Below are 102755 nucleotides of genomic sequence, written 5' to 3'. Positions count from 1 at the left end.
GCGGCCGACCTGCAGCTGCCGCGCAAGGTGCGTCTGCCAGCTCCGGGCGCCTCGCCCGCGGCCGCAGCCGCCGCCATCGCCGCAGCGGAGGGCAAGCCCACAGCAAATGGTGGCGGCGCCCCGTCGCAGGGAAGCCCACAAAGCCTTGTGCAGCGCCTATTTGGCCTCGACATGCAGGTCAGTCATGCTGTCCTCACCATCGTCACCTCAAAACATGCCTTGCTGATCAATAGGTCCCTTAATTCATGGCCCTGTGAATGTTCCCATGGTCCACAAGCTTCTTTCTGCATCCCGCTTGCAACTTCAAGCGCAGGCCTTGCAGCATGATCCAGGGCATGCATCTACTTGTTGATGCATTCTGTGTGACACCAGTATCACTGGGTTGCACCAGTCATCGAAAGGGAGCCACTGCTGCAGGTGCCAGCGCCAAATGATGACGAGGAGGAGGAGGGCAGCGCGAGCAAGCGCGCCAAGGGTTCGGGCGGCGCAGTAGTGGGCCGCTGGCAGGAGCAGCCTTCACGGTCAGCCAGCCACAAGGAGCTGCGCGCAGCCGCGGCCGCTGCCGGCGCCAAGTCAGGCGAGGCGAAGTCGGGGGACATGTCCCCCGCCGGCGGCGGGGGGTCCGCCGCGCCAAAGCAGGCGCGGAAGCAGAAGGACCCCAACATCGTGGAGGTCCTGCGCTTCATGAAGTACTTCCATCTCGTGCCCGCCCAGGTGCGCTCCTTCTGAGATATTTGTTTTTGCTGTTCAGGCTCATATGAATGCTCACAAAATGTAGTACTGCTGTATGTTGTGCTGTCCGCTTGGCTGGATGGGCTCTGTTGCCATAGCATTATGCTGTAGTCATGCAATGAAGGGAGGAAATTTGCCTTGGAAGTCCGTTGCTTAGATGATTGTTACAAGGCTGCAGTTGCTATTGCATGATCTGTCTTGTCCTGGGGGTCTGTCTTGGGTGGGTTTCTTCTGGGGCAGTGTCTGGGGCAAGGTACTGAAGCCCCTGTGCATATGCACTCCAGGGGTTGCGGCTGGCGTTTGACCTTATGATCGGCAGCCGCTTTGAGGAGATGGTGCGGGAGGCCGACGTGGCTGAGACGCTGGCAGCGGGGGGCAGCCCCCCTCCCGCGGGCTCCAAGAAGTCCGGGGGCGCGGTGCACACGGCCGAGATGACGCTGCTGCGCCGGCCCGCCGTCTTCACGCTTGCCATCGTCTGGGACTCACCCCAGGTGCGCCTTGCAGACTCGCCTGCATAGAGCAGGGATTCATCGTAATAACATTAAGGAGCTGTAAACACCTTCGTGCTCGCCGCGTACGTGTTCATTTGGAAGAGGGCCCCTTTACGATGTATTGTGATGGACAGCATTGTACAGAAGGATGCCCACAGCAGGGCTGGCATGCTCAGAAGCAAGCACGAGTCGTTGCATCAGACTTTGGTACCCGTTAGTATTGTGTTCGAAATGATAATCAGCAGAAAACGCTCCGTGACTGCTTGGGATATCTTGATGCTGGATATCGGGATTCCATCTGACGTATGCAAATAGTTCTTCCTCTATCAAGGGGTCTCTCTTGCGCTCAATTTGATTGAAAACCTGAATCTCCGTGCAGGCGTCGCGGGACGCGATATTCAGCGTGGTGGACTCGCTGGCAGTGAGCCTGGATGTTGGCGTCGTATTCAAGGGCGTTCCTGTCGGCCCCTCATACGCCCTGCGCACCGTCGTCTGCTACTTTGGCCACCACTACCAGGTGCGGTGCCCCCAACACACTCAAATTATACTTTTCAACCTATTCTGGAAGCAAAGAGCTGTATGCCCGTCCTTGCCTCTACCTGCCATACTATGGGATTTTCGGCGGCTGTCCTTTCTGGCGCTGCTCCTGGCCAAAGATCCTCAGTGAACTTCTCATTGGGATCAGTGCTGCTAGCAGCAAGCTGGAAGCAGGGCCAAGCAGATGGCAGTCAAAAAATGCATGGTACGCGGCATTCATGTTTAGAGCAATCCAGATTGCCCTCTCCCGCCTGGAGCTGCTTGTGTTTTTTGCACCCTACGCCCCTACATGCCAGAGCAAATTGCTGACAGCTCCACTGTTGTGCAGGCGTATGCGCTGAGCGAGGAGCTGAACAAGTGGCTGCTGTTCGACGACACCAACATCAAGTTCATCGGCGGCTGGCGTGAGGTGGCAGCCTCCATGAAGGAGGGCCGCCACCAGCCCTCCCTGCTGTTCTACGAGCGCGTATGATCCTGAGCAGCCGCCAGCTCGCCGCTGCGCTGCGCAGGAAGCTTCCCGGAAGCTTCGCGGAGCCGATCCTGCAGCGCTGCAGAAGGCTCTCTCAGTGAGGGAGTGTTGGATCATGGGAAGATGTGGCATAAGCAGAAGCCATGCCATACTGGGCAAATTGTTACTCATGCCATCTATTGGCAAGAAAACATGCAGCATCGGAGGTTTGGCTCCGGTGGCTGGTTGCAGGGCAATAGGGGAGGGTGAGCTGTGCCAAATGTCCCATGAGGCACAAGGCATAGTCAGGTGAAAGGGACTGTTCTGTCTGGTAGAGGCAGATACTGTGTCCAGCGATGCTTGAGCAGGGAAGAAGTCTGAGAGGATGCTTTTGGTATACGAGATAATGCTGGGGGCAGCCCCATAAAGCATGCAGGTGATGGGGCAAGTTGGGTTGAGAGTGTAGTTGGTTTACGGTAGGTGCAAAGGCTGTGAAGAGTGGTAGCAGAGGGTGGGTTTATCCACATGCATAACACATGGTAGGAATGTGCGTGCTTGCTGTCTCACGAGGGGACTGCCTCCTTGCCGAGGCTAAAGCATGTGCAACTGTGGCTGCAATAAGTTGCAGCGGCTGGGGTTGTTTTCTTGATTCTGCACACCTTGGAGCTCTATCTTATGCATAGATTGGGACCTTTGGTGGAGCCCAGATGCCCTGTCTTGCAGCAGCAACACAGTGCTCTGGCATGCATGCATTCTGCATGTGTGCGCCTCCATCTGCAGGATGATTTTGGGGCCTTGGGATGTGTTAGTGTAGATTGAGCTGTTTACAACATCGTGGGCGGCTCAAGAGAATGCCAATTATTTCCTGGAAGAGTATTTTTCACGCGGATATCGATACAAAGTGGGCACTTCTTTCTGTCAGTTGTTCACCAATTCGCATTGGCTCCCAACCGCTTCAAGGTTTGCAATTGTGGCTAGATGGGTCATCTTGTCCTGCGCCTTGGTGGACGCCGACTCTCAATTGGCTGTTTCAGGCATTCGTGCTACTGGTGTTTCCCAGAACTAGGGATCGTGGTGTGCTCATCTCACCTTGATCGGTCATGCCTTCCAGTTGTAATCACATGCGTATTGCCTGTATTATGTGATTATCGGGCTGAGGGCCTGTATCAGGTATACCTGCCAGTAATAGGTACGTACCTAATACTGATAGAAGGACTTTGCAGTGCCCATGTACGGCTTACGTACCTGCGACAAACGAGGCCTGCATTGGAGTGTGCAGTCAAATTGCGGCGGTTGGGCTCCAGCTGTCCGAGTCAGTGCATATGCATGTGTAGGGAACACCGTTGATTTGCATACCTGACTGACACACATATGCATGTGACTGCTGACTTCATGATGAAGACGCCCGATGAAAATGACAGAATCGTGCAAAGATTGAGTCTTTGTGGGCACCGAAAACGAAACAGGTTGGAATGGAAGAAAGGTAGCATCTTTGGGACGAGGAGACCAGTCGAACGGCCAATGGATAGGCACCTCGTCGTTCTGCTAACTGTCACCATCATCTGCGCGGTACTTGCGCAGGAAGCCACTGCAGAGCGTCGCCAAGTCTTTATAGCAGCAGACAAGGTGACATCTCCATCATCTGGACGAGTCAAAATGGTGCTGCAGAGACTAAAGTTTGGCGCGCTTGCTCGCTGACCTTGACGGTTGATCGCATCGGTCTTCCAGGTCTGGTGGAGCTACGTGCCGTCTGGTGCAAATTTGTGCAGTGATGCACCTCCAAACAAGACTGATCATAGTCCATTGTACACCACCGAGGGAATCGGTCCCTCATACTTGAAGGCCCAGTACACCGAGTACACGGACGCAACTTTCGCGGTGCGCTTTGTAGTAGACTGCCAAGCTGTGTGCCATACACATGCAGTTTGAAATTCTGAAGCAATGCATTGACTTACAAAATCATTTTTGTGCTCAAATCTGTCGTGGATAGTACGGAAAGTCTTGCCAGCTCGGAAGTTCACTCCCTAATAGCCCATCACACTCGACGCAGGTGAAGAAACAAAGAAGTGACGAGGAGGCACACCTCGGACTTCTGGGTGAGTCCCATCGCAATTTCCTTGTTTGAAAGATTGTTTGCACATTACGTACCAGGACTACGTGCAAGAGTTCGTTGGCGCCAGAATAGCTTGCCATCAGCATTGCTGCTGGCAGCATTCCCGCTGATGTTGTTGGAGTCAATCTGAAGTGCTGCAGGATCTATACTGAGTTGGGGTTTCTGTGCAGGGCCCAGATTATTCGCAGTGCCTGGGGATGTGCTGGAAATAGTATTTAGAAACAACCTGAACACCTCCACAAACATTGTGCCCTCTGGAGTAATCACAAATACAACTGCGGCTGCAGAGCCTGGACAGACAGCCTTCTACGAATGGAAAATCGGGCAGGAGGTGCGCACATGGCCCCACCGGCAGGCATGCATGAGATCTAGCGCAGGGATCTTTCTTGGTAACTGCAATTGGACACATGACAAGCCTCTCTGGACAGTCATTGCCACTTCCTGCACGGAACGAAATGGTACGATCATCTTGTGGCACCTGCACCACAAGCATGCCAGGAGTAGGGAGCAGAGGGCACCAAGTCGCAAGGCGTATGGAGATAAATTGAGTTAAAGCCAGGGACAGATTGGGAAAGCTTTTGGCAGTCAATGCAGCAGGAGGAACGGAGCAGGGGCTGAGTCGTGTGTGGCTGCTCCGCTGATGTCAGGCGGCGCCAGGCGGGCAGGAGGTGACGTCATCGAAGCTCTGGCTGTACCGCAGCACAGTGGATATGGTGGGGGACGCAAATTCTGGCCTTTTGGGCCCGATCATTGTGACGCGGGCAGACGCCGCCCTGCCCAATGGGCAGCCCCGGGATGTCGCCCAGACCTTCATCGCCATCTTCCAGGTGACTTTTAAACCTTAATGCCCCATTCCAGAGCGTCCAACCTTCAATGTGTGTCAATTCGCTTGGTCACCAGCAGAATCACGAGACAGCTCCAGAAAAGTTCTTCTCACTCGTCCAATGATTTGATTCAGCTCCTGATTCAGGGATTCTTTTGCGTCAAAATTTTCAGCTTTCTGTAGAGAAATCATTGAAAGGGGCTAAAGTTTTCAAGGGCATTATCTCCTGTACCATGTGGGTACTGTATAATATGGTCCTTCACACAGCTGAGGCGAATGGAGCTGCAGGCGGACACAGGCCAGGCTGACATGCACACTGACATGTGCAGGTGCTGAATGAGAATGACAGCCCCTTGTTGAACGAGACGCTAACAGCGCTAACGCTGGATGAGACGGTTGGCATGAGCACGGACGACTTTGAGGAGTCCAACAAGAAGCACTCCATCAATGGGCTGCTCTTTTGCAACACGCGCGGCTTCAACATCACCCTGGGCTCCAAGTGTGGCCCCTTGATTGTTCCCACAACAAGCTGACTCTGAGCCCAATTGTTGCATCTGTAATCCACTGGATCCTAAAGTGCCGATTTGACGGATGTTGTCTTTGCTGTTTGGTTCTTCTTGCAGGGTGCATTTCTCATGGCATGCAAGTTGCATCTGTAGGTTGCACAGCCAGTCTAGCATTTCAATCATCAGACATGAGTGAGCTGCTGTTTTTTGGTGTGGAATTCCCAAGTGCTTTATCAGTGACAAGGTACCCACCGATGGGCACGCATTATTTCTCTGAGCCAAGCTGATGAACATCATACCCGAGGAAAGGGCTGGAGATGGCTTAAGGACGACTGTTTGATCCAATGGGTGTTGAGGGGTGGATGGTGTGTTGTGCAGGGTGAGGTGGCACGTGGCGGCAGTGGGCAACGAGGTGGACCTGCACAACACCCACTGGCACGGGAACACACTCCTATGGGAAAATCACAATGCAGACCAGTGCGACCTTGTGCCCTGCCCCAGCCACCTCATTCGATCACTGCTTTCATGCCTGACCCACGTATCCACCACGCAGGTCCTTCCATAATGTGCTGCTTTGCGTCGCGTCCCTTGCTAACAGGAAAAGCAGAGGTGCAGGCTTGGCAGGGTCACCTCCTTGTGTCCCTTGCTATGGAGCTGACATGATGCATGCTGCGTACCAAGGTGTATACTGTGCTCCGCAGGCTGAGTCTGCTGTCTGGGAGTGTGAGGACGGGAGACATGGTGGCTGACAACCCCGGCCAGTGGTTTCTGCACTGCCACGTGAGCCCCTGCCCTTCTTAACCATTGCATTCAGACTTAAAACACTCCCCAACCAGCACAGCAAGTGATGATGACAAGTCGAATGAGGACTCATCATCCCAGGGGAAGGGGGTAGTAAACTCTTAGTCCACACCTCCTCATCAAGAGATCCCCTTATACCTCCTGATGAGGGGAGTAATGTCTGGGGGAGTTAAGTGGAAAAAAAGACTTATAAGGTGGCTGCGTAGGTGAACGATCACATCACCGCGGGCATGAAGACCGTCTACGAAGTGACCGAGGGCCCCGGCAGTGCGGCCGCGCTGGCTAGGATCAACAGCTCGCCGCTGAAGGGCGTCACGCGTGACTACTACGTAGCTGCCGAGAAGGTGCTGTGGGACTACGCGCCGCTGGGAGGAGACGCATGCAGCGGCAGCCTGCAGCCGTTTACGGAGGCCGGCGCAATACGGGCCGAGAACAACATTACGGCGGGGCAGGCCGGCAGCCGGCGCTACCGGGCGATGTATGTGGAATACACCGACGCCAGTTTCACTGTGAAGAAGGTGGGTTGTCTTCGTTTCTTGTGTGCGTGCTTCTGTGCTGACATGGCCTCAAGACAAGCAAGAGGAAAATTTAGTGTTGGTGGCAACTGTGCCTTGTGGCATGTGCATGCAATATACCCATGGTTGACTGCAAGCATGGGCATGCAGCACGCACGCTGCATGCACATGCCTGGTGATATGCCGATGCTTGTGGTCAAGCGTCCTGTGAATTTTATAGCGCTCATTTGGTCTTTTATGTGAATACTGTCTTGATACCGTCATTGGCGCCTCGGTACCCAGAAGTGCTGCATGCTCTCCAGATTGTGAACGCGCTCTGCAGCGGCACTGCACCCTCAGAATTGTGCACCTACCCAATGTATGAATCTCTCATTCCGCAGCAGCAACTTTTTAACAAGTTTGTGCATTTCTTCATGAGCAGAACCGCACGGCGGATGAGGCGTACCTGGGCAATCTGGGCCCGGTGCTGCGCGCGTCGGTGGGGGACACGATGCTGGTGCACTTTCTCAACCGGCTGCCGGGTCCAGTCAGCGTGCACCCGCACGGCGTCTTCTACAACAAGAGCTCCGAAGGCGCCCTCTACAGTGACGGGACCACCGGTGCTTATCTCTCTTATCCTCAAATGGCTTCAATAAGTCACTGAGGCAGAGAGTAACAGCAAGTATCATTGCAAGCACTGTTACTGCTGAGCAGTGCAGCAATGCCATTGTGACGCATCTTTATGTGCGCACCATATGTCAAAATTGTTTCAGGCTTGAAAGGATGGTCTCACTTGCTGCATGCATGGCAGACATATAACAAATGAGACTTGCCTTCGGCAGGCCTGAACCAATCGACGAGTTGAATGCATGCAAACATGGGTGGCAAGTATGCTTATGGGGAGTGCCATTCATGAGCACTGCTGACCTGGCATGCTGCATGCTGCCGGCAGGTGCCGACAAGGCGGATGACTCAGTGGAGCCCAACGGCACACACCTGTACACGTGGGAGGTGCGCGAGCGCTCGGGCCCCGGCCCGGCCGACCCCAGTAGCGTCGTCTGGATGTACCACAGCCACCACTGGGAAGTCGCCGACACCGTAAGCGGCCTCTACGGCGCCATGATCATATCCCGCAAGGTGAGATCAGCAGCTGTACTTTGGATCGTGTCAACGGGATAGATTTGGGGTCAGTTGACATGCTGGACACATAATCATCTCGCGCAAGGTTAGATCATGCATGCTTTATCGCCGCAGCGCGCAGGCTTCTGCTCAGATCAGCACCTGATATTTGCAATTGTGTCAACGCAATAGCTGTGAGGCACGTTGACATGCTGAACACCTGATCATCTCCTGCAAGGTGACATCAGCAGCTGTGTGTGGCAGTCTGTGTCAACATAGTAGCTTTGAGACAAGTGGACATGCCAACACATGATGAATTTCAGCGCGGTGAGATCACATGTGCTTATAACTCTGTAGCCGGCGGGCCTCTGCTGAAGTCAGCTGGATGTTGTGGTATCATAGCAGCCTGATGAGTACTAGAAAGATCTGGTGCCAGTCATGCTTGCACCTGGTTCCTCAACATCCGGTTGATAGTTTGAGTGAGCCACACAGCCCAGGTGCTGCAGTGCAAAGCAACCAGCAGAAACACCCCAAGCATATCCAGGATCCACAGACATTGGGAGTCGTTCGTGTCAATTTGGGTTTGTAAGGAGGCGCTGAGATGCGTGCAATCACAGAGCAGCCTTTGCTGTATGCAGGTCATGTCACCTTCACCCAGAAAATTGCTCCCCTTCTGCTTAAAGATCATCAAACCTTTGGAGCACGCTCATGTCATGTTTTGTCATCCTGCAGGAACTGGCGCGGCCGGACGGCTCGCCAAGGGACGTGGACCGAGAATTTGCGCTTATGTTTGCAGTCGCACACGAGCGGAAGACTTTCTTCTCAGCCGAGAACGTTGCAAAGTTCCTGCCCGGGACAACGCTGGCCAACTCGACAGACCAAGACGACCTCGAGACCATGCTGATGGACTCGGATGACTCAGAGAATGAGTCAGACCTTTTCTATGCCATAAACGGTGCGCGCTCTTTATCTGACTTCAAGATAAGGTCTGCGCCAGATGCCCGACAGCATGTGTACATACGTTGCATGAAAATAGAAAAAGGTTGATAGTGTAGAAAAATGAGCAAGTTCTTCTGGTTTGGTGCAGGCATGATGTTCTGCAACCTGCCCAAGATGATGGCCAAACAGGGGGAGCGAGTGCGTTTCCACATATTCACCCTTGGCACCGAAGACGACCTGCACTCGCCCTCTCTGCTTGCATCCAGCTTCCTGGCAGACGTAAGGCCCCTCCAAAGAAGCAGCTTCTCTTGCTCTGTCTGATCTTTCTGCTGTCATTCACCATTGCCCAAGATACCATTGACAGACAGTGATCTCCCACTTACACACACTCAATCTTGCGGCAAGATTTAATCTTGCTTCAGCTATGCAGCAGCCACGATCCAAGGCAACACACCAGACAAGTTGCCCAGCGACCCACCGTTTAACATGCCAGCATGCATGTGCCGGTAATGTATTGCATGGGAAAACAGGGGGGTGGTGGTGCACCTGTGCAGGGGGAGAGGAAGGAGTCGCTGCAGCTGATTCCTGGGGCCATGCACAGCCAGGACGTGATTCTGGACAGCGCAGGAGACTACCTGATGCAGTGCCGTACCACCAACCACTTTGACAAGGGCATGTCCGCCCTCCTGGCAGTCGCACCCTCAGGTGCACGCCACTGCTCTGCATCATCGCTTCTTGTAATATTAAATCAGTGTTCTGTCTTTTCATATGCTGCCTAGCGGCTGGCACTATGACGATGAGCAAAGAGTGACTTCGGAGCTTCTTTCCTGTGGCCTCTAATCCATGCATAATTAAATTTCGCAATCCAAGGCCACAGGTCTAGAATTTTCAATGCCGTGTCAGCTTGTTGTAACGCTGTCAGCTGCCGGGTTCTAAATGCTGCAAGGTGCCACCTGGCGCAGGTCGCAATGGGCTGTTTGCAAATGCCTGAGCACCTGAGGACTTTTCATTTCGCTTGCCCAGACTCTCTCTTGCTATCACGTCACTGTGAAGATACCTGGGGAAGATTCAGTTGTCTGATTGTTGTGGGTGTGATTGCTGCAGCGGCGTATGATGCCATGGCGGGGATCAAGGGCGCCAACCACATGCACTTCATCCGCGCAGAGCCGGTGGCCTGGGACTTTGCACCCGGCGGCCTCGTGGACCAGTGCACAGGGGAGCCGCTCGATGCAGACACCTCTGTGCGTCCTATTCCCCCTGTGCCTCACTCCTAGCGCCTTAGAATGTTCATGGCAAACCACCCATTACCGGGTCCCTGGTGATAGCATGTGCTGCCAACTGATATATTGACGCTCCCAAAGAGTCTCACGCCTGAAGAGTGGCTGGGCAATGGAAATCAATGCAGCCCAAGCGCCACTTAGAACTGAAATTTGCATTGAAATTTGTCGCCTCATCACTCTGGGCACTCAATGCGAAGCCCGCATTGCTTACAATGTCAGCATACAATTCTCCACAAGAACATGACCAATCATCGGCCTTGAACGGATGTTGTCTGGCACCTCTGACGTTGTGAGTCTGCTTGCGCAGATCTACGCGGATCCGGCCGGCCCGGGCCTGGCTGGCAACATCACAAAGGCGCTGTACCGCTCGTACAGGGACGCCAGCTTTGCTCAGGCGCTGCCGCAGCCGGCGCAGCACGGCATCCTGGGGCCAATCCTGCACGCGCACGTCGGCGACAACATTACCATCGTCTTCCAGGTCTGTCCCTCTTGCTTTGCACTTGACAGACTCTGGACGCTGATGCCGCTGACAAAACGGAGATCTGTGCATTGCTCACTCAGAATTGGTGCCCACCCCAGCGGGAAAGAGTTAGAGCAAAGTCATTGCCGGTGCAACATCAAATTGGCGGGAAAGACCAAGGGAAAAAGTGAAGGACTTTAGTCGAACAAGGAAGCGTTAGCACGTGCGTGCTGTATAAATAAAAAAACACAAGGCATGTCTGGCAATTTTGGCGACGGCCGAATCATATGTTTGCTGAGTGTTTGTGCATGGTGATGCGCGCAGAACGCGCTGCCGTTCGCGGTCAATTTGCAGCCGGGTGGCGGCCTGCTGCAGCTGCTGCCGGCGGGGGGCGCCGTCGGTGCGGCGGGGGGTCCGGTGCCCCCCGGCGCCACCGTGACCTACGTATGGGGAGTCCCCTCCGCCGCTGGCCCCGGCCCAGCCGACTTCTCCACCGTCGCCTACACGTACCACAGCGGCGTCGATCCGACCGCGCACGAAAACGCGGGGCTGCTCGGCGCTGTGGTCATTGCGAGAAGGGTGCGTGCATGCTCTTGTAATACATAAATTATACATAAATGAAACATTTATCATCCACTGTGAATATCACTTAAGTCGTGCTTAGATCTACATGCAAAGCGGGCGCGGTGTCGATATCATTGAGACGGTCACTTAATCTGCAAAGTGCCGGATCTAGTAACTGAAAACACTGTGCTGTGCTTAAAGACGATTGAAAGCTGCAGGACGCATCGCATGCATTGCTCGTTGAGAAAGGCATCTTGGGATAATCGGACAATACATGGTAGCTGACTGGTGTGGTGTATTTACTGCGCAGGATGGCGATGAGGGTGAGTATGTGGAGTTCCCTCTGCTGTTTAACATCCAGAACGAGGGCCTGAGCGCGATGCTGCAGGTCAACCTAGACGCTGCCGCCGCCGCCGGTCGCAGCCTCAACACCTCCGACCCCGACTTTGAGGTGTGTGCCACTCTTACTACCGCATAACTTCCTGCTTATGTCCAAGTAAGTGCAGGACCAGTCTCTGCCATGTTCTGTTTCTACTGGTCCAAACGTAAACCCTGTCGCAAAATCCGTGATATGCAATTTTACTGGGCAGCCCATGCGCGAGATTGCCCATGCAGCAGGGCCAAAAGCAGGGCCACAATATGTAGCCTTGAGCCTTGCCTGCATTCTGTGTAATGTCTATTGGTGCTACAGCAAATGATCCAATTGGCTCGCCTGTGTGTGCATCGCAGGAGGCGAACAAGAAGCACTCGGTGAACGGGTTCCTCTTCTGCAACATGCCGGACATCATCGTGCCCGAAGGCGCCAAGCTGCGCTTGATCCTGATCGGCGCTGGCGACGACACCGACATGCACACCCCCGGATTCACCAACCTCATTCAGAACACACCCTCCGGCGCCAGCTATGTGGTGGAACTCTACCCTGGGCAAGCCCGCGTGGTGGGCATGTACGCCGGTGCGCAGCGTTCCCTCTCCCTCTCTCTCCTAGCCAGACATCTTGCATGCCAGGGGTCAAAGGGACACTGCTTCCTCCTATATCCTTCTACCTGCCTGGACACAAGCCCGTGTGCGTTGTACAGTAGCACAGATGCATGTAGTCACTCAAATTGCCCAGGGTGGAGAGAAACGCCCCTGACAGCCTTGGCATAAATAGTGAGATGCTTTCTGCAAACAAGAGGCTTTCCGTGAGGCTTTCTTGTGATGCAACTGGATGTGGAGCTCCTTTGAGAGCCTCTTTATGTCAGATGCATGCCCAGCGGCACATGTTCAGGAGTGGGGCCTTCAATCACACCAGAAAGATGGTAGCTATATCAGCGAGGGCTTAATTTCATAATGTTGTACATGCTTTCTCCAAACGTGCCAAGGCTGATGGTGGTATTCGTGTTGCGGCCAGATGTGCCAGGCCGGTGGGAGTTCCGCTGCAACGTTCAGGACCACTTCAGTGCCGGCATGAAGGGGGCTCTCACCATCACATCAACCCTCGGTGACACAAGCACAGGGGGGTTCCCTTCCTATCGTCGCCATCTCCTGTGACAAGCAGCCTAAATATGCTTCATGCTGAATAAAGTAATAAAGCAATAAGTCCAAGAACAAGGTGATCTTCACTGGGAACAGGTGCCTTCTGCAGCCTCAGGGCTGGTTGAAAGCACCCCACTGCCAAAAGGCGAGTGCAGCACGACTATCTGAGGCAAACCTCAAGACAAAGAAGAGCAAATTTGCTCTTCTAAGCTCTTAAAGCTCAGGAAAGCATGGACTGCAAAGGCAGCAAAGCATGAGTCCTATTCCAACATGAGCAGGTCGGACAGAGGAGGCAGTAATCAGGGCATCTTGTCCAAGGGAGTCAAAAGGCATGAGCCAGCCATTGTTTGCTCAGTCTTTGATATGAGAGGCTGTGTGACAGGACCAACGTTCTTCAACAGCAGATGTACTGGTTTTTTAAATTTATCGCAGACACGTCTGCTCCACATTTGTTTATGACAGCTTCCCAGGCAAACCTGAATTCTGGCATGAGTCCTGATCGTCTACGTTCAGTTTCCTGGGTATCCTGCAACTTCTGACAAGTCGTCTTTGAGGAAGTTCTGGTCCTTTCTGTGAGATGCCATTGTCTCCTGATATCTCCTCAAATGGTGGTTTCTGGTCTGTTTCTACTCCTGTGCAGAGGTCATGTCTCATGTCAAGAAGTGTCTCCGAGGGTTGCTTTGATCAACAAGTGGTATTTCCAAGAATTGTTCAGGTGACAATAGGTCTTGCTTGCCATGGAGATCTGCTCCGTAGATAGCTATTCTTGTTCTGTTAGGTCCATTCCTGTACAGCGGCGAGCGTAGCATGCACACAATTGTCGAGACTTCTCTATTGCTGCGGAGCTGCATACTTCCCATGCAGCTTTTGTTTTGGCCCAGTACTTAACCCATCATTCATAAGGAATACCAAGTACCATTGCACTCTCACATTTGAGAGTTCGGTTGCTTCGGCGTCTTGGTGTGTAATTCTGAGCCCGGTCATATGGTGTACCGACGTAGATGCTATACGGTAGCTGTTCTGTGCATGCATTCATGCTATTTGAGATGTGAGTTGAGCAACTAGCTAGATTGTTGCATGAGGTCATGTCGAGGGTGCGTAGGTCTATATGCAGCCATATGCATGTTCTTTGGTGATGGGTAACGTGGTGGTTGTTGTCTAATTTCGCACTTGCCAATCTGGTTTCTTCTTCGTCATATGATCATGCATGCTGCTTGATTACTGTGGCTTCTCGCCTTGCATCACGGACCAGTACATGGAACACAGTACCCACGCCTGAAATATAATCACGTCTAGTGTCACATGATCCTGAGCACACACTCAAAGACTGAACAGCAATCCTTTCCAACTGACGCTCACCATTATAAATTTAATGCCTCAATGGCACGATCCCACCTTAAACCAAAAAGACGTTTTAGCATATAACAAATCCCTTTTCTGCTTCCACTTCAGACTGGATATCTCCAATGCTGTGCCACCTGTCCTGTGCTCAAGCCGAGGCAATTCAGGCGAAGCGTGCGGTCATGGGCGCCTGGCGCAGGGACATGCCGGCCCTCACAGGGGTCACACGGCTGCTGGACATGGCCATCGCACCGGCTGCAGCCCTGGTCTTCATCTGTCACCCACAGACACGCACACCCTCAGCACTCTATTAACTGGAGTACTCAGCATCAGGTATCACCAGCTTGCCTGCTGTTAAGAGCAGGTCCGAGAATGGGCCGGGATGGAGGTGGCTTAGACAAGCATTGCTGCCAGCACTTGACTGGAGGCTTGCTTCCACGCAATCTCTTGTTGAGTTTGCTCCATGAAAGCCTCACACAACACAGCTGATGGCAATGCGTGCTTACAGGCAACACCCCGGCCAAAGAAATGGGTTCTGATTATTTTTTGTAAAGGACACAATCATGGCAGACACACTTCCACATCTCACCCTGACATCACCCTGAAGGGCTGCACAGGTCTAACTGCATAGCGCCACATCAAGGAGCCTGCACATCACCCACAAGAACAGCAGCGAATACCTGGGCAGCGGCTGCGCGGACGAAGACGGGGCGGCCGGAGCGGCCGCGGCCGGTGCAGGGGGCGGCGAGGCATGCGTTGGCGCCGCCTGACGGGTAGCCCTTCTCGCCAAAGGTGCCGCCGGTGGTCGATCCGCCATAGCCCGGCTCTCCCGGGTTTTTCTTGTCCTTCTGCGCACAAGCGAAGAACCGCATGTTAGCCTGGCTGTAAAATGCTGTCTTGTCATGCACTTGCACACCTTTAAAGGAGACAGCAGCCTATATGAAGGGCTTTAGCAAATCTGCAGTCGTCTACAAGATGGTGGCAGAGGTGTCTGCCAAATAACACAATGCAGACACAGAGCGCTTCCCAAGAACCCTCCAACAAGGCCAAGAGCGCTGTCATGAGAGCGTCACACGCTGCGAATCAAAGCATGCAAAGCTGGCAGACAAGGGCAGCTCACCGAGTGGTAGAGGTCATCCTCGATCGGGCGCTCCTGCAGTGCACACCAGGAGGGTCAGCCAAGTTGCTGAATCGCAGATTGACTGTAGACATGTTCGCTTCAGCACAAATTCTTGCTAGCAAGGTTCATGCTCTGCACGTGCACGTGCCAAAATTGCAGAGCATGCAGGGTAGGAGGATAGGAGACAGTACCGAGTTGTGCTTCAGGTGGAAGAAGTTGAGAGCGTTAGCGAAGGTGAGGAAGGCCACGTAGGGCCACAGCAGGTAGCCGGCCACGGGCTTCACCCTGTAGAACTGCTTTGCCAGCACCACAGCAGTTCCCAAGGTGGCTGCACAATCACAGGACATGTCACGAAGAGTTGTTATCATCAATATTACACGTTCCTACCAAAGGCTCGGTGCGTCTACAGACAAGCTGCAGGCAAGATGAGTGCACTCGTTGGAGGACAGAAGAATGCGTGCAGAGGTTCAAAGGGTGCTCACCAACGTTGTCAAGCTGGGCCAGGCCAAAGTCCTTCTTGTTGAAGAAGAGCTGCGCATGCACAAGTTTGAATTTAGCAAAGTCACGTTTGATCTTGCGCAGTTGGCAGACTTACAAACACGCACAAGTTGTAGCAGATGACAAGATTTCCTGGAACAGCCTGCATGTAGAGCTCCAATAAGGCATGGGGCTGTCAGGAGAAAGCGTGAGTGTACCGGCATCCAGGAAAGGTTGAGGACGAGGTTGATGGCATACAGGGCGAGGGGGCCTGTCTGCTCAGCAAAGCCGCCCTGTGTCCACACCACGAAGGATGCCAGGCCAAGGAATACGTAGAGGAAAGACCTGTATCCAGCATGTGCAACGTTGTAAGACCAAAAAAAGGTTCCATCCGTGCGTTCTTCACGAAAAGGGGGTTGGCTGTATTCTGGGAGACTGAGGTGTCCTACCATGTAGGCCCAAAGATGGGGGTGGGCAGATTCCACGAAGGCTTAGGCAGAGTCTTGTACCTACGTTGAGCAAACACAACACATGAGCGACAGAAAATCTGACTGCTTCATTGAGTTAATGTTGCGTCTGCAGGCAAGGATCGGTCCAGGGACAGGTGTAGGAGGCATGGTGGTTGGCAACACTAGCACTCAGACACTGATGACAAGTGGAATGTGCCTACCACACGAGAACGTTGTCTGCAGTGCTTGCAGAGACAATGCTTCCAGCAATCAGCGGAATAGCCAAAGAGATCGCCTGCAGGAAAGCGGGGGTGATTCTGAGAAGCTGAGTTCCGCGAAACCTCGGGGTTGCGCCCGCAATATTCCTCTGCTATCGATTCTAACACTCAACCAAAGCAGTATTCACAGGTTCGTAGCAGACAAAATAATGTATGCTGTCCCTCGCCATGGTCAACAAGAGTGCAATGCCCGGCTGAGTCAGCGGAGCCACTGCGGATGCGTCTAGCTCTCAATCTAGACGCAGACTACTCCTATCACTATTTCATGTATTTTGGCACCCACAGGAACTCTTTCAGGTCCGAGAAACGAGGTTCCCCCTCAGAGCGTTTGGTGGTGATAATACAGGTGGAGGGAATCGGGCGCACCAGCGGCACGGAGAAGTAGCTGCCCATCTTGAGAACGTTCTGCTTAGATTTCAATTCCTTCTCAATGCGAAAGACTATTGAAAGCGTTTGGCTTGTTGCGAGTCTAGAAGAGTACGGTTGAGCACATTCCGGGAGGATCCCTGCCGAGCCCTATCCGTTATCCCCTGGCTCCATTTAGGTCAGTGGATATTTTATATTGCAACAGCACAAGAGCGCTGCAGACTATCAAACAATCAAGCAATGCATATCGCATGCTGGTCCAAGGGAATAAAAGATAAAGCAAGCTTCCATCTACAGTGCATGAGAGCTCCAAAAATTCCCCAGATTGCAGGGTTAACCTAGGTACTTGGTTAACATAGCTCAGATGTAGAGAAGGCCTAACCCACTGGTAAAAAACCAGAGATCCGGAACATCTCTACTAGACTGAGTAAGTCTCTGCCGCAGCAGCATGGTCAGGGCAGTTACAACTTCTGCAATGGTTGATTTGTCATAATTTAGAGACTTCGCTGCATGCTACTGGCGTGTTACCCCCGCGCCAAAAGTTGCCAGCTGGTGTACATTTGTTATGGCAAGGTCAACTCTACCAAAACTGCCAAAGAAGGGGAAGACAAGACACCAGAACTATGCAGCGCTCATTCGCTCTGATGCCAAAAGCTAGCCAGCAGCCAATCTCAAACTCTTATCAGTAAAGCAACCCAACAGGAGCATGCTAAAGGGCCCAGAGGGAAAAGAGCACACTCTATCAAATCCTTGGTTGAGAATCACAAGTCTTGAAGCACAGCTTGTCACAGCATCCCTCAGTCTCGCGGCACCACCCTCTTCACGTTGCATCCCCGCTTTGTATCGCTCTCCTTCTAATTTCACTCATCCGTTCAGAGTCTGCGCCAGTCATGTCCGGCCTGCAGGATTGGTCTTGTCTGAACCACTTCTTCTGCTGGAAGCGTTCTCGGGACTGGCATCTGTCAGTGGCGGCGCCCTGCAATAATTGCAACATGTTTTATGCCCAATGTCTCTCAATGCACCAAAGAACCTCTGAGCTCCCAAATAGCCACCCGCTAGCACACGGCTAAATTGGTGTGCTTTGCATCAAGACGCCAGCCATGTGCATGCATGCAGGTACATGAACTTCTGCAAAGGCTGTTTGCACAACAGAGACCTGCCGTACCCTACCCACCTTCCAACAACTGCTATTGTAGAGAAGGCTCGAGACATGTACAAGCTTGGGCTCCGAGGAGATTCAAGTGGCTAGGCCAAAGAGCACCTGTAGGTATTCAGGACAGCCCCCTCCACGTCATCGTCGCTCTCATCTGCTTCCTTGGAGCCCCCATTAAGCATGGCCAGCAGCCGCTTGGGTCGGTCCAGCGCTCGGTCAGTCTGCCTCTTGGTGTGGTTCCACACCGTCTTGCCCGCCTGGCTGATCTGCCGGTTCGTCTGCAGCACCTGCATCATGTGTTCAGCACAGACATGCTCAGCAACTTTTGTCACAGTGTGGCTCAGAAGCCTCCATCCTGGCTCTCAAATATCCCGGCAAAGACAGCAAAACATGTCTGCAGTGCATTTGGGAGCAGTGCACTTCGCCACATACACATCAGGAATCTGGTGCATCCCAAAAGAACGAGCTGCTCCCGGACTCAGAGCAGCCGTAGAAGAGAGTAAGTGACTTGCGTAAAGACGAGGCATGCACTGCTGCCACAGCCCCATCAAAGCTACTCGAACTTCCCAAAGCAGGAAGGGGCCATTCTCCATTAGCGTTGCCCAGAGGCCACCACTGGAGAGTAAGCTGAGGCATGCACCGGTGTCATGTCAGGGTACAGTTCAAAAGGCTGAAAGTCTCGGCACAAAGAAAATACAGTCCTCACTAGGCACAACAGGTGGCACACTAATGGTTAGTAAGCTGAGTCACCCACCGTGTCATCCACCACCCCCTGCACGTCGTCCACCACATCGGTCACGTCAAACATGGCGCGCAAGTTTCGCGCGAATCCCTGGGGCGCTCCGGCAGCCGGATCCATGTAGTCACGCGGAGGGAACGCGTGCGCATGCGCCAGCGCCGCAAAGAACATCTCCACGCAGATCAGAAACTCCTGCAGCCCCGACGCCACGTCGTCCACATCATATGTCGTCCAATCCTGCGTATCAAAGTTCAGTCAGCCATCGCTGCTATCTTCCATGAGGGTGAAGAAGAGATCAGAGCAGCAGTCTCCCTTCCAGAAACTGTGATTCTCAGATACATAAAACATGAGAATGACGCTTGCAGAGCTCTCTGGTGCAGCTGCTATTTTCTAGCACAGCCACCTGCAGGGACCTGTTAAATGCGCAGACATGTACGCAAGGAGTGTGCGCGCACACCGGTGCACATAATATCCATGCGTGGACCTCACTCCACAAAACCCCAGCCTTCCCGCGGGAACGTGTGAACACAGCATTAAACCTTCTGCGCGCACCCCAGTTTGGAGGATGCCGGTCCAGACAAGGATGGCGATGGCGACGCCCTGCCAGTAGGTGAGGAAGACGACGGCCTTGACTGTGAGGAACTTAGACACCGGGCGGATGGGCGCCAGCTCGTACTTCGTGCCCCGGTAGAATAGCACCAGGCAGTACAGCGCCCAGAACTGCACGCATGCAACTGGGTTCAGGTCTATATGAGGTCTATGAGAGTTACATGTATCTACCAATGCAGAAATGCCATACGTAACATCCTGGCAAGTCCAAAAGTTTTTCCATGCAAGCCTGAGAGGTCAATTCACATTGCGCACAAGCCCCAAATATAGTCTGGACAAGATTGCATAGCTTGCAAAGCAGGAGAACCAAACCTTCAGGTCTGCATGGATCAAGGGCAAAAATGCGGGAACATCCACTTGATCAGCGAGCAAGTTAACATGTGCAGCGGAGTGATGCCATTGCCACAAACATAGTGAACAGCATCACCTGCGATACATTAGAGATGATGGTGGTGTAAAGATACACGCAGTCAAAGCGCAGTTTGCCATCGCCATACACTCCAAGCAGCTGCGCCACGACTCCCACCGCTGTCATCAGCGGCCGCAGGATGACGTAACCCAACACCCCCTGCACCCACATGCGCGTGGTTGCCATCGTGTCTTAACCTCTACAAACTGCAGCAATTTGTGCACAAATCGTTCCAAGCTGCCACTTTCCTCAGTGCATCAAGAGCAGCATCCAAGAGGGGCAAGCTTGAACGCCCTGTGCACAGAAATGGCAATGCCTCTAACGGCCACGCTGGCCTTACATACCACGAGATCTTTCACCTTGTGCAACTGCCCACAAGCTTGGCAGACAGAGGCAGCAGCACAAGGCCGGACTGAGTTCTGGAGCGAGGTAGCCAATCTGTTGATCAGCCACACAACACCGCCGTGGAAAGAGCTGTCTGTACCTTCTTGCACTGCCACAAAAAGTCGTCCCCCATCTGCCAGGGCTTGTACAGGTACTGGATGCCCCACATGTGCGGAATCTCCTCCTTGGTGGAGAGGTACACGCTGATGTCACCATACTCCTCCTCCAGATAGGCCAGCAGGTACATGAAGAAGCTGTAGATCACAAAAGCCTCGTAGCACTCCCGGAAGGTGTCCAGGTAGATTTGCGTGGACTGCATGCAACCCACACAGCTATGTCAGTGTTTGGGAGCATTTGGATTCAGGTCAAGAAAGTCCGCGTATGACTGTCAGCTACTGCAGATGAGTCCAGTGCGTGCCCAAGGAATTTGCTGAGCTCAAGAGACTGATACCATATGGAAGAAGTTGACCCTGTGTTTTGTTGAAGAAACTCGGCCTGTTAGCCGTCTTGCAGATACTGTGCCAGTCCAATGTGCAAGAATTGTGGATTTCAGTATCAGTAAATCCATGCCAGCAGCTTTCTTAGTAGATGCGGCAGGACACATCTGAAGGACTGTTGAGGGACTGGACGGTGGGAGCTAGCAAGGGATGCTCACCTCAAAGCGCAGAGCGAACCAGGAGTCAAGACCGTACACAGGGACCATCCACAGGATGCGGATGACATAGATCTGCATCCTGGGCCGCGAGAAGTATTCCAGCTGCATGGCCACCTCGTAGATGCTCACTGGCAGCGCTAGCAGCACGAAGATACCCGCTATGAACCATGCCTGCGCAGATCAGGCACGCTCCGGTAAGTATACCTCTGTCACTCATGCGTGAAGGGAAAGAGTACATTAACCACTGGATCGCAGAGTGATTAACGGTCTCATTGCAAGGGGAGTTTCATGTGCTGTTCACGAGCTAGGTGCACTATTAGTAACACTGGTTGAGAAGCAGAATCAGGGCAGGCAGCCTCGGGTGATCACACCTGGTAGTGTATGGAGTAGTCTGCTTGCTTGAACTCGATGATAAGCCATGGCAGGAACCCCAGGCAAGCAGCGGCAAGCAGGCACCAGAGCAATCGAAACCAGCGACGCAGTGGCCAACTTCCAAACATCAGAGGTCAGATATCCCACTCAAAGCCCAACAGCATGGAGGGATCTATGAAAAATATTGAAACAGAGCAGACTCCGGGCCTCTGCTTAGATCTGCAAGCTCCTCAAAAGCTCCAATGTTTGTTATGGTGACATCACCTTTGGAGGGTGATCTGTCAGCCTCAGAGCGTCAACATCGATCCCTCTATAGATACCAATATGCAATATATGTAGTTGGATTTCTTAAGTGTGAGTTGTGCCCTTGCAACCGTGGAAAAAAACTCAATAGCGCGCCATCCTCACTATTTACCCCACGCACAACGGAAGCCTCAACGTCTAAATCAGCTCAATAATGTTCCTATTACAGTACCGCGCATACCAAGTACATCAACGCACTACGAATACTGCATCCCGCAGGAGAAGACAATCACGTTCTGTTCGGTGATGACGGGGCAAACTCTGATCGATGGCGTTCCTGGACGTGCGTATCGAGAAAGCCGAATGAGATCAAGGGGAGTACCCCTAATGAGATCAAACATGATTTGGGAAGTAATTTGATGCGATCTCCTGGGCGACGACTGTCTTTCTGTTCTCTAGCAAGCGTTACAAAAATGCTGGATGTATCCATGCAATCTACTAGGTAGTACCCTGTAGTAATTGAAAAGCAGTTGCAACCTGGATGCATCATGCATGAGGCAATCGCCAAATATTCAATGTTTGGCGGCCATGTCAATCACTGTTCATGCAAATAACTTGGTGGCCAGACTTGACCTGGCAGGTGTGCAGAACTATTCACAGCACCGAAAGCTGGTTGGATGTTCATGCTCAAGAAATGACACCTGGCATCATGTGGTGGACACCAATGTTCTCTGCAGCGTACACAGAATGTTGGGCTAGCCTGTGCTAGCCAGCGGTGTTCAGACAGGAAATCCGTCCAATGTACCCTAGCCATCATCATTGACAAGTAGCATAAGATCCCATGCTTTGACGACACATTTGCGGCAGACTAACTAGATGGCACACCAACCGAACTACCTTCCTCTACAAGAATAAGTCACAGGGGAAACGGCCAGCTGACCAATGCAATTAATGGGAGATTAAGAGGGCCTCAGGGTTCCGCACAAGGACCAGAGCGTTATATGCAGGTGGCTCTTGCTGTTAGATCCGCCATGTCTCTTTGCATGCTTTCATTCACCCTGCAGTTGCTGCTGGGTCCGCTGCAGAATTGGCAGTCACGGGCGGGGGCTCCTGCCTGAAGTAGGTCTGCCACTGCCCACAGGAGAAGGTTTGGACCTGCGCACGCCACCGCATCCCAGTCTTATGCACTTGCTTATCCACATCCAATTCCTGGTGATCATCTCTGCTCCTCAAGCACACCCAAAAAGTTCCATCTTGTGCAGCATGGCAGCTGCATGAGCAACTTTAAAGCTGGCTCCAAGTTCAACCTTAAAATGCCGAGTCCCTCAAAGGGCAGCTTGCATGTGTGTGCTGCCACACTGTGGCACACCTTGGCAAGACTCCATGGGTGCATGCAGCACAGCTACCGCATACATATTACCTGTTAATATGACCCCACTTGTAGTGTCGGCTTGACCACTTTTGGGAGGGTCCAATTCTCAGGTCAGGGGAGACCCAGGGGATGTACCTTAAGGTCCTGGTTGGCCTCGTAGCAGGGTGTGACCTCCGACGCGCATGTGGCCCGGCCGCCGCCGGTCTTGAGAAAGCACTCCTGCAGCGTGGGGTTGAAGCTGAAGGAGGTGCACTGCGGCTGCGCCATCTCGCATGCAATCTCACACCCCTGCACTCCCACCGGCAGCACCGAGCCCGCCCCACCCTGCACTCAGCGAGGCACACGTCTTATTATAACATGCTTTTCCCGCCAGAGGGCAAGGTACGTCCTGCAGACAAGCTGCAGTTGAAGGCTCTGCCCCAATCCTACCCATTTTTGACTCGCCAGATCCAAGCAAGCCCCAATCAACCGTGGGCACGGTGCTCAGTATTGACACTGCCCCCTACCAGCCAGGGCACATGAAATCCGCTATATTGCACCCCATGAGTGCAAAGTTCGACCGGAAAACCCTGCCAAATATGCTCAAGAGCGCGCAACTGTTGCATGCTGTACAGGTGAATAGTTTATTTTGCTGCCCCCAGCGTGGCTGTTCCTGCAAGCTCTGGCAGTCCTGCCAGTTGTGGAGGACAACCTTGAAGGGAAGTTCTTGATCCTTTAGTGCACAAGTGCTGTCAAGCTTGCTGCCTACACAAACGTCTTGCTGATGAGTAAGTAAGAATATGGGGGTCCAACAGGCTTGGGCATCCCAGAGGATGCCCTTGTGGGATTGGGCCTGTGCTTCTGGGGCGGGTTTCCAGTCCATCCAGAACATTTTGCCACGTGGACTGCCATGTTTATTGGACATGTCTATGCGAGTCCCTTGCATAGCCCAAAGACATTGAATTTATCTGTCCGAGGCCGCCCAGGGCCTTATATCTGGCCATTCTGGTGTCAAACGTGAAGTTATATAATGTTTTATGTAATGCTCTCATGAAATTACATAAGAACCCTGTGGGCACGCACCGCATGCGAAGGGGTGGCTTGCACAGACCCCGTGGGGTCGTCAACCAATCCAGGGGAGCCGACAGGGTGCGCGAGGTTACTACCCTCCGAGCATGCCACGCGGCCTTCGCCATCGGTCACATACCGAGCCGCCATGCCCGCCAGCTGCGCATTCGGTTGGCAGGTGAAGCCGTCGCCTGCGTGACAGAATGTAGATACACTTCTCTGGAGCACCTTGCTGTACTGTTTTTCGTACATGGCAAGCAATGACTAAACGCAGGACCAAAGGTGCTCGCAAATCATAGGCAGCTCATCATGTGGGAGTCTGTGCTCAAGCGTAGGGAATTGAAACTTGAAGAAGAAGTCCAAGTGCTTGCAAAGAGACACACGGAGAATTTTGCGTCCTCCACACCCTTCAATTCACCGCAGCTCTTTCTATTGCCAATCTCCCAGTGATCAGATCAGGAATGCTGTGCAACGTGATGCCAAATGAGACAAGGTGCGCATGGCAGTTTCAAGTGCTGCAGTATTAAGGCAGGGGACTCTAAACTAATTAGTTAGTTTAGAGTCCCCTGGTCAAGGCGTCAGGAAGGGAGGCTGAGTTGATGTCGAGGTGAAGGAGGGTGCACCATCAAAGCCCCAGTAGCAGCGACAGGTGTATCCTCCGATGCTGTTGATGCATCCCGCGTTGCCAGCGCAGCCGGCAGTCCCTCTCACACATTCATTCACATCGATATTGCAGGCCGGCCCCTCAAACCTGTCATCAAAAATTGACTGTCTTACTAAGTGGAACGCGCGCATGCTTGTTCTGACTTACACGTATGATGTCACATTGTGCACAAGCGTGGAGAACGCGCCCTGTGCAGACGAGAATCTCCCCAGCTGTTTCAAGAATGCAGCTCTGTTCTGTGCTGTGGCAGAGCCCAATTTATGGATCAAACATAGATACCTGAATTGAAATTTGCTGCTGGATGGAAGGACAGCTGAAATGTGTCACTGATTGCCCGCAAAGCTCAGGGCAGTGCACCGGTGAGACATTCATGTGGGAGGATCTTAGGTTGACATGGCTTCTCACCCTGTGCCGGGCTTCTTATTCACCCAGGTGCTGACGCAGTCGTTGACTGGCGGGTTCCTCGCCGGCCTGGCCGCTGAGCAGTCCGCCAGAGGCCCATCCAGCCTGCACCGTACATCACCAATCTAAGCACTAGTTTCATGACTGTATCCTACGCCCACTGCGCTCCACTCAGCGGCCCTGCCTTAAGTGCAGCCACTTCAACTTGATGACCACCGTGCTGAGAGGCCAGGTGCACCTGCAGACAAATTCCTGGAAGGATATGCCACAATCCTACGCCTTGTTGGACCCGCCAGACACAAGCAAAATCAGCAATGCAGAGACTGTACTCAGTCTTGATACTGCATCCCACCAGCCAGTTCATGTATCAATCAAACAATCATGAAACTCCCAGAAAAGCACTCAGCCCTTCCCTTGGAGAGGCATGGCAAGGTTTCCATGGAAACGACGCTGAAATAGTGAGGGTGAAGTAGTGACGTGAAGCTAAAGTAGTGAGTGCGCACGCTCTCATGGCCTGGGCGTTCTGGCGGATGGTGGGGAATGTGCTGTCCCCCTCTGTCACCCCATACAAGCCCTGGCCGCCGCCCTCGACTGCCGGCGCCAGTTGCCCTTCCCCATACCACTGCCAGAATGCCTGCCCTTTGATAGCTCCCCCGCTGCTCGCACTCTGCCAGTACATGGGTTCTCAATTCACCATTCTGGGCAAGGGAATTGTTGAAATGTCGCTGCAAAATGTCCACTCGCAAGGCAGCCCTTCCTATCTTTTCCCTGGCGTTATTGGTGTCCGCATATCTCTTTCTCTAATCTTGCCCCGTTTTAGTCACTGAACTCTGATGTGTATTGGCCTTAAAAGGCTGATTATTAGAATTTAAATATATACTATGAAAACTTGTCATGCACTACCTCACCATCAGTGGCATGGGTTCAGAAATTAGCCGTTGGACTAAAAAGGTCCTTGAACTGATGAGGCTGATTGAAAGCAACTTGCTGCAAAAAAAGGTAAAGGATATCAGCACTTGTGGTGACAGTTAAGCTGCAAAGCTGTGCAGATATAGTCTCTATCGAGACAGTTTGCTCAGCTGGCAGCAGGCCTTTGTATTGGGAAAAAAATTTCTCACATTGAGCACTTCTTGGTAGGCTGCCTGGTAGAAAGAGTCCCTCTCTGCCTGGTCTGCGGATGTGCCCGGCTTGATCCATTTGCCAAACTCCTCCAGCAGAGCCTGCAAAAGACACTCACAAACCCTGGCAGACCTGGGAATTTGCCTTGAATGCCTATTTAGCCAGCAGTGTAAAAAACCAGATATTATAATCCACATCTCACGGGAAGAAGATTGAGTCACCCAAGCGGCACACCCGCCTCGGTGCTTCAGATGGGACCAGCTCTGACAGGGGAAGATATTCTTCCATGAGTACCGTATTGTTGCATGCCTTTCTTTGTGTTGCAGGCATTTGATACTCCTGTGTCAGTAAGAAGCTAGGATATATATGCATTGACAGAACATGCACCGGCTTGCCAATGGCGGCTGCATCGGCTGCATGCTGGCGGATCCAGTTCTGCTGGAAGGTTATGTCATCGTCCAACCAGTTGTCCACCCAGCTGTGGAACGCCGCAAAATCGATGGCGGGGATGTTGTGATTCGCAATAAAGTCCTGCCCCTGTTGCCCTGCCCACCTGCGCGCACATGCCGGCACATGCTCACATACACCAACAACCTCAAGCGTGTAGGAATGCAAGAGTTCTAGCTGAGTCTGGTCCTGTGTTTTGGAGGGGTCTGCCCCTCCCTCCTCCTTTAGGACTGTCATGGCAGGTCCCAAATTCCACAGATATGGCGTTTGAGTGCTAGAAGTCTTCTGCAAAGAGGCATTGATAATCCACTACATCCATGCAACATATGAGGTCAAGAATGCAAGCGCTATGATGGGCTGCTGCCGCAAGCATTCGGTATATCCTTGCCTGTCGAAAACCACAGCAAGCAGCATGCAATGGACATGCATCAACAGAGGCAAGATTTCAGCTAGCTGGGGTAAATTCAAATCTCTGTAACATATAGAGATAGCAACATTTAAAGCAAGCAGTGAAGGGTTTGTGTTGGGGCCGTTGCGCACGAGTTAGCTCCCTGGGGGTTGATGACGCGCGTGGGGTTTGTGCCGGAGTAAAACCCCTCCTCGCCGATGCTGAGCAGGTGATTAGGGTCCAGGGATTTAACATAGGGCGCCATCTGCGCCAGCCATGACTGCAGTGCCGGCCCGCAGCTGCACAAATTCAAAATCCAAAGTCATCCTTCAAAATCACTTGCTGTCACTTTGGGACTCAAGTAAGGTTACGAAGGACCGACCCAGCCATATCTCATCAGCCCCTTTGAGGAGGCAATGCATTCTGAACTTGCACACTTCATGCGATTCATGCCCATCAGTGCTTGAAGAGTTCCATTGTGCAAGCCAAGTCACGGAAAACTGATCACTTGGAGTGGGCAGTCTGGAGTAGCCAAGGGGAGCGCACTTTTGGCATCGGGGCTCGTTGATCAGGTTCCAAGCAAAGATGGTGGGGTCGTCTCTGTACCTGCGAGTGTACAACCAAAAGTTTGAGCACCAAGGCCCCTAATTTTATTTGCAAGCAGGAACCATAAGCCTGTTCTTGACTGGGACACACGAAGGGCATGGGGTAGAGCTGTGTCCTCTTCTGTGTTGCAATTGTCTCGAGTGGTTGTGACTGCTGTCGTGCCCAACATGCCTGCACATGACCGGTGGGGGACTGACCTGCGGCCGTTGATGGTGTTGACCCGGTTGATGATAGTGGCCACAGTGTTTCTGTAGAGCTGCATGCAGTTTCGATCGCTGAAGAACTGGTCGTGGCCCTTGGCAGTGCCACTCCATGACACATACCTGTCCACGCCGTTCGTCTGGTCCCAATTGTCCACAAAGGACAGGATCAACTGCGCGAATGCAGCACGACACGATATTAGACAAGCACACGATGCCCACGGCGTGAGTTTGCAGCAAATCCTGCAGCAACACTTCAAGTTGAAAATCACCAGCAAGGATTTGTGCTGTGGACAAAGCTCTGCTGGACAAAAGTATGTCGCTGCATAGGGTGCTGGACCAAACCAGGGGAGTGATCTTTTATTTGTCTGCTGCAATAAAAGCGCTTTTGCCCAGAATTCTGATGAAGTCCTCAATTCACACTGCACCTCATGTACCACTCTCCATGGGCAGAAACCAGGCTAGGCCTGCTCTTTCGTCCCAGCTCAGCATGCGAAAATGCTCCATGCCGAGCTCCTCTAATCTGTGCGGCCCCTAGAAAGACACAGAATCCAGAGGAACAAACTTTGTTCAACAAAGGAGGGGGCGTGCCTTGAGGCCTCTGCGGCGCGCCTGGTCAAGAGCATAGTCCAGTCCCCTGAAGATGGCCTCGTTGAACTGGCTGGGCGCCGTCTGCAGCGCGTACCTGCAACGTTTATTAAATTCAAACACGATGACGGTCAGGTACGTTGGTATTGCAGACATTACGCTTAGATAAGTTGCTCTGCCATGAAGCCAAGAGAGGATGCAGATAGGAAGGCGGAGCGAGTGCCAATGAAGTAGAGGAAGGCCTGAACAGGCTAAATGAACCCAAGCATCCCCCACGAGCTGCTCTCACTAAGGCTCACAGGGCTGTGCCAGCAGCAAAGCGTGACCAGGCAGCAGCATCATAAGATCATAGTAATTTTAAGAAGCTTTACTAACGTACCCGTCGGAGACAGAGTGTGCCCACGCGCGCATCACATTGAGGCCATACCCCACCGCCTTGTCCATGAGACCCCGGATGAGCTGCGCAGGCAGAAACATCACTCCATCAGCACGGCCTCATATCTCAGCTCTTTGTGCGGGTGAGGGTGTAAATCGCAGTGCCAGCAACGCCTTGCAAGAGTTCAAATGGCAAACTTGAACAGTGTGATTGCACTGAGCACTCAGAAGAGGATGTGGCTTGATGCTGGGTTGCCTTGATCGCTGCAGAACTTGAGAGCAAGCAGGTCCACAAGATCTAGGTCCACAAGTTTTGACTTTGACGGGTCTGACGCACAGGTCCATTGTTGGGAAACACTTGGGATATAATCTCAGGAATTACTTTGAAGGCATTGTGTAAGAGGGGCACCTGTGGCCCGGTAACGCCCAGTGGTAGCGATGCTCCATACAGCACAGGCGCTCCAGCTGCAGCTTCCATCAGCTCCCACCTGCCGCACCACAATCACCAATCCTTAGCTGATATTTGAAGTTGAATCAGAATTTGGAAGGTGGGGGTCACCCCAGATGAGCCCAGTCCTATCCTTGCGTTCTGCTGGAATATCTCTCCAGCAGAGAATAATTCTCAAATTTATGTGTAGCACAATAAACAACCGCAAAGTATTGTGCGTTGGCATGCTATACATGTAACAATCGCAGGATCAATGGCTTGCCTGCGATCCATCAACAGAACACCTGTCACCATGGAACAACACCAGGAGTGCGTGCAAACTGTCAGGCGGTCACATCACATGCCGTGCAGCTAAGCCAGGGCTGCCAGACATGTCTGGTGAGGCACGCTGCAAGCATGCTGGGAATCTGCTTGTTTGCTTGCAAATTGCCCTGTAACTACTGAGCACCATGGTTGCTTGGCTGTTGCTTGGATCTGGGAATGTCAGTAAGGGGTACAAAATGTGGCAGCCTTTACCTGCAGCTTCTCTGCAGACGCACATTCCCTTCCTAGCAGGAACGGGGGTGTAATAACTTCGTTACTGAGTAAGGGTGTGAGTTTGCGCACGTGTTCCATCCGGCAATAAAGTATTTCTGGCAGCCGAGCGCAAAATTGCGGTCGGCTGACACACTGACAAAGTATGCGTCTGCAGCCGCTATGCTGCTGTTGTCTGTGGGAGCTGGTACTTGGTTCAGGGACCTTCTGTGATCCAGTCCTGCCTGCATGACATCACATGCCTTTCAGTGGGATTATCCCAAGTCAATCACTGTGGACATACCGCATCTTGGCATGAGTTGGACAGTCCAATGATTCATTCAAGTTGCTCTCCAGCAGTTCTGTTCATCGTCTGCCCGGCTATAAGTTCATGAGCAGGTTTCTAACATTGAGAACGAGAATATTCGAGGAGGATATGCGATGAGGATAGCTGTGTGTTGGGACTGCAGGACACCGACCTGCTTCGCGTTAATGGACAGGCTTTCGACTCTTCCCATGATGTTGAGAGGCAAAGTCAAGGCCAAAATGGCAGCAAGCAAGGACGCTGCCATCCCCAAACGTGCTTCCGAAACCAGACGTCTTATAAAACTGGTCTCTCGGAGGAGCCTAGCGTCGACACGCTGGATCGTTTCTATGAGCTCCCTCGACACCGATTGAAAGGCATCATATCACGAAGATCAGAGGAACTGTACACATCAGCTTTCGCCGACAACAGTGGGGCCGTGTGTCAATTACCAAGACAAACTTGGACTCCATCGTTGTGCTGGCAGATTCAGTACGCATGCAGATTATGCACCCCTGAAAAACTTGCCACGTGCTGTTCAGCCACCTAACCTTCTTGCAAAACGTCTCAGGGTCCATGGAACGCCTGCTAGACAAGCATGCTGCCCAGCACAAACTTCTCTTGCGCTTGTCGACAGTTCGGTGCCTTGTCTTGGCTAAGCTTCCTTACTATCGAGCCTTATCACTGCAGATCGGACGTCAAGAGTGTTGGTGCACCTGCATTTTGCTCCGAGGAGCCAGCTGGGACACGAAAGGACTTCTTGGCTGGTAGCAGCTTACGCCAGATCAACACAGCCGGCGGCAGCGATGATTATGGCAGTCTCGGTGGATGCGATGCGACAAACTCTCCGGTTGTAAATATAAAGCGGCATCCGTGGTGGAATTCAGCTAGATTTAGAGAGCTGACCTTGGAGGGCGGTTGCATCTTCCCTTGCGCAGCGGGGCAGCTCAACCGCAAGATCGGTGCCAGATATAAGGATCGAAGGTAGGGCCTGAAGGGAGGGACAGATAACAGACCTTGAAAGACATAGGGTAATGGAGTTTTTGAGGAGACAGCAGTCCCTTGTGGGCAGCCAGGGAGTCACGGAGTTCTTTGCTGACGGGAGGTTGTCCGCAGAGAGGCAGAGTTTTGTCGTTGTGCGATGCGCGAACAAAGGTGAAGATCAGCACCATTAAGTTTTCCGGTATAGCTCCAATCCGAGATTGCGCTACTTGCGGACGAGGGCCCGCTAAAGCACCTGCTGCTATAGCTCCGTCGAGAGTGACTAGACCTCCTAGGTTTAGCGGCAATGCAAATTCAGCATGTTTTATCTACGGACAAAATCGTTTGGGTAAAGACAATTTGCAATATTGGTCTCTTTAGCCGTACCAAGGCTTTCGCGAGCTGTAGCAGCTCTTCGCATTCTTTTCAGCTTACGGCATCCAGGGGACTGATGCTCCTTTCACAGGGACCTTGCATTATCCAAATTCTTGGAGGCTGCCATAATCCCAGGAGTTCTCGAACTTTTTTCGGATAAATTCCAAACAAATGTCAGGGCAGCCCTGGTATGTCTGTTGTCCCTGACCAGGTCAAGCCTCTGGATGCACAGTGGATGTCTGACCAGATAACCTGGCCACGGCAATATGCTCATGGCTTAGCCATTTGTTTTTTGATTTAATTTCTAATTTCTTAGGGTGCAAGTAGCCTTCCTGGAAACGTCAGAATAGACACTGCAACTGCATGTGCCCTGCTGCCTTCCTGGCATTGCAGAGATAGACTTGCCTGTTCAGGGCATCACATGCACCCTGCAGGACCTTTTATGCCCTTCAGGCATGCCTCACAAGCAACGTCTAGCAGCAGGAACCCCAATAACGCATCACCAGCTTTCGGCAAGGCTGTTTCACCTTGTGACTGCTTCCCTGTTCCTGTTCTGCACTCATGTTTCCCTTTCGAAATGCAAATCGTGCATTTGCGCAGGTGAAGGCATGGTTATGCTGGATGAGCTATGGGACTTGTGGGCGCTGGCTCAGCAAGAAGAATTGCAGCACAGCCTACTCACAGCAGTAGCAGTCTGCACAGCACTGGCAGCTGTGGTGACAGCCTACATCTTCACGAGGGCCCGACCGGTGTATCTGCTCAACTACAGCGTGTACAAGCCGCCTGAGGAGTGGCGCGCCTCACATGACCAATTCCTTGAGATTTCGCGATTGTGCGGGGTGCGGCCCTGTCCTGTCTCCAAGCCCTCTTATTGTTCTCTTCCTTAGAATCATTTGGCAGCCTTCGGCGTGAGATTAGCGAGAGGGTGTTGTGTGCCAGATGCTCTTTTATCCTGCGCCGCTGTTTAGTCTCAGCACACCTGCTCGGGAGCACTTGCTAGGTGCTCTTCAGTTTGGTCTGGTGTGATTGTCCCAAACAAGATACATTCTGTGCATGCCAAGAAAGAGTGCTGATGGTCTTGTGCTTGTGCCCTGCCTTAATTAGAAAATTATGCTGTGTTTTTCTCGCTGTGACAGCCGTGTGCCACACGGTGCTAAGCGTAGCCAGAGGGCTCTCCTTTAAGAGGGAGCAAGCCTGGCAGTGGCCGCTTGACAGGCCACAGCAGCGTTCACTAGAGGCTGCAATACAACAGAGGGGGTCTGGCAGTGCTTCTTGGTGTGTGGGGCTCTGAAGGATCGTAGAGGCTCTGACTTGCAGCGAGGGCCACAGAAGTAGCACCATTGATTTTGATTCTGATTTTGGTTGCCTGCACGCGCAGGCGTTTGATGACGCCAGCATAGCATTCCAGACAAAGTTGGTGGCCAACGGCGGGCTTGGACAGGACACCTACCTGCCGGAAGGTACACCCACTTGTACCACCACCTTTGTTATATATAATCAGTGGTGCATTCTATGCCCGGCTTGAGGATGGCAAAGCACTTGGCGACTGTAAGAGTCCCAGTCTTGAGAAGACCCGACTTGCTCACTGGAAGTAGCCGCCTTGGAAGAATGGAATACCGGACTGGCAGAGACGCCTTTGCAGGGGCACCAACGAGCAAGACTGGGGCCAGCCCAGCACCACCAGCAGGATTCCGGTCAGATTAAAAGAAATAAATAAAAATGACAAAGCAAGTCTGTGCGGCCGTGCAGGAGTGCTGGCGCGGCCGCCGCAGCCGACGATGGCGAATGCGCGGAAGGAGGCGGAGATGGTTCTGTTTGACTCTGTCAGGGACGTGCTGAGGGCCACAAACCTGCACCCCAGAAATGTGCGCTCCTCTTTTTGTCCCCTGCTCTCTTTTCCAGGTCTCAGCCTTGCCTTTGTGTGATTGCCTCAAATGCAAACCAGGCAGTCAGGAGGAGCAACTTGGACTCAGCTCTATAAATTTGTGCATGCTCAGCATGAATACACATGGTGGGGTCTGGCTTTTGAAACATGCCCCGTATCCTGACAGACATCCAACTTGCATGCTTGCCCGGCTGTCACATTGTGAATCTTTGCAGCAGCAGCGATCGGGGATTGTCATGCTCGGCATACAGCCAGGGACAGGATTTTGTAACTCAGTGACTGGCAGCAGCATATGGTTGTAATTGGGAGCAGCAGAGGGAGAAATCGGGGGAATCCTGAAGCCGCTGGGCATATCTGTGCGCAGGTGGACATTGTGATAGTGAACTGCTCGCTGTTCAACCCGACCCCTTCCCTGAGCGCCATGATAGTGCACCACTTCAAAATGCGGCCCAACGTGATCACCTACAACCTCTCTGGCATGGGCTGCTCTGCTGGCATCATCTCTATTGGCCTAGCCAAGGAGCTCCTGCAGGTGTGCACCCCATCCTTGACTGACATTAACACAGAAGTACTGGACTATTCCTGACTGTATCTCGTCCCAATTTCTAGTACCCTATGGGGAGCAGGGCTAAATCATCTGTGTCAGATGGGCGTGCAAGGAGACCAAGTGCATCACATCGTGAGACAAATTGCAGAGTTTTAACTTGAAATCATGCATAGGTGTAGACTATTTTTATGTCCTGAAAACCTTGTCTCATGATGCCAAAGCAGCGTCAATCAGTCTGGCTTTTTGGACCTTCTGTTGGACAGCAGAATGTATCATGCATTGGCATCACAGGTACTTTAAGCGTCCCCAGGAACACATCGCATGGTGCAAAGAGAGTGATGTGGTGGTGGATCATTCTGCTGTTCAACGATGTGTTCAAGACGTTCTCACAGAGGGACGATGCTGAAGACCTGGATGGCGCTGACACATGAGATGGATGAAAGTGTGGTTTTCTGCCACATGGACAGTGCAGAGTATGTCATGTACATACTCTGGGGAACAGCAAACTGAACTGCTGTAGAGAGTTTGTAGCATGGTACAAAGAGAGTGATGTGGTGGATTGGTGCTGCGCAGATGTACCCCAACAAGAACTGCGTGGTGGTTAGCACTGAGAACATCACCCAGAACTGGTACTTTGGCAACGAGCGCTCCATGCTCATCCCCAACTGCCTCTTCCGCGTGGGGGGCGCCGCCATGCTGCTCTCCAACAAGGCCACCGACTACTGGCGCGCCAAGTAAGTCGCTGAGTAGTCACCACTCAGGCATTGTTAGTCACCTCTAATTCCAGTGTTGGCGTGTCCCTGATTGATCGCTGCAGCATCCTCCCTCAGCACAGCATTGACCATGGGGATTGTACATGCATCGGCTGCACAGAACTCTTCCCTGCAGCGCGCATGAAGGGAGCCCTGGACACTCTTTGATGCAGCTTGTTGTTTCAGAGGGGACTGACAAAGCCACAGGATCCGACCATGCTTGCCCCCTCAATCTCCACCACACGACTCACTGGGAATATTCAATCCAACAGTCAATAACAGCACGATGGTTGACAGTGTTCTGTTGCGGCTGCGCAGGTATGAGCTGCAGCATGTTGTGCGCACGCACTTGGGCGCTTCGGACGAGTCCTACAACTGCGTCTACCAGAGAGAGGACGAGAACGGCAAGGTGACTCACCATTACCCAGTTGTCCATCTGTCCTCGTAGCTCATGTAGCACAGCACCAAGCCTGCATTGCAAAATGAAAAAATTGGCAATCCTGTCATCAATGTCAAATCCTTCCCAGAATACAATAGCAAAATTCTATTTGCACTGGAGAATACCTGTGCAGCCAACCTTTGGCATGAAACGGGACGTGGCCCGTCCAGCTTCCAAATGGGTGTCTTGGATAGGAGCAAGTGGGTAGAATATTGCTGCTAATGGTACTATGGCAAAATGCAGAAGCCATGATTCCACATTGATGTGCAGATTGCAGGTATATCGTGATCCTTGACATGCATACTCCTAAGAGGCCTCTGGCCCATATTAACAGTGAACATCGAGAAAAGGTTGGAAGGTGCCTGAAGGCGGGCTCAATTGGTGAGCAGGTGGGCGTGCACCTGTCCAAGGACCTTATGACCATCGCTGGTCGCTCCCTCAAAGCCAACATCACCACTCTGGGCCCTCTTGTGCTGCCCTTCTCAGAGCAGCTCCTCTTCCTCGCCAACCTCGTCTCGCGCAAGGTGCGCCCACTGCCTCTCATGTGCATCGTTGACGCGCATGTCTTTCCATAAAGGGCAAAAGACTGGACTGGCACTCATTGCAAAGGGAAGAGCGTCAGTCTTTCCTTCTGCGAGTTGTGGTACGATATGACATGCTGGCTTTCTTTAAATCCTGAGGACGCTGTGTTCTATTCTGCACTTCGCCTGACTGCAAAAGCATGAGTTAAATTAATTTGAAATGATGTGCGCGGTCAGGTGCTGGGCATGAAGGGCAAGTCGTATGTGCCGGATTTCAAAAAGGCGTTCGAGCACGTGTGCATCCATACCGGCGGCCGGGGGGTCATCGATGAAATGGAGAAGCAGCTGCGCATGACCCCTGCTCTCATGCAGCCCTCACGTGACGCGCTGCACCGCTACGGAAACGTCTCATCCTCCTCCATCTGGTGAGCCTCTTTGCCCTGCAGAATGGCGTTGTAATTCTCGCCTGCAAACTGGCATTGCAACCCTTTCCCCGTCAGCTTCTTCGGGCGTGTGCCAGATGCTCGTTAAATCCTGCGCCGCTGTTCAGTCTCAGCACACCTGCTTGGTAGCACTTAATAGGTGCTCTTCAATTTGGTCTGGTGTGATTGTCCCAAAGCAAGATACATTTTGTGCATGCCAACAAAGGGTGCTGATGGTCTTGTGCTTGTGCCATGCCTTGAAAGATTCTGCTGCATTTTTCTCGCTGTGACAGCCCACCAGGCAGTGCTGCTTGTTTTTGAACGCTCTCAACCACGTGTTCTCTTCAATTTCTGCCAGGAGAATACCTAGCAACTCTGTTTTTGTCCTTGTGTTATCGGAAAGTAGACGTGACACTGCTGTGCCTTGCGCAGGTACGTGCTGGCGTCGATCGAGACAAAGAAGGGCGTGAAGCGAGGCGACCGCGTGTGGCAGATCGCGTTCGGGTCGGGCTTCAAGTGCAACAGCGCCGTCTGGCGCGCGTTGCGGCACGTGCACACTCAGCACGAGGCCTGGCTGGACTGATTCACCCTGCTGCCTGACTTGGTACACCCCTGCAACCGCCTGATCAGGCGCTACCCAGCAGTGGCCTAATCAGGCGCGGCACAGTAACGGCCTGATCAGGCGCGGGTCAGGAGCGGCCTGAACAGGCGAGGGGAGTGTTTGACCTGGCGGTGTCAGGTTGGGGCACAGCACTTGCAACATTTGGAATGTGTTAGGATGGCAGAGTGGCAGCAGCTGTGAGACCGGGGGAAGCAGCATCTGCAGAGCTTGCATATTGGCAAGCCTTTGAGCGCGGCTTCTTGTTCTATACATGTGTTCCATAGCAGTGGCTCGAGGCCACGGGATAGACAGAGGCTTGTGCAGCTCCAAGATGCATCACCCTTCTTCATAACTGGGACTTCTTCCTAGTTACTGCACTCAGCAGCAGCACTGGGTTAGTAGCAGACGCCATCCACTTGTGCAAATAAGAGAGCGGCAGGGCTGTTTTGAGAGACATGTTCCCCTGCAAGAGAGCTCTACCTGCGGCAGATCAAAGGATCAGGAATTATGGCAGCCGAGTGTCCAAGGATGCACCGGCCTGGCACCATTTCTCCTTGCACACAGCGCAAGCACCTGCCTTCTGCTCAGCGCAGCTTGAAAGCAATCCAGCACTGCTGGATCTGTACAGCAGTCAAGCCTTAGCTCTGCAGCATTGCGCCTGTCCTTAGCAGTCTTTTCATGTGTCTGCAAAACACAGCACTGCGAGCTCAAAGGAGCTCTCTGCTGCCATGCCAGCTTGGCAGCGCCCAAAGAGGGGGCATGTAGAGGGTTGAGAGCCAGCCCGGTAGAAGTAGCAGTGGTAGATGGGTTGTCAAAGGGCAAGCAAAGGGGGTTGCTCTGGGATGCCTGTACAGGCGCACAGTTTTGAGGAAGTGACCCTGAGTCATCTGAGGCAAATGCCACATTGCGAATGCAGTTGAATATAGAGCGAGCGATTGGACATAGCTAGAAGGGGGGCTTCGCGAAGGCAAGAAATAACTTGGGGATTCTTTGCCGGGCTCACTTTGCCTTTTTGCCAGGAAGAGTCACTCTGGCCTGCTCATGCTGGGCTTGCAGGACTGTCAGCAAGGGTCAGAAATTTGTTGAATACAGCGAGGTGTGATGCAAGCACGCACATGTGTGGTGTTCGTGCTGTGTGATCAGGCCTGGAACGTCTAGAACCTTGAATGAACCCATTGGCATCGAGAGTGGAAACGCTTCTGAACTTCTAGCTATAGCATCGTCAATACGTATGCTGACGGTGACATAGCAAGATTGAGGGGAAAGTCTTTAGATGTGAAAGTCTTGAGGGACGGAAAGAGAGAGAGACGTGCTTGGTGAGACTGGTCTCCGAAACTGTATCTGTCTCGTAAGCAGTATTCTTTATGCTAGCAGATTTTCAGTTGTCAGATTCAGTTTGCTTCTGTTGTTCACCCATCAAGGATTGTAATACAGGCAATTCTTGAGCATCTGGGAAGCAAAGTCTCGGAAGGGACAATCGGTCGATTGTCACATGGTGGTGCATCCGATGCACGAGCTACATGCTTTGCAGATTTCATCCTCGAATCGACAGATTCAACTCAAATCTTGGTGTATATTTATGTCTCGTTGCCTTCTTTTCAAGAAACACGACATGCCCTTCCGTCGGACGGATCCGGAGGTGTTCCGTCACACGATTCTAGACAGCACGTACATATCTTTGTTGTGATCGCAGCTCAAAATAGTGCAAAGTGTGGTGTCAGAGATGGCTGGATCGTCTGTTTGCACCGACGGCAATTGGTGGGAGGCAGAGCTTCCAGCGCCGGAGCGTCGCACTGCTCTGCCCCACGCCAAGCTAAAGCTACCCTCAGCTCAGGAGACCTGGAAGATCGTCAAGCATATGGTGAAGTTACCTTGTCATCTGCAAGTGCTCATCAACCTGCGCTATCTCTGAGGCCTTGCCTTGCAGTTGCACTGCAATTCAATGCAGTTCCTCAGTGTTTGGGGAACTTGTGTACCGGTATTCTGCGATAGTAAAGCATCTGCCACCTCATTTTTCCCCTTGTAAGAAAAAGTATTGCAGGCATCAAGGCTGACCAAGAATCAGAGGATGAGCTGCGTTGCAAGCAGACCATTCTGCAGAAACAGCACAAATGTAGCTGGTCCAGTGGCAGTACATGTCCGCATCGCATGCCTCTCATGCCAACATCAATTGTCTTGAGTTCAGCATTTGAAGTTGTGAAACAGATGGATTTCGATTCCGATTCTTTAAATTTGGAATTAATCAGGTGAGCAGCAACAGCATGGACGTCCCCATCCCGGCGCACATGTGTTTGCCAATTGACGAGCTGCAGCGGCGCGCAGAAGAGATGGAGTACAGCGAGCTCCTGGACCAGGTGACTCATCGCCAGCTCAGCCGCCGGCATGCTCATTTCCACAACACCATCAAAGTCCGGCAGCTTGAGCAAAGCACAATTGGCTGGAAAAGATGTGATGGCATTGGCTCATTGACACCTCCAATCGCCCAACCCGATCCCAATGCAATTTCTGGCCCACACATCACTGTTCTCCTTGGATTGATATTGGCAGCTGTGGTGGGATTTCCTGTGGTGCAGAGCAAATATCTTGAGGACAGCCAACCAAGTTGAGGTGTCTTTCAGCCGTGGGCAAACTGCTGCAAAATTCGGGAGTCACACGTTTTCCTGCATCGCTCTTTTGAACAGCATGTGCTAGGTTGGCCATGTGCCAAGATTCAGGACAAGCCGGCGCCTTAGGATCCAGCAAATTTTGTGGACTTGAAGCTGTGTGGTAAGGTGCAGGCAGCAGAGAAGCCCAAGGGCAGCATAGAGCGGCTGCTGCTCGTGGCGGCGTTTGCCGTATCGGCTTTTCAGGCGGTGCGGCCGATGCGTGCCAGCTTGCCTATCATGGGAGAGACCGTGGAGGTGAGGGCATTCCCTGCCTGCCTGAATACACACCCCTGCTAGGGGTAATTGAATTAGCAGACCCTTCAAGGTTAATAACCCCCAAGGGTTCATGAAAATATTGTCTGGCTTCCAGATAATTATAATCTATAATATAAAAAGAGAATATTGTTTTATCAAGATGATACAGTATATCTTAAACGTTATATAAAATCTGATAAAGGGCAGATTCGGGCTTCTCTCGCTAAGCTGCGTCTCTTGGTGAAGTTGTGTATTTGGCAACTTTAATGCGAGACTTGGTCAATTTCAAGGGCAATTTAGGCAAAAAGCGGATATAAAATGAATATTAGGGAGATATAATTTAGAACTATCGTTTTATATGCAGATAATACCCAATGTACATTGACTTATAAACCAGCCTCGGCAATATAAAACAATATAAAATAATGGGTATTATCAAATTGTCTCAATATTTTGTTTTATTATTATCATGAATCCTGTAGGCTACCCCTGCCTTGCTGCATGTGATGTACAGTCATGGAGGGCAAGGTGTCTTCATTCAAGGGAGCAATGATTTCATTGTGTCATGGGGCCCGTTCTCTCCAGCAGCACGCAGATCACTAAAAGCATGCAATGAATTTGTCTGCTAGCACAGCTGCAGCGCTCTTACAGAGCGTCACAATCCACTGCTGCTGCAGGTTCTCCTGCCGGAGAAGAGGATGCGCTTCATGGTAGAAACAGTGCGCAGCCTGACCTCTCACTCCTCAGCTTGGATGCAAAATTCTCCCAAAATTCTTGCCTGTTGGAGCCAAACTGCCTACCCGGCAGCCTTGTATTAAGCCTCCGAGTCTGCGTGATTTATGAGAGCGCCCCGAGGAACAAAAAGGGCAATCCTGGACTGTTCTTAAGCCCCTGTCAAGCGCTTCCCTTGAGAGGACCTGAAACAAATTGATGTGGTGAGAATGGCTGGTTGCAGGCGTACCTGAACCAGAAGGAGAACAGGGTGATTAACGCGTGGGTGGCCGAGGGAGAAAAGTGGATGCTGGAGGGTGAGGATGAGCCTGCGCTCAGGTTCTGGGGAGCTTCCTTGGAGCTGCACCTGAACTGGCTCGACCGTCTCATGTTCTCCGACGGCGATGCCTACTCCTGGAAGAAGGTGATGCATGATTCACATCATGCTTTCTCATGAGTAATAATCAGAAATTTTGTGGGTAAAATACCACCCGGGGTGAGTGGGGCTACAAAAGTATTGATGAGAAGTTGCGAATATGGGGTCTGGGCCCCGTCTTGCTGCATTCACTGCATCAATTGCATGCACACATTTGCATGCAATCACTCTGTCGGTAGCAAGCATACCCTTATAATTTCATTGCTTTGAACACATGAGCTGCTTTGTTCCCTGGCTCGAGCCAGATTGCCCAGCACCTATCTCTACTCACTTGCCATTCTAGATACAGTCATCTATTTGACGTCAACAAATTTTTATGGCTTCAACAATGATTTTGCAGCAATTCACGATTCGAATTCACCTTTGAATTTGGTGCGCATGTGGCTGGTGCAGATGACAACAGGGAACGCCGTCATACATGTGGTGGGTAAAAGCACGGTGAGCTTCAAGGGGGATGTGGTAATAGAGCAAGGGGACACCGGCCGCAGCGCACACATGGCCTTCAAAGACGGCAGCATGCTTAAAAGCATGGCAACCAGGAAGGCATCAAAGCACGAGGCACGCCTGCAGAATCTGTGCGATGTGCTCTCAATCGTCCCCCAAAGAGCTGAGAAAACCGAACTGCTCTTTCGCATGCAGATCAACAAGATGCAATGCCAACTTGACTTAAGATTGACTCATCTGCAATCCCACAAACCTTGTGCATTCCAGTCTGAAATGGAGAGCCCCAGAGGTATTTAACATTCTTGACATTGCTGTCAGAGCAGGCGAACAAACTCAAATACCAATGAAAAATCGTTGATGTTGGTGCTGTGCAGATCGTGGGGCACATAGAGGAGGGGGGTGTGCGGCTGCAGAGGCCGGTCATCCGCGGCCACTGGGATGCTGAGCTGGTCGCTGACCTGGCGGATGGATCACAGACCACCCTCTTCAAGATCAACCAACCCTGCGCAAACAGGTGACTCAGCCGCCTTCTTACTACTCTTTCTGTTACCTTGCTTGTCTGGTGCTCTCTGCTTCTCTATTTGCCCTCATAAGCCCCTTAGACCAGGTGTTCAATATGAGGCACGGCAGACTCTTGTACTCATACAACTGTCTGTGCCTGGTATGTGTGAACGTATGCGCATGCAGGTGCTGAATTGTGCAGCTCTTCCCGCATTGCTGCATGGCAGAGCTGAGTTATCCCTCCTTATGACCTGCTTGAGCACTGACCCAACAAATTGCACAATTTGAGAAGACGGTCTCCATGTCAGAGATGCGCACAAAGGTTTGGTGGTGCATGCAGGTATGACATGCCGTTGTTCTCCCTGCAACTGAATGAGATGACTCCGGGGCTGGAGGCAAAGCTGCCGCCCACGGACGTGCGCCGGCGCTGGGACCTGCGCGCATTGGAGCAGGGTGACTACGCCAAGGTGACTAATCAATATGTCACATGCTTTTCCTGCCATGAGGCAAGGTGCGTCTGCAGACCAGCTGCAGTCAAAGGCTGCCCATATCTTACCCCTTGACGGACTCGCCAGATCCAAGCAAGTCACCGTGGGCACAGTACGCAGTACTTATGCCGGGAAAGAAGTCCTTGAGGCAAATTGTGTACAGGGGAATGCACAATGCACAAGCGGCAAAGAATGGAATAAGCGGCTTTAAAACCAGCTTGGAAACGCAGGCGAGGTCACACTTTATGTCTATCTGTGCGCAGGCGGCTGCAGGGAAGGACATTCTTGAGGCGCGCTGGCGTGCGCGAGAGAGGGAACATTGTCAGAAGACCGGGGACACATCCCTGCCGCCGCGCTGGTTTGAGCTGAGGGAAGCTGACGGGCTCAGCAGGCAGCAGGGCAGCTCTCCACGCTTCAGGTTCCTAGAACTTCTTTTTGCAGCACTCATTGAGATGTGTGGGAGGATGTCCATTGATACAGAGGAAGCAAGCATGCAGAGACAGACTTAGAGGAAGCCCCAGAGATAGGGGGAAGGGGCTGCCTCGCAAGTGAACTTTGCAGCAGAGTGTTGATGCCCCAGATTGCGATTGGAATGAAAGATTGGTCCCACTGTGAGGCCTGTTTGCTGCACTTGTACCAACCATACCATATGAGCACATTGCTGCAGGAAGTAAGCAAATGTCAAGACCTGCATAAATGCCAGCTGGTATGTGCGTACAGGTACAAGGGAGGTTATTGGGAGGCTAGGGCGGCTGGTGGCTGGCAAGGCATCGATGAAATTTTTGCTCCAGAGGATACGGCCTAGGAATGAGATGTGAGAGACCGCAAGCATGGTGGCTATGCTTGATAAATCGTTACCGTGCTTTTGTGTTGAGCTTGCATGCTTTTTTCCCAAGTATGAAGTATGAATAGTGCTGGCATGGGAGCCTCATTCAGGAAGTACACCGAAGCATCTTCCTGTATATTCTGCATGCCTGAGAGAATGAAGCAGGAGACTTGTGGCTGCCAGAGGGCACACATCCTGGTTGCAAAAGTTTTCTTACCATCCTGCTGAAGATTTTACTATGGAAGGAGTCATCAGATGAAGCAGAGGCTTTCATTTGAATTGTTGGGCACATGCATGTAATGATGACTCACCCTCTACTGACTCATCACCGAAAATCTGACTCCAGTATCCCTGTCAAGCATCGATGAGAAGGATTTGTCAGACTATTCTCCGATCCCTGCAGTCAAGGCATTCCTTTCAGCGTGCTTTCTATACAGATCTGTAGCAAAGGCCAGCAGCCATGCAATCAGCATGGAAGTGCCTTGTGCTGATCGGTCTGGCGGCTCTTGGCGCCTGTGCGGCAGGAGGGCTGGAGGCTGATTGGGCTTCGATGCAGCCGTTATATCAGCAAGGAGGACTCGCGGCCAACTTGGACCCGCTCTCTCCTGGTCCTTCTACCGCCGTCCGCACGATTGACCCCTGGGACTACGGCAACCTGTGCGCTTTTCTTGCCATTTCTGCTTTTGGAGTCAGCATATCTTTCTTCAGATCGCTGTGTTGATATGTGCATGCTATTACCTATGTACGAGCTTATCACGTCCTAAGAGGCTGTCGTCTGTGCCGCTTCGAATTTCAGACTTTGCACGAGCACGTCTTGCTGCCCGAGCTCCATGCAGCGTCTCGCCCAGCTTATAAATATGCCTGTCCCTTTGCAAATATCATTTGCATGTGTGCTTGAGGAATGGAAGGTGTTCTGGCGAGACCTCCACCAGAACTTCCAATTAGGGTTGTTTGGAGCAATTTCTCTCCTGGGGTCCCTTGCATAAGCTTGCTGCACTGGTAAGAGAAGGCATGCAAGTGGTTGAAAGGACACAGCTGGCCTGGGCTGGGCAGCTGCGCGATTACTGTGCATGGAATACGGGCAGACTCAGCTAGCATGCGCAACGGGACCTTGGTTATGCGTTATTTGCCATTCCTTCACTGATTCAGCCTTTCCTCAGTTTGACCTTTTGTTGTATGGAAGGCTTGCTTTGTCTGCGCAGAGCATGCATGAGCAAGCTGCTGTCACTTCTTTTCGGCACAAAGCAGCGCCCCTGCTCATGCAGCATTCATCAGAGCTTGATCTCCAGATGACCCTGCCTTTATGGCTGGCACAAAGTGCACATGCCTGCCAGCAGATTTCAGAAGGTGTAGCTCCAACATCTGGCATAAGCAACAGCCCCTCCCCTTGAGATCTGGTGCCAGCAGCGCCTGTAAGGAGGCCATGACTCAATGTGATATTTTTCTCTGCTATCTTGACAGGTACCCAGACATCAACGTGACAGCCGGGACAGCGCTGCGCTTTGTGTGGCACAACACCGCGCATGGGGTGACTCAAATTCCCTCCAGGATCTGCCCCCTGGCCTTCAACACATCGGACATTGCCCAGCTGGCACCGGTGACTAACGGCGGCGACTTCACCACCCCACCGCTCACCCCTGGAGAGTACTTCTACGCCTGCCCTGTGGGTCACCTCCCCTTCTCATATTTCTTGCGCAAGCTTGACCGTTCCCTTTTTGAATGCATGGCCCCGGCTGGCAAAAGGTGGTAGAAATCCCGAGCACCGTGCGCAGGGTTGAATTGTCTGGCAAGTCCATGGAGTGTTAGGTTTGTGGCCCCCTTTATTTGCAGCTTGTCTGCGGACGCACCTTGCCTCTTAGCAGGGAAGGTCACCTTCCCTGCATCAGTATTACTACACGGTGTAGTGATACTGATGATGCATGGCCTCCCCTCTCACATGCATCAACCCAAAATTGGCAGTCTGTATCTGCATGCATGCAACACTGCTGCCTGTTAGAGGCTGTGAAGCAGCAGGTGACAGCTCCTGCAAGGGAAGAGTAGCTTGGCATTATCAGCTGGGTGGTCTTGCCAATGTTGAGTCTTTGTGTGGACCGTTGGTACATGGCAGGATAAAATATTCATGCCGCAGCAGATAAATGACGCATGGGAGCAGGAGGAGAAAAGAGAGCGCTCCATTCAAGGATGCATGTCAAGGTGGCACTGGTGACACTGCAGTGGTCATATCTTGACTCTGTGAGGAATGCAGTTGGGCACATAATAAGTAGGTCCAAAGGCTGAGAGATTGGCCGCATCGTACATGTTCCCTGACATTTGTGCTGTCACTGCGCAGGTGTTTGGCCACTGCCTGGGAGGCATGATGCAGCCGGTGCATGTTGCAGCGCAGCCTGCATCCCTAGGATGATTTCTAGCTTCGAGAGAACAGTGAACCTGTGCTTACACGCAGCACGGGTTCATGAAGAGCGCTGTGGGATCCGTAATGCTGTGGATGCTGTGTGTGAAGTCGTGCTGAGGGAGTTGCCATTTGACCCAGATTGACATATTGTGAGCAGATATAGGAGCGGTGCGGACTGTGAGCGCTTAAGCGGGATATTGTGTGCCCATTCCTATTCACTCCGCTGCTGCTACTAGCACGGATCTCAGATACAAATGCTCGGTCGACAAGAGGGATCCCGGTAGCCCTTCCTAGCCTTTCTTATCACTTTGCCAAGGATATTGACAACCTTGGGAGCCACTAGTGATTGCGCTGAAGTTAACCAAAGGACCCTTGAGACATCTCCTATACTCAGTAAACCATTGCCCTCCGCCTGTGATGGGTCCAAGGATCTCTCGACCCGAAAGTGCCCACCAAGCACAGTGCTACCCTGCATACATCAATACGGCGCAAATGCGTGCTGCTGCTCAAGCTACTCAGAATGCACATTCGCTTCCTTTCAAACAATCTTGTCACCACCAACCATTCAAATTTGAATTCAGATGTCTCACCTGCATGCATCGTGCCACGTCACCGTCCTAGGATCTTCCAACCTTGAAGCCAGCAACGTCTCCCTCAGAAACTGCCAATTATTCTGCTTTCAATCCCGCCTGCTTGTATATTTTCAAAACGTTTGTTTTTCACAGCAATGAGGACGTCATGCAGACTGTTCGCCGCTGGAGCTTTGGTCGTTCTTCTTGGAGGACATCTTACAGGAGCTCGACATCTCCAACAAGCGCCTGTGTACACCATCGATCCCTGGATCTCAGGAATATAGTTGAGAACCTTCTATCTCATTGCAAGCTTCCGATTGGTGCTGCATACCAACCTGACAGCAAAAGTCGGTTCTTTCAGCTTGAATTCAGTCGTGGAGCTTGAAGTGGTTGTTTCAACATGTTGTTGCTACGTTTTGCAGCTTAGAACTCATTTCCATGGCCAGATGATCCATCGTAGTAGACAAAGACTCCCCTGAAGGGCCACCCAGGGGGCTGAGCACCTGCGGTGTGCTTGCAGCTATCCAGATGTCAACGTGGGAGTGGGCACAGCGATAAAATTCGTGTGGCCTGGGCAGCACGGCGTGTACAGGATTCCCAGTGGCAGCTGCCCCCCACAGTATGCTCCAGGGGATGGATTTGAGGAGCTGGGCCCCATTCAGCTAGACGGAGGCATAGCCATCACCAAATCACTGGCTGCTGGAACCTACTGGTACAGCTGTCAGGTGAGGCTCTGAACACACCTCTTGCCAGGTCAGATCAGCTGAAGTCAATGCAAGCAGCAGAGTGCAAGATCCCCAGAGTCCTGGGTTGCAGCTTCTGCAGATCGGTAGTCTTCTACTGAAGTCCTGTCAAGAAACCCTGGGCCAGCACTAGAGGAGCACAGCGGGAAGGGGAAGTACGAAGGGTGCAGCAGAAGTGTAACAGCGGGTTTTTGTGTTGGTGCAGGTCCCAGGGCACTGTGATGATGGGCAGATTGTGAAAGTAACTGTGGCGTGAGAGACATGGCCGCTGCATTGAGCAGCGAGCTGCTAGCAGCGCTGCGGATCGGCAATTCTTTTCTTGTGTGGATAAGGAGCTGGTACTGATATTTTACTGAGAGAAATTCTTGTGTGATTCTTGACCCCTGGCCCAATACCCAGCTGGAGCTCACTGGGCACAGAGTGTATTCTTTATTGCCTGCACGAGGAAACAAGTACTTGGTGCGATGGCTGTGCAGAGGTTGAAGCTCTGTCCACTGTTCCAGCAAGCACAATTGGCAAACAAAGTATTGAATACTGCGAAGTTTTTTTAGGAGCTCAGAGGGCCGACTTGGGCGTTATACTCGATGCTAGACCACACGCTGCCAAAGGAGATTAAAAAAGTCCTGCCTGATCATCATGGATGCTTTCGATATCAAGTTGAATGGTATCCTTGCCTGGCAGACGTGTTGCCTGCAGCGGTGTCCCTCCTGCCTGCTAATTAAAAATTTTCAACGATTGAAGTTGCCAGGAAGTGTCGGCTTTGTTCACATGTGCTTCGTTGAGCATGGTTGCATGCCACCCTAAAGCATAATGTTCAGAGTCTCAAAATTGGGTGCAGTACGTTATATTCTCTGCAGAGTATCATGGCCTTTCTCATGTACAAGAAGTTCTTTGGAGTGCATGCAGGATCCATGGTGTGTGCAGACAGACCAGTCTGAGAGCCTTTCTCCTAGGAAGTCTGAGGGTGCATGCGCATAATGATTCTGTCCAGATGAAAAGAAAAACTTCTTCTCTGCCAGGGACCACTGGTCGTGAAGCGTTTCATAAAGCGTGAACCTACACGGCAGAATGAGGAACTAATTATGTCGAGAGTGCTCAAAATTCTGCCTCGTGAGTCAAAGTTGCAGCTTTGAATTTTGGTGGAGCATGTGCAAAGCATAGCATTTTGACACGTGGTGCACAGCTGGCCGTTCCTTTTCAGATTCAAATCTTGGGTGAGCCAATGCTGAAGGCCGTAATTCCAGAAAGTTCAAGACGCTGCAGACTTCGCAAGAACAGACCAAGTCGCAATTATGAACATGTCGAACAGTCTTATTGCAGCTGTGCTCTGCTTGTCCGTCGGCCTGTCCTTTGAACGCGAGCTGCAGGCGTCACCCTCGACCATCTACACGATTGATCCCTGGGGAGACGAGATGAAGTGAGTTCTTCTTATCCGTAGAAACCTGACTTAGAACCTTTCGCAGGACGTCCCAAGAACGTCGTTGACAGCTGCTCGCACGAAACTCGAATATTCTGGTACAGCGGATTACCAGAATCCCGGTGATGTAGGACATCCGCTAGCTACGCAAAACGGAAGCCCAAGGCTGCACATGTGTCCAAAGTTTCACGCTTATCTCTGCTTGTGCATCCTACACTTCATACTTCACCCTCTGCTCTCCATTCACATCACCCTGAGCAACACAGCATGACTCATGCTTACAATCATCACTGGCCGGCTGCGCACAAACTGCATTTGTTCCTGCAGGTACCCCGATGTGAAGCTGCCGGTGAACGGAGCAGTGCAGTTCAAGTGGTCTGAGTTCCACGGCGTGTACCGCATTCCCATTTCCACATGCCCTGGCGCATTCACCCCCGGCAATGGCATTGTGGCTCTGGCACCTGCCAGCAGCAGTGGCAGCTTCACCACACCTCCCCTGGCTGCTGGCACCTACTGGTACACCTGCCCGGTGCGCAACCATTCCCTAGAAGCTAGAAATTGCTTGGTGCATTCCAGACTAAGCGACAAGAGAATGCAGACAACCTAGACGAAGCGAGCGCCAAGATAGCGAGGAAGGGCTTGCAGGTGTAACAGAGTGCATCAATAATACAAGTTCCAGATTTTTAACGGCTGTGCGTGATAAACCCCTCAAGACTGTTTTCTAACAGGTGTTGGGGCGCTGCTCACCGATTGATAGGCAGGAAAAATACGCATGCGTCCTGCATGTGAATTCTTTCCCTCAGTAAGGGGCAGCAGGTGAAGAATAGATGGATGCACTGGCCTGGCCATTTGGGAATGGTTGCCTAAGTACAAGGTGCTTGCTGCATGCAGGTGCCCAAGCACTGCCAGGCTGGCCAGATTGTCAAGGTGATTGTCGGCTAAAACTTGATGTCGCCAGTGGTGCATACAACCAATGTCTGCCGATACAGAATGATGCATCAGCACGGAGTTTTCTGCAGAGGGCAGGCAATGATTGGACAACCGTGCTATCAAAAACGAGTGCATTTAGGGCCCGATTGCATGCTGGACTTTGAGCCAGGCACTTTGCAAACATTTGTACAATAATTTAGCTCAGGCAGGACAGTGTTTGGAGAAATGTGCGTCACTACTGCATGTTCTGCAAATGAGAACTGCTCATCATGGGTTTATATTGGGGTGAATTGCCAGGAACGAGCTATGGAACGGTGTGGCGAGTAGGTTGCAAACTGCATGCTCCGTGTCTATGGGATAATCGTGCTACAAGAGGTTTAGTTGTTACAGTACTATACAATAGGGTTGCACTGCAAACTTCTAGGACCAGTTTGCTCCTCATGACAGGATCTCAGAGGCTTTAGAATTAAGCATGCTGTAGCAGAACTGATGCGGCAGGCCAATGCATCCTCACCAATGCTATATGCCTTATATCTTTTGTTCCTTATTAGACCAAAGTCGACTCGGAATCTTCAGCAATCATGTTGATTAGGGAAAGGAGTATAAGTATTTAATGATCGTAATGATGCTCTCCTCATTGCATAATGCATGCAGACACGTGACAGAAACACCTCATAATCATTGGACGAGTCCCCCGTGGCACTTTTGGCCCAGATTGGCATTACAAATACTGCTGAACTTCCTTGAAACGTGGAAATACGCACACTCGACGTCAGAGACAAAGCTAATACGACTGCTCAGGGTCTTACCAAGCATGAAGGTAGTCGCTCGATTTCTTGTCGCGTGCTTGGCGGTCCTTTGCATCCGCTGCGTTGTGGGACGCGAGCTCCTGCAAACCACGAGCGTGATCGACCCCTGGGTGCCTGGCCAGACGTGCGATATCCCTCTTGAAAGATTGACACGGCGTGTGAGCTTTTACGAAGGTCACTCGTATCTGTGTTCTTCTTGTCACTGTACCTGTTCTGGTACACTGCTTCAGTTGTCCTATCTAGGGATTAGTTGCTTCTACGTCACTTTCTGGGAAAGGAACTCCTAAGTCGGCAAAATCGCCACTCCAACTCGGTCCATGCTTTCGACAGGGCACCCAGAACGCCAAAAAGCCCCCAGGGGAAAGCAGGAGATGAGGATTGTGCCTTGATTTTCCTTGCCTCCTTCTGAGACTCAATACTCTCACAGATGATCTGCAAAGCATCCATCTGCCCCTAGGCCCAACCAACTCCTCTCAAGCTGATCTTTCAAATTCTGAGCTTGCAGGTACCCTGACATCAGCTTGGCATCAGGAGGAGCGGTCACCTTCAAGTGGCCTGGGTCTCATGGCGTCTACAAAATTCCCAGCGGCACTTGTCCTGATACCTTTGCCCCCGGCAATGGCTTAGTGGAGCTAGCACCTGTCAGCCGCGGTGGCACCTTCACCACTCCCGCCCTTGCCCCTGGCACCTACTGGTATGCCTGCCAGGTAAGCTTCCCCATAACTTTTAGACCCCGAGCCCTCATTGCTTGGCAACGTTGTTTGGCAGCTTCTGGGGTCCTTTGCACAGAGTTTGCGGGTGCAGTGTGAGAAGTCTTTCCCGTCCAGTCTGAGGTAATCCTAGATGACATCTCATGGCTGGCACCTAATGGTGGCCAGCACAACCGGTGCTGCTTAGTGCCATGATTGTATCCACAGCATGCCTGATCTTGAAGAAGATTTAGTAGCTGCCTCTGCAGACCGCTGTTGAAACTTTTGGCTTTCTCCATTACGGGACAGGATGATCCTGATGGTTGTGTCTGTTTTGCCAGTACAGCTTCTGGATCACACCATCATTTGCCAGGTCCTTCTTTCAGTCACTGGTACCAGTACAAAGGCGATGCTGAGCTTCACGTGTCCTCTGCAGGTGCCCGGGCACTGCTCAGAGGGACAAATTGTGAAGGTGGTCGTGGCTTGAAAGGTGGCATGCACTTGTTGAGAAGTTAATATCAATATGACTTATGCGCAGTATTTACTTTTCAAGAGTAAGTACATTATATCTAACTTAGCTGTCAAATGCCAATGCGCTGTGTTTCCGAGCAGAGCACTGCCTGATCGCATGCTAATGAGGACACACCTTACAGTGAGGTTCAATACTCTTCTGCATGCACTTGAATGGAGCTGCCCACATGAGGTGCTTGTGCAAAACCCGCAGCACTTCAGGTAGTATTAATGTGTGTCGTTTTTTAGTGAACCTCCGCCATGAGCTGGACCGCAGTGATGTGCAGTCTAGATACTCGCGTTTATAGTGCAGGATCGAGCAAAGGATGGACAGACTGTATCTCTTGACTTGACAGACTCCAGATTTTCATTATCTGCTCTGAGACTTGTAATAAGGAATTTTTACAAGCTCTGAGCGCCCCTGCCAATGGCTTAATGCATTCACCCTCTGGCATTCAGCCGACATGAGAATCTGAGTCAAGAACCCAAATTTAAGACAGATGCCTTTCAAGTAGTATTTGCATTGCTTGTCTACTGCCTCGTCGTCTTGCGTTCACTCTTGACTTAATTTGCATTGCATGCCAGAACCTGTGTTGGAAGCTGCAGATGAAGCTGAGGGTGCCATGCAAAGGTGGGGCATCCAAGGACGCGGATATGGAATCTGCCGTACTACATTTCAGACCTTTACGACACTCATCTCGTGACCAGCATATCTCAAATATCAAGCTTGCGATCAAGAAATTGGCACTCATGAAGACCTGGTGCGTCACAGCTGTGTTGCTGCTGTGCGTCGGCATCTCCGTCGGACGGCAGCTTCAGCAGGGCTCCACTCCGAGCTCAGGAGGCAACACAGCCACCGCCCAAGCCACAGCAACAGCAACCGCATCAGTTGGCGGCGGCCAGATCTATGCCATCGATCCCTGGTCTCTTGGGAAAAGGTGCGTGCTTCAATAAGCTTGAGCTTGATATTGCCTTGTCCGCAACCCTCTCCTGTACCATATCTGGTACGAGGTTTCACGTGTGATCACTCCCCAGCTGTCTTTCTCCTCTTTATTCCTCTTCGAAAAGCGTCACTTCTGTTGGGGTAAGGTCTTCTGAGAAGATTTATGCTGACGTGAGAAGGCACCCCACCCAAACCTCAGACCTATTGCCTACAATTAACCAATGGACTGCATCCAGGCCACAGCTCTCACACATGATACCTTTTCCACATATTACCCAGCGCAGGCTGCCAGGCGACTCACCAGTGACCAGTTTCAGGGAGTATTTATGCATCAAAGCACAACTGGTTCAAGCAACAATAATTTTTCCTGTGGTGTGCAGCTATGCGCCGCTGACTGTGGCTGCAAGTTCGCGCATCCGCTTCAACTGGAACAGCCGCCACGGAGTTTACAGAATTCCTAGCGGCAGCTGCCCCTCGAGTTTCTCTCCTGGAAACGGCATCATTGCCCTTGCACCAGCTTCCAATGGAGGCAGCTTCACAACTCCCCCGCTGTCTCCCGGTGTCTACTGGTATGCATGCCCGGTGAGTGCTCCCCTCCTTGCTTGCCTGATTCGGTTTCAGAGCAGCAGCAGAAAAAGATCAGCACCGGCACCTATTCAGGAGTAGACTTTCAATGTTGCTCAGTGGCAGCTCGTCTGCGAATTGCCCTTGCAAGTTGCAAAGCTTTTGGGAAGCCACAGATGCGTGCAAGTTGACAGCGCGCTGCTGAAAACTGAGCAATGAAGTCTCCAAAGCTGGCCCGTGGGAAAGACATCAAATGAAGGAAACAAAAAAGTTCGTCATATATGGATTCAGTAACGCCTTCAAGCTGTTGAGTCAGGCCCCAGGTGGCCTAATCAAACGGCTTGCATTGCCTTGCGTCGCAAATTTGGCACACATGTTGATGCACCGTTTTCAGCCTGGTGTGGCACGCCATGCTAGGGCCTCGCCATTGATTGCACCAGAAATCTGAGACCTTCTGAGACCTCATTTTGCGCTGCAGGTTCCCACTCACTGCCCCTCCGGCATGATTTTCAAGGTGACCGTGGTGTGAGGAACAGAAAGGAAAGAGAAAAGCAGTTTCGAGGAGGCGCAAACAGAGATACATGCAGATTGGGACACGATATAACTTTGACATGCTAACAGGATTCAGTGCGTTGCCCTCCAAAGAGTGGTCAGGCGCGGCAGAAGTGCATACCGGTTTACATGTGGCACGCATGCCTACTGAAAAGAGGCTTGCAGTATCCATCGCAGTACATTCACTAGGTTTGCAGGGTGGTCTTCTAGCCGTCTCATAGCTGTTTGACTGGCTTGGCATGCTGCCTTGTTGCAGTAGACTTGAGATTTGCCCTAAAGGGCCATTTGCTGCAGTCCTTTACTCTGACTGTCTTGTGATAAGGTGCTAAGATCACATCAGCAGCCCATGCAACAAGCTGTGCGGCTTCCTTGGAACTTGAAGTCAGTCCTTTTTCAGCGGGTTTCCAGTACAGTAAGTAATCATGTGCCAGCATAGGCAAGTATAAAATGCAGACGTGGCAAGAAATGATTCTGTACATTGAAGTCCTGGAATGACGAGAGTCCTGACATTGCGGGGTCTGGTGATAAAGTGTGCTCGTTGCGGGTGCTAGGTACATAAGTGTAGCAAATTTGAATGCCAAACCATTTCTTAAATGACTTAGACCAGGAGTTCGGTCACTTTCCAGGATCTTGTGCGATTCAGTAGTCTGCAGAAAGTCTCCTCCTCGGGTCAGCTGCAAAGCAGCAGTGCATATATGTCACGTGGCATAGCTTTTGGAGTGCGATTGGAAATAATTTCCACATGCTAACACACACTGAGCTGTTTATAAACCCATGCAATGCACGTGACATTCCAAAAGTACTCATTGACGTGGAGTCCAAGGAAATCTTGGCGTGAATCTTGTGACAAATGCCCGGCTATCTTGTGAATTCTCAAGTTAAGAAGGTCAATCCTGACGAAAAATGGCAGCAATGAAGACGGCCTGCTTCTGTGCTGTGGCGCTTCTTCTCTTGACCGTCGGCGCATCCGCCGGACGGGAGCTACAGCAGACCACTTCGAAAGGCAATCCCGAGCACGTCATCGATCCCTGGGCCCCCAATATAAAGTGAGTTTATTCCGCCGCATCAATCAATGCCTCGGCGATGTATTGGTCAGGGCCCTTCACGTGCAGTGACCATCTGGTACTGCAGTGTACCAGATCCCGACAGCTGCTGCGACAACTCTCCAAGATAGAAACAGTGTCCTCGACGAGGGAGCTTGCTACTTTTCTCTAAGGGATTATCAAGCATCTAGAAGATGCCTCTCACCCTGCCGTTGTCAACGATGATTAATCTCCGTTCTCCGTGCGTTCTCCATCGCCCAGCTTCGCAACAGCTGGCCGGCGTTTAGTCAACAGTCATATAAACTTACAGACGCTGATCAATGTGATGTGATTATTCAGATCGTTTCGTGGACTCCTGAGCTAGTCACCTGTATTTAGGCACTTCAAACTTCTGACCGTGCTGCATCTTGCACCGAATGCAGGTACCCTCCAGTGACGGTGGCGCCTGGCACAGTCATCACATTCAAGTGGAGGTTCCCGAATGGAGTAGACAGGGTCCCAAGCGGCCAGTGCCCCTCAGACTTCACCCCGAGCCCCAGCAATGGCATTGTTGTGCTGGCACCTGTCAGTGATGGAGGAACTTTCTCTACTCCTCCCCTTGACCCCGGGGTCCACTGGTTTGCCTGCCCAGTAAGCCCTCTGCACCTTCCTGCAATAATCTAAACTTCAACAAGCATAGCTGCAACCATTGAATCTTGAAACTTTACAATGGCTTCAGCCGTGGCACCAGTTGCAAAATCCACAATGCAAGCAAGAGCATGTCTGCTCCTTTTGAGAGCCCCCCACATGGGACAATAAGATGAGCATGCCTGCGATCTCTTGCATGGTTTGCAAGATTGTTTCAGGCCGCAAACGGTACTGACTTTGCTGAATTGGTGATTCAAGTGCGGGGCTGTGCGCTGTTCACCAAGTGGGCTTTTCCTGAGGGTGCAGTGCTGACGGTGTGTCATGTGGTGAGCAGGTGCCCGGCCACTGCCCCTCTGGCATGATCATCCAGATCACTGCAGGGCCATTGACAGCCGGCTGAGCCCCTGTTGAACAAAGCAAGATTTTGCCAGAGAGACAACAAGAAGACAGCACGCGGTGGGAGGCTGCTGCTACGAGCAATGCAAGCCGTTAGAGGCTGGCAGCGCATGTAAACCACTTCATGCAGCTGAAGAACGGCTCATTTATAGCTTGAAGACGTGATCCAGTTGAGGACTGATATCAGGGAGTGGCAGTGACGAGAGATGCTTCTTGTGCGGCCTGTTGATTGCAGGAGCACTTTTCACACCGGGGCTCATGCTGGAGAATGAAAACTTGCCTGCTTTCCTGGTAAAGGTCCAACATGTGTCGGAGATTGCACTCTGTTCAACAGCTGCAATAGCGCTGTGCTGTGGTGTGCATGTAGATTTTTGCTTTGTCTGCGCAAAGGGTTCAAGTGCGTGATGCTTTAAGGCATCAGATCCAGGCAGTCTTTCTACTGATACCTGTTTGCCCAAGTGTAATCACCAGTGTAATTACATGCGATGTGACATAAACAAAAGTTCAAAAGCGGGCAAAACCCCAGTCCTGTCCCAGAAAGGCAAGCCCTTTGCCTGCGTTTTGCTTAGCCAGTATTGTACACCAGATGGATGCATTGTAGACACAAGAATAGTAAAATATATGCTGCGCAATATATGACAGCTGAAGCTCATGCGCAAAGACCCACTAGCAGAAGCACGCAGATTGCAGCATCATGCGAAACATTGCAAGCCTACACAGACAAAGTATATTTCACTCTGCAGAGACGCGCCCTCTGGCAGCCTAAGACATTTTGTCACTTCTTGACTGCAGTCCACAGTAACGCAGCGAACAGAACAGCAGAGCAGAAAATCCACATGCGTTGTCCAATAAGACCGAAGTGGCCCACCCCATCAGTACCTCACCTCTCATCTACCCATGCAGCAATGCACAGATTCAAAGACAACCCCGTACTTCACCCTTGCGTGAAAATGCGCGCACACTTTCCCTGAAAGTTTCTGACGTCCAGTTTATTGAAAGTGCTTCAATACTTCCTGGTCATTTCCTGGTTTATGCCCAGCCTTCAGACCACCCCAGGATTTCCTCAGGAAGAGTCCCAAAGTGCCAGCACGTCGCATCCACTTCAACAGTCACAACGATGATAGCAGCAGCAATGTTGAGTGCTTATGTGTTCTTGGATGTGACAAACCCAGGGCTGGTTTGAGCAAGTCAGTTTGACGCCCGTGTTACTGCCTCGACAAGGCCACTCTTAAGAGGAACTGCCTGACAGAATGTCATAGGAGACGGCTGGCATCTTGATGAGGGGCCGCACTGCTGACTCCAGGACGCTGCCAGCATACAGAAGGCTGGCCTCGCTCCAGGGACGACCCATCAGCTGCAGCCCAATCGGCATCCCTGCGCGCACGGATACATGCGTTACCAAACGCCTGCGCTGCTTCCTGGATACTGGCTTGGAAGCGGTTTGCGCCGCAGTGGTTCGCAAGGCGACATAGCCGCTGACACAGAGGTGAAAGCCCCTCTGCACATGCTGCCTACGGATTCATTTCAAGCAATCAAGCTTGCATGTGTTCGGCCACCGGCAATAACTGCAACACAATTTCATCGCCCACACCGCTTAAATTCTGCCAGGACCAGAGCCAGTGAGCTCTGAGTGTTGAAGAGATCGTTCTGTTCTCAGATAGAGACCGCAGATCAAGAAATGGTCAGAGTCTAGGTTAAATTCCCCTGGCAGGGGCGCGCACCGGAGGGGGACTGGCCGACGGGGATGGAGAGTGCGGGGATGCCGGCCATGTTGGCTGAAATGGTGAAGCGCATGAGCTCCCCAGTCTGCACCAGGTCGCTCTCGCCATCCGTCAGCGCCTGCGGGCTGCGCAGCGGCAGGTCAAGCGTGATATTCAAATTCAGAGTCAAATTTCAGCGGCATGCATGCAGGGAGGTCCCTGGCGCGTCGCTGGCTGTGAATGACACGGGAGTGGCATCCACTGCAACTTTGCGGTCCTATTTTCTACATATAGCCGATCATGGAGGGAAAATCAATGGCGCCGCAAGCCGGCTCCGGCGCACGAGCCGCCGTGCCGGCAGCCGCTGCCGCCCCCTCCAGCGGCCGGCACGGTGCAGCGGGGTCGATCACTAAAAAAGCACGTGCAGGAGAGTCATATGTGAGAGCGGTACGGAAAATTATGTTCCTGCAGCCGCATTGCCACATGAAAGGCAAAAATCCCGGCGGAGCTTCTGGTGTCAAAAGGGAGAGGATTAAGGCGCGCAGGACAGGAATGGAGGGCGCACTCTATAAGGGGGGCGGTTGTGCCGGTGGTGGGAGTGGCCACATAATCAATCCCCTGCTGGAAGAAGAGGCGCCGGTAGTGCGTCATGATGCGCGTGCGGATCTCCTGAGCCTGTACAGCACGACACCCTGCCTCTAAGACCAAAGATTACCATGCATTTACCCGCATCCCCTTGTTGATGTGTGCTCTTGAGGCCTGTGATGATGGGGCAGCAGTCACATCTGAAACATGTGCTGCAGAAAGTTGCCGGCCTGCTCATTGCTTCAGCTCATACAGTGCCAGCATTGGCTTCCACTCGCCGCACAGCGCTTGAAAACATGTTACTCGACCACAAAGAAGCTCTCCTCATCAAAGCTACCACACCCACTACGACACAGCTACCAGAACCTCACTAATCGCAAGCAAGCATGCATCAACGCACCAATGACTTGTCGAGCCGGGTGAAGATTGGGTACAGTAAAGAGGCACCTCATTCCCGAAAAAGCACAAACCAAGAATTCAAAAGCTTGAACAAATAAACCCCGCATGCACCTGATAATGTGAAAGCCGTGCTCGGCCGCACTCAGCTATCCAGAATACGCTGGCACCTCCGAGGAACATTAAAATGCCGGCATTTGCATGTGCACAGCAGGGACAGGGCAGGGCAAGCAAGGATAATGCGCGCCTGGAGGTAGTCAGTGGCTGAGAATCGCGCGGCTGCCATGAGGCTGAAGCGCGTCTCGCGGTTGAGTGCACGCTTGAGGGCGGGGTCGGCTGTGGCCCACTTGTAGGCCTGCGCCAGCTCGCTGCTGATGGTCAGGATCTGCGCCACGCGCACCTGCTCCAGCTCCGGCACGCACACCGGCACCACCTGCGCGCATGTGCGCCCTTCATCACTCCCTTTACTTTTCCTTCTGTGCGCAGATGTACGGTTCAGCCTCAGAGCATGATTTAAATGTCTTCTGACATCCAATCATGCTCGACACAATGTAGCGGTGGCTGAGATGTGGTGATCAGCAAAGTGTGCACGCCGCATGAACATGGATGCTCTGCACGCTCATAGAGCTTCCCTCACTTGCTGTACCCATGCTATGTCTCTTAGGGATAGGGAACTTGGCTAGCCGCTATCGTCTGGCATCAAGGTATTTTCACACAAATTTTGAACCCTCTTTATTCCTGCTGTGCTCTCCTGAAAGCAGCCCAGCGCATCTTCTCCCTGCAAAATTCTCGAATAACGACTGCCTCAAGTTGAGCACAGAGCCAGGATCGTTTTCCACATTCCCCTGCACACAAAATGGGAGAGAACGTGTCCCCGCATTCAAGCATGACAGCTGCGCACCTCGCAGCCATGCTCCTCCAGCAGGCCGAGCGCGTGGCGGCAGGCGGCGACGACCTCCGGGTGCGCGTCCTCGAACAGGCGCCAGTAGACACCCACGCGGCGCCCCTTGAGCGGCATCACCAGCTCAGCCGCAGCCGGCGTGTCGTCAAAGAGCTGCGCCGGAACCGCCGTCGGGGCCGGCGGAGCCGCCACGTCCTGCCGGCCTGCGCACAAGCCGTGGTGCGGATACAGTCAATGATTTTCAAGGCTGCACAGGTCACAATCATGGATTTTGCAGTGGCCTGGGGAGTACAGAATACCATACTCAATGTGGCTCTGAATCCCCGGGAAGCATGCAGGCTCTTACACTCTGACAGTGAATAGACCATGATCACAAATGGGTTTTACTCACGATCATGACAGCCAAGCGATAGACATGATCCAGAGGGAAGTTTGTGCACTATCACCCTCTGCGTAAGATGTTGTCAAAATCGTTGCGTCTCAAACAAGAGAGGACTTTTGAGGACATCCTTGCATGTATTCGCTCACCTGCGTTGGAGATGACAGCGTGCACGAGGGCGGCGTCAGCCATGGAGGCGGTGTGGGCGCCAAAGCTCATAATGGAGAAGGCGTTCTCAGGACAATTAGCGGTCGATGTGCGCCCCACCGTCGGCCGCAGTCCCACAACTCCGCACAGTGCCGATGGGACCCGCACAGAGCCGCCGCCGTCGATGCCTGCACCACAGCATTTGTGCACACCTCAGAAACTTTTGCGCACTTTAGAGTCTGAAACTGGTGAGCAGTTCCTCCGCTTGCTGCTTTGGCCCCACCGAGTTTTTAAGCATGTCCTTGGGAATGAGGAAGCAGATGAGACATGCAAGGTGCACAGCAGTGTTTACTTTGGCGAGGCAATCGGGAGTACAATGAGAGAAATCCGCACTGCGGCTTTCCAGATGCACACAAACTACATCCTCTCTGCATGACAACCAGCTTGGTCCAAGCCCTAAATCTTTCATAGAAGAGTTTGTGGCTCAAGCTGAAAAACGGAGATGAGATGTCGCTTGTGTGCGAGACCCAATCAGAAAAGGCAATTCTCCCCCCAGACTGTTCAAAAATGATGCAGGTGTGTCGCACCGAGCGCGAACGCGCAGAGGCCGGCTGAGACGGCAGCGGCGGCACCAGAGGAGGATCCCCCGGTGTAGGCAGCGGTGTTGTAGGGGTTGCGAGTGGTGCCGTGCACTGTGTTCAGGCCCGTCATGCCCACGCCGATCTCATGCAGGTTGGCCTTGCCTATCAGCAGCGCGCCGGCCGCTCGTAGTTCTGCTATGCACGGCGCGTCGGCCGACACCCGTCTCCGCTTGTGCAGCTGCGGCGGCAGAAAAATTAAAAAAAATTAAGAAAATCAAGAAAAAATTGGCCATCTTTATTCGAGACATGTAGGGCATTGTGGACTGGGCTTCTCAGCTCAGCAAGAAGCCCTCACAATGTAAAGTGGTCTCAGCTTGATAACAGTTGGAGCTCAATGAACATGTGGTATCCACATTGTTCATTCACAGACACCATTGCGACGTCGGGGATCCTGACCTGCCATGACCACATGTCCTGGTAGGAATGCTTATCAAGGTATTTCAATATGCTAAGGGATCAAGAAGGTACACTGGCATGGGAGAGGGAGCGCACAAATGAAGTGCCTGCTGTTGTGGGGTATGGCAGTGCATCCATGCCATCGATGACTGCGTAAGGAACGCCATCCAAGAGAGACAGCGGCCTCCCGTGCTTGTACCTGCACCATTTCCACAGATCTTATTCACGGCACCGACAAGACACAAAAATTGCAGGTGCATGCAGGCGTTCACTGCGCAAAACAGACAGAGGAAACATACTTGCAAAGAAAAACCGTGCCCCACCGGCAGTGCAAGGACCAAAACTATTCAGAGAAGCATGTCAATCTGGGCAACATTACTGAGACAGCAGAGCACGTGGAGCCACAATTAAATAGTAGCTTGCCTCTGCGTGGACTCTGCAGCGTTTCTGCGCAGGTCACAGGCGTCGCAGGAGATGAGATAGCGCATCGGCGGCTGCGCGCGCTCCGAGTCATCCACAAATTGCAGCACTCTCTCTGCTACCTCAGATGGTGTGGTTGTCCCCGCCGCATATGCCTGCGCAAAATCACCGATGGTCCATCGCCGCACTGGCAGCCTGCCTCCTAGTCGCCCCTTCATGTCCGCCTTGAAACCTGCAGGGAGGCAAGAATATCATTATTGCCATTTTACAAGCTACCCTTCTGCAAATCTTGACATGCACAGCGCTTGCTGAACTTTAGGGCATGACATGGGAAGGGAGCAGAGAGGGTCCCTGCATAATGTGCGATGTTTTACATGTAAGAAGAGCATAGAGATGGCATGCATGGAGTTTCTCATGCATCCTTTTAGAAGTTCATTACGCAACGATGGCAAAAGATAGCAGGATTGGCCGCTGAGGCAATCAGTTGGTGTCATGAGTCAGACCTGGGATGCCCTGGGCTGTCAGTGTCAGGCGCTCCGCCACAGGCTTGCCTTCCACGCAGACCTCCTCTTTGTCTATTGTCTCAGGCAGCGGCCATATGGGCTGGAAGGTAGCCGGCTCTGGCATGTCCAATTCGCGCACTGCCTGAGGAATGCCGCTCTTGCGGAAATTGAAGTCCCACAGGGGCCCAGCCAGGGGGCAATCCATGATCTCCACTGCCAGCTTGAAGAACCAGCCTGTCATCCTGGGCGCCCTGCAACAAATCACAGGTTCCACTGGTGTCTCAGGAGAATTGTTGGAGAGACTCATTAGAAGCTTCCTAGATGGGCAATTAGACGAGAGCCAGACTGCTAATGCTGCCTGCGCTTGGTGAGTACTGGTCTTCATATCTGAGATCCTTCGTGTGAAATGAAGGTCACAGATGTTTACAGTCGCTAACATGCTCAGAGGAAACATTTTCGAGTACCTGATGGAGCGAAGCTCATAGGGGGCTTCCTCAACTTCCTCAGCAGGTGGCAGGCTGCGCCTGCTTGGCTGCTGCCCCATGCCTCGACCACTAAATTGCTAGACCTGATGAAAATACATGCCAATGGTGACTTACTGGCGTCGGAAGTGTCAGCTGACAGGAGGAAGTCAGCTGGCATAGCTTGGGATGGCCAGAAGCAGCAACCCCTCTCCAAAGACAACATGCATTCAATAATGTACGGGACATTGAAAACAGTTTCACTAACGTGCAACAGCATGTGCAAACATGTCCGTTGTCTCAAATACATTTCTTTGCACGTCTTGCATCTTGTTTCCTTGGTGCCCAATAGGAATATGTGCTGTTACTGTGCGAAACTCACCTCGTGTTTGATCAGAATGTGAAATTTTCTATGTAGTAATTTTGCAAGACCACCACCTGAAGAGTTGCTAGCCTGTCAGATACCAGAACGGATGTCCAACTTTACAGGAATTGCTTTCTCAGAAAACCAAGAAACAGAGACCAGAGAATTCACAATTGTGTAATTAAACTGATCAAAGTGCCAGTGTTACGATGAGCAAGGTTTCGTTTGCGCTGTACACTACTTGTGTGTAACATAAGCCATTTGCCCCGCAGTACGAGGAGAGGGCTGACTGATTCGGTCACATAACCGGAGAGCCATATCGGGGGAACCTTGGAAAATCGTTGCAGATGCTTCGGGGACGAGAGCTGCATCGTCCGCGAGATTTGATATTACCATATCAATTCCTGATCTTGTCGTTTGTGTCGAAGTCTATTATGACCGCGATCAATCCTTCCAGTGTTGCTGCCGCTCCAAGATTGGGTTTCTGCCGTGATTTAAATGGTGCTCTCAATGCATGGGACGCGGTGAAAACTTTCTTGGATCAAGTGAGCAGAAAGGAGGCAGATGCAAATGGTCTGACGAAATCTGCATGCCCACACCCAAGAGTCTGAGGGTCCACAACGGTCTCATTAACGGCCTGGAATAAATCTCGGCGTGCCTTACCTGACATCAAGCATCATCAAAATTTCCTCGATCGCAATGTCTCGGTACCAGTGCTAGTAGGAAGAGGCGATTGGCGCATCCTTGGACGTTGTTCGGGGTGCTCCGGCTCGCAGTGAATGATCGCAGCGCTGATCAGGTGCGGTGTATGGGATTGCTTTTCCGTCGAAGCCCAAGTGATCGCGCTTGCAAGCTCATCCTCTGCTTGATCAATCGGTGATTCCCCTCGTCGCTGCTCTTGGATCAAATTTTACTCGTCCCACCCCGACAGTGCACGAGTCGACGTTCGCAAGCCAAGCGCTGCAGCTCTGATTTATCTGTGACGTTCAATGCAGGTCTGCAGGGTCAGCATGACGGGTCAGAGGAGCAAGCTCTTTGCTGCCTCGCTCAGAGGGTTTCTTGGAGCTATCGTCCTGCTGCAAGTCAAGCAGGCTGCAGCTCTGAGCGCTCTCAGTGATTGGTACAATGGGACTGCCACATACTACGGGGGCCCTGCCGATAACATGGACCCCTACAGTCCCTCCTATGGCACCAAGGAGGTATTCTGCTCTTCCACTGCAGGGCAATCTGCTCCTGGGCGCTGCCTTTTAAGTCAAGCCAAGAGCTTTGACTTGCATTACTTTGCTCTTTATATGCAGATCTAGCAAGCCATAACTGCTTGCAGGCAGTTTCTCCTCTGCTGGCAATAAAAATCCTCAATCATTCGAGGCACAACGGTGCTTCAAATAGGAGATCCTGCAATCTATGTTGCATGCGGCAAGGTTGCGTCAATCTTACTCAACGGGTCAAGCCACCGTATGTGCATGCAGGGCGCCTGCGGGTATTACTTGATGGACAAGACAAAGTGGCCATACTGGTCGGTTGGTGCCCTCACCCCCTCCAATCTCTTTGTGAAGCAGGGCCCAGCCCAAGCCTGCGGGTGAGTTTCCCATACCTGTTGATAATGTACAACAAAAATCAGGACCCAGCAAGAGCGGCTAAATTTATTTTCAGCTAATTCTGTTTGCTGTCATATGTATCGTTGATCAAGTTCAGAATGTGCCAAATGCATGTGAGCGTTTGAATGGAAACTCTGTGCTGCTTGCAGGGCGTGCTTTGAGATTTGGTGCCAGCCAGGGAGCCTTGTGAGTTCTCACATGCTTTTATCATGACCGATCAGTCAACAGAGCAATCACAATCATGCTTTGCATACAACCTGTCCCTTGCCCCTAGAGCCTACAAACTCGGAACTGCTCTTTACACCCGGTCCTTGTAACTCAACCCAAGGTGGATTTTTTGCCTTAATCAAGTCCCTGGCCATTATGCAAACCCATTTGCAGGTGGGCGAATGCAATCCAAATCCGAACCAGCGGCGGGTGACCATTATGATGACCGACATCTGCGAGCCCTGCAACCCAGGCGGCGACAGCCAGATCGATCTCCAGGCCCTCACCTTCCTCAAGGTGATTCCCATCTGCATGAGGGAATTATTATTATTATTACACGCCTTGCCAATCCATGAGGATCAGGTGCGTAGGCATTCATGTCCAACAAACCTAGCCACTCAACAGACACTGCAATTCTAATCAATGCATTCACCTGAAAGAAGCCTTACATGCAGACAAAGACAGCAGGCCCTACAGGCCGGGCAACACGTCTGGCCAGGTCAGAAGTCTGATTGCTGTCCTGCGCTGGTGCAGATTGCACCGTGGTATGGCGGCAGGATAAACATCAGGTACCGGAGGGTCGACTGCAGTCCCCCCAGCAGCATCAAGCTCCAGCTGCTCAACGTCAACGGCGACGGCCAGTGGCTGCGCATGACCGTCCAGGTCAGCTTCCCCCTTGCTATTATTGACTCTCCTGACCCACCCATGAGCCTGCACTGGCCCTTGACATCACCTGGAGGGCGGCATACAAGGCAATGGCAGATATGCCTCCAATCGTGCGCAGCTTTGGTCGCGCATGCATGCAAGGCAGGGAAAAATCACGAGACAGCAAATCCACCCCATCTGCTTCTGATCAAGTGATCCTTCCCGTCGCATGCAGTGCTGATCGGTGCACTGGTTGCTGCAGCTCCTGCTGCATCTCTCATCGCAGCCAGCCAACTGGATTCATCCTAACAAATCCCGCGTAGATACTCGTGACAATCGCCTAGCACCAGATTTGCACACAACAAGACACGACTCCTATATTCAGCAGCTGCAGTAACAATAACATAGTTCAAGAAGGAAGTTTATGCTTGTGATACCTAGATTCTCGAGCCATGTAATTCTGCAGGCAACAAAGACATCCAACACACGTGTCCGTGATCTGTGCAAGAAATGTCGTCTGCAGTTGAAAAGTGGACTGAGAGATTACCTGCTGTTGGACTCACTGCAGAAGTTGACGCCTAAAGCTGCAGAAAAACGCCAGAAATCACTTTTCTGATTTCTGCAGGAAGTTGCAGGCACGGGCAGCGTGGCTCACGTAGAGGTGAAGGGGCAAAAGGGAGATAGCTGGGTGGGCCTGAGAAACTCCTGGGGCGCTGCTTGGGAGGTCGATCAAGCTCCCTCCTACCCACTGGACATCCGCATCGTCAACGACAAGGGCCAAGAGGTACGCCCGGCAATTTTGCAGTGTAAGCATCTGTGCAAGTGATGTTCAGTACTTTGGAAGGTGCTGGCAAAAGGGGTAGGCCTATCAAGTCCTGGAATGACTATGTTAGGAAAGACTTGGATAGTCTTGGGCTGGCCCTGACATGGTGGAAAAGGTGCCAAGATAGGCCGAGCTGGAAGGCTGTCATAGAAACGCTGCTGCGACGCACCTAAGCCAACTGTGGCTTGGATAGGCGTGTAATAATAATAATAATAATAATAATAATAATAATAATAATAATAATAATAATAATAATAATAATAATAATAATAATAATAATAATAATAATAATAATAATAATAATAATAATAATAATAATAATAATAATAACAATAATAATAATACGTAATACAGTAATACCGTAGCATCTGTTTTTATGGGAGCACCCATGCAATAAACTACAGTGCTTCTTCTCGTTTGTCAAAGGATTGCGCCGCACCCTTGAGACAGCCGCACGCTGAGAACCAAGGAAGGCATTGAGGGGAAATTGCTGTAAAAATCATGGAGTTGTAAGGTTGGGAATGGGTGGATAGAGAGTATGGAGAGAACTCTTGGCTCCTGGCACCCCGAGACCTCCCGTCTCTCGGTTGACATCACAATCCGGCTCAGCTCTGCGCTGCAAGTCTCTGCTGTGAGGGTCTAGGGCGCACCCGTGGAAGTATATGGGGGACAGTTGCTGGGGGATGTAAATTATGTGTGCCTGCGCAGGTGATTGCATACAGTGCGATCAAGTCGGACGGCTCCAGTTCCTCGCAGCTGCCACCCAACATCCAGTTCACCAGCGGTGGTGCATCAAGCGTGAGATTCAGCCTCTACTGCAAGCAAGCACGTCTGATTCGATGCGCAAAATAACTGCCATGCATGTGGACGGGGCTATTCCCGAACACAATCACTGTTGCAGGATGCTGCATGAGCAGTGATGATGTTACATTGCCAATAATCTTCTGTAGCTTCTGTCACAAAAAGAATGATATGTAGTTTCGGTCACAGAAAAGATTAACTCATGATGTCATCTCTTGTCCTGTTCCTCCCTTTGTCAATATTACGTTGCCTTGCATGGAAACAGTTCCTGCAGCCTCGCACAAAATGTGATAATTTTGAATGAAAATTTATTTAAATTCTGAATCAATTGACCACATAATCTCCATGTGCTGCAGCCGCCAGTGACAGCGTTTGAGGGCCCAGCAGCTCAAGACGCGCGCTGCAGTGATCCGGAGGTCTCAGCCTTCAGTCTGGATGTCAACGCGCAGACCCCTCAGGCCTCCAACGGAGGGATCCCTAAATGCACCGCCTCGCCACCGCCGCCCGCGAAACCCCCACCCCAGCTGCCCCCCGGTGAGGCCCCCACTCACCTCAGCTCCCATGTCCTCCGGCTTCAAATTGACTCTTTCCCTGACAATGGACCGTTTCTCTGGAAATCAGGTCAGAACAGCCAAGTGGTGAAATTATAACTTTTGTGCAAGCGTCTGTCAATCTCAAGCTCGGTGTCAATCCTTCGAGATACAGGCTTCACTTGAAACCTTTACCGTTTGGAACAGTTCTGCTCTGGCCAGCAAACTTCTGAGTCAGATTTGTATAGCACTTTGAATCTGATCTGATCAGTGTGCTGGAATGGACGCTCTGTCCCTAGCTAGTGGTCAGTTCAGGTGCTCACACTTCTGTCATGCATGCAGCTGTGCCCGCTCCCGTGCTACCTGCGCCTCAGCTGCAGCAGCAGCCTCCCGCGCAGATTCCCAAACAGGCAACCTCTCCCGTAGTTCAAATACCGCCCCCTGTTAACAACCCCGCCAACGCTCTGCCGCCCATCAACCCTGTGCCAGCTGTCAACCCTGTGCCAAACCCTGTGCCAGCTGGCAGCCCCGTGCCAAGCCCCATGCCACCTGTCAACCCTGTGCCAGCTGGCAGCCCCGTACCAAGCCCCATGCCACCTGTCAACCCTGTGCCAGCTGCCAACCCCATCCCGGCCCAGCCAGTGCAGGTGGGCACTTCAATACAATCGAGTCCCATCAGAACGTTGTGCCTTGTATGCACTTGTGCTGTTCTGTTCTGGGAATTACCCAATTTTGGCCCACTGTAGGAGTACAATATGAGCTGGGGCTGTTTTTGCAGCCCTGCTTTTCCAATAAAGCGCTTTCATGCTCAGTGGAAAAGCTGGTACCTGAGGGTCTAGTGAATTACCCACTGTAGTGCAGTGGATGACAGATTAATTACGTGCACCAGGCGTCCCCTATGCCTGTGCCAAACCAGCCGGTGCAACCCGCACAGCCGGCGCTGCCCGCTGGGGCAGGCAGCCCTGCCCAGCCGGGCAGCCCAGTCAACCCCGACACGCAGCCAATGCAGGCAATGCAGCCGGCAGGCCCCAATCCCATGGCACAGCCCTCGCCTAATATGCCCGCCCCTGCACTGCCCGCTGCCCAGCCCGGGCAGCCCACTGGAGGGTCCCCTGTGATTGACCCCTGTGCCTGCCCAAATGTACCCCCAGACGCAACCTACAACTGCCAGCAGCAGGTGTGCACATGCTTTCTCACTGGATAAGGTCCTATCCAGATTCTGTAATGGCTCGCTTAGCCCCTGTGGCCTGGGCAGCATAAATACTGGCCACGGTTGATTGGGTCTTGCTAGGATCTGGCGAGTCCATCAAAGGGTAAGTTTTGCGGCAGCCTTCACTCGCAGGTTTTCTGCAGACACACCTTGCCTCTGGCAAGAACAGCGTTTAATATTAACAATAAGAATTTCTTAGCCATCAGCTATTCGCCATTAGCCAGAAAATGGCTTGCTTGTGCGTACTGACAGGCTAACATAGTGCAGATGGGTCAGGAGCCTGCTGCTGATATCAACAACTTGGTGGTGGAACCTTTCAGCAAGATCACAATGCCGTGTGGCAGTCCATGGAATGAGACTTATTGTTTGATTGGAGTGCATGCAGGCTTCGTTTGGAAAGTGCACAGACCTCTTCATGACGCAGCCGTCGCCGCAGCTGCCGAGCGGCTTCTGCGCAGCTACGTGCAAGCGCTGCCCTGGCTGCCCGGCGATTGCCTCTGGTGCATAGTGTGCTGACACGTTGCAATCAAGCAAGTATTTATGAGACAGTTCTGCAACACCTGTGAGTAGATTGAATTTCCCCAGGGGAGTGGACGTGTACCGTACTTGAACAGAAGCATGCCAGAGAGTAATGAATCTTTACCACCATGGGAATTCCCTCGAAACCTCAAAAGAACATTCGAACTTCTGTTGTATACTGTCAGAGGAGCAACCGTGCTTGTTATGGGTCTGTAAAGAGGAATAGATAAGCTACCTGACTCTTTATTATTGCTAGGTTATTGTTGAGAAACCTTGCAAGAACACCTGCGATGTACAGGGATAGGCAATTGGATCGGTCAAAAGATGAACTGTGCCTCGGACAGACCGAAGAGCCATTGTCGAGCTGGATCTCCGCAGGTTGTCTTTGTGTGATACATCGAAGTTAAATAGACTGTAAGTTAGGAATCAAAAATTCCTGGTACACTGCATTTTATACATTGGTTTAGAGAGTAACGAAGTGGAGTCCCGACCCGCAAAGCGTTCGACACAACAAGGGAGGGGGTTTCGAGGTCAACGTACCCACTTTCTTAGGGACTCGCACGAAGAACGTCTTTTGTAAGCCGTTCATCAATTCTGCTTGGACGTCAAGCTCATAATGGCGAGTGTTGCCACAGCACTCGGGGAGTATCTCGTCGGACCTCACTATTACGGTGACCCCAAGAACACCTTCGCTGTGCTTTTCACATAATTAAAGCTGCGTTGAGCATACCGATTGACTCGTTCGAATGATCCCGGTCTCACCTCCAGCGCTCGGTTCAACTGTTCACAAGACGGGAGTGTGTTCCGAGAACCCCTGCGAATATACGTCTCACCTGGTGAGCGATTGATCTGGAGCTATTTCCCGTTAAAAACTAGTTTGTGCACAGATGAGAGGACTTCTGGCTGGCCGCTTGTGGACTGGAAGGCTGCAGTGGCCGTCTCGGCAATGTGTGAGTCCCTGCTCCCTCGATTTGAAGAGATCTCCAGAGACGTGGCCCTCTCAACTGATGAAAGTTGCATCCGCCACACCCCTGCTGCGTGTGTTGCACACATTGCAAGGACACCGAAGCCATTTTCAGTCAACACGACTACAAGTACAGGAAAGGCTGTGACATCCCAGAGGGATTCAGCCCAATTCAAGCTCGCCACATCTACTGCCAAAATCACCAGGCAGATTGTGACACCTGGGGCCTGCCCAAAGACATCAAACAGCGCTGTCTGGGCGACCCTGCATCTCTGTCAACGCACCGTCAAGGTTCTGTTCTGATGCTGGAGCAGACATTCTTGGTGTGGATTTGGGCAAGCGGCTGATGCGCAACCGCAAGCCGGTCAACCTCAAGGCGTTTGCAATGGCGCACAACTTTGTCATGTTCTCTGCCAGCCTCTACATGGTCATCGAGACCGTGCGGCAGGTAAGGATGCACTTAAGCCCTTCTAATTGAAGGACATGTAGCAATGGGCTCTGACATCGGCCCTGCTTGGCCGGGGCCCATTAGAGATACTGAGCACAGTTCCTGTGGAATTGCATTGATCTGGCAAGCCCGGAATTTCAAGAGTTGCAGTATGTGAAGATCATCTGCAGAGGAATCTTGTATCCTTACATGATTAGCGTGTAGTCTCTATGGCACACTCTGTGCTGTAATTCAGGCGTAGAAGTTGGACAGCCCCTTCCAAAAGGAAGCTAGCATGTAAGCAAGAGTCCCCTTGAATCTGCCAGCAGCATCCCAGTAAGGGATACTGCGAATTACATTGGTTGCCTATCAGTGTGAGTGGCTGCAGGCAGCGGACAACTTCCGGTGGGGCCAGCTTGGTGGCGGCGGCGTGTGGGGCAATATTGCAGAGGCGCCCGGCAAGCCGTTGAGCCCATCTGGACACCGCATGGCGCGCGTGCTGTGGATTCACTACCTCTCCAAGGTGCTGCACATCTTTTCACGAGCTCTATCGCTGTCAACTATTGTCATTCTCATCCATTGCGGGCTCTCTTCTGCGAGCTTGTTGCACGGGCACACTGGAGATGCACTTAGCATGTAGCACAAGCCATGTGCTCAGCTGATCGCATCCTTCGAAAGGTATCCCTTTCCATTTTTTTAGCATGGCCACAGCAATAGAGGGCAACAAGCTTTGCAGGTCGCCTGATCCTGAAGATGAACCAGACAGGCATGCAAGTGAGGTGTGGTGAGCAAAAGTCAAGGTGTGACAGTCTGATGTGGCAGGCGTACGAGTTCACGGACACGCTGATAATGATCCTAAAGAAGAACGAGCGCCAGATCAGCTTCCTGCATGTCTATCACCACGCCACCACCTTCTTCCCCTGCTGGTATGTCCCAGCTCCTTCCCCATATCAGTGGTGTCTTGCGATGCAACACAAGTCAGTGACTCTCTTAGTCTGGGGAAGTTGGGACTCCCAAACTTGAACAAAATCCTGCAGCTTTGCATGACTGGTGTGCTCAAATCTCATCATGATGTGAGATGACGATGGCCGGGCCATCAGATATCAGCCCTGCCCGGAGAGCAGCTTGTGTGGTCCTGAGCTCGTTGCAGACGGCGGGGTGATCATCATAGAGAAATCGTCAATCTGCCGCAGCTCAGAATCTGCACATTGCACTGTTCAGTGCGTGAGATTGTTGACTGCCATGCCTGCCTGCGCAGGTGGTCGGTGATGAACTTTGCGCCGGGCGGTGACACCTACTTCACATGCGTCCTCAACTCTGGCGTCCACGTTCTGATGTGCGTCCCCATCCCCTCTGAGACACCCAGAGTACCATTCTCTGTGACATGACTTCTGGCAAACAGCTCATTGTCGCAAAATTTTACATCACTGCATGCAGTGCAACGCCGCACATGCTGAGCATCAATAAGGGAATTACTTTGTTGTTTGTATTTTTTGCATGCTGCATCTGTCCGGTTGTGTAAGAAGTCACAGCCTCAGCCTCCGCCGGGTAGTAGATTAATCTCAGATATCAGGCAGCAAGGGTGACATATGGCTGCAGGTACGGCTACTACTTGGCAGCGGCAGCAGGAGTGAAGGTCCCCAAGGGCGTCAAGAAGTCCCTCACGACCGTGCAGCTGGCGCAGTTCGCGCTCTTCTTTGTGCACGCCCTCTACGGCGCTGTCTATGCCACCCACTACCGGCCTCGCATCATCATCGTGCTCTGCCTGTTCCAGGCAGTGGTGTTCGCCAGCCTCTTTGGCAACTTCTTCTGGTGCGCAGCTTGTCTCACGATCATGTTTGCAGGTTTGCATGGCCCGTGACTCATCTGTCTTTCATGAGCTGTCTCTAGATCACTCGTGAAGTGTGACGCATATCACTTACTAGAGGACTGCGGTCCAGTGAATCTTTTTTCTTGTGTACCTCTTCGGATGTCACTAAGACAATATCTTATATCGTAAGGTGGTCCAGAAATGGCTCTAAAGTTGCTGTTTGCATGGATGCAGGAATGCTTACATGAAGCAGGCAAAGGACGGGCAAGAGAAGAAGAGGACCTAGAGCAAGAACTCCTCTCAGAGAAAAGAAACGTTCATTCACAATAAAATACAAGCATGAACACTCAAAATGGGATTGCGCGCCCTGATCTGCGTTCAAGCAGCCGTCGTGATCCATCATATTTGCAGGCCTGCCTGCCTGCATGCGCACGCCAGTGATCGTGCCGGGACAGAATAAATTTTAATCACCCAGAATTAAAACACAGGCGAATCGCGCAGGGAAAATTACTTTGCCAGCAGATTGTGCTGTAGAGTTGACATGCAAGGAGAACAATTCATGTGGGTATAATTTTACATGATTTGTCCGACAATTCAAATGGCACACCAAAGGGCCCTCAACCCTGACCCTATCTCAGGCTGAAATTCTTTGAGATGCTTTGTGATGACTGAAAGGAGCACGTCTCATTGGCATCTGTCCAGTGCTCCAATGGGTAATCTAGGTGTATGTCTTGATTGGTACCTCTGATAAAACTTGAAGCATACGACTGAACACCTCATCTGGCCATCTTGCTTACTAAACACAGCAGATTTGACCCCCAGCGAAAGGATGGCATGTCTGGATGATGGAAATGTGTTGAATAAGCAGTCATTGCCAATCAAGGAGCCCTCTGGGCAAAGCCAGGTACCCTATCAGAGACAATTTCAACCATCCTGAGCACAAGCACCTCCTTTTAATCTCCGCAGCATTAATCGAGAACCTTGAGTGCCTTGACAGGTGATCGAACAGACCGTAACGTACATGGAAGAGCCTCTCATAGGAGCCTTCAGATCGAGCGAAGCGAGGTGAGCAAACCACTTCGTTGCATGAACATACATGTCACTATCTGTCAGTGGCTAATCATCTCTGTTGCAATCAAATGCAATACAGTACGTCTTTGATGCTTGCTTTAAAGATGTAACAGCAACTTGCTTGCCCTTTGGGTGGGATTGCTCGCCTTCTGATGCCCACCATCTTGAAATATGACACTGGCTCATGACAGCTTTCAATAGTTTTCTTAGCGATATCTGCTTGCAGGATCCCTAGGGAGGCGCACTGCTGCTCAGAGGCCCTTCCTGGGCCGCACAAAGCTTCGTTGCCCAGCCATGACAGCAAGGATCAGACAACCGCCAGCCCGGCCAACACCCTGCCAATTGAAGACTGGCTAAAGGTGCTGCAGCTAGAATTTCAAAACGAATCTTGTGCATCCCTGCGATTTCAACGCATACAACCTGCCACCAACGCATACATCATCGAGTTTTGCTGCTGGATGCAGTGCATTGCTGATCCGGCACTTTCATCAAGTATGTAGAACGATGTGCCACTGAAACGACAGCCTGATGTATTTGTGGGTTCCTGCGAAACAGGAGGAGCCGGTGCACGAGCGGCGCGTGGCGCTGCCGCCGCCGCAGCAGCCGGCGCCAACGGCAATTAACGTGTGGAGCCTGCTGAAGGATATGGTGGGCAAGGGGGAGCTGTCGCGTGTGGCCACCCCCGTGCAGTTCCTGGAGCCCCTCTCCGAGCTGCAGCAGCGCTGCGAAGACATGGAGTTTTGCGAGCTGCTAGATCAGGTGTGGGCTTCTGTCCCCTATTAGAAACTCCTCAAGCTGCTACATCAGGTGTGGCCCCTCACTTGCCGATCCACAAGCATGCATGCTTCCCGCAGAGCCGGATTGGGGGAGCATGCACGCTGCAGAGGCCTGATGTTGTTGAATCCTGGATGCATGCTCTTTGCATGCTTCCCATCTTGATCATGTTGTGGTGACAAGGATGTGATAGGTCTCCGAGGACAAAACTGCATGTTAAGCTTGGCAGAATGGATTTTTGAACCCACCTGCGCGTGCGTATGTGCCCGCCTGGTGAAGAGAAGCAGAGACGTTGCAAAGACATGGCATTCTCAGAATTGCTTGATCAGGTTTGGCCAATAATTGATTACCCATGGGTGACCTTCATTGCTGCACAGACCTACACGGTCCTTGCATGCTTCCTGCCTTGATCACCTTACGAGGAGTCAAAAGCATTACCCGAGGCTGGTGTATGGTCAAGATTGTGGGGGCAGACATTCACAGAAAACTGCTATTTTGTGGTATTGCAGGCAGCTGCTGTGGAGCGCTGCAGCCTGGAGCGGCTCTTACTAGTGACTGCGTTTGCCGTGTCGGCCTACTCTGGCGTCAAGCGCACCTGCAAGCCATTCAACGCGCTCCTGGGCGAGACCTACGAGCTGGCCTGCCCAGAGAAAGGCTTCCGCTTCATCTCAGAGAAGGTACGCTCACCTGTTCCCCAACATTAAATCCGCCATGCAGACCCAGCCCCACTAATGCCCTCTTAGGGACTGCCAGGAACTCTGTGCAGCTCAGGAGGCGGGCCAAGTTCCACCTCATCTGCAAAGCCACTGGGGTGATCTTGTCAGGACTGCGCAGACTGCAGGATCTCTTATCCGGGGGTCTGAAAGTCTGCGCCAAGGCTTGGTGGCGAGATAGACTTCTCAAATTGCGCATGATGCCTCTGTAATGCGACCGGCAGAGGGTCACCAAACATGTGCATGCACTGTTTAGAAAGCTGAAGCCAAGCGTCTTTGCATGCTGTAATTTTTATGGTTTTTAGGGGTTGGGGTTCTCTCTATATAAAAGTAAATATATATATATATATATACATGACTCTGAAACTCCTGGTCCCTTGCGCAGGTGCAGCACGAGCCGACCACAATAAACCGCGTTCTGGCGGAGGGCCGCGGATGGACGTTCGAGCTGGAGGACGAGCTGCACACGCGCTTCACGGGCACGGCGGTTGAGCTGGCACCCATCGTGCTGCTGCAGGTCACGTTCTCCGACGGCGACACCTACCGCTGGGGCAAGGTGCGCGCACATGGGTCCTACCGCATCCCGCTGATGTCAGCATGTCATTTTGAAAGGTGCCTGTGACTTCATGCGCATCTTCCAAAATGGCCATGGGAGATGTTTGCCAAAATTTGCCTTCCGCAGTCATCCTTTAAGAGCAAATTCCGGCAAAGAACAATGCAGCTGACTGCGATGTGATACTCTTGTGCCTTTGTTCATTTTGGCAGTTGTGTGTGCTCCGTGTGAAGCTTCCTGCTCGCAGCACCTGCTGTGTCCCTAATGCAAAAGTGCAGTCGCATAGAGTCTAATAACAGCTAACAGCACTGATCAGGGTTAGTTTGTGTGCATGGCAGGCCACGACGTCGATAAACAACGTGATAATGGGGCGGATCAATTTGGAGCACAAGGGCTCCTGGCGGCTGCAGGGCGTGCACAGTGGCCTCACCGCCTGCATGAAGTTTCATGCCTCCACCATGCTCTCCTCCAAGAGCAAATTGCATGAGGTGGGTGCATGCCCAATCAGGAGCCCCCTTTCCAGGGGCTTTCTGACGTTCAATTCATGTTTTCTATTCCTAATGATTGCAAAATTCATCAGACATATTGCACAGCTCAAGTACAATATGTGCTCGATAATAAGTGACAGTGTGTGAGTATACTGTGGTGTGGGGGGTAGGTTTCGGGGGTGGTTGAGAAGGACGGGGTGGCGATGAAGGGGGTGAAGCTGCAAGGCAAGTGGGACAGGGAACTGCATGCAGACCTGCCCGATGGGTCCTCCCGCCTGCTGTGGGGCGTGAACCCCCCGGCTGCAGACCCCTCAAGGTGCGCCTGATCACATGCATCATGCATGGCAGGGCTGAAAAATGCTGAATAGCTCAGGTATATCCTTCTCTTGATAGGCCAGCCTGTTTTTAATACACCACGCAGCGGTGTCAGCTCATGCTACAATCATCATACAGTAGAGCACAAAACATATTGCACCCACATGGTGTTGTAGTAAACCCGCCAGAGCATACACACGATGTGGCCACTCTGCACCTTGCACACGCTACCGAATTGATGCAACATCCCTCTGCAATGCGTGGATGGAATTCAAACCTAGTCGAGCAAAAGAGGATAGTGCAAAATGAGACAGCATGCCTGTGGCTGCTCAGAAACGCCGCATCCTCCCGCTGCAAGGCTCTTGGTTGCAGTGGAAGTAGAAAGGCAGTGGCTCTTTCCCTGTCCATGGTGATCTAGGTTGCTGAGAGGGACGAGCGGTGTGGGATGGCAGGTACTGCATGACGCCGTGGGTGCTGCGCCTGAACGAGCTGACGCCGCAGCTGGCGGGGCGGCTGCCGGCCACCGACACGCGCCTGCGCCCGGACGTGCGATGCCTCGAGCTCGGCATCTACGACCAGGTGCAGGAGCCAGCCTCTCGGCGCAAATTCTCTTGCTGGGCTTGCAGGGGTACAGAGGGCCCATGTGCACCTCAAGGCCTAGTCATAGCAAGACCGTCTCCATGACCCTTGAATTGCCTTGTGGAGGGGAAGCTGCAGGATGGAGTTGCATGTGGAGAGGCTGCAATGTCGAGTACCTCCTGAGGAGTGTTGTATGAGGGTTCCTTTCGCTTTGTTGGGACTTGAAATCTCAGACTGCCCATGGTACAACGTCCTACCTAGAGATTATTTGTCCTGCATTCCTTGGAGCGCTTAATCACATATGGGATGCTGGCGATATTGCAAGCCAAAACTGGCGAGTGCATGTATGCGCAGGCGGCAGTCCACCACAAGCGGATGGAGCAGGCGCAGGTCGCCAGGCTGGCAAGCGCTGACTCAGCCGTACCACATCAGCCGCGCTGGTTCGAGCGCGTCCCGGGCCCCGGCAAAATCGGCGAGGAATATATTTTCCGGTACCGCGGCGGCTATTGGGAGACCCGCGCCGCCGGCGCTTTTGTCGAAATGACACTGCCAGAATTGACGTGAGTGAAATGAAGGAAATGTGCAAGATATGAGGGCAGTGCGAGCCCCCACTGTCGAGGAGAAAGGGCTGCCTTGCGGTGAATGGAAACAATGCAGCCGCAAGAAACGGTGTGAATGTCCAGACGAGAACCCGACGGAATTGAAATGAACCCGCCGACAGGAACTTGCCAGCAAGAAAGCGCGGAACCGCATGCACCTCCTGATGGACTTCGTTTGATCAGTTGCCGACATGAGCGAGGCAAACAGCCAAGTGGGCGGGTGCTGCAGCACGAACAAAGATTGGCACTGACAGCGTTGCAAGGTTTATAGGGACGGACAGAATATGTGTAGTTTCGTCGTTTAGCAAGGAGATGATGCTATGTCATCTTGTTATGTGCATGGGAGTGGCAATGTGCAACATGCCAAGCGAAGACCTGCCCTGCTCCTCCTTTTGAGCTTTGCAAGCACAGTGAGTCTAGAGATACACATGTGTGCGCTTGTAACTGATTTAACGCTAATTTTGACGAGTGTGACACATGTCATGGGATGAGCACTACTACTGTTGCCAGATGATCTCATGCTGGACAGGTGGCACTTTAGGTAACAGCACATAGCTTTAAAAACACCCAAAGGCATCTAGGACTCTGCTCAACAACATTTTGCCAGCCAGACCGATTCCAGGTAAAATTGGCCCCACTCAATCAAACATATTGTAATGCATTTAGCGATCTACAAAGCACTGAATACAGCGTAAAAAGGTGCTCATGCCAGCAAAGTTCGACTAGAGGGCCTCCCCAAGACTTTCTCCGTACAGTATGCGAATATCAGTGTGAATTGTATGCGCGCATGATATCAGCAAGAATGCTTCATAAATGGCAGCTTTTCCAATTAGAAAACCAAACCAAGGCATTCCATTCCCCTTCAAGGCCCGTGCGCACGCGCATCATATGCGCGTTGATGTGCGCAGTACCTAAGTTTCTTGAAGACCAAATCAAGGCCACCGCAGCCTTACGGTGCTGTTCCAAAGAGAGTTCATCTACGTAATGCATGCTGTGAAGCATGATGGAATTGTGTAACCATACCTGCAACCTCTGCACTGTCCAAGGAGACCTAGTGCTCTTTAAAGCAAGTGTAAGAGATGTTGTAATACGAAATCCTCTTGACAAAAATCTCAAGTGCTGGCAAGCAAACCTATAAATGGAGGGGCCGCACATTGCAAGTGCCCTTTGCCTGATGCATGCAGGCTGCAACGAGACGCAAAAGCCGGGCAAAACATTGCACAATCTCAAGCTTTTCTTGCTACGGCACTTGCCATGGTAATCAACCCCGCCGACTGCTGCTTTCTTGCGACTCCGTTCAGATCATTGGGTCTCTTGGACAGCCAAAGTGCGCAACAGGAAACAGGGGCCAGAATGGGGTCTGCACAGCAAGGCCAAGGAAACCGCACGCCTCCCAACAGGCCATGCACCAACATGCTCATTTTCCAGCGTACAGTTTCTCGCTGCAGAACCAAGGCACAACCCCTGATCATCGATTTGTAGTCTGGGCGTTGCAAGCGATGCGCGTAACCGTGCAGGAATTGCCCAGCAAGCGGGGCGAAGCAAGCCGGACCCTGCGCGCATCTGTTGAGGCCCTCAGGACAATTAGCGGGGAATAGCTAAGGCGCATGCCAGCAATATATCAAATCTGCCAATTTGGAAGACTGCTGCGTCTCCCAGAAAATGCGGGCTGCGCTCAAACTGCCCATCTTTGCATCCAGGTACCACGGTGCAAAAAATCCTGATCTGATGGTTGTATCAAGCAGGACAAGATATCAGATCCAAAAAAAAACCTCCCCAAGGCACACACCCAAACCTCCGACCCTTCACACAGTTGGGTGATACATCTCCGGACAGATTTTCAAGAGAGCACAGCCTCTACACAAGATAAGCGTTCAAGGTTACGGCTTGCCGAGAAAGGCAAGGTGATGCCAACAGAGCTCAATTTGGCGCGCATCAAAAGTGAGCAGCCACCAGCTCAAAATCTCAACTTAAGGGGCCCCGTAATAAAGGACACTTCGCCCACTTTCTGCCTCATAAAATCCTGCGCCCCGGCAACCCACACACCAATAGTGACTATGAAGCATAAGCCACGTGGGCGCGGCTGTGACAGCCAGTGGCGCCAAATAGCAGCAAGAGCCGCAGCCCTTCTTTCCTCCAGAGCAGCCAGTTGCTAGCGGCTTCGTTAGACTTTCCTTGCAGTGATGACGTGAAGGGGCCAAGCCCCAAAGGCTTGGCATGACATCAATAATCTGGTGCGATTGATATCCTCCCGTGTACGGTAGACAATCACCCGTGTGGTTTTCAGGCTTGGCGCGCCCATTTGTCTCGCTGCGCTGCAGGGTGACACTCCTCCTTGGGCGTCACAGGCCTCTCCTGGGTCTGTATCAGGAGTTCAGCATCATACATATCCCCGAGGATGAAAGAGCGCATCAGGCGTCGGCGGGGCCGACGGCGCCGTTGCCGATGACGCCGCCGAAGAGCGCGAGGAAGTCCTCCTCGGAGTAGACTCGGCCGTAGCGCGCGTCGTCTGTGAATGCTTCCATGTCCCAGTAGCGCGGCAGCGAGTTCACCTGCCCATCTGCAGGCCACACACACGGCCTCATGTGTTGACCCCTCGTCGTTGAGGACTGAAGCCGGGCGCAAGTGTTGACCCGTAGGATCGAGTACTGAAGCCGTGAAACGTTCGGAGTTGATCCATGGAAGCAATGGCCTGTCCAGAGCTAGCCGTGAAATACTCCCAAATTGATCTGCAAGCAATGGCCCGTCAGAGGTTGTCAAGATCTGTGCGAGGAGAACTGCAGAAGGTTACTGCGTGCTGAGCTCCCTTGCAGTGTGCCCTGCAATCCTGTGCAGGCGGTGCCAGGCATAGGGCATCTTGCTGCCAGAGGCACGGGTGCAGGAGAAGATACAGCGTAGGAGTTGCACTGTAATCTGTTGCATTTTATCTGCGGTGATGACCAGGGGCACGGCCAACTGTTGGGAAAGGGTGCCTTGCCTCTTGCGACGATGGTGGGGTAGGGAGGCACGGGCTTGGACCAGCCTGGCACGCCGTCCTGGTTCCACATGTGGCTGCGATCCGAGCCAAAATGCTCCAGGTACACAGCTGCAGGAACCACCCGGAACTTCCTGCACAACCAACCGAACGCAGTGAGGTGTCAATTCTCGAGCCACACCTCAAAGTGGCGCATGCGTCGCAAGTGGATTGGCATCAGTGCAGATGCCAGGCTGCAGCAAGGCTCGTTGACTGGCAGCATGGGTGCTTCTGAGGCTCAGTACCGCCTTGGGTAGGCAAAGGCTCTGCACCTTGCGAGCCGGAAGCTTGATCCTGGGCCGAGACCGCGCCGCGCATAGAGAGCCAGGGCGCAGGGCTTGGGCAGCTGACTGCAGGGCACAGCACAAAGATTCTATGATGGAGGAAAAGTGGGCATGAGCTGCTTCTGCAGGAGCAGCAGACACAGATCACAGGATTGGTGAATGCCACGGTCGAAAAACACCATAAGGAATCTTCAGGCTGCGGGTTGCATCGTCAAAGCTCAGATCTGGATTTTTTTTTCTGGGTAGGAACGGCAGCAAAGCCTTTTGGCCAGCGTGGTGTGTGTGCTTACGACAGCACCGAGTGAGGGCGTCACAGCCATCCTACTCTGTCGGGCAAAATCCACTACTTTAGTGGACATGCACTCCACTACATTAGTGGATTTGGCTCTCTTTCTGAGCACGCCCCTTCGGGGCGTGCAATAACAAAAGCAATGCTGCACATCCTTCAGATTTACCTACAACAATCTCAGCATTGCATAGTACCTCCGTCAAGCTAATTATTTCGGTCAAGCCTGTATCTATAGGATCGTGCGCTACTCGTTTCTGCGAAGACAGCAATGCCATTTGCCAGGTTACCGTTGCAAAGTAGGATTTGAAAGGGGGGTGGGACGGCCGCAAATGTTTATGGGAGTAATTTAAACGAATTCTTGAAGTCTTCTGTCGCTGGCCATGTGAGGTTCGCACTTTTGCCGGTTTTTTGGCATCCCCATCCTTGACTTGTTTGGACTCAGCTAATCGAATGTCACGACCATCGACGTGCATGTCTACTTCTTTCGTAGTGACTGCATGCCCTGCCAAGCCAATTCCTTGAAATGAAATGCGTGCAGGCAACACAGAGCGTTCACCTGAATTGAGCACTGATGCACCGGACAGACACTGAAGTCGTCTACAATCTAAACCAACATCAAGTTCAATTGTTCTGGTGAGCGTTACGATCCCTCTGCTGCTGTGAGTAGCCGTGGGTGTCTGCCCTGACCTGGCTTTGCTTGGAATGCCAATCTGATGAGGAGCATCTGGAGAGGACTGTGCACCCCAAAGAGTAGCAAGTAGCCCAGGTGCTTGTAAGGATAGTTGTATCACTTGTACTAGAAGGCATGCTGCTGATGTACTTCTCATTCCTTTAATGTCCTGGTGGATCACTTGCAGAAACCGTTGTGTGATGACTTCATGCAGGACGAATGGTCAGGAACAAGAGGTGGAGGGTCAGTGTCAAGGTGATACCATCAGCCGACACTCCTGCTCTGCTGCAGCCAGGCCGCAGATTTGGGAGGAACCTAGGCAGCACTGTGGCAACATCTGCACCGAGGGGACCCCGGAGGCCGGCCAGCGCCCTTCCATCCTGGCGGATCCCTGCAAGAAACACAGCTCAGCAGGAAGAACAGCAGGATGGCTTTGCAGATGGAGATGGAGAAGCCGCTGCTGCCTATTATCAGCCTCCGCCCTCACGCCGGCGTCTGCGGAAACAGGCAGCTCAAGAGGATAATAGACGGCTGCACCAAGCATGGGATGCGTGCTTTGATGACAATGTATTCAGGAACACATGTTTCCAAGCTGGTCAGCCTGCACGCCAAGCAGCACTGAAGCAGCAGCTGCAGGCAGAGTTTTTGACAGCTGCCAGAGCAGCCCTGCCCGCTTGCAGTCCATGCAGTCAGGCTGGGAGGGTGGGATCAGTGTGGGAGCAGGTGGAGACGATCAGCAGGCTTGTGTATGTCTCGATCAGCGGCAGGACAGAGGTCAGCCCCCCAGCATTCAGGTGTGGCGGGTGCAGTGCCGCCTTCACAGTCGATCCTGTGAGCATGGGATGCTTTCCTGCAACGCCACAGAGGCCGCTGGTTTACTACTCTGGAGCGCTCATGTTGCAGACGCATGAGCTCAGCCTCGCCAGCCCAACCTCAATGGTCGCCTGGACTAGCGCCCTGGAGGAGGTGCACGTCAGGAACGGCTGTGTGCCGTACGGGCAACTGAGTGGCCTGCCCAAAAATATCTGGAGGAACCTCCCAGTGGCGGTCAGACAGTGGCGCAGAATGGACATCGCCACACATGACCTCAACAGGCTTGGCGTGCAGCCCATCTGTTCGGAGGCAGGGCTCAGCGGTGACTCAGACTTGCAGCTCGGCCAGCCGCCGCCGCCCCAGGAGAACACTCAGAGGGAAGCAGCAGCGTCGTCATCGCCACCAGAAATGGAAGCAGGCAGCCTCGCGGCTCAAACTGGCAGAGATGCAGCTGAGGTGGGCCCGGCGACCCAGGAATCTCTGGACAGTCGTGCCTCCGGGGGCCCCACTGTGCAGTGTCCTTGCTGCTTTCGCACTTGCGTGGCAGCCATTGCTGACGCCTGCCTGGGACTCACGCAGCTCAGGGCGGCGGGCAAAGCCTCTGATTTCCTGCAGCCGAAGCTGCCCTATAGCCCCTTCATTGCTGATGAAGAGGTGAAGGCCTTGCTCGCTCAACGGAAGGCCTTGGACCCGGCGGCGCTGGAGCGGCCGGTCTGCTCTCAGTTCGTTGCTGCCACGCCAACCGCCTCAGACACGCAGCTGCGCCTATATGTGCAAGTGAGTCTCCTCGCATTTTTCTGGGATCTTGTTGCGCTTACTGATGTTGGCATGCATCTCATATATCCATGATTTTTTTCTCTTTTTTTCCTGGCCCCGGCTGGCAAGGGTAATACTTGGCAGCACCCTAGCGTGCCTTGCTTCAGGTGGTAAAAATACTGAATACCATGCCCACGGTTGATTGGGTCTTGCTTGGATCTGGCGAGTTCAACAAGGGGTAGGGTTATGGCAGCCTTAAATTGCAGCTCTGCAGGATGTACCTTGCTTGGCAGGAAAGCGTGTAACAAGAAGATGTGCTGGTGCTTTGGAGCCGGTCTGACACTCCCGCATGTGCTTGTGCGTAGGGCGTGGCAGCAGCAGTTTGCCGCCACGGGTATGTTCTCGTGGCGGCAAACCTGTTCACACCGGAGTGCTTTGTTTACTACGAGTTGCTCCTGCAGCGTCTGCTGAAGGAGTTCAAGCCTGAGGAGGGCAAGGATCTGAAGTACTTCTTCATTGACATTGCTTGCCAGTTTGACCCATATTGGCGAAGGTATAATCTTTCGTCCATCATGCCTGGCGTTTACGTCAAGATGTGCCCTGTACAATTATTGCATGGAACAATTTCACTCCTAGTGTCTAGTACTAGTCATGCTATGAGTGTGTGGATTCGTCGGAGTGCACAGCAGCGTCCCCTTTGAATGGTGATGTGTTGTGCTGGCAGGATGGTTCAAGGAAACGTGGAGGGTATGCCTGGCCTGGCAGTGGGGCCGTGGCATGTGAAGGCTCACATTCCGGCATGCCAAGAAAAGTATGGCGCCCGCCGCATGCTAGCGGCAGGAAACTCCTTTGGTGACAACATTGAACAGGCTTGGGCACATTACAGGAAATTTGCACACATCTTGAAGCGCATGGCGACTGCCACGCGGGAGGACTACATGACGGACCTGGTGAGTTCTCCTTTCATATGATGCAAGCTCTTGTAGCCTTGCTCGATGTTGCAGTTTGTAACCCTGTAGGTGCGAGAAGTGACAATGTTGGTCCATGTGCAGGCGATGGCTTGGCAGCGAAAAAAGGAGCGCAGGTTGCCCAAGCAGCTGCTTGAGTGGCATAGGAGGGCTGCTCGACTGCTGGCACAACTGCGGCAGTCCACGGGGGCCCTCAAGCAGGAGATTGCCCAAATCAAAGCCCCCGAGTTGCAGGTAAAATGCACCCCTCCTAGTTGCTGCACCTGTCTCTACTGATTCTCTGGGGAGATGCCATCTTGATATATCCTGCAGTCTGCAATGCTTTGCATGCTCGCTTATTGGCTGATGAATCAGGTGCAGGGTGGCGGTGGCTCAGGAGGCGTCCCATCACCGGCAGGCCAGGATCCTCTCCAAGGCGGCGCTGGTGCAGGCGCAAGTGACGAAGCAGAGGTGTGTTGGTCCTTTTTGAAGGCTCTTCTCTAGCATGGAATAAGTATCAATGGGTATGCTAGTGAGAAGGAGGTGCTCAGAGGACTCAGAGTAAAGAGCTGCCTCAGAAGAAAGTATGCAAGCAGATTGTTTGTTTTGCACGCAGGGGTCTGCCCGGGAGCAGCGGCAGACATCGTCTGAGGGGGCATCAACAAGCGCGCCCACCATCCCGGTGCTGCTCCACTCTGCACCTTCAGTTGGCTGTACTGGTGCTTGTTCATATGACATGATAGGACATTTGACATGTGACTTATGACATGACAGGACAAGACATGACAGGATGTGCATACTGGTGGAGTTTTTGTAAAGAGCAAATGGGATGCACACCTTTGGAAGATACATAAAGATGCATGAATCACTGATGTCAGGATTCTTACTCGCAGGCCCGTCTTACATGGGAGCACCACTACCAAGGCTGCTTGGAGGAGTTGTACGCGCTGGGTGGCAGTGTGACTCTCGCAGCTGAGGGGCAGCAATCGCTCTCCGAGCAAATGCGGCATGAGCACCGCCGAGTCCTTGAGGGCAAGCTGGCAGCGTGGGAGCGCAGGCACCGGGTACAGCTGCGGTGGGTGGAGGCAGACCGGTTGTACCAGGAGATAGGGGGTCAGCGGAAGAGGTTCATGATTCAGCAGCTACATGCTTCCATTGCAGCCAGGTTCGTGGATTACTACGCCCTACAGAGACAGCTGGAGACAGCGGCATATCGTGAGCGCACTAGCCTGAAGCGGTTGCGGCGCCAGATGGAAGCCATCGTGTCCAAAGTCAGCGATGACATCCTTCAGCTGCGGCGCTGGCATGCCGCCCCTGGGGACTATCAGGGAGCGCAGTATGACTGCCAGCGCTTGACCGCCCCTGGCTTGCTCGCGGCAGACACATTGCCGTGGCAGCGACAATCTGCTCAGGCAGGGTTGCTGGCTAGGAAACTGGCCGCGCTGGCGGAGCAGCAGGAGCGCTTGAAGCGGTGCTCCGAAGAGATGACCATCGTGCGGCGTGAGGCCAGGGATATGGTAGTGTTTTATGAGCACTACGCCCAGCAAGTGCAGCAAGCCGCTGGGAGGGGAGAGCGCCGCCTGCCCAGCGCCCGACAAGTTCCCCATGCGGCGGAGCTGGGGGAGGCGGGTGTGCATGCAGCCCTTGAAGCTTTCCAGCTCGGGCAGCAGGTGGTGCTCCTCTCCAAGCTTGAACAGTATCAGCACTTGGGCGGCATGGCAGGCAATGCTGTGGAAGCGCTGCACGCCGACCTCACAAACCTGGACAGCGGCACCAGCTCCGACTCGGACTGGCAGGATGCGCGGTCCGATGCCTCCTCAGACAGCAGCGGCGGCGATGATGAGGACACATAAATATTGGCACATTTGAAAATTTGGCAATGAGCATCTCGCCTTGTCTGCCAATTTTGATGTTCTCGATGCTGTTTCAAACTTTGAAAGTCAGTAGCTTCTATATAGAGTACAGTAATCTTCTATAGAGTACAGTAATCTGATTGTTCTACAATTCATCAGATCCTTTTTGGGAAGGGAGTGCGCTGTGGAATCATCTGCCAATTGGCTCAAAAATCTCAAGATCTCTTAGCAGCTTGTTCTCTCCACACACTTAAAGCAAATAATTAACACAGAGTGCCAGCTTCTTATGTTGTTAATGTAAATATGCATTGCTGTTAAAAATTATCAGTTGTTCAAGCGAAAGGCAGCCTATTGAAACTTCCTGCAACTCTTGCAATTCATGTAGCTCTGAGCAGTGCCTCTCTCTATCTCATATAAGTGTCAAAATGTGATCAATGCCTGTCGTGAATGGAGGTGTCCCTGTCATGTTTTTAAAACTTTGATGAAGGTCCACCAAATTAAATTCGTTGAATTTTATTTTTGGCAGCATATCATAATATTATGATAAAATTATACGGCTAATACTACAAATTAATATTAGTATTAATACTTAAAATTTGTATATATGTACAGGTGTCCACGTTGTTAATAGTTAATAGCATGTTGACTGCCAGCAGCCAAAAAATGAACAGTATGAACCTTGACAAGAATTGCTACTTAGAAAGATTGCCTGCCAGGTTGTGAAGCTTCCTTAGTTAGAGGAAGGCCATGACCCACTGCCCACCATTAATGACAATAAAGACCTTCAGTCTTCAAAAGATTTGTATTGGTTCTAAGAAGATATGTCTGTCATAATGTGATTTTTTGATGACTCTTGGAGAGGTCATGTCAACAGTCGGCAACATGCGCCCATATGGCATGCATGTGACTCTGGACCAGATCCTCAAGGTGTAATTATAGTAAATATCTGGTTAGCTACCTATAGGCTGAGCATGTTGCAGTACCGTCATTGGCTTCACTTTCTACCAAAACCTGGGGGGACTTTAGTGTCCATGCAAGCCTGTGAGTGATCATTCTCATGTCGACAGCTTGTTTGGACCATCCAAATAAATGACCATGATATTAAAATATTTATCAGAAGCCAATTAGCCCTTCAGCTTCAATTAATGTTTAACGAGTCACCCATTGCATGGACTTTATCTCCACATTGTGAATTCGAGTTTCAAGCCTTAATATTTGCAGTGGCTTTAATTCTGCTTTGCAAGAATTATCAGATAAAAAAGAATAATGCATATATTTGACCAATTGGAGCAACAAGGCTTGAAGCCTTGCGAGCCGAGCTTGTTCAATATAATTAAATATAAAATAAATGAATGCAACAATAATATCAATCTGATCTATTGACAACAATATTACACTGTAGAGGCGCCTTCTAGTTATAATCGAGTGATTGCTTTTTAAGAGTACACTGAGGGCAATGGTGTGGCAAATAACTAGTGGGTACCCACTATTCACTTGCTACCAACACCGGTGTTGGGTAGCCATTGTGGCAACTTGCAATTGCCTGAAACGTTGATGCACATGTGTACGTGCCCACTGGCCACGGGCATGGCATGGGTTGCACCTGCAGCACAAGACATGCGTTGCTCATGAGCACATCTCGAGATGCTTGATGCTTTAAAGAAATTTCTCTCAGGTTATAATGTTCGACGGTGGTCCCACTGGAATCTCTTAATGGGTAGCCTTACGCCATTTATACTAGTACTGACCCGATGGCATCATTATGATCATCAGCATGATGCTTAAGGCTCCAAGGCTTTGGCCCGCGGCTTCAACCCGATTTCTACAGCACTTCTACACTTGGATCATACTCTTGCTTTCCTGAGATCTCACCTGTACATGACCAGTGCCCAGTGAATGAGGGCGGTGTGTGCATGCATGGCTCCCGCCTTCAAGGAAGTTCAGTGGTTGAAGATTACTAGGTTTCCTGCACACACAGCCGTGGTGCTTGAAGGAATTTCGAAAACCACACTCTTCGAGAAGGCATTTCAGGGTTTCGTTTGAGCAAGATTACAAAGGTGGCAGGTCCTATGTTCAGAGGTGTGCTGCCCCAACCCTGGACTGCAAAAGCCTCTTCATAGCGTGCGATACCTACAGGGCCGGTCAAGAGACTCTTTCACAAGAATACCATCAATAATCAATATTGAAAGAGTCTAAATATTGACGCTGAGTGCGTGCTGCACGGACAGCACGTCCTCAACCCTGGCGATCTCAGATGGCTGCTCGATGTAAAGAGATGTGCCCATCAAGGAGGGGCACCCACGCTGTGCAGCAAATTGACACCCCAATTCTGTCGCTTGTGGCACATTTGATTGATACACATCGCGTGCGTGTACCATAGCGTGGGTGCCGGCAAGATAAGGGCATCACCTTTGCGCCATCTGATGTGACATGCCGTGTGTCTTTATGCAGCGACCAAGAAGTGCGATGATGCTGAGAAGAATCTTGTAGCAATTCTTCCACGTTCAACATTCTATGTGAGTGGATTTCGACACCGACATCGTAGAGAAACAGCAAGAACGAGCCAGGCTGCTCAATGACAGATGGGGTTAATAATATTATAAGATAGGCTCAGGGGATTTATTTTCTTGCCCTCCACCGCCACTACCTTGTGGCGGTCAGCAGCAGTGCTCTGTCTTCAAGCAGAAGTGCTCCATCCCACTGGCCACTTCAGATTCGAAGGTTGAGCATGTGAGGCAACCGGGAGCAAAATTACCTTACAGATTGTTACATGCATGATATCTGGTTACCGTCATGATTGTTGCGCACATGTGCAGAGAGGGACAAGTGAGTGACTAATATTAGTTGCGTAGAGCGCATGGATGTGCAACGCCTTGTAGTGAGGCAGACTTGGTCACAACCTACTACAGTCCTCATTGCAATATCAAATTTAGGACATAAAAAAAATTGATGCTACATTTGCGTCATGCTCACACGCCAATTCTGACTAAGCTTGAAACTGACTTAGCTTGAAAGTGCAAAGATCACATTGCAAGTCACTCTCCAGCCGCCGGTGGGCGCCTCAGAAAGCGAAGGCACCTCTCGGGAACTGCCACCATCTGATTGCCCCCAATTGCTTCCAAGGGTGTTCTGCCTGCTCTGACTTCATCTGTGTCGCTCAACCATGCCTTCTGGTGTCCAGCCCCAGTTGCGTCTGTGATGGTGAGCCCGCAAATAACACCAAACCCCTCAAGCTCAGCACCGTGGAACCGTGTGCCAGGCCCAATATGCACCACCTCTGCCGTCCCCACTATCCTCCTGTCATCTGTTAGGACATAGACTGTGTCATCTGGCAGAATCTGCACGTCACTGTGCGCGCTCGAATGGCCTCTGGCTTGCGGCGAGGGGTTCAGCTGACATGCCAGCCCTGCGATGACACCCATTGCAGCTTCCATGTTGATCCCAGGGGAGGAAACTTCCAGGGACGGTCGACCTGCGCGCACCAACACACAGCTGCTTACAATCCGCGATTATTACCGCATTCAAGCAATATCTTCCCTAGTGTCTTGCTAGGATGTCAAGCTCAAATTTATTCCTGTTGTTAGTATTACCCAGATGACCCTTAGGTGCGGCACTCTACCACATCATATGTAGCAGGGTGCGTGAGTGACAGGCATGACTCAGGCAAAGGGGCAAGCACAGCATGTGGAGCAGGGTGCGTGAAAGACAGGCATGGCTCAGGCAAAGGGGCAAGCAGACACTTCAGCATTGAGAGACAAGACATGAACAAATCAACTACACCAGCGTATGAGAGCAGTCAGTTGACAAGTTCACAGGAATGACAGAGCAGGATTTTGTACATGCCTGCTGGGCCATCTGCAGAGCGGTAGGAGGAAGCTGGCTCCTCATCGGCAGCGAGCTCCAGAGCAGGATCAAAGAAGACCATGGCGCCAGACAGCGGTGACTGCTCCAAGGCTGACTGCGACTGCTCCGCTGCCGTAGCACTCCCACCTAGACAACACATGCCTGTCGTCAGCTTATTGCTGACAATTACCTGTCGATAAACCTTCGGGGTATGATTCGCATGGCATTATAACTTAGAAACTCACTGTGAGTGGAATCATATAAGCCAGGACAAAGAGAGCCATGATGGCTCCTCACCTTCTCCGGCGCGCGCCGCATTCTGCTCCTCAGCCAGCAACATTGCCAGCGCCACACCAGTTGCAGCCTCTTCGACGTTCATGGGCGAGCTCCCGGCAGCGCCTCCGAGAGCCACCTTCAGCCGTTTTGGATGACAGAGGGCCGCTGCAATGTGCCGGTAGTCGATCACCAGCACAGCCATTTTGGCCGGCGATGCGGCATGCCCCTGCATGCTCAGCCGCACGTTGGGGACTGGCACAGGCTGCGGCGACTCATCTGCCAGCAAGCAGCCGTGCAACGGCGACTGGCTCGCACAAGCTGTGGGCTGCGGCGGCACTTCGCTGGCCTCAGGCAGGACACCCTCTGCCTGCCCTTCTGGCTCTGCTGGGTCACTGTGCTGCTGCGCTGGCTGGTCATCCGCATCTGACTCAGAGAAGAGGTTCCCAACCTCGTCTTCGTCGCCCTCAGTGGGGGGACCCCAAAACTCTGCGGCTCTGGCGGTTGGGCGCCTGAGCCTGCCTCGGCTGCCCCTTCTGGGCCGATTGCTGCCACGCGCCCCGCCTGTGCCGCGGCGGCCACGCTTCCTGCCCCGACCCCGCCCATGCCCTTCCTGCACGCCCCCACCGGTGGCTGCCTCTCCTGCACCCCGTCCCTCCACATCTGCGCGTGCCCCACCGCCTTCCCCTGCCACCGCTGCCTCGGGCTCCCCCTGGCTATCTGTCTGCACGCGCGCCTCGAGGAACCATATCTCCATATGCAGCTGGGTGCCATCGCTGCCTGGCTGCACAGCGCGCACCAAACCAACAGGAGCCTTGGCAGCACGACCCAACTGGGACAAGTTGCGTGCTGGGAACTCCCCGTCGCGGTGCAGCGTGCTTGTGACGGCCCAGAGAGCGACACCAATCGAGGGAGTGCTCTCCCCCAACTGCGGCAGGTAGTGGCACTTGTCGAAGGTCCAGAGCAACTCGTCAATCTGCTTGAGTTTGACCACGGGCAGGCCGCTGCTCACTCCTGCAAACATGTGAGCGCCTCAATTGACTGGCTATCATTCCCTTCCATCAAATCTGCAGAAGTTAAAGCCTTCTCGGGTGTGCAACAGTCACCAGGTGATCAGAGCTTCCAGCTGAGAGCGCCCACTCACCCTTGTTAACAATGGACTTGGCCGCTTCCATCTGAAGCTGTGACTTCTTCGGCGCCTGTAACAACAATAACTTACAATCAGTGTGTTCAGCCAAACTCGCTTTCACTGCACCAGCAGCTTGACAGATGAGAGGCGTTCACAAAGCACATGCAAACATAAGGATCCTCAACAAGATGCCCACCTTCTGCCTTGCTGGTCTTTGCCGTGCCGGTTGGGCTGCGGCCTCAACAGCGGCTGTGATCTCTTCAACCGCCGCCGCACTCGGCTCCAGTCCACCTGCATGACAGCATCCATTAGCTGCCAGCGCATAAGATGTCCAGAGGAAATGGTGAGGACATGTTATTAATTTGCCAGGCATAAGATGTGTAGGCGCTGATCGTTACAGCCATCATGGATAGCTACCTTCTGGATGCTCAAATCTAAGCAGCCCTTCCACCCTGGCGAGCAGCGCGCTTCTGGTGAAGATCACTGGCCGCTGGCCTCTGTCAAGCAGGAACCGCTTCAGCTCTGCAACGGTGGATGAGGCCTTGAGGCTGAACGCAAGCCACCGTTGGACGATGTCCTGCTCGGCTCCCTGAGCGCTGAGCTGCCTGCGGCTGATCCCTGGCTGTGGCGCTTGCGAAGGTCCTGCAGCTTCTGCCTCTGGGGCTGCGGGACCCTGCATGCCGCCTGCTGCAGCTGTGGCGCCCCTCTGCGCCTGTCCTTGGGCTGTCTGGCCTGCCTGAAGTCCACTGGCCTGGAGATACGAGGCTGCCATCACTGTCCTGTTCAGGTTGGGCACTGCTGCCAGCAATCTGCTGGCGCTCTTGCTGAAGCTGACTTTCTGATTGAGGTGTCTCGTTGCAAAGATGGCGGTCGAAGTCGTCCCATTGTCTTCGAGGCGAGCCTGCTGACCACCAATGATGCCTCGAATCTTGCTTGATCGCCTATCGGCTCTCTTCCTCTCCAAGTCGCCGGTCTCTGCCTCTGAACGCAACGCAAAAGTCAGAGTTAGTTACTCTGTGTCAAGGTCATGGGGAGATTCAAAACATAGGTGTTCCCAACCTTCAAAGATGGAGTGCTTATTGAGACCTACCAATCACTCCTTGATGCATGATAAAATTCAACTTATCCTCATTGAGATCCTTGCCCCTGGTTTGGGCTGCAATGACGCAGTCCTCACAGCATTTGTGGGTAATATTTCTGAGCTCTGGATACTTTTCGCTCTCAATCTTCCCGCGAATAGAATAGTAGCCATTAGCTCTGGACAATGCTGAAGGTTCATCTCGGCCAAGGCAGCTCTGATGGAAATATCTGACCCCTGAGTCCACGGCATTGCAACGTTGCAATGGCACCCTTGCCTCTTGTTTGAAGACCCAGTCGGCAACAGCGTCGTGGCCGTATTCGTCCTTTGTCAGACCTTCTGAATAGAATCTGATAATATAATCACAACCTACACAGCGAGTCAAGCGTTCTGAACTTGCGCAGTTCGGATGAAGCTTCTCCTTGTCACTGCCACACTTGTAACACGGGATCCTAGCAATAATAAGTGACATGCTCGGTACAGAAACACATCACTGATCATTCTCCATGCTTACTGACGAAAGGCCTAATTTTTATTACCAAAATGGCATGCTATGGAATGTGTTACCAGGTGGCATGGCCCCTGATTGCCAATAATCCACCACATTAGTAGCGTTTACATCCACTAAAGTAGTGGATTTTGATTACTCGGGTGCCCTGTCACAGCACCTGGTCAGGTCGTACACCCTGGACGTGCCACGAGTCCGCTCCACAGCTATCACATGGTAGTCCCACACAACCGCGCCACCCGTGTTCTCCTCTACCGTTTGTCGAAGGATGGGTACCTGACACCAGCCGAGAGCCTGTTGAGATCTACCTGCCGCTCTCATGAACTTTTTTCAGTAAGGCGGGTTTTCCGCGTCTTTCTGCCACCTCCCACGCTTGAAGAGTTGGGAGCAGCCATGCTGTGCTTCGACGGCCTGCTATAATACATTTATCGTTTTCAAGCCGACTCTTCCGGACAAATCGATGGGCGTAAAGTAACCCGCCTTTCCCCGTGAAAGTTCTGTTCTTTCGACTTGTGGGGTGCAATCATGACGAAGGATGCAATTACGGCTGAAGGAGATCACCAGCTTTTCCCTGTTCGAGATGAAGACAGCGAACAGCTCTCCATCATAGTCTTGTTGCCCAGTGAGTTGCTGGCACAGCTTGTAGATGTTCTCCTCGCAAAAGTAGGGCGTGTACATGTATTGTAGCTGCGACATACTCCTTCAACTCATCCAGTCCTTCACGAGCAACGTCCTCTAAATCACCGCTGAACCACTCCTATGCTGATGGTGGTGCTGGGCCAAAGTGCCAACCTGCACCATGAACGGATTGCACTGCATCCAGCCTTCTGGCTTGGATCCGAAGTCGTGACCGAGGGAGGAGCGGCTGTTCCTCATGTGACCATGAGTCAGGCAGACACAAGCTCTGACTTGCCATGATGACCTCACGTGGCCACGTTGCGCAGATCACTCAATTTTTGGGGTAATTACTATAATAACTGCTTAGTATAGTATAGTAATTACCCCTTCTCAACTTAGCCCGACGAAGAATTGCAAGGTCAAATCTCCCAGCTTGTTCATTGCTGTCTGCAAATTCCTGATCTGAAAACATATTATGATATCTATAACCACTACCTAGCAACGTTTGCTTCGACAACCCAGCCAGGTTGTTCAGGCTGAGTGAGGATGTGTGAGCAAGATGCCGGCAGAGAACATCTGGATCAATCAAGGCAGACAAAGGAAAGCAGCATAAGTATTATACCTGATGCAAAGGATGCAAAGGGAGAGCTTCTATTCAGGCCCCCTGGCGGCCCTTGCGGGTGCTGGCCTCCATCGCCTTGGGCGCACTGTGAGATGCTTTTTACATGTCTTCTCACATTCTGTCGTCTTTTGACATTGATGCTTCTTCATGGACCCTGTCACCAACATCTGATGCTCTCAGCACTTCTCAGATCACAGAAACCAGGCGTGTTCCGCTCAGTTGGTGTTGCACTAGCTGACCTCAATGCTGAATCTGGTGTTTCGTGCGTACAGACGTCCTTGAGGATCCGTATGAACGCGTCAACGTGTGGAGTCATGGACTTCCAGGCCTTCTTTTCCTTCTGCTAGGGTAGGGTCTCACACCTTTTCTAGCAGCATTGCCTTGCGCAGCAGCAGGCGTGACCTGCTTCTAGTAGTTGGTACAGTATAGTCTAGCATGTGCTTTGCATCTTTCACAGCTGCAGGCAAGTTAGATTAATGCATGCAAGGCAGCTCACCAGCTTGTGCTGTTGCAGGATTGCTTCGTACAGCGGCTTGTATGACGATGCTGGGCGGCAGTGGGTGCACAATCCCCTGGGCATCTTTTGCTTCTGTGCTGCCACCACCCATCTGGGCTCCATGATGACCCACATCTACCCAGACTCATTCGCCCTGGTAGGACTCCTCAGCACATAACGGCAGCTAGGCACTCTCGATCTGGCATGCCGCATGAGATGTCATCTGCAGGATGACTTGAAGCTGTGATGATACTCTGCTTTCTTGAGATTACATCACAATTTTTGGCTCTCATGTTGGGGAGCGTGCGATTCTGACTGATCCAACTGCGGCTGGCTGCCCAGGAGAAGCTGGATCACTTGGGGATTGTGGCGCTCATCATTGGCACGCCGCTCACAGCTCTGATGGCACACGAGCACGGCGAGGTGCCCCTAGATGTCAAGGTAAGCAGAGCTGCTTGTATAGGACAGAATCTTTAGAATGGATAGGTTATTGAGCCTCTCCACTCACCTCATACAGTACTCGCAATGGCCTTTCATTGGCACGTTGAGACAGCAGCAGCATTGGTGGAGAGGCCAAGACCAGCACCTTTTGCAGGAGCCAACACTTTCATCATAAAGTGGCCACAGACCTGCTGCTGTACCCTGCCTCAGTTCGCAGGGATTGCATGCCACAAGGCATGTATTAATAGGCAACGCTTATAAATTTCTGTGCGGTGCTGACGTCCGCATGCGGCAGGTGATCTTTGCGGCGATGCTGGCATCGGCATTGCTGGCGCCGGCGGCACGCGTGGCCGGTTTCACAGCAGGGACGGTGGCGGCCGTGGCTCTGCACTGGCACCAGGTGCTGAATTGGAATCTGGGCGTCCAGCTGGCGCTCTACGGCGCCGCTGCAGTATTCTTTCTCAGGTGCTGATTTGACCTCTCACAAGATTCGGCCTCATTGATCCCTCCAATGTTTTCTTTCGGTCCTGACTCGGGAATGGCCTGCCGTGCACTCAATGCATTTTGTGGCACTGTAAACGAGTATCCCTTGGCAGGATTTTCTACCGGGGGTTGTAGTCCTGCTGGGCGCAGGGCAGCAAGCATTGTTGCATGGTGACTGTTGGTCAGCCTGTTTGGAACGGCCTCTTATATAGTAACATGATAGACAACCGGTGCTTCGGATTTCATGTTGTGTGTGCCAGCGCTGTCTGTGGAGGTAATTGTCGCCGCTGCAGGAGCAATGGGGTGCAGCTGCAGCAAGGCTGGGTGCATGTTCAAAGATTTTTTCCACGTTGAAGAGGGCAACGAAGCAGGCTCCATGCAGGGAAGAGGAATTCCCATACGAGGACACATCATCTGAGGCATTGTCTCCCTGCAGGTCCAAGCTGCTGGAGCCGAAGCTGAAGCGGTGGCAGGGCTTCTATGATCACCACCTCCTGCACTATGTTGTCACCGTGGCCTCCACTCTGCACCTCTTCTATATCATGGCAGCGACAAATGAGGGCGCTGGACACTTCACTTGATCACACCATAGCACCTATTCTTTTTCTGCGCCTGCATCAGCCTCTCTGCCATGGCATTACACATGTAAGAACTTGTATCTGTGTTCCAAATGACTTGTGATGATTAAGTGTTGCTTGCATGCTCTGCACATGCAGAGCTGGCTGCCGGGACTGGCTCTTAGTACTGCCTGCTTCTCGTGCAAGCATTGTTTATGAAGTGGCGAAAGCATGCCTTATTTGTTTGTGTAGCATAGGTAGTTGCGGTGCCCATTTTCCTTGTTTGCACGTGTTTGATGTGCTGTTGTCGCCTGTACTTGCCTCGTAATTGTTGGAATCAGCCGTAGAGTACTTGATGATGACTGGGCGATCGAAGTTGGATCTTTACAGTCCCACAGTGCAAAGCGTGCCCCTCAAGTGCATCTTGCAGATTAAAACGCAGACAGTCCTCTGTCAGCTTTTGAAGCAGGCAAAGAAAGCCTGCTTGTGAATATTAATGATATATCATGTTATATATATAAAGATCTCAAGCATATGTATATACAATATATGCAACATTGAATTTGTCTGTCTGAGACTGTGATCCAGGTGCACTTGTACAGCCTGCTGGACCATCCCTAAATTTGCCCATGTCATGTCAAAGGGTGATGATAAGAACGTCACTGTTGCCATCATGAAGCCGATCAGAAATTTGCAGGTGTTTTCATGATCACCCAGCTCGGCACAGTGCACAACAACAATGAAGTGGTGCTGCAGCAGTGCGATATGTTTCAAAGGGTCTGCTTTGGAAATTTCATGATGGATCATTCATTTGTACTAGATTCATCTTTAATTCCTTTACATGGTGTTCCTCCTGACAAATCTGCAGACTACATTTTGGAGGTTCCATGTATCATCAGATTTGTAAAAGGGCGGCCAAAACGACAGCAGCATATGTGCGCAAAACCTGGGCAAATCTGAATCGCATCGGCCGAATTTGAAACAGACTACAAAATCAACTGATCAATGCCATAAGTTCCTTCTTCATCAGTTTCCAGAGTACCAATCTTTTGTGCGTTTACGCCCTCTACCAATCACAGAGACTCTGACCTTCTGCTGAAGAGACCTACCAATTTACGTGACCCAAATTCATCTTGCAACGTAGGACTGAATTACCACCACAATTGCTGCACCATATCGCGGATCTGGGAGCGGCAAAGGTGGTTCAAAATACCAAGAGACAAGAGAGCAACACTAGATGCGTGTGCGCCTTAGAAACTTCTGTATGGCAGCACATGGGACGCCTTGGCAACGGGTCTCCTGCAGATGACTGCCTCTGAAACTGGCGGTGGTTCGATTGCTGGCAAAAGCATGGCTCCTTCCGAGCCCTGAGGCCTTTTCGGCGCCCCGCTCAACAGCCCGATAGTGACACATTTGCATGGACCCCTGGTGTGACTCCAGCAAGTGCTATCCCCTGGTGTGACTCCAGAGAGTGCTGTCCCCTTCTAGACCTCACTCAGCTGTGTGCGATGCAGCAAACCCCATCATTTGACGGGAGCATGCGCCTCACCGGCCGCTGCAGAGCATCCATGTACCGGCGGAAACACTGTACGCAAGCCTGACGGCCAAATCCAATCAACGTACCCAATATGTGCAGAACCTGAACTCAACATGCAAACCAGGGCCCCTGCAACCCTGCAACCTAGGCGCTCAGAACCTCTGACTCACGCCCACCACTTTCACTGACCAACTTTCCCTCGGCAGCAGTACACGCGCTGACACTTCAAGCAGAGGCTGCCGGGCTGTGCTCTCCAATTCAAATTTGAATTCGAATCAGAGGAAGGCGGCGCGCTGAAACTTGGAGCAGAGGCGTCAGGGCTGCGCTCTCAAATTCAAATTCGAATTCGAATCAGAGGACGGCGGCGCGGAGCCGGGCGCTGGAGCGTGTGGGGCTGGGGGACTGCGGCGCCTGTTTTGGCGCGGGCTCCTCGCTGTGCTCCTTGTGGTGCGCGTGGCCGTTGGCGTGGCTGTCTGTGACCTGCCCGTACTTTGCGCTGTACTTGCTGCTGGGAGAGGCGTTTGCCTGCGACAGCGCAATTCCTACTTCTCAGCACCCGGCATACATCATCACAAGCTGTCATGTCGATCCCCGCCCTAGCATCTTGCACATTGTACTGACAGTGTGTGACATATGACCTCGCCCCCTTGCCAAGCTTGCATAACACCCCAACAGATTTCACGTGTACAGACTCCAGTTTTTTGCTGCAGCGTTGACGTGACCAGGAACTGAGGGCTCTCCTCCTTTGCACACATCCCTTCCCCTGCTCCTCCTATCATGCCTGCCTCATCAGCAAGGGGAAAAAACAAGGACAGCAAGCAGGCGGGTTGCAGGGGGTGCTCACCTGGACATACTGCCAGGCCTTTTCGAGGTTGCCGTTCTTCAGGTGCGCCCAGGCTGCGTGGCGCGTGTCGTGGATGTGGCGCGTCGCCTTCCACACAGCGCTGTTGCACTTGAAGCCCGACCCAAAACCGACCTGAGCGAAAAATGAATCCCCGTTCAGAGACGGAACACACTCATGCACGGAACACGCACTGCACGCCAAGTCCAGCGACCCTTTATGCATCACAGAGGGCAGCGACTGCAGCAGATTGTGCTCGTGTACAGGTGCAGGCAGGATGCATGCACCTCGTGCTTGCACGCACTTTCGGAGCAGACAATCAACGGAAATTTGCGTGGAAAATTAGCTGGCAAACTATGTGACATGCACGTGCCGTGGTCTTGGTGAGCAAGAATAGGGGTGTGTTGGTAGGGAGAAAAGCAGGGAGTCACCTGCCAGACGACCTCGCCCTTTTTCACGGACTGCGCGGCCTCGATGTAGGACAGCGCGTACCAGAGCGAGCCGGAAGATGTGTTCCCGTACCTGCACACATGCCCATGCAATCAGCCACTGACGCCAGCTGCGTGGTGACAGATTACCTAATCCCTCCAAACGGCAGGCACGAACAGACATGCGCGTCTTACTCATACAAAGATTGACCCACTGGACAGAAGCGACACATCACACCAGCCACTCCTGTCCTTGCTTTGTGCAGCAAAGGTGGCAAGGGCGAACGGGAAGCAGCGCACCAGTAGAGGGAGTTGAAGGAGGGCTCCACTTGCTTCCTGCTCAGACCCAGCTGGCCGCCCAGCCCCTCAATCACTCCCCTGCCGCCTGCACACGCAACAACCACACACGTCAGTCAGTTGTTGGATACATGCAAACCGTGCATGCAGGCAGCTGAAAAAGTGCTGCCCCAGTAGCTTCCCTTCACTATTGCCTGCCTTTTCATGCATAGCTTACTAAGATGTCGAGTCTTGCATAGCAACACCAACTCTGGAGCCAATTGTGCCCACGCATTGGCGGCTGAGTGATGCATGGCAGGTGCATGTCTCCCCACACAGATCTTTCTATATAATCTTGTAGCGCTCAGGCTTCCTCATCAATGCTGGTTGTCAATCTGACTGGCCAGCATTGGGCTCGATGACTATAACATACGGTGACAATTGTATGATGCGGAGGGAATTTGCGCGCACCGGCATGGAGGCAGAAGTGGTTAAAGGCCTTGGTGAAGTTGGGGACGTAGGGCTTGAGGTGGCGGCGGCCCAGCAGCTTGCGCGCGGCAAAATTGGCTGCGAAGCGCAGCTGCTCGGTGACCGGCAGCACGAGCGGCCCCATGCGCGTCATGTTCTTCTCCAGCGCCTTGCCGGCCACCTTGACCAGGTCGCGGTTCAGCTCCACCCCCACCGCACCCTTCTCATCCTCCCGCTGGTACACGCACCTGCGCGCATGTGCCAACAGCCCTTGTCAGTCCGGATTCAGGGTTTTCAGCTTTTTTTCATTAACTTCCTACCCCACCTTAAAACCTTGAATACAAGCCGCTGCTCCTGTTCCTTGTCATCCTATGGGGGCTGATTGTTGGCGGTTCAGGTCAGCAGACAGGCAGCTGGGAAAGACCAGGCAGAGCTCGCTGATTTTGCGCACACTGGTAAACCAGCACAGTGCGCTGGTGTGTGGCCATTATGATTGGGCGGCTGTAAGCTACTAACCCACATCCTGCATCCTCTGCGCACTGCCACATCGTTGAGCTCAAAATAGATCAACCACCCATGAAATAGAGGAACAAGCCTTGCAGCAGCTTCTCTGTTCAAGACCGCGGTGGGGCTGCACGCTACAGAGCCAGAAGTGGGACAGCAAGCTTGCATGCACTAAGGGGAACATCCAGAGGCTCTCATTCGCTGGAGGAAATGCAGAAATGACAAGATATTTATCAACATAGAGGGAGGGAACGCACTCGTAGGCGGTGTCGTCGGCGCCTAGGTGGACGCGCACGACGTGCTGCAGCTCGTACTTTGCGCGCCAGCGCTCGGACAGGCGGTTAGTCAGCACCATCGCGGCGCCGCCCATGCGGAAGAGCGTGTTGGGGATCAGCATCGACCGGTCGTCGCCCAGGTACCAGTTCTGCGCAACGCATGTCACACCATCAGCTATCTCTCCCCTAGGTGATGATAACACTTTCTGAGAGCCAACCCACACAACTGTATGAATCTGCGCAATGCTCACAACTCAGACCCAAAGCCACTCCCCACATGGCAACACATCTTATTGTATATCAGATGCATGTCCTGTGGGATGTCCCTATGGATCGAGTTTCACACCTCTGCCTCTGTCTGTCCACCCGACCTTTTCCGCCCTAGTGCTGAACACCCTGAGACTTTGAATGCTGCATCGCTGCAGCATAAACAAGCAGGAGAGGGCAGCAGGCGTCACCTGGGTGATGTTCTCGGTGGACACCACGAGTGCGTATTTCCCCGGCTCGGTGCGCAGCAGCCGCTCGGCCAGGCCGATGGCGATGACGCCCGCAGAGCAGCCCATGCCGGCCAGGTTGTAGGAGATCACGTCGCCGCGCATCTTGAAGTGGTTGACCACCATCGCGGACAGCGAGGGGGTCGGGTTGAACAGCGAGCAGTTGACCACCAGAATGTCGATGTCACGCGGCGTCAGGCCTGCGAACGCAATGATCCGATTGTGAAGGGGTTTCTTATGACCATGAGAATGAAAGGTCCTGCAGCCCATGAATTGTGGCCGGAAAGCATAGGTGCATGGTATGCTGCTTCGTGCATGGCTGTCACTCAGTGCCGGTGCATGTGGAAGATGAAGTAGGGCGGCCGTTCTGCGCACAAGGTGAACAGCTTTTGGGCCACTATGCTGCATTCCAGATAAAGGCACCCTGCCCACATGCATCTCTATGCACTGACAGGAATGGTCCACCCAGCTATCACAGCTCCCGTCTCCCCATCCCAAGCCCGGGTGGAGACTTCACCAGTGAGCTGAATCTCCACCGCCACAGCAGCACGGAACTTGCTCACAAACCCCTCTACTCAGCCGCGTCAAAGGCCGTCAAGACATCCGCGAAGCAGGCATGACCCAGCAACCGCGAGGGCAGAAGATAACAGCGGTCGGCTCACCGGTGCGGTCGAAGACCTCCTGGACGGCGCCGAAGAGGACCATTCGCGCCTCCTCGCGCGCATTCTCCATGTTGACCACGGGGGGGTCCATGTGCAGCGCGGGGGGGAGGTACGTCTCCTCACCCAGACCGTTGCGCTGGCTGATGCGCCTCTGGAACTCCAGGCTCTCCTCAGTGAAAGCCTGCCCAAACACATATGCGCGCATGCATCAGATCGAAATGTTCCAGCGACAACAAGCAGACCCAGGCTTGCCTGCTGAATTTGGCAAGGCTGTAGTCTTTGAAGTCAATAACATACAGGTTCTGTGCGTGCGCCATGATGTGGCAAAAGTTCCCAGGCATGCAGTCGGCCACAGAAGCCCCGCACAATGACACATTAGTTGGCGCACGAAAGTAGCTGGGCAAGTCCTTGAACAGTGATGATAGGGGGGTGCCGCAAAGTGAGTCACTCGTCACGCTCACAGTGCTGCAAAGCCCCACTGCAGCCTTTGCGGTGGATGTTCAACGCGAAACTGCAAACTAGAGGACAAGGTTCGCACCCCGGAGTCCTTGGAGCCCTTCATGAAGCCGTCCAGGCCGACCTTGAGGTTCTCAGGCGGCTTGTAGCAGGCAAAGTCCAGCAGGAACACGCGCTGGCGCGAGCGCAGGAAATTCCAGATGCCATACACCACCGCCAGCACTGCCGCGACTGCCGGCACCTGCGCGCACATGCCACGGAGAATCAGTTTTGTTCACACTTGGTCATGCAGCACACCACCGTGCGTTCTGCTCCCTTGCCACTGTTCGCAGCACGGGCACACTACTTTTGCCGGAAAAAGCCTCGTCAGCAGCTTAGCGTATAGGGGCTGACGTGTAGCACATACTGTGATGGTGATGCCAAAGGCAAGCAGGAAGCCTCATCGCGATCATTTCTGGTCACCCTGAGCTGTGGGAATGGAACGCAAGCTCCCAAACGCAGTGTTCATTTGAAAGCTTCCTGAAGATAGTTATTAATAAGCTCAATCAAGAGAAAGCTCTAAAAGGATATTGGAGGGAAGCTAGGCCTGCGCACCACTCTGAGCTCCACACTGAAGGACGTCCATGTCTCCCAGGCCTTCAAAGAGTCTTCTGTCATGATGGATTTCTGAAAGTCTCCCTGTGCACACACGACAGAAGCACCTCACTATCTTGACTGTGGATCTGGTGGGACTAGGACCCAGCGACTAGGTCGAAATTGTTGGACGTTCTGCAAATGAAATACAGCAAACTATTGAGCGGCATGAAAGGCAATGTACTCCAATGCGGCAGACATACGTACCATGTACTTCACCACAGCATATGTGATTGCCAAAAATACAGCATGTTTGAGTCCTGGGAGCTGGGTCCAGGACCGCTGCACTACTGCCCGTCGCTCCCGATCTGCATTACAAGAGCGGTGTTATGTCCACGCCTCGTGAGAAAATGCAGCCCATACTGCTCCCAGCATTGACCTAAAGTATAGCATCTACAATAGTTGACTTGGGGCTAAGACGCTTTGTAGAAATGAGTACGTCCCAGTGAATAAAGCCAACATCCACATCACAGTAGTAGCTGATTGCTTGCCGGCAATAGGTGCATACGCCAATCACATTTCGTCAGCGGACCTACTACCGAGAGGTCGCATGCATCGCCCTTGACTAGCCTCACTCGCCCCCAGTGCTACCTCCCCAGCATGGCATATACAGTGATCTAATCTCTCCCCAAGTACACGATACCTCAGCCGCCAACGTCAAGCTTCCTAAGCTCCATCCCAACGCTGTAGAGTCTGTGGCTGAAGGTTCTCCGTCAAAGAGACGGTGCCTCACCTTGTTTTGCATACGAGTGCGAAGCCTCTTTGTCTGACTCCGTCCTCATATTGCACATGGTGCCAGCGCTCCGCGGCCCCTGCCGTGCCGAATCGCCCGACAAAGCTACCTTCTGCCCAAAACAAGAACGATCAGATAACCATCCACAGCAAGGATAGCCCACTCCCGCAGCACCCGCACCCCTCTGGATAGCTCTAGATACTTCTCTTCCACAAACAAGGGCTTCCCAGATCAAGACGCCTGAACGATGAGATGAAAAGGCGTTCGACAGGCTTTGGCGCTCAACCTCCTCCAACAACCCTCGAGCAGCCGGGGTTGATGAAAAGATTACGGGATCCCTCGTGCCTGCG

At 52.4% G+C, this 102755-nt stretch overlaps 20 protein-coding genes across 20 annotated transcripts; 12 read left to right on the top strand and 8 right to left on the bottom strand.

Moving 5' to 3' along the window:
- Positions 1–3729: 3729 nt before the first annotated feature.
- Positions 3730–12837, top strand: COCSUDRAFT_26987 (Cupredoxin; the record flags this gene model as incomplete). Its single annotated transcript, XM_005650831.1, has 20 exons — positions 3730–3834; positions 3937–4086; positions 4259–4304; positions 4492–4652; positions 4969–5148; positions 5474–5643; positions 6029–6127; positions 6352–6430; positions 6658–6969; positions 7388–7565; positions 7898–8082; positions 8797–9019; positions 9152–9282; positions 9558–9740; positions 10137–10244; positions 10591–10761; positions 11068–11322; positions 11630–11758; positions 12037–12259; positions 12698–12837. The coding sequence occupies 20 exons, from the start codon at positions 3730–3732 to the stop codon at positions 12835–12837; spliced, it is 3228 nt and encodes a 1075-aa protein (XP_005650888.1).
- A 1489-nt stretch (positions 12838–14326) lies between these two features.
- Positions 14327–16945, bottom strand: COCSUDRAFT_64445 (hypothetical protein; the record flags this gene model as incomplete). Its single annotated transcript, XM_005650830.1, has 9 exons — positions 16854–16945; positions 16431–16504; positions 16210–16269; positions 15979–16105; positions 15766–15814; positions 15475–15611; positions 15284–15316; positions 14844–15011; positions 14327–14437 (listed from the first exon to the last, which is right to left on the bottom strand). The coding sequence occupies exons 1-9, from the start codon at positions 16878–16880 to the stop codon at positions 14327–14329; spliced, it is 786 nt and encodes a 261-aa protein (XP_005650887.1). The 5' UTR covers positions 16881–16945.
- A 2403-nt stretch (positions 16946–19348) lies between these two features.
- COCSUDRAFT_7085 (DUF300-domain-containing protein) lies at positions 19349–21290 on the bottom strand (the record flags this gene model as incomplete). The annotated part of the gene is made up of 5 exons (XM_005650829.1): positions 19349–19465; positions 19782–19922; positions 20248–20460; positions 20803–20973; positions 21174–21290. Coding segments are annotated over 5 exons (759 nt in total), but the record flags the coding sequence as incomplete, so codon positions are not given.
- A 6942-nt stretch (positions 21291–28232) lies between these two features.
- Positions 28233–30104, bottom strand: COCSUDRAFT_58878 (hypothetical protein; the record flags this gene model as incomplete). The annotated part of the gene is made up of 5 exons (XM_005650828.1): positions 28233–28347; positions 28630–28709; positions 29035–29113; positions 29680–29831; positions 30066–30104. The coding sequence occupies 5 exons, from the start codon at positions 30102–30104 to the stop codon at positions 28233–28235; spliced, it is 465 nt and encodes a 154-aa protein (XP_005650885.1).
- Positions 30105–31854: 1750 nt separating this feature from the next.
- Positions 31855–36395, top strand: COCSUDRAFT_58877 (very-long-chain 3-ketoacyl-CoA synthase; the record flags this gene model as incomplete). Its single annotated transcript, XM_005650827.1, has 9 exons — positions 31855–32085; positions 32625–32706; positions 32996–33111; positions 33496–33663; positions 34252–34412; positions 34749–34839; positions 35259–35393; positions 35628–35815; positions 36245–36395. 9 exons carry the CDS (start codon positions 31855–31857, stop codon positions 36393–36395), a joined length of 1323 nt encoding a protein of 440 aa, XP_005650884.1.
- A 1741-nt stretch (positions 36396–38136) lies between these two features.
- On the top strand, positions 38137–42698 carry COCSUDRAFT_58876 (hypothetical protein; the record flags this gene model as incomplete). Its single annotated transcript, XM_005650826.1, has 10 exons — positions 38137–38274; positions 38660–38767; positions 39191–39313; positions 39991–40032; positions 40269–40448; positions 40854–41042; positions 41279–41418; positions 41746–41872; positions 42157–42311; positions 42614–42698. The coding sequence occupies 10 exons, from the start codon at positions 38137–38139 to the stop codon at positions 42696–42698; spliced, it is 1287 nt and encodes a 428-aa protein (XP_005650883.1).
- Positions 42699–43179: 481 nt separating this feature from the next.
- COCSUDRAFT_39457 (hypothetical protein) lies at positions 43180–46682 on the top strand (the record flags this gene model as incomplete). Its single annotated transcript, XM_005650825.1, has 5 exons — positions 43180–43376; positions 44181–44382; positions 45049–45084; positions 46262–46408; positions 46632–46682. 5 exons carry the CDS (start codon positions 43180–43182, stop codon positions 46680–46682), a joined length of 633 nt encoding a protein of 210 aa, XP_005650882.1.
- A 1042-nt stretch (positions 46683–47724) lies between these two features.
- On the top strand, positions 47725–48785 carry COCSUDRAFT_58874 (hypothetical protein; the record flags this gene model as incomplete). Its single annotated transcript, XM_005650824.1, has 3 exons — positions 47725–47843; positions 48171–48372; positions 48735–48785. The coding sequence occupies 3 exons, from the start codon at positions 47725–47727 to the stop codon at positions 48783–48785; spliced, it is 372 nt and encodes a 123-aa protein (XP_005650881.1).
- Positions 48786–51531: 2746 nt separating this feature from the next.
- Positions 51532–52817, top strand: COCSUDRAFT_58873 (hypothetical protein; the record flags this gene model as incomplete). Its single annotated transcript, XM_005650823.1, has 3 exons — positions 51532–51719; positions 52105–52306; positions 52767–52817. 3 exons carry the CDS (start codon positions 51532–51534, stop codon positions 52815–52817), a joined length of 441 nt encoding a protein of 146 aa, XP_005650880.1.
- Positions 52818–53705: 888 nt separating this feature from the next.
- On the top strand, positions 53706–55383 carry COCSUDRAFT_52307 (hypothetical protein). The gene is made up of 3 exons (XM_005650822.1): positions 53706–53886; positions 54306–54513; positions 54845–55383. Exons 1-3 carry the CDS (start codon positions 53744–53746, stop codon positions 54908–54910), a joined length of 417 nt encoding a protein of 138 aa, XP_005650879.1. The 5' UTR covers positions 53706–53743; the 3' UTR covers positions 54911–55383.
- A 490-nt stretch (positions 55384–55873) lies between these two features.
- On the bottom strand, positions 55874–61518 carry COCSUDRAFT_64442 (amidase signature enzyme; the record flags this gene model as incomplete). Its single annotated transcript, XM_005650821.1, has 12 exons — positions 55874–56280; positions 56628–56752; positions 56895–57071; positions 57172–57281; positions 57769–58020; positions 58489–58691; positions 59017–59202; positions 59602–59833; positions 60124–60250; positions 60487–60703; positions 60975–61225; positions 61439–61518. The coding sequence occupies 12 exons, from the start codon at positions 61516–61518 to the stop codon at positions 56135–56137; spliced, it is 2106 nt and encodes a 701-aa protein (XP_005650878.1). The 3' UTR covers positions 55874–56134.
- Positions 61519–62809: 1291 nt separating this feature from the next.
- On the top strand, positions 62810–71619 carry COCSUDRAFT_58870 (hypothetical protein; the record flags this gene model as incomplete). The annotated part of the gene is made up of 18 exons (XM_005650820.1): positions 62810–62998; positions 63269–63378; positions 63547–63583; positions 63779–63901; positions 64139–64267; positions 64875–65053; positions 65266–65425; positions 65781–65870; positions 66230–66407; positions 66746–67050; positions 67293–67580; positions 67999–68113; positions 69411–69544; positions 69912–70046; positions 70346–70449; positions 70782–70859; positions 71123–71335; positions 71568–71619. 18 exons carry the CDS (start codon positions 62810–62812, stop codon positions 71617–71619), a joined length of 2619 nt encoding a protein of 872 aa, XP_005650877.1.
- A 735-nt stretch (positions 71620–72354) lies between these two features.
- COCSUDRAFT_58869 (Oxysterol-binding protein) lies at positions 72355–76390 on the top strand (the record flags this gene model as incomplete). Its single annotated transcript, XM_005650819.1, has 9 exons — positions 72355–72398; positions 72631–72763; positions 72960–73163; positions 73688–73855; positions 74277–74447; positions 74783–74932; positions 75103–75248; positions 75700–75826; positions 76181–76390. 9 exons carry the CDS (start codon positions 72355–72357, stop codon positions 76388–76390), a joined length of 1353 nt encoding a protein of 450 aa, XP_005650876.1.
- A 2446-nt stretch (positions 76391–78836) lies between these two features.
- On the bottom strand, positions 78837–79904 carry COCSUDRAFT_58868 (hypothetical protein; the record flags this gene model as incomplete). The annotated part of the gene is made up of 4 exons (XM_005650818.1): positions 78837–78985; positions 79382–79533; positions 79711–79788; positions 79900–79904. The coding sequence occupies 4 exons, from the start codon at positions 79902–79904 to the stop codon at positions 78837–78839; spliced, it is 384 nt and encodes a 127-aa protein (XP_005650875.1).
- A 276-nt stretch (positions 79905–80180) lies between these two features.
- COCSUDRAFT_21647 (hypothetical protein) lies at positions 80181–81801 on the top strand (the record flags this gene model as incomplete). The annotated part of the gene is made up of 3 exons (XM_005650817.1): positions 80181–80398; positions 80550–80644; positions 80896–81801. A coding segment is annotated over exon 3 (900 nt), but the record flags the coding sequence as incomplete, so codon positions are not given.
- Positions 81802–83301: 1500 nt separating this feature from the next.
- On the top strand, positions 83302–85382 carry COCSUDRAFT_52305 (hypothetical protein). The gene is made up of 4 exons (XM_005650816.1): positions 83302–83452; positions 83579–83668; positions 83814–83879; positions 84091–85382. Exons 1-4 carry the CDS (start codon positions 83306–83308, stop codon positions 85048–85050), a joined length of 1263 nt encoding a protein of 420 aa, XP_005650873.1. The 5' UTR covers positions 83302–83305; the 3' UTR covers positions 85051–85382.
- Positions 85383–86137: 755 nt separating this feature from the next.
- Positions 86138–91067, bottom strand: COCSUDRAFT_46042 (hypothetical protein; the record flags this gene model as incomplete). Its single annotated transcript, XM_005650815.1, has 8 exons — positions 86138–86653; positions 86923–87016; positions 87460–88522; positions 88894–89040; positions 89191–90180; positions 90311–90365; positions 90492–90586; positions 90713–91067. 6 exons carry the CDS (start codon positions 91065–91067, stop codon positions 88086–88088), a joined length of 2079 nt encoding a protein of 692 aa, XP_005650872.1. The 3' UTR covers positions 86138–86653; positions 86923–87016; positions 87460–88085.
- Positions 91068–92016: 949 nt separating this feature from the next.
- Positions 92017–92577, bottom strand: COCSUDRAFT_83569 (hypothetical protein; the record flags this gene model as incomplete). The annotated part of the gene is made up of 2 exons (XM_005651497.1): positions 92017–92157; positions 92443–92577. 2 exons carry the CDS (start codon positions 92575–92577, stop codon positions 92017–92019), a joined length of 276 nt encoding a protein of 91 aa, XP_005651554.1.
- Positions 92578–92999: 422 nt separating this feature from the next.
- On the top strand, positions 93000–95625 carry COCSUDRAFT_64439 (hypothetical protein). Its single transcript, XM_005650814.1, has 6 exons — positions 93000–93208; positions 93394–93469; positions 93636–93774; positions 93960–94058; positions 94354–94523; positions 94978–95625. The coding sequence occupies exons 1-6, from the start codon at positions 93046–93048 to the stop codon at positions 95120–95122; spliced, it is 792 nt and encodes a 263-aa protein (XP_005650871.1). The 5' UTR covers positions 93000–93045; the 3' UTR covers positions 95123–95625.
- A 1785-nt stretch (positions 95626–97410) lies between these two features.
- Positions 97411–101292, bottom strand: COCSUDRAFT_12119 (very-long-chain 3-ketoacyl-CoA synthase; the record flags this gene model as incomplete). The annotated part of the gene is made up of 8 exons (XM_005650813.1): positions 97411–97611; positions 97908–97998; positions 98205–98289; positions 98652–98896; positions 99410–99576; positions 99886–100121; positions 100584–100764; positions 101122–101292. 8 exons carry the CDS (start codon positions 101290–101292, stop codon positions 97411–97413), a joined length of 1377 nt encoding a protein of 458 aa, XP_005650870.1.
- Between the last annotated feature and the right edge of the window lie 1463 nt (positions 101293–102755).

The sequence above is a fragment of the Coccomyxa subellipsoidea genome, assembly GCF_000258705.1.
Source record: "Coccomyxa subellipsoidea C-169, whole genome shotgun sequence".
NCBI lineage: Eukaryota > Viridiplantae > Chlorophyta > Trebouxiophyceae > Coccomyxaceae > Coccomyxa > Coccomyxa subellipsoidea.
This window is presented reverse-complemented; position numbering and strand designations above follow the sequence as displayed.

Excerpts from the sequence above, each read along its gene's own strand:
- COCSUDRAFT_52307 (XM_005650822.1), top strand. The coding sequence starts at position 53,744 with ATGGCAGCAATGAAGACGGCCTGCTTCTGTGCTGTGGCGCTTCTTCTC. Across the intron at positions 53,887-54,305 it reads CCCTGGGCCCCCAATATAAA|GTACCCTCCAGTGACGGTGG; the intron begins GTGAGTTTATTC and ends CACCGAATGCAG. Across the intron at positions 54,514-54,844 it reads TCCACTGGTTTGCCTGCCCA|GTGCCCGGCCACTGCCCCTC; the intron begins GTAAGCCCTCTG and ends TGTGGTGAGCAG.
- COCSUDRAFT_52305 (XM_005650816.1), top strand. The coding sequence starts at position 83,306 with ATGGCTTGGCAGCGAAAAAAGGAGCGCAGGTTGCCCAAGCAGCTGCTT. Across the intron at positions 83,453-83,578 it reads TCAAAGCCCCCGAGTTGCAG|GGTGGCGGTGGCTCAGGAGG; the intron begins GTAAAATGCACC and ends AATCAGGTGCAG. Across the intron at positions 83,880-84,090 it reads CAAGCGCGCCCACCATCCCG|GCCCGTCTTACATGGGAGCA; the intron begins GTGCTGCTCCAC and ends TCTTACTCGCAG.
- COCSUDRAFT_64439 (XM_005650814.1), top strand. The coding sequence starts at position 93,046 with ATGTGTGAGCAAGATGCCGGCAGAGAACATCTGGATCAATCAAGGCAG. Across the intron at positions 93,470-93,635 it reads CTTCTTTTCCTTCTGCTAGG|GATTGCTTCGTACAGCGGCT; the intron begins GTAGGGTCTCAC and ends GTGCTGTTGCAG. Across the intron at positions 94,524-94,977 it reads GCTGCAGTATTCTTTCTCAG|GTCCAAGCTGCTGGAGCCGA; the intron begins GTGCTGATTTGA and ends GTCTCCCTGCAG.